At 38.0% G+C, this 121,896-nt stretch overlaps 3 protein-coding genes and 1 pseudogene across 3 annotated transcripts; 1 reads left to right on the top strand and 3 right to left on the bottom strand.

The window, feature by feature from the left end:
* Positions 1 to 14,273: 14,273 nt before the first annotated feature.
* Positions 14,274 to 17,291, bottom strand: LOC140925872 (uncharacterized; annotated as a pseudogene).
* Positions 17,292 to 17,431: 140 nt separating this feature from the next.
* On the bottom strand, positions 17,432 to 62,582 carry LOC140926764 (uncharacterized). Its single transcript, XM_073376464.1, has 11 exons — positions 62,473 to 62,582; positions 60,949 to 61,305; positions 57,396 to 57,422; positions 45,445 to 45,637; positions 33,953 to 34,123; positions 32,721 to 32,784; positions 32,485 to 32,606; positions 31,696 to 31,824; positions 26,002 to 26,155; positions 19,993 to 20,213; positions 17,432 to 18,000 (listed from the first exon to the last, which is right to left on the bottom strand). Exons 1-11 carry the CDS (start codon positions 62,574 to 62,576, stop codon positions 17,785 to 17,787), a joined length of 1,758 nt encoding a protein of 585 aa, XP_073232565.1. The 5' UTR covers positions 62,577 to 62,582; the 3' UTR covers positions 17,432 to 17,784.
* Positions 62,583 to 105,550: 42,968 nt separating this feature from the next.
* Positions 105,551 to 112,248, bottom strand: LOC140925871 (uncharacterized). Its single transcript, XM_073375715.1, has 3 exons — positions 112,225 to 112,248; positions 109,034 to 109,148; positions 105,551 to 106,362 (listed from the first exon to the last, which is right to left on the bottom strand). The coding sequence occupies exons 1-3, from the start codon at positions 112,246 to 112,248 to the stop codon at positions 105,551 to 105,553; spliced, it is 951 nt and encodes a 316-aa protein (XP_073231816.1).
* Positions 112,249 to 117,069: 4,821 nt separating this feature from the next.
* On the top strand, positions 117,070 to 117,915 carry LOC140925870 (beta-2 adrenergic receptor-like; the record flags this gene model as incomplete). The annotated part of the gene is made up of 1 exon (XM_073375714.1): positions 117,070 to 117,915. A coding segment is annotated over one exon (846 nt), but the record flags the coding sequence as incomplete, so codon positions are not given.
* Positions 117,916 to 121,896: the final 3,981 nt, after the last annotated feature.

Genomic DNA, 121,896 nt, shown 5'->3' with positions numbered 1-121,896 from the left:
AAACTGTAAAAAATCAATTGACTTAATTGTTCAATATAAATAGAACCTCTTGTGAGTAACTTCTCAGTAACGCCTTGAGATCTGAGATAGCTAAGAGGAGTTTGTAACTTCAACGGAAAGATTAAACCATCGTCAACCGCAAAACTCTGGTTGTGTCACCTCTCTTCGCGTAATCCTAAAGTCTGTAGAAGTTCCTCTCTAAAAACTGTTAAAATTCCCTATAACACTACAAAAATGCTATTTCGTCTTTGCTAAGAAAAATAGGAGAGTATGTCGAAGTCAATCAATCCTAGAATGAAAAAATGAGCAAAACAAAGAAAACGAAAAAAACAAAAAACAAACAAAAACAAAAAACAAACAAACAAACAAACAACAACAACAACAACAAAAACAATGGACTCCAGAGCCCGAAGCCTCAGTATGGTGATCGCCAATGAAAACTATTTAAAAACTCTATCAAGTTTGGCCGAAGGCTACAAAAGCTTTATTATAGACTATTATAGACTAAAATGTCATTTTTTTTTTAAAAATCTTGAACAGGAAAAATTGGGAAGTAAAACTGAGGAACTTAAAATTCTTACTGGAGTTGAAACAATTCAGTCTTTCGGAGTTTTTGTCATTGAAAGAACCAACCAAAATCACGGGGTAAAAAACACAAATGATCTCGGAATTTAAATAATAACTACATGTGTTAATGAGAACTGAAACTAAGACAGGAAAGCCAAATATTGGGCGTTCTGAAGAAATTATGTACAGTTGCTGCGAGAGGTCACGGACGCTGAAAACAAAGACAAAACCAAAAAAATGAAATAAAAAAAAAAAGGCTTTATAAATCCAAGGTCCACAGTCATTTATGCTAAATATTTGATTGTCCACATTTAAAAAGATGTAGCCTGCGAGCAAGCTCTCCGGGACGCTCTGGCGGCGGGGAGGGAGAAGGGGGAGAGGGGGGGGGGGGGGTGGGGAGGAAGGAGAGATTGCAACTAACTCTCTGGGATTTGAGTTCCACCTCCAATTCCCCTGTAACTCCCTGTCCGACTGAGCTGTTAGATTTCCGCCATTCAGCGCGAAGCGGAAACGAGCGTGAATGTAGACAAACATTGAAAAAGACGTGCCAAGGCTCATGATTTCATTACTTATTCATCTCTGCCAATAAGCATTTCGCATTGACTTTTTCGATACAGATATTCAAATTCCAGAGACGTAGTTGCAAGCTCTCCTTCCTTTTCCCGCCCCGCCGCCATAGCGCCCCGGAGAGTTTGCTCGCAGGCTAAAAGAGATGTCAACAAATTTATGTAAATAAATGACTGTACCCATCACACAAGTAAGTAGAAATATTAGTGGAAAAAGGACGATGTCGAAAAGGCACCATACGGAGAGTAAGAACCACCACAATCTTAACAATTTCCTGTTTTTATAACCACCACACCACCAATCAGTTAGAAAGTCTATAATCACGGGATGATCAAAAAACTGCAAAAAATTAAGTAAATAAAATAAATACATGAATAAATAAATAAACAAATATATTATAAACAAAGTAAAAAAGAAAATAATATAGTAACGCCTACACGGAGTTGATTTGCTATTTGACTTGGCAAATTGATATGTCGTGAGTAAATAAAACCTACATTTATAAGGTACCGGTATGAGGCAATCAATCGTTCAAGTCCAAAAATCTTTTTCCTTCATTTATGACAAACTGACGTCTGTTAAGCGGTCTTGGTCACGTCCCTGGTATTTGTCAATTTAGTACAGGGACTAATGAGATATATTGACACCCCTGAGTATCAATTCCTCCTTTGACAAATAGCTCTTCCTGTCATAATATCTCCTTGTTTGTTATTTAGTTTTGTGCTGGCCAAACCTAAGTGGGTTGAGTATTAGATAACACCGGCTAGGCCAGATTGGACACCTTGTGAGGTTTACACAACACATTATTCTGTTAATGTAACGATATGGATAACACACCCACTAACCTTGCTGAAAAAAAAAACAAAACAAAAACAAAACAAAACAAACCTGTAGAGCGCCAGTTATGGAGAGAACATACAGGAGAGTTAAACAATGATTAGCAGTGATTAGGGTTAAGCACTGAACTGAAAATGGTTAGCTTTCATTTATTGTAATGGGATAAGGCTTAAGAAAGTGGGTATTATAAAATTACTGGTTTTGGCAGCTAGTCCTCGATGGTGTAGTGGATATAAATGTAGGTATGAATTAAATGACTCGGGCTCGAAGCATCCCAGTTCTGTTTTTTTATCTTATTTTATATCACACAATAAAGTTGGAATTATGTTGTTCTTCATGTGATTTTACTGAAAGAAATAATCTGGCTTCAGCCGATTTTACCTAATGCTAACCATTTAGTAGTAGTTGGCGGTCAGCTGACCATTTCGCAAGTTTGACCACTTAAAACAGGTTTAAGGACAACAACTGTACTCACTGCATATTATCAAACCTCAAGAAATGGAGCTGTGTTTCTGAATTTTAACAACTGCTAAATACAGCATGGAGGATAAATAAATAAATAAATCATAAAAAAAAAAATGAGGCATCATTTTATTTTTGGTAGCTAATTTTCAAGGAATCAATTATACAGTAACAAAGCGGTGATGTTTGGCAAGCAAGGCATAGTGAAGATAGTCTCTTAAATATTACCTTTTTCTGTTTAAGTCTTATTGCTGTTTCAACGATAAAACCTGTTTCAGGATTGTTAAAGAAACATTGGCGCTCTAATCTTTCGTATTTCAAAGGATCCAGGAAGCGCAGAGTAAATTCTTCCACGCGACTGGCGAGTTTTATGAAGTCGTATTTATCTGGTTCGTTCTTGTCTGCCCTATGGAGCTCTTCAGCGACCTGATGACAAACATAACGACAAAGAGTAATTATTACAAGTTCGCAGCTTAATAAGTGAGAAGGTTCGAGGTTAAGACTTCTACCACTTGCTTGGTCTTTAGAAACCCGTAGAAAGTGAGAGTAAAGAAGGCCTCAAACAAGAGATGACCTACTAGAATTACAATTACACAAAGCCCAAATATCCCTTCAAAGCATGCTTAACAAATAGACCAATACCAGCCTTCATCAAGACAATGGTATTTCGAAAAACCTGGATATCAGGAATTATCGAACTTTTAGCCCACACAGTGTGATATTACCAAAGTGACGCCCAAGATGAAAGCCATCTTAAACCTCATATCAAAGGTTACAAATGTTTAGGGAAGCTCAAAATCATGCCGATCTTAATAGTACAATTTGACAAACCGTGTCTTAAGTTTCTTTTTCACGTTTTTGTCTTCTCTTTTTCTTTCTGTTAAGGGAAATGAACGAGAGGTTTCGTCTTTTGGTAGGGAGTTGACATCAACAACAATAGCCCATATTTGTACCACCCCTTGAAACCGGTTTGCTGATGTTCAGTTGGTCGTTAAATGAAGAAAGAATATACGGTTTGTGAAATGTTCGGAACAAGACCTTTGCTGATGGGAAAGCCCTGAATATCCAGTCGAAAACCTTCTGCTTGAGTGGGATTACTTGTGAGCTTTACAATTCAAGCAAGCAATAGTATATTTCCTTACTCGTATTGCCAATAGCAAAGGATTGTCACCATAATTCATCAGAGCTTTTGCTGTAACTTTTCCGTGGACTTTGTGATAGCTTTCTTCTTGTACCGTCCGCAGTAATAGCTCCTCGCGATTTCTCTCTTGAATGACAGGTAATGATAAATAAGAAGATAACAATTCAAAATCACTTAGAAACGTAAATAAACAAATCAATAAATTGGACGATCTAAACATGTACCCTTGCTATTAGATGAACTCAAAGTGCCTAAATTTTTAGAGTTTGCTTAACGGGAGACCTTAATGAACACGCCAATACGTTACGTGAATATACGCATACACAAACGAAACAAACGAACATAATTATTTTGGTAGGAGAGCCTGGTATGATCAGACCGTATTAGAAGTCTGAGTGTTTTGATAAGAGGGCCATGAAATGGCAGAAGGGGAACTGAGTTTTAGCTTTTTTTTTTTCCATTTGGAATACTGCAAATGGGTATCACGCATCCTTCTTTTGTAATTTGCAGTAACCGTTATCACTATTAATAGCGGGAAGTTTAGAAAAAAATCGCAACAAATTAAGTTGGTACAAATTGTCGCACGTATTTAAAATTACGACAGAGCACTTCTGTAAATGACGAAAGCCTGACATTCACTTCATGATGAATAACGTTACGAAAAGTTATAAGAGCAGTCAATAAACAGTTATTAAAACAACGAACAAATGAATAAATAGTTTACTCATCACCAAATAAGACCTAGGAAGATAAAGAACCAAACGAATATAGGCACACATATCTTGGAACTTCTCTAAAATGTTTTGGGGGAAAATTTGGGCTGTGGCGTGGGATTTAGATCCCTGGCCAACTTTCCCTCCGGGGTTCTTTCATAAGGGGAAGATCTGGGTCTTACACCAAATTAAGTTCTAAATATCGACATAATGATTTTTCTTTTTGAAAAGGGAAAAGACACTGGAACTCTTCTAAAATGTATTGTTGGGATTAAGGCCTACAAAAATGGACTAAGAAATATGATTTGGAAGAAAATTTGGACTGTAAAATATGGTTTTGTATCCCATCTTTTCCCTAGTCTAGGGCTCTTCGATAAGGCTTATATCCCCGCACATTTGTTCGCTTTTCTTTCTTTCTTTTTTTTTTTCAAACTGTCTCCACAACAAGCGTTATAATTCCTGCACTAATTTCCAACCTCTTTGAGGCTCTCCTGTTGGCCGTACAACACATCAAATTTGATGCTAATCTCCTAAGGAGAAGATGTGAGTCTTACATCAAATGATCGACGCCATTTTTCAAATGGAGAAGAAATTTGCAGCTACACGACAACATGGATAGAAAAATTCAATCACAGGAGATGAAAATCGTAAATTTTCTAAATAAATCTTGTAAATGTTTAACTTCTACACACATCCGCAAGTTACAGAAAATATCTGCGAATCTCTAAGAAAAATTGACATGCTAAACGAAAATTTAGTGTGGAACCTGGGCCCCGCCAAATTTGACATTAAAAAAAAAAAAAACAATCTGGAACAAAGCAAAATGCATTTAAGGACAAGTAATGATGAAACAATCGCATACAGCTGCAGAAACACCAGTACAGTGACGCTCAAAGTCTAAAATTGCATATTTGCGATTTGTGTGTTATTATTGATCATAAAGCCCTAGACGCTAGATTCACTCTGTTGCCTCACTTATCATACGAAACATACCACTGTTTGACTCATTTTCTGCTCCCCACTGAGTACTTGACTCATCGTCCTCCCATTCTGGCTCTTGCTGGAATTCAGGATCTACTTCCTTACCATCGCACCTAACATAAAGTAACGATAAAGAAAAGAAGAAAAGTAGGCTTTTAAGTTTAATCTGTATTTGTATTATACCATGGCTGCTTTTGGTGTTGTCGGCCCTTAATGTATACTTGCTTACCCGTTACTTTGCCTGCTCCTGATATCTCCTGCGTCGCCGGACGTTTCTGCTGCTACCAAGACAGAAATTGCATTCAGGTAAGAGATAGTCGTTTAGTTGAGAACACCCCAGTGGTCGTTTATCGAGTCAAACCACAGAGTGTCTCTTACGGCAACAGATCTGACACATATCTACTTATCAACCCTCCTTTCATTGACGCTGAGAACCTCATCTTAACACACACATTAATAATCGCCTCCCGGTCGGTAAAGAGTAATTCCTCGAGGCCATTTGCAGATTTGCTGGTTCTCTCATTCGCTTTACTATTTTGAATTCATTTGCTTTCAGCCGCTAACGTGCTTCACTAGATCGCTTATTGTTTCGTTGCTGTTTGTATGTTTGTCATGTTAATAGAGGGTTATTGACTCATTATTGATTTTACTGCTCCTTAGATGGATAATTGTCACAGCTTAATGCTCTTACCAGTATTTTCTCCTCCTTCTTCAGCTGGTACAAAAACCTTTAACTCATGTTCTGCCATTACCTACCTACGGTTGCAAAGAAACGAGTCAACTACGTCTCCAGTATTCCCAGGACAACGTAAAATAAGTAACTGATGAACTATCAGATTTGTAACAGTCGGTAACATACAAACAGATGTACTACAAATTCGGTATTCGTTACTATTCGTTACTTATTATTTATTAATTCTACTTCATCGCAAACTATAAACGAGCTTAAACATATGCCTGTCATGTTTTAACCTAGTTTCGCAAACGTGTGTTCTGAAGAATATAAGAAAGTGGTATGCTTATCTGAGCGTTTCAATCCCAGGTGGCTTACACGCGTAGGCTCAGCCCGAAACGGGTACTTTTTTTTTTTGTCAGGCTTCAACAGTATAAAATTAGATTACAATAGTTCGAAGTATACATAGAGAAATCTGTCATTTCGGTCAGTAAAAGGACCTAAAGGGGACGCACGCATTTTATGTCCGTGAAAAGGTTACAAAAAATTTCATGTTTTAGTGATTTATTACTATTCGCTATTTGCACATCTCCCAAAATACACATTGTTCCCCACCTTCCCCACCCCCCCCCCCCCCGCCCCCCAAAAAAGGGTTTTGGAAAATTTTCAAACGTGTTATAGGAGATGTGCGAATGGCAAATTTAAGAGATATGCGGCGTTCTAAACTAGGTTTGGGAAACGTAAGGGTACCACTTGTTAATAGAAGGTATACGAAAGGGGTACCTATGGTATATGAAAGAGTAAGGGGTTAAACCAGGGGACGGAGTCCCCCCGTATAAACCTAGTTCTGTTAGGTGCCCCCTGGGTTTCAGTCCAATGTGCCAAATATTCTTTGAAGTTCTACACGGGGGTCCCCCGGTACTGAACTCCCCTAGTTTGTTTAAGACGGAATATTTGAAAAAAACAAACAAGCAAACAAAACAAACAACAACAAAAAAAACAACAAAAAAACAAGAGCTGTTCAACACTTTCGCCACACAGCCATTCTACATCCCCTGATGACTGAAATTTCCGTAACACAAAGGGTTGCTAAGATTAATAGGCTCTCTCTCCAATCTTGAAGTCATCTTTTTTAATTACTTTTTCTTCTTAACTTGGCGTAAAATTAAGCAATGGTGTCAGCGACAAAGAGGTCTAGTCCTCATTCCATAGGTAATCTATCTTAATCCACCTTAAAATATTCACAATCAAATAACACACAGTTTGCATTTAACCACAGGTAGCCCAAGCTCGAAATATGAGCATCGGCGAGCATCGGCACTGTTGCGTAACAGTCAAAATATAAGGATTTGTATGGGAAAAAAAACCTATCGCTTCTGTAACCTACGAAAATGAAAGGATCTCAATAAAAATAAAAATAAAAAAAAAAAAAAAAAAACACCGCTTACCTTACTTTAAAAAAGTGTTACGTCTCTTCTGTGTGGTCCACGGGCCGATTTATGGCCGTTTTATGGGTTTTTATGTAAACATGTAAACGGTTTTCTCTCTATATAAAGGTTTAACGGCCATAAATCAGCCCGTGTACCACACAGGAGAGACGTAACACTTATTTTAAGTAAGGTAAGCTGTTTATTTATTGAAATCCTTTCATTTTCGTTGGTTACAGAAACTATAGGTTTTTTTTTCCCATACAAATCCTTATATTTTGAATTTTACGCAACAATGCCGATGCTCGCCGATGCTCATATTTCGAGCTTGGGCTACCTGTGATTTAACTCATTCGTCTGTCTTTTTGAAAATTTAGTTCCGAATTTAGTTGTGCGTTAATGTGGCTCAACTTATATATTTCTGGTTTCAGACACAAGCAATTGTCGTCAGCTATTATAATGACGATCTTAAACCAGTTCAGGTCCGAAAAAGTAGGCAACAATGCGCACTTTTTCGAGCATGATACCCAAGAATTTCAATCAACAAAATTCCACAAGTTTTTAATTACAGCCTCGCCTGTTTATATCAAATGGTGTAAATTCTGCTCCTAGCACCTAGGACTAATTCTAAAACATTGAGTCATTATTATTCACTGATTATTCACCCTTGACTCGTTTATGCATGGAAGATAAAAGCCTGCGGTAATATCAGCTGGCACGCGATGTGATGATATTGACCTCCTATGATAATCATAAAATCTAGTTCAATGGATTGTTAGTACCAATAATATTTATTGTTACGCTTTTTTTGTGATAAAAAGGCAGATACAAATCAATAACTAACTTAAACTAAAACCCTCCCAAAAGAAAATTTAAATTATGACAGAAATATACACAGGGCAAAATGCACATATGCTCTTTATCAACCAAACGTGAAACATAGGTGATGAATGGACTGAACTGGAATGGACACACATGAGAAAAAAAGCAATGTTCGGCACCGAGTCATCAGTAAAACGACACGCTAGCTAACACGATAATGTTGCAATCTGTTGATTACATACCGTACTGATTTGCGGACTTGTCGAACAATCGATGGCAAGTTCGGTCCGCGTTGTCTCTGATGATGCCTTCCAGTTTCTTCTGTCGTCTTGGCGTGACGGTCGGTGCTGCTGATTGATGTGTGACATTGTAATAATTTATCATTAATCAGAAAAACCTAATTCAGTGAGACCCCGATAATTAGTAGAACCCCGGTATCGACATGACCCCAATTATAATGTTCGTTATAGCGAGCATTTTTTTAGTCTTTACACATGTACGTATACTATTAGACAAATGCTATATAAATATATCACTCATTACGCTGAAAACAACGAGTAATACAATACACTGTAACAAAGTGTAGTCACAATACAAGCTTTGCCGTGACAACGTGACAAAAAAGCCGTGACTCGTCTCAACAATAAATAGCCCTTTTTGGTCGGCAAGAATATTTTTGTTCAGAAACCTTGCTGGGCAGGATATTTTTTTCACTTCTCTGCAGGCTGTGTAGTGTATTTTGTTCCCTTCTCATTTCTCTGCAGGATTTTTTCCTCAAAAAGGGTCAGTCCAAGTTTATTTATACCTAGTTTTTTTGAAAACCGGGGTACTAAAACATGTCAGTCTCTCGCACTGATTGATAATTTACTTTAAATCTCACCTCAAAAAGAAATCCTTCAATAGAAGAGCTTCCATTTTGTAGAAACGTCTGTCTTGAAGGTAACAAAGTGAAGCTTTCCTCATTAGTCTGGAAATAAGACAATTTTTAGCGTCACCGATTGCAAAGTCATTTCCCTCACCCCCCCTCCCCAACTTTCATTGCAACTAGTCTTTCAAAAACAATCTAAACCAACACTGCTCAACAAAACCAACTACAACTACTAGTTTAACTGCTTGCTGACTTGGAACATTATCAACAGAGTGGGTCATCGCTTGCATCAAACAAACAAGCTGCGTAACAGTGCGAAAACACGTCAAACTTTACAACAACCTCACCTCCCCCCCCCCCCCCTGGAATTTAACCAGGCTTTCCCAAATGCATACTAGACAGAAGCCCCCCTCCAAAAAAAAAAAAAAAAAAAAAAATAGCTGGCTCAACGGGGGCCGGTCTGTTACCCCCCTCGTGCATGTTTTCTGGAATTTCCACTGATTTCTGTGGTGGTTAGTCCTGAAGAGGGAGTTTTAGTTATTCGAATCTACAACGTTAAGAAATAAAATCATGATGACGCGAAATATTGATTCAAAAAGCTCCCTTACCTTTAGTTCATAGCCACTCTGTGTCCTACGGCCGGTTTAAACGCCGTTTAGTCGACTTTCTTTCCAGTGGAAAGAAAGTCGACACGGAGGACACGGAGTGGCTATATGTGAACTAAACGGAAGACAGCTTTTTGAATCAATATTTCCCGTTATTACTTGTTTATTTATTTTTTTTCTTCCTACACACTAACATTGTATTTTTAGCTTGCAAATTTTTAATAAAATATTACCGTTCATCTTTCGCGTGATCATGATTTTTTTTCTTGGCGTTGTAGATTCGAAGACATTTGATAAAATTCGAACAATGAGGGTCCGAATCACATGTAATAATGCAATAAATGTCGACCTTCGTTATCTTAAAGGCTACTAGTACAGATAGACAAACAAGAAGACTACATATTTATTTGGCATTAGATTATACCCTAATAATTCTAGTATATATATTCCAACCAAATGACCTCTGAAGCCTGAACCCACAAATAGTGCGCTTGGGCTGCATGTAGTCAACTAATGCTGAATGTCTAGCTGGGGTGCATTGGATGGATAAATCTCTAATGTCTTCCCTCCCAGCGTGGCCCATGATCACATTGGAGGTTCTGATCTGGCTTAATAGGATAAAAAGGCGGATATCGGCAAACCCGAAGGCTTCCAATCCATGGACTATAGAGGTGAAGCGTGACCTCCCCCAAGAAATATTTGAAGTTTTAGTGAAGTCTGTGCAGGGTGGGGTGTCAGTGGAGGACAATGTGATTAAATACACTCAAAGCAATTTCTCGAAGTTTTCTGGCATCCCTCAGAGTGAAGTCGCGAATAAACTTAAGAAAAATTTTGGCGGGAACCGTAAAGGGTTTAAAGCAGAGGTGCTTGCGATCAGGGAAAAGCCTTTTTCTACAGCCTACAATTGCAAACGAAAGCAGGTAACTCTAGCTTGCAAGTATGGATGTTGGAATGACTTTGGGTGCAGTTTTCATGGGTAGTAAAATATTATATTTAATTACCTTCTCTTTTTTTTTCTCTTACTATAAAATAATTATACAAACTATTCTTAAGTGTTTTAATTTTGTTACAAATGCATTGAAACTGATGAACTTGTCTTTCTGCTCCAAGGGTGACTGTTTCTAAGTTGCAGTTATAACTCAGAGTCAGAAATTTGCAGCAATCACTTCTTGTTTGTGACGTGGAGTTGTAAGACTGTTGTATCAGCCCCGTACTCCTATTTTTGCACCAAACAAAATTATAGAGAATCTGGTGCAGGGTGATACAAGTTTTTTTCTTCTTTGTTTTTTCGAGAAGTTAGAAGTCTGTTACTTCTGGGACCCAAAGGATTCTCATACAAGATTTCCAAGAATAATAATAACAGTGACTGATAGCAACTGTCCTCTAATGAAGCAATATTTTAGTATTCTAATAGTTATCATTATGATTATCATTATTGGTGGATCTCAGTGAAGATACTAATTCACCTATTTGTCACTAGGAATCTTCGTCGTTTCCTACACATCCACTCAGCAAGGCATAAAGGCATATGTTCATGCTGCTATGAAAACTGTAAAACAATATTCATGGCTCACCAGTGGTTTAATCAGTCACAGCAAAATACCCAGAAATGTTGTACATGTAGCTGTTGACAGTAGAAGAATGACTTTCCCTAAGGCACCTACAAATATATCACTGACTGTTAAACCCAGAGGGGGGTTGGGCTGGGATTTTAAGGTGAATGAATGTTTGTCTCTCGGGGTTGTTATCACACGTGATAAAGTACCTTTGCCTGACATCAAAGTATGCCTTTCTTATTAGACATCTTGATCATCAGCCTTGCTGGGGAACAAACAACTGGGTCAGATATGCACACCCCAACCCACCCTCTGAGAAAGTGCAAAATACATTGTAACACAGGCGGCCCAGACGTACTGTGTCAATATATTAATATTCACGTGGACAAAATGGGATGAGTCGTCGAAACTCCCATGAACTAAAAAAGTCCAAAAGTCAAAATATAACAAAACGAAGCTAAGATACCTTTAACTGGACGTCTCCTTCTTCTTGCTGGCCGGTTAAAATGGGAATTTTGCTGAGTTTTGCAATTGTAGCCTTTAATTCTCCTTTAGTGAATGGTACCTGGCTACAAATCAAACGGACCATCTCCGCGCGCCTTCACGCGACGCGCTATAAATTCGAGAATAATCGACAAATCCGCTCCAAATTGCCATGGGGTTACTCTGCAGGTAACGTGTGCTCCTGCTTCTTGCTCGCTGGCTCCTAAAAACCCATCGCAACTACACAACAATCCCTCGCTCATCAACAAACACTCTTGACCTTTACGCTTCGATATGACCGCAAACTACCAGGGTTAATACGCGACGTGAGTATTCAAGCTTAGCGAACACGTCCGCGCGACAACACTTGCTATGGGAGGGATGGTACTATTGCTTCTAGGTCAATCAATCGGGAAATTAATATTGAAGCCCTTGTAATTTTCAAAAAGATCCAATTTGCCCTAGGATCACCGAAGAGATACGAATTTTATAGCGGAGCTAAAAAAAGAAAAATGAGCGATAGTGGAAAAAGTGAACAAGAACATGTACCACATTTCCTCCAGAAAAAAAGTGAAAACCAGAAAGTTTTATGGACGTTTCACGTAGTCGTCATGCAAATCAACGGCAAGGAAATGTACAAGATTTGACTTTTTGTTTTTTTCACAGTTCTGGTCAAGGGCATCCAACGACTGTTTCTGTAAAATATCGTTGCGGAGAAGCAAATTTTGCCTAGAATTTTCTTTCACTTGGCTAAAAATTTCTAGATGACCATTCCACTCATGTACAATTTTCGAAGCTCAACTAATCTTGCTAATAAATTCCCTACGATTTTGATTTGAAGTTCAATTTTTCACATTTCACTCCCCGGATTAGGCTATTTTTTTCGTAACGAGTGAAAAGGAATCCTAAAATTTTCGGATTCAAAAATGTGATGAAAGAAGGAATCTGAAAAATTATCTCCTTCGTAATACGTTAAATTGCATCTAAAATTTTCGGGAGAAAAATTCTGAATTCCTCTTAATTTCGAAAAGACTCAAGTTCCCCTAGAATGGCCGAACACTGAGATACAAATTTGATAGCGCCACTTAGAATGCATTTCTATAGAGCTTAAGTACTTTATGAATAGCCAAAAAGTGTTTTCAATGTATTTGGGGAAACCGTCGTTGGGTGTCCCTGTCTCGTTGCCTTCTTCGCTTAGCATTACACGATTTTATATTTAGTATGAGCAAACTATAAATATTATCAAGAGCTTCGCTTTTAGCCCTCCTGACTAAATTTATGTTTTAGCGCCGCTTAGAATGCATTTGAAAGTACTCTAAACAGCCTTAAATGTGTTTTCAATGCATTTAGGGGGAAATCGTCGTTGGGTGCCCCCAACTACTTTGAAAATAATAATAGTAAAAAAAGATATCGCGCACATAAATTTTACTTTACCATATCTTCAGCTGTATCTTCTATTCAGCTGCCTAGCCGAGGCCAGAATTTGCCTTTTTCCTGGGCGGAAAATCCTCGTCCTCCCTTACTATTTTGGACAACACATTGTGAAGTAAGACGTTGTTCTGGAAAGAACTGTTTATTTAATTAAGCAGTTGGGGCTAAGCAGGCCACTACTTTAAATTTTTTTTATTCCGCTATTGTACATTAAGATTTTCTCAGTTGCATTTATTATAGGATTTTTCAATAACCTTTGTTATTCTTAAGTCTTAGCTTAATGTGCACGGCTCTTATTTAGAAGACCACTTTTTAGTGATAAGGATTCCGTGGTTAAATAAAGTTACTACTTCACGGGAGGTGAGGACTGGCTCAATGTAAATCGACCTGCGAAGAACGCGCTGGTTCTGATATATGTTTTGAGAATATAACCCTACGCCTTGATCAAGTACCGCTCAAAACTCACTTCACAAAAGAAAAGAGAACACTGAAAACCCTGGTTCTGAGTCGAGAAGCGAACACGCTACCTCAATATAAGTCGAGCTGCAAAGAACAAGCTAGTTCTGACAAAAATTTGAGCGTAAAACCCTATTCCTTGATCAGCGGCTACTTTAGACAATTTATAAAGCAAACCAGAGCACTAATTGCCCTTTCAAACTAGAAATCGAGCTTACTTACCAGTTAGGTACTCTTCAACAGACAACGAACAGCTGCACACTGAATCCCCCAATCTAGAACCACGAGTTGTAAATACACGACCATGACGTCAGTACCCAAATATGGGGTCTTACACCCAAATATGGTCAAAAACGCAAATTTTAGAGGGTTTCGCAGAATTTGAGAGTTTTTGCCTACATTACACGGCGTTATAATTCTGCCGCCGAGTCATCCTCGCTTCTTAGCTCGGTTGCCTCGTTGGCAATAACGTTTCAAAATATCTAAAGGAAACACTCGAAACAACTCTCAGTGTGGCCACTATTCAGCGCATTATGGCCTGTTAAATCAAGGTAAAGTTACATAAAATGCAGTTGTATGCAGTTGTGTGCAGTCATTTGTCACTTAACAGATTATAAATGAAATGCTGAAGTTTCTGAAGCAAAAACAGACAACAGCTAATTACGAAGATCACGTGCTGTTTAATTACCCCAATAATGTGGTGGCTGCAATTGACAATTCATGTAACTTCACCTTTTCATAACTGTAAATACTTTTCCTGAAACTAAGATAATCCTGCAACAGTTTTCCCTCCTTTACACTTTTATGAATTAGTGTTATACGATGATCACCACATCAACAAAAGCTCTGGTCAGCAGGATCAGCTTTATGTAGTCCACAATAACAATAGTTACTGTCATTAAAAACCCTTTGGGTAATGTAAACATTTTTACTAGGAGTGTAAGAACAAGGTTCATGATGCTATTCAGGTAACCAAACTAAGATAATAAATTTATGCCTGAAAATTTCAGCCCATCGATTCTGGTAGGTGGTGTTTGCACTCAACTTTTGCAAAGCTATATGCTTAGCTTCTCTACCTTCTCTGTTGTTACTGTTAAAAGACCTTGACCGTATTTATCATAGACTTGTCTGGCATGAGCAGGCACAACATGACAAATGGTCCAGATGGTGGGATTTGCTGAGGTGGGTAACAGTAGTGCACTGGCACGATAGTACTCTTGTGCTAAGTTTGGAAGTTGCTCAAGATGAGTATCTTCCACTTTTAATCGATTGATGATTGGGCACAAATCCCTCAGTCTTAACCCAACGAACGCAAATGTTTTGCAGGTTGCTGGTATGTTAGATTTTGCCACTGCCTCCTTAAACAATACTTTGAAAAAATACCCCAAGCAATATTCTTGAGATGAAGTGGCTCTACATGAGCTTTGGCAATTAACTTACCCGCCAAAGGAAGACATTCTTGACGGCTCTTTTGACGAGCTATAGATTCGGTTACTTTCGTTCTCTTCTGTTTTCTGGACAAAGGTTTCCCATCCAGTGAAGACCTCAAAGAATCTACTTTTTCAATAACCCTCAGTCCACTTGAATACTGCCTGCCGGTTCCCATTTACATGCAGGGCTGGACCCAAATGTGCCGCTTAAGTCAGTACAGTCATTTCTACTTACATTTGCAAATGACGAAAAGAATGTAGCAGAATTGCTTAGCTCCCCACCAAGCATTGTAAGCATTTTCGTCTCATTGGGAAGCTTCTTAAAATGAAATGATACTTGTAAACCATTAATTTCAAATATACGTGAGTGAAAATCTACAATTTGTTTACATACAGAATTTAACTACGTTTTAGAATAGGAGACGTCTCCTCTACATTAGCACCAAAGACTAAAAATTGTCAATGCTAGATGCCACTCTCTTTCCTACATTCAGAAAACTAATAAGGAATGAACAAGCAGATTCATTTTTACCAAAAGGACATCCATCCCCCTAAATGTAACAAGAAACCTACCCTTCCCCAAACCATTTCAATGCACCTTTGCGTTTCCCCTGCATATTTAAAATTTGGCTAGCCGTGGTAAATACTCACGTAAATCTCTAAAGCGCCTTTCAATATTTTCATCATCTATGTCAGTAAGAGAATTCTTCCTCAATGGTATTTCCTTTTCCCCAGTATCCCAGAAGTATAGTACGTAGCTATACTTCGCAATACATTATCTTTTGAACATTCAAATTCTGCCAACTGCTTTCGCTTACATTGCTTAATGATATAATTTGTAACCTTACTGTTACATAATGTATAATCACCAAGAACACTAGTTTTGCATTTTTTTAGAAACAGTATGGTAGAGACCATCAAGTGCAGGTGTTTGTTAGATTTTGTTCCTCCATGAATCTTCATGGCAGCCTGAAATGTTTCTCTACATCTACGGTGCAGTGTCTGAGGTGAGACGGTTTTCGTTGGTGGACGTATACGTGTCACTGTTCAAAAACAGAGAGCAAAGATTATGGTCTGTTATTTTCATACTTTTTAAATTATATCAGCAGATAAATGTCATACAATTAAGTGAATAGCCTCCTTTAATTTAAACAAATATTTTCTCATACAGAAATGACAAAGTCATCCATCTATCTTTATTTCACCTTCAGAGGTGTGAATATTTTTTCTTGACTCTCAGCTGACAGACATTCCCCAAATTCTTTTTTCTGAAAAATATTACATTGGCTTACACCTAAATATAAACAGGAGGTTGAGTCATGCTGGGGCCAACCTTCCTCAAAAATGTTTTTCAAGTTATATTTGTAGCGTGTTGCCTTTAAAATCTCTTTTGATCAGATTTTTTTTGTTTCGATTGTTTAATGGGAGGCTTCAACAGGAGTTGCAATTATGACCAGGCTGATTATCAAAGTTTATACCATCCCATATCTTATATGTGGCCGCCCTTATGATATCACAGCAAGCTGGCAAAAAACATTCCACTGTTTTTAAAACCTTGTACCCATTCATTTCAAAACCATAATTTCTACATGAACAATTGTACTTGCTTAAATGTGTTAGTTTAATTTTGGAGAAATATTTATGTCTTTAAAACATTGTTGTCGAAATCAAAGAGCTAAAAAGGTTCTGTGTTTATGATTGTAAATATATGTTAATATATTCCAAATATTACATTGCATGCAGTAGTGTGAATTTTTCATCTTTAATTTTGTTTCTCTTAGCCTGAAATGACAGAACTTAAGAAGCGACGGTGTTTACTGTATACCAAATGTTGATTTCTCCTCACTTGCGTGAATACATGTATTGTTATTGACTAAGACGAATCTCTTACAGGATCTTGTTATAAATTAATCTCGATCTGTGTTTAAAAAAAAAAAAAAAGAAGAAAAAAAAAAGGCCCGATATCGGATAGAAAAAAAAAAAAAAAAGAAACTTTCGATTAAATGATCACCGACAGATATGCAAAGAATATGAAAGAATAGGTAAACATGAGAAGGAAATCAAACAGCAATAGAAGTGGACAGCCTCGTTCCAGTCCTCGTTGCAATCGCATATTAAAATTGTCAGCAGAAACTTATCTTCTAAATTTGAATACCTTATTATCTAGTCTCTGGATTTACTGCTGCAAGGTTTTCACCTCATCTTTTCTTTGGCCAGCTCTTGCTGCCAGATTTAATTTCCTTTGCGTATTGCCCCACGGCAAAGCGGACATAATTCTTTTTTTGAGGCATCACTAGTGTTGAAGATTCAGAAAACACGTTTCAGTTATTTGAGTACCAGCCGATTTCTACGAGCATCTGATACAAAACATCCATAAATGAAAGCATTATTTCTGTAAAACTAAAGTGAAATCACCAAAACAAAAAACATACGATTCTTACCAAAGGTTTGAGGTTTCCAAGATTGCAGTTCTCGACTCTGGGTTGAGAAGAACAAAAAAGCCTTTTGAAGCCGAAGTTTGTCAGTTTGAGCGAAAAATCAAAAGGAGGAGTGGTGGGAAGCAATTGAATATTTACGAGAGGAAAATGATATGTTCCAGAAATGGAAAGTTAAAGAGTTGGAACTGCAAAAGCAAACACCCATGATCCGTGACTCACAATCAAAGGCGGTTTTAAGGGTACTAATGAACTTTTACTAAATCGAATGCAGTACATTGCTACGTTTCATTGTTTGTATTATCTAATCGCAGTCTTATCCGAGGATCATTACGGTTTCTTTTCCTCTGTGCCCATTCTTGCTAGCAAGGTTTCCATAACACTAAGATTTTTCTCACAACATTCACGCACAGCGTTAATTTTTTTATCAAAGCATTCAAGTTTAGCCTCCACTTTTGTGAGTCGTCCGTCGAGTTTTGACTCAATGTCGTCGAGTCTTGACTTCATCACTAGGCTTTGGTAATCAACATAATCCCGAGAACACATCTGTAAAAAAATAAAATGGAAATAATAATAATAATAATAATAGTAATAATTATTATTAGTAATAGTAATAGTAATAATTAATAATTATTAATAATACTAATATTATTATTATTAATAATAATAACCCAAACCTTTTATTGATAACAACGCTAACTATATAATCCTATTTACAATTAATTTCACTGAAAAAAACTATTCAGGCAAAGCACTATTTATATTATTCCTTTTGATTAAAAAATGACAATATTTGTCGGTTGAAAAAATTCATTCCATTAAAGAAATATATATATTATTATTATTATTATTATTATTATTATTATTATTATTATATTTTAACCCCAGGACGTACACGCAAATTCATACCTCACCGTGGTACAAGGAAGGAAGGGGGGATGAGGGATGTTTGGACCTCCTCCCCGAAGTTTTGGATACATTGCACTATTTGAAACGATATTACCTTTAGCGGAAAGCCAAGTTGAGGTATATTTTAGGGGTTGTGGCGCTGCTGGAGGCCTGTGATTTCACCAAGAATTAAAAATCAGGTTAAAACCGCGTGAAATGGTAACTTTTGGTGTTCACATATATGCTTTCAAAAATATGTACTTTGCACGATTTTAGCACAAGATTTACTTTTATTGTTGAAAGAAGTTGAAAAAACATGTACTTTCACCCAAAATTGGCTAGACCATCTGCTGCTTATGACGTCATAGCTCGAAGCCATAGCAACTGACCATCACTAGACTTGTCTCAAAATGTGTGCGAGGGATGAATGAACAGCTACTGAAAACGTCAGGTACTGAAGTTTTATTCTCCAGGAAAAAACGCAGAAAAACCTTATTGGGGGGGAGGGGCCATTCCCCCCTTGCACGTCCGACAGTTAGTTTTAATTAATAATCATTTATTGATAAGACAGCTTACCATAAAATACACCTAATTTCGCTTAAAAACCCATTTCAATGAAAAAAAAGTTATTCGAATTTAGAAAAAAACATTTCATTACAATAAAAAAACTCATTCAAAAAAACTTTTTCTAAAGTAAACGTATTCTAAATAAAAAAGAGGAAATAAAATGACGTCATCAATTGTCTTATCGAAAACCGCGAGTCCTTTTTCAATCCGTGCACGTGCGATAGTCCTAAATGGACTGTTCTAGACACTCGCAAGCCTCTTTAACAAAGCAAAGCTGATATTAGCAGGGTAAATGACACTTTCAGCCCGGAATGGCGTAAATGTACGTAGCTTTCTCTACTTCTAACATTCGGCTAACGTACCGGCTATTCTACTCTTCTTTTAATAAAAATTCTATTAATTAATTATTGATCAATAATAATAATTATGATAATTACAGAAATAATAATTACACAATGTGTAAATAATTAAAATTCGCCACTTCGTTGAAGAAATTACTGTCAGTGAAATCCCTCTTACAAATTATTTAATTCCTCTGAAATCACTGGACCAACGAGACTTTGGGTGCTTGAAACTAGGCCGAGTAACTAAGGCTAGCTATTATTATTAGTCATTCAAAACATTTTTCGGTTTCTGAATTGCACAACTCCCCCACCAGTTACTTCTTCAAAACCAGCTAGTGTTGACTAAATGTGAAAGTTGTTCGAGGTATCCAGTACCAATGACGTCAATTGTATAGGATATCGACAGAAAAAGGAACGACAACCAAGAAGCTCTGGGAAGAAGGCTAGAGAAAATGGTGGCAAATATTGGATGTTAAATGTTGCGTCCGTTTGCACACCCTGTTGCATGTTGGGAGTTGTTGTACAAACTTGAAACCGGTCAAACTTTTAGCAACATGCAAACAGACGCAACATCTCCCAACGATGTTGCGTCCGTTTGCACCGGGCTTAACATCAGGTGGTCATCGGGCTGCTGAGCTCCCCACTACCTTTTCCCTCTAAAATGGTCGCGATTTCGGCCAAATTGTATTTCCAAGAAAGTTGAATATGAAATATACAAAAAGGCCAGGAAAATGTGTACCTTAGCCAACACGTTGCTGTCTGCGTTACCAAAAGCAACGTAAGGGAAAAGTGCTCTTTCCTCGCTGTATTCAATGAAAGATGGGTTATTATCTTCAGGAACTATCCTGCTTCCGTTCACACTGAAAACGACAGGAACTTGAATTTTGCCATCTACCTCTTGCTTCTCTTCAAACATGACAGTGCATCGAATGACGTCACCTCGTTTAGAGGCGGTGGAGCCTAACACAAAGTAAAAGGTTTAAGAGTGGTTGTCAGAGAAAACCGGGCAAAATGTTAGAAATGACAACGGAAGGGGGTCAACAGAATAAGTTCATACTAACATCATAGATAGGTCTGGTGGAGTAATGGACAAATATACCAAACATAGGTTCTTCACTGCTCTTGTATTAGAGATAAGAGCATCACTTCTTTCGACCCCCTCGGGCGCCATGTTTATAAGCAAATTTTCACCATTTTCTGAAACCCACAGAACCCTCCAAATTTAACGAGCGAAGTTTTCTTTGTATGCGATACAACACATCACAGAACTACTTTCTAAAACCATAAGATTTGTTAAGTATACACGGACAAGACTTAATTTTCTTATTTTATCTGACCTAAACTCAGTGTCTGCAAACGAGCAAAAAATCAGGCATTTTTGAATTGATCTACAGCACACAACTAAAACGACAGAACAACTCTGACAGCCAAATTGCAGTCTACTATCATCCATGTAACCAAAACACTAATAATCATTTTGGGCCATTGAAGAAAGGAAGAAATTAGAAATCTCACATTTGTTATAGTTTCCAAGCTTTTTCTTGCAAAAAAGGCCGATCCCTTCGTGTTTGTTTTAAGTCCTGTTCGTGAATTTTCTTTCATATCTCGCTGTAAAGTATGTTTAGCAGCTGAAGGACATATCAAAAAGCTCGAAATACTGCCTAGGTTACATTTTCAAAGAGCAAAAAGTGCTGAACGATAGGATGAAACTAGAAAATAACAAAGCGACGCCATCTTGAAAATTCAGCACTCAGGAGGGACTGGCACTAGTAGCTGCCTTGTCCACGAGTGATGAATTACCAAACAGATAAAAAACAAAAACAAACAAACCGGCTTATAGCGACCTATTACAGTCCTATTTCTTCTTCAATTACTACTTTTAGTTAAATTGTTGTCGTTTTTTTTTTTTTCGGCGGAGTGATGGGGTGTGGTGAACAGGTGACCAATTAGCATTACTTTATTCAGTCTTCATTTGCTCTTCATTCACTTCATTTTGAGTTATCCCATATAAGTCTTAGCGTTTCTTTGGACTCTTTTTTGTATCATTTATTTTTTGCGTCAGTCTTCAATCCTCGTCCATGTCCGAGGGTCCACTCATCTCCTGTTCATGATTTCACGATGCACAGTTTCATAGTCCGGAAGCCGTCGCCCGAAGGGTACCTCTTTGAAGCATCAGGTGTATCAAAGAGTAGCTAAGAAATCACAAGTTGAAGTACGTGAAAGGAGAGGAAAATCTTTCATTTAGTATTTTAAAGAGCCTATTATTAAAATGCTTAGAAGAAACACGCCTTATGGCAATGTCATTTACATGTTAAGGTTACTCGAAAATGACCGGAAGACCTCCTTTCTTACCGATTTATTCTCGCGAAGCAGATATAAAGGGTACAACTTTTTAATGGAAGTTACACGAAAGGGGTACCTTTTGTCAAAAATAGTACATTTAAGGGTAAGGGACTAGACCTCGGGGCGAAGCCTCTCCGAACAAAGCTTTATTGAGTAGCCTCCCACTCCTCCCCCCTCCCCCTTCTCCCTAGAGCTTTCCACAAGTTGCTCGCCAACTTTTTGGCAACTTGTAGTATTTCGAGCAACTTTTTTTGTTCCAAGCAACTTTTTGCGTACCTTCTGAGCAATTTCTCTTACTAGTTTTCTTCCAATTCTGAGATGTCTGAGCAGTTTTTAGTGCTTAAATTGGCCTTGCTTCCATATTGCACAGTGTTTTAGTAGACAATTTATGAATTTCCTATGAAAAAAAGGAGCCAGATTCTCACCCCTTGGGGGCAGATGATGGGCGCAAGATGCAGCCGGGCTGTTAGGTCAGAGGTTTTTTTGAACAAAATTCGAAATGGCGGACGTCGATCCACACTTGACTGACACGAGTGTCTAAGGTGAAGAAGGTCATTCAACAATTTTAATGGCTCATACTAGAATTTTTACAATTATTAATATTAATATTGATGTATAGTCTTTACTCATACATTTTTTTAAATTCTGGTTTACGGGCTTCTGATGGCGGACAGAGTTATCTAGCAACGCTAATTACGCTGCAAAATTGCACAAAATTACTTTTTTATACTCCACCAGGAGCCATATATATATAAATCGGGGTAGTAGACCGTAACTGGATACATTTTCCAGGGATGGGGCTGACCCCATCAAAATCAATAAATATCAAAGTCAATAAATGTACTATTTTTAGCACATTTTGTGCCATCTTGTGTGACTCGCGCGCGCATTTTTTGCAACAGCGCTGTGGAAAGGATTAACAAACGAATTGGCGTTGGAAATTACCTCCGAGCAGATGAATAAATTCCGTTTCTGTCATCAGTGCCTCCTCTGAAGTTAAGGCAAGACCTTATCAATTACTCTAAATGTGAGGACTGTGAACATGGATTCTGCTTGTGTTAAACGCTGTAGTGAGAGTGTTTTAACAAATCCAGTGAGGAAGAGATGTAGGAAATGTCAAAACTCAAGTTGACACTCAGACCACTTTTAAAAATTTTAGAACTGCCAAAAACTTGCATGGGTCCGCCTTTACTTTACATGGGACCCGCGGAACCGTAAAGTTTTTAAACTGCAAACAGTATTGCAATCCATGGAGAATTTGCACGTTCCCTCTAAACGGGTTGCACAAGTAAAAAATTCGTCCGGACCCGTGGCGTTTAGCTTGTGTGGACCGTGCAAAGAGCATACTGAAAAAGAAGTGAGCAGGAAAAACAACGAGGGGAAGGGGCACGGAGTGAGAGCCGTAGGAACCCCTGTAGTGGTACTTTTTAACAAAAGCTCCTTCCGGATCCTTCCGGTAAACCAGATCTGGTAAACCCTTTGAATGGTTTATTTTGACAGCTCTTGTCAACAGTCTATTACCTTATGGAAATGCGAAGTGATAGTGATGAGATCATCAGTTAGAAGGCTTACTTTCAAACACGGGGGGGACTCCGCATATGAAAGGGGTGGGGATGCTTGTCGGAAATTTTGAATTAACCCCCTAAAGGAGACCGATCTGGGCGTGGCCAAAGCTTTTTTTGATCCCTAAAAGAGACCATGTTGAAACACAGACAAATGAGAAAACTTGGGTAATATGAATGGAGTAAATAAAACGAATTAAAAATAAACATTTCAAATATATATTTTGATCTTTTTTCGCGTGCTACCCTAAACGAGACCTTGACGGCTAAATATGATGGCGTTTAGCCCAGAACACCCTAAATGAGACCAAAATCCGAAGTTTACACCTCTAAGCGAGTCGACGAGCATCCCCACCACCTTCATTTCGTCCGCTCCGCACGCTGATTCAACTGTTTATTTTAGGTGATAAAAATTATTGCAAATTTTACAGCAAGCAATATGTTCTGCCCGTAGTTAGCCCGCACGCTTAGAAACTCGCGAGGTTGATATATAGCAAGTCTAGCTAGCTCCCATGAGAGCGAAGTTAAGTGATTCATAAAGAGACAAAATAGATCTTTAATATTATCTACATTCACGGGACACCTCGAAATGAGGAGGGAATGAAGCAATTAACCTGCGATCAAGCGTTCTTCTTGTTTTTTCCTTTGAAAGAAAAGTAAGCTAACTTCAACTAAAAGAAGTAACTGAAGAAGAAATAAGACTGGAGTGCTCGCTGATAAGCTGGTTTGTTTTTTGTTTTTGTTTTTTATCTTACTGATAATAATAGGCCAATTGCACTAAGAGGTCACGTGACCAATACTTCCCTTAAACAATTAGTTGGAATCCTGCTGATGCCAAAAATTGACAGAGCACATAAAAATTATCTTACACCCGAAATTTAAGAGGAAAAGAATTTAAGGGAGATATTTTATGGCACTTTGATTTTTCAACAAAGTAGTATGATTTGTATTGGCCGCCATGTTGGAGGGCATACTCTTGCCCTCCAACATGGCGGCTAAAACTAGTTTTTGCTTACATCTTGTTAAACTTTTGATAGTTATGCTCAGATGTGCTGCAAACGTTACCACATCATTTTTTCAACATTTTCCTTGAAGTTTAAGTGCAAAATTTGTGTTCAGAAAGAAGTAATTCGTAATTTTCAAAATCACATTTTGGTCACGTGACCAGCTACAAACTTACTCATTTTAAGACAACGGTGCAGGTTTGAAAAACCAAATCACTATTATTTTGTTTAGGATATGACCCACTAATCATTTTTTGAAGGCAAAATCATACAACTTTCATTTTCATAAAAACGATGTCACATGACCTCTTAGTGCAAATGGCCTATTACAGGAGCCAATAGGCTCCTGGTAATAGTTTGTAATAGCCAACGTTCGATAAAGGAACTTCTTACATGAATCCGAGGCTTTCTGGTTACATTTCTGTATTAGGTTTGGTTTTCTATGTGCTCAAGTCTCTTTTGGGAATTACGAGACAATTGAGTCGTGAAAAATTTGAAATTTTTGTCCTTATCTCCTTATGTTAGATATCGAACGCAGCTACTAGTGCCAGTCCCTCCTGAGTGCTGAATTTTCAAGATGGCGTCGCTTTCGTTATTTTCTAGTTTCATCCTATCGTTCAGCACTTTTTGCTCTTTGAAAATGTAACCTAGACCGTATTTCGAGCTTTTTGATATGTTCTCCAGCTGCTGAACATACTTTACAGCGAAATATGAAGGAAAATTCACGAAGAGGACTAAAAACAAACACGAAGAGATCGGCCTGTTTACAAGAAAAAGCTTGGAAACTATAACAAATGTGAGATTTCTAATTTCTTCCTTTTTCAATGGCCCAAAATGATTATTAGTGTTTTGGTTACATGGATGATATCAGACTGCAATTTGGCTGTCAGAGTTGTTCTGTCGTTTTAGTTGTTTGCTGTAGATCAATTCAAAAATGCCCGATTTTTTGCTCGTTTGTAGACACTGAGTTTAGGACAGATAAAATAAGAAAATTTTAGTCTTGTCGTGGATACTTAACAAATCTTATGGTTTTAGAAAGTAGTTCTGTGATGTGTTGTATCGCATATAAAAAATAAACTTCGCTCGTTAAATTTGGAGGGTTCTGTGAGTTTCAGAAAATGGTGAAAATTTGCTTATAAACATGGCGTCCGAGGGGGTCGAAAAAAATGATGCTCGTATCTCTAATACAAGAGCAGTGAAGAACCTATGTTTGGTATATTTGTCCATTACTCCACCAGACCTATGTATGATGTTAGTATGAACTTTTTCTGTCGACCCCCTTCCGTTGACATTTTTAACATTTTGCCCGGTTTAGTAATTTTAATTTTCACTGTACAAATTTTTGTACCATGCAGAATAATTTAAAGCATATCGCGTTTTTTATTTAACTCTTCAAGAGCAAGATATGATTAGCTATCTGTAATAACACCAATAAAAGAGAATTTATTGTGTGAGCCCGAGAAAATAAATGTCCAATTTCACAGGAATTGTGAAAACACAGGTAAAGTTTCATGCGCAAGATTTCAATTTAAGAAATTTGATGGGACCTTGAGTAAATACTTCCTTAAGTATAACAAGAACTTTGATTTTGAACTTAATTTTCCTTTGTTTGGCTTATTATCCTACATTCCCTTTTTTAAATGGAAAATAAACTCTAAACCAGGAATAATTGAACCACAAATACATGTAACTCATTCAAAGGTAAAGCCACGACATGGAGTTAAAATTGAACAACGTCAAGGTTATATGAACTCTGAGTATCAGTCAAGTAGCTCGCCTCTGAGTTATTCTTAGTGCATGATCAATCAATGCAATGCAAAGCTCAGTCTTCATACATACCTGTAGTATTTTTGCCGCCCTTGCAATGGATCTTCTTATCCTTTGTATGGTACCCCACAGTTCCCTCAAGTCCTGGACTTAGGACCGTGTAGTAATCTTCAAAGACCACTCCAAGAGCAATACATTTCGTCTCTCCACTTTCCAGGATCATTACCTTTGATGAAATATTAACGATCTATTTTCCCTTGTTTCACACGAAGAAGTTAAAGATAAATAGAGATTTGTCTTATTTATTTAAATCAATATTATCCAGGAGCATCCAATTTAGCAGAGCTAGTTTAAATGGAGCCCTGACACGAACAAAACAAAGATATTAAAACATTTAAGAGACTAGACAATTAGTTAAGTTATCAAGGCAAAAAGTACAGGTATTTTTGTCTAAGATGGCGTTTGAGCGTAGTCTTAAATTTACTGAGCGTCTCTATTTATCTGATGTTTCCCGGTAGCGTGTTGTATGTGCAAGCACCGTTTATTCTAAAGCTCCCTTGGTACTTTTACAGCTTGCCCAAAAGGACGACGCAGCAAATCGTGCTTTTGGTATTGTACCTATGACCTTGGTGCGCGTGCCTAACCTCCAAAAGTAAGTAAAATGGCATCACTCGTGAAGACATATTAAGTCCTTACAAGGACTTCAAGATCCAAAGACGCGGAAGGCAACAAGGAACGTCAAAAAACAATAGGTTTTATAAGCAAAACAACAACTTTGCATTGTTTGTACATTTCTTTGCCCGTTTTTCACGACTACGATAAAGAAAGTACATAATTTACCGTTTTATGGAGTATGTAAACAAAAAACGGCGAAATTTTAATTCTCTGTCTGAATTTGGATATGGTCGCTACGAATTCAACTCCAGAAGGTTTCGCCTACATTTGAAAAAGTAAGTGGGCAGAATTACGTGACGTGACATGCTTTGCATGACTACACTGAAAGCTGGTTTGCCCGTGGCAGTTCGACAGCTGTTTTTGTTCATTGCCGTGGCGGCAAGTGAAATTGTTACAGTTATAACTTCAAATTCTTCATTCATTTCCTTCTAAAGGTCTTTCCGAGGAATCTTCTGAGAAGTTCTATGGACTCTTAAACTAACACAGTCTCAGGTGGTATCGTTGGATTCAGTAAAAAATTGTTAAGGTGGCTCGACTGGATTTTTTTGAGGGGATACCTACCAAGTTTGAGCATTAACTACGTCGCCACGAGTAAAGATATGGAAAAAAGATTACCACAACTGTATTATGTAATGATGGAAATTTCTTTTCATCTGGGTTTTATTGCAATCGGAGTCGCCATGGCAACGTAACAACGCCATTACGTTTTTTATTTATCTTTGTGTTTCTCTGTACCAAGAGTTTTTTTAAGAAATCGCTTGAGGGAGTTTGTACCTGCCATAATTGCCTCAGTTATGGAAAAGTTTGAACAAATTCTATGAGAGCGTTTTCGAGATATTTTGAAACGAAGTTTTAAGCATCATAAAAACAGTGAAATAGCATGCTATCCACACAATTGGCTAATTTTTTAAGGAAATGATAAGCTTTGGAAACGCGGCTTCATCTCATAGTGGTTTGATTCCCTTGAAAACTGCCTACAGAAAAAAGAGGAGAATTGCTCCGGGCGATCGCGAGTAAGAAGAATTCTATTAGCTTGCATTCAGCTGCTTTTGTTACAGTTTTTGCACGTAATTTGGTCCATGCCTACAATTTTCGCATTTTTCAAAAAACCGCTCGATAAATCTCGAAATCAATTGCCAATAAATATACCCTGCAAGTTTCAAGAACATTGAAAACAGAGAAGGCTTTCAAATAGGGCCTAAAATATAACAAATTTTCCCCCCAGGTTTTGTGTTTACAATTGAGCGTCCTCATTATTCACTGGCATTGTTTCCAAGTTTCATATGTACGTGCACATTTAGCAAAAAGAAATAAATTTGCATCAGAAAGAACTCTCGATTACTTTCGGAAGAAATATCCCCGGAATATGCTAATAATTGGCTTGTGTCACAGATAGCAGTGAAAGCCGAGGCGGTGAACGTCACGGCTCATCGTTTAGAATGCAATACTTTAATAGTTATGTTACTCGGGCTCGGGTTATAACGTCACAGAAACTCTTACAAAGAATTGCTGTGATGTTATAATCACTAATTTCTTTACCCGGTTATTAGCATGCATATTCGGGTGATTTAACCGAGGGTCCTTTTTGATGCAAATTTTTATCTTTTTGCTAAATGGGCACGTGCATATGAAACTTGGAAACAATGCCAGTGAATAATGAGGACGTTCACTTGTAAACACAAAATCTGGGGGCAAAATTGGTTATATTCGAGGCCCTATTTAAAAGCCTTCTCTGTTTTCAATGTTCTTAAAACTTGCAGGGTATATTTATAGACATTGATCTCGGGATTGCAAAATTTATAAAAAAATTTATCGAGCGGTTTTTTGAAAAATGCGAAATTTGTAGGCATGGACCAAATTACGTGCAAAAACTGTAACAAAAGCAACTGAATACAAGTTACTAAAATTCTTCTTACTCGCGATCGCCCGGAGCAATTCTGCTCTTTTTTCTGTACGCAGTTTTCATTGAAATCAAACCACTATGAGATGAAGCCGCGTTTCCAAAGCTTATCATTTTCTTAAAAATTGAACTAATTGCGTGGATTGCATGCTATTTCACTGTTTTTATGATGCTTAAAAGTTCGTTTCAAAATATCTCCAAAATGCTCTCATAGAATTTGTTCAAACGTTGCCATAATTGAGGCAATCATGGAAGGTACAAACTCCCTCAAGCGATTTCTTAAAAAAACTCTTGGTACAGAGAAACACAAAGATAAATAAAAAACGTAATGGCGTCGTTACGTTGCCATGGCGACTCCGATTGCAATAAAACCCAGATCAAAAGACATTTTCATCTTTACATAATACAGTTGTGGTAATCTTTTTTCCATATCTTTACTCATGGCGACGTAGTTAATGCTCAAACTTGGGAGGTATCCTCCCAAAAAAATCCAGTCGAGCCACCTTAATTCGTTAAATCGCTGCATAAAATTCAGAAAACGGAACAGATTACTCGTGACTTTTGTTGTATTTTTTACCGCTTTGTGGACTTTTTGACACTTAATACTTTAACTCAGCTTTATTTAAAAAATCTATACACATTTCGGACCAATATTGTCTCAAGAAGTTTCCTAATAATTAAAGGTTTGGCCCCTACCGTAATTGGCATTTGGTTGTGCTTCGGTCAGAGGTCACGTTTTTTCGCCCGTTTTTAGTGTAATATTTACATTTGCTTGGCTTTGCCAGCGCTCGTGATTTCATTTATTCAAAAATTTTATTTCGCTAATTGAAGAAAAAAGAATGCTCTTTCAGACTATACAAGCCTTGGTGTTCAAAGCCATGTACCAATCCGCTTTTTTAGCTCGTGAAAAAGTGCTAAATTTTGACGGTTGATAAAGCGATTTTGAGTCAACAACTTTGAAAATTTCTTTAAAAATCTCTTGTTGACCAAATCGCGAACTAATCAGTTAAAATTATAGAGGAAAGACAGTACAAATACGAAGTGTCATTATATTTTAGTAACCAACTTTATTTTAAAATTTACGAGTTACTGAATATGACTCTAATTTCGCATGATTTTTGCCCATTTTAGGCCTCGGGAAGAAAAAAAATCGTGAAAAAATATTATTCACTCGATCGTACTTAAACCAACGATTTTGTAACCAGGGCCCATAGGACTTTATTCTGGCTGAGTTTGAGGCCAGGTCATTTTCTGACTATTTCCACGTCTAGTTGATATTTGCGCGGAGCCGCTCTTAAGAACCATGCTCGGGTTTTTTAGCCGGCGCAACCGTCCAATCAGAAGCACGGAAAATTAATTTGCCCAAATATGGAATCGGAGAATTCAAGGCTAAAAACTTTGAGCTTGCAACGCTTATACATGTAATTCCTACGGCCGAAAGAAATCGTTTCGTGGCGTAAAAGATAAAGTAATTATGCTGCTATAAAATGCATCCCTGGCAAAACATAAAGAGCCACAAAGTTATAAGCGGTATGGCTTGAAAACATCGACCAGCGACGAAGCAGCACAAGGATGTTTAAGTTTAATTTTCTTCACGACATCACAAAGTCTCTCGCCGAAAATGGCAAAATGCATCAGCAGCCTGGAATTGTTTGACGGGCAAAGATCATCCTGAGGCTACTAGCTGCAAACCTATCTACCACGGCAAACCATACATTAGGAAATGCGCCTGATCTGAGACAGATACTAAACTTAAGTGTTATTTTTTGCCATGTGCTCAGCCGATTTTACTTGTGGGAACAGATCCACGATCCTGTCAGTGTTATGTGAATTGCTTTTAATGGTAAACTTATGGGTTTTCGAATGAAAATTTTCAAGAAACAATTTGTCTGTTTATTGTTTTTTCTGTTTGTTCATCAATAACAGTTGAAAACATGATCGCCGGAATCTAAGTCTTATTACACGCATCACTTCTGCGAAGATGTCAGGGAATTTTATGCAATTTTTACTTTCGAGTTCAGCAACTACTTAATTTTATTTGAAAATATGTTTTACTAGTTATTCTAGATAGATAGTAAGTGATTTTTTAAAGGTTGTTTGCGCTAATGGTCAAACAAAAACCGGTTTTGAAGTAACAACTCTCTTACGGTGCATGTCATTTGTAGTCGACGTTGTCTTGTTGGGAGGAACTAACTCAGTCCTGGTCATTTGAAGTCATTTGGGGATTAATACCGTATTCCGTTTTTCGTAAAATATTACCTCGTATTAAAACAGTAAATGCTTTTTGCACCGCATCATTTGCATCGCGCAACAATCTTGCTTATCAGTAATTCCATATTGTGAACCGGCGTGACGACAGCATGTTTCCAGACAAGCGGTAGCGTTCCTCCATTAATGGTTCTGTTCGTGAGTAGCGTTAGCAGTCTAGCCAAAGTTTCAGGCCCATTCCTAAATAGACGTATAGGAATATCGGGTAGGCCAGACGATTTAAAGGCCACCGAAATAAGAAGCATCCCTCTTTATTATTGTTTTGCATGGGCTAACCAATTGCTGCTCAAAGATTCATCAAGCTTGATTTCAGAAAAAAAAGGGATTAACAAAGTGCCTATCACCCGTATTCAGTTATTATATTAAATCTAGAATACTTATGTAGTTTAAAGAATTTTTGCGCAGAAGTAAAAGTTATTTTGCGTTTCAACACACTTGTATCGAAGGACGAAATTGGCAATACGAGGCTAATTTCCCGCCATGTTCATTAAAAAAGGAGTGATTGAGAGACTGGGCCCTAAATGCTTGTGACGTCAACCGGTATCTTGTAGCCAATGGTGTTATCGCCGAGATACCGGGTTGATGTCACAGGCTACTCGGCCCAGTCCCCCATAAGGCGCGTTTTTTACCTCGTGAACCAGGATTTTGATCGCAGTAAAAATCGAGATTGAACTCAAATCCCATTCTATTGCTTGTTTTTGCATGCTTTATGTTTCTATTTCTTAAAAAGAAAGATATAAGCTATGGGTTATAGGCACTTTAAGTGAACAAAAACTTCTTAAGTCAGCTCTGTCATGTTCGTTATTTCATGTTAAGGCCTTATAATTAATAACATTAGGTGATCTGTATTAACGTAATAAAGGCCTACATCACATCATGCCAGGTAATCTGTAAGCATTTGAATTGAACAGTTTTACACCTACCTCAAAATGTGGAAATCTGCGACAAAAAGCTTTTTTATATCTGGCGCCGCCTCTGGGTTGATTGCTAACATGAGGCAGACAAGTTATGAGGTAGTCTTCCACCAGTATGCCCTTATGAGTTTCCCACGCCTTTAGATTAAACACACTTATTCACGTCAAATCTAAAGCGACATTTTCAGTTCTTAGAAAACAAATATTTTATTTCAATAATAGTAATAATATTGATAATAATGATGGTGATGATGGTGATGATGACGATGGTGATGATGATGATGGTGATGATGATGATGATGGTAACAATAAATTTCCTCGAGGCTATTTGTTCACTTACCGCTAATGTGCTTCACTAGTTTGCTTATTGTTGCCGTTTTTCGTGTTCAGGGTTCATTACCCACTATTGATTTTACAGTTCTAGCTATCTTTACCTAGATAATATTTCTGCTTTATGCGCAAGTTACATCTGGGTTCAATTCAAACTTTCTTTAAATTTTGATTTCGCAGCTCGCTGGGTGATAGAATGATCTGGCTATCCTTTTCAAATAATTTTACTAAGGGGCTGACCAACAAAGTGATGAGGCCGGTATTCCCATAACAAAACAGGTTTCAATCAGTGCGTTAAAAAGACTTTCAACTCTTCTTTACCAACAATTGATCACTAGATTTCGGTAGAAAATTTTTGGTTTGCAAGTAGTTATTCCACTCACAGTTTGTTGTGCTTTTTTTTCCCGTTTTTGTCTTCCCCCACCCTGACCACGTTTGTAATACCCGATACTTAAGTGGTATAGTTACCTCTGCACCGGTAGGAAGAAGAGCTTTGTCATGACATTTTTGATACGTGAAGGTTCGGTAAAGAATCTGATTAACCATGCTTTCAGTATTCTCTGTATCGTCAAGTATCTGGTCAATCTTATCTGAATAAACATGTAATAAGAAAAGTAGTTATATGAGCTCCTGATAGTTTCTTTTCAAAACTGGAATAAGCTGAATTTACGGGACTTTACTCGTTGAATGCAATGCACACTCACTTCCTGGAGGAAAGGAATCTCCGTATTTAAGCCTGTACTTGTCCAGTAAAAATTTCGATTCGACCTGCGGAGAAACAATTACAGTTAAAAATTAAAAGTCGGGAAAGGTTCAACTTCAACGTTTACGCCCCAGCTTCCTTTCATTGCCTCTTTTATTTAACCCTTTTCAGACCGGGATTTTTCCCATGTTGATACGGCCACCAAAATTACACTGGGTAATGTGTACTCATTATTTCCAACATTAATGCATAACTTGACTGACACAATGACCCATCTTTACATAGTTTTCTAATCCATATTGCGTTAAATTGAATCAGTTTGCCAAAAGGAAATATATTTTGTAAATATATTATTTTTGCAAGTTTGGAATTAAAATGCAACTAGAACAATAGCAAGCTCTCTGTTTGGAAATCGCTAGAGGCATTGCCTCTCGCGATTCACAATTTACGAGGCCAAGAGCAAAAGCATTCATGTGAAAATAAGAAAAAAATAATCATTTTCATATCAATTTATGGCTTTCGGCTTTTAGTCTCGCGTTGAATCGAAGCAGAGGATTGGGACAACTCAGAAATGGCCTATTTAAAAAGAGAGCCTGCGTAAAAAAAATAAATAAATAAATAAATAAATAAATAACAGGCTTCTAGACTTTGCACTATTAACCAGCAGTAGAAACGTACGATCAATCTTAAGATAACATTAATTGTCAATAGAAATTTTTTTTTTTTCTTTTTGTTTATCAAGAAGTTGTTGTTATTAGGGCGAAGAGTGAGGTATGTAAGTGGAACACAAAAACGGAAATATTTAGCCCGCGAAATTCTCAGTGGAGCACGAAGGGAGTGACGTCACATGGTAGACAACACAGAAGCGAAGGTCTTTTTCGACTCTATCGAGTTTGCACAAAAAATCAATTTTTTATATCATTCTAAACGGAAAAATTTCTAGTTCAGGAGATCCAGATACTAACACAATCGCTGAGAGTGTTTCCGAGGAAAGGAAAAAAGAACACAAGAGAGATTCTGGCGTAGTTTGTGTCCTTTTGTCTGTGTAGAGAATGTATAGACAACAAAACTCTTGTTTCTTCACTTAAAAAAGCAGAGAATACATACGTTAAAAAATAACTGAGTGCGTTGTTGTCGGCTCCTGTGGAATATAATTTTCCATACCTGTCCGAAAATCCTCATTTAAATCAAATTGTAACGATAAAGGATGGAAACCATTTAAAAACGACTTACTTGTTCTAATCTATCCAACTGACTTGTTTCTTCCACCTTTCCTTTACAAAGGTTGTATATCCACACAGCAGGAATAGAAAAAATATTCCATGGTACTGGAATGGGATGATAGTTTCGATACGTCTCAATTGCAATTGCTTTTTTGAAAACCCATTCGTTTCGCGAATTATCCTGAAGAGAAAATGACAGTATAAACAAACATTGACAGAAGTAAAACCGAAAATAAACCTTATCCATAATATTATTGTACACCGAGGTTTAATCTCCAATAAAGTGCTTCCAGCACCCCGGGGGAGGGGAAAGGTACTCAACAAAGTTTTATACCAAGAGACTCCGCCTCAGGGTCCAACCCCTTACCCTTTTATTATCATTTTACACAAACTGAGGGTACGTCTTTCGTATACCTTTCCATAACAACATGGTACCCCTATCTTATACCTAGTTTAGATCTTTGCATCCCTTTAAGCAGTCTTTTAAATATAAAGAAATCACTAAACTAGAAAATTTTCTCGACTTTTTTTAGCAGCTATGAAATAATCCCTCCGTAGCCTTATTAGGTCATTTTACTGACCAAAATGACAGATTTTCCTACTTTTTTTTTTATATACTTCAACTAGTGAAGGCTGAAAAAGGTACCCATTCAGGGAGGAGCCTCCCCGTTTAAGCCATCATAGGCAGTACCCCCGGGTACCAGCACTGGTTTCGCATTAGCTTAACGGGAGCTGTGGTTACAGGCGCATTAACTATGAAGAACTTTATAAGTTTAAAGTGATAGCTACGAAACTTTGATAAGATGTACAGTATCATTCGGCAATAATATAAAATACGACCTTTGGATAATAGGTTTACGAAAAACCTTTTTCAAATAGTTTCAAACATTAACTTAAGGTAACAGATCTGCTATATAACCGCGTCACTTTCGAAAAGTTCTTTCTTTCTTAAATAGTCAATCATTTTCCAAAATAATAACTATACAAGCCTTTTAAGCGAGAAATGAACTTTGACATTCGAGGTGTCAATTTTCACACCTCAGGTGTAATTTCCAATTCATACCGCAGGCTCAGGTAATCATGAGTTGCGAATAACTACCTTTCTTTCGATAGCTAGGAATGAAAAAAAGCTCATTGGAACTGACTTATGCTTTGATTGTTAATTTACCTTTAAATTCTCGGGATTGTATGTCAGTTTTTTCTTGAGATATGGCGTTGGAAATAGTTTGTAACGCTTTGTAACTTCACGCGGCCGCCAAAACTTCCAAAATGCCGTTCTTCTTTCCAGAGATTTCAGTGGCTTTTCCTTAGCATTATACGAATTAACCTGGCAAGTTTCAGTGAGGTGATATTAATCCTCATCCTTTAGAATCGATTTGTTGCGGTCTATGAAAGCCAGGAAATCGCCTTTAACTAACTCGTCGCGCTACGCTGTTTTCTTCTTCGCCATCATAAATTCTAACCAGAAAACCTTTGTTCTTAAAGGCCCATGTTCACCCAAACGGCTTTGCGCGCTTGTGTTTTTGTTTTGAAACGATTCTTTTGTCAAATGCAGTGTTTTGATTGGCTTCCACTTTGAGGAGCGTTGCGTGACGATACTAAAAACGACTGCGAGGGAGACTACAATTGCAGCTTTTTTCACGCTCGATCGAAGCTTAGAGAGACAGTATCAAAGAAGCCAGTAAGACTTTTAATTCTTTTCCAAATGGAGGAAGATATATCGCCGACTTCGTTAAATGTCACCGCAGAAAGCACCTCAAAATTTAAACTGGTAGTAAATGCATATGGATGCCTTGTTGAGTCCGATGAACACAATGAAGGTCATAAATTACGAAACGTCTAAGCACCAGGTGAGGTTTTCCTGAAGCCCGATTCGACTGTGAAATGTTTTGATTCCTCAATCTATTATTTTGTGTTAATTCTTAGGAAGCTTTTAGGTATGTGTTCTCGAAAGAATAAGCGAGAAGTTGTGTTTGCAAAGCGCCGAATCAGCACTGCATACAGTCTGTAATCGCTGTAATCGCTGTATTACACTTTCTTTAGGTTTTGCTAAGGATTGGTTTGCTAATAAGAGTTCTCGCTACTTTAGAGCCGGCTTTAATCGTGATACGCCAGACGATAAGTTTACGTTAAGGATATCACTCGCTTCATAGGTTAAATTAAATAAAGCATTGTTCATGTTAGATTGACTCGCTTGTTTTGCTTTCAACTGATTTCAACGGGACCTTTGTTTACAATTGAACATTCGATGTAGAAGGAACTCGGCAAACACGCTGTCGGTAGAATTTACAGCCAAGAGTTTCTTTCCCATCTCTCCAGGGATTAAAAAAGCGGATTCACGGAGACGAATGTACTTCGGCGACCCCCGTCGACACGGTCTTCCAACCATGCTTCCAACCGTTCGTTTCGATGGAGCCGCCATCGAAAGTGCTGCAGTGAAACAAACACTCACAGAAACAAAAAGGCTCTATATCATTCCAAAATATCCAAAAAGATGTAAAGAAAAATACCAAAAGAACTTGTTGAGACTTTCTTTTAAACCAGATTTAGCGAACTGTAGAAGATTAACAAAGATTGACTTTACAGACTAAAGGCAGCGATTTTCAACTACGCGAAATGTTTTTTCTGGAGTACAGGGCGCGCAATGCATCTAGGGTGAACATGGGCCTTTAAGTAGCACCGGACGTGGCGAGCGAAAATCTTCGTTTGGACTCATTTCGTGACGTGCTGTCAATATGGCGTCGTAAGCAACGTTTTAGCCTTAGCAACGCGGTAATTTGCACAACACGTCATTTAACTGTGGCCTTATCTGTCATCGACCTTGAAGAATCATATATTAAATTTGTCTCTCGAAGGCTATTTTCAGGCATAGAAATGATTTAATAAGATCAAAACAATCGTTCTTTATTTGGGGAAGAATGAACTCACCGAAACAGGTAGACCGCGAATTCAGAGATACGCGTGACAGTCGATTTTGGCTCTAGACGTTAACGATTCGGGTAACGTGGTCACATTCCTGAGCGTTTGGTAGGCCAAAGATTGGCCAAATGCAAGTCGAGTTTTATGTGTTATTAATACACGTAACAGTAATGACATTTGTGGTATTAAAGTCGATGATGAAGAGATCAAGGTAAGTCTTTTCGCAGATGACTTGACTGTTTTTTTAAAGGATGATCTCTCTCCACAAACTTTCTTAAACTTACAGAAGATTATGGAACTTGCTCTGGTCTAAAGGTAAACCAAGAAAAGAGAGCGTTTTTGCTGCTAGGTAACCTGGCCTGTACCGTGCAAGAAGCCGCTCTGAACAACATAAAAATTAAACGATCAGTTAAAATCTTAGGAGTGTACATTTTACCTATGACATTCACGCAAAACAAAAGCTAAACATCAATGAATTAATCAGCTCCATTCAAATTAGGCTACGAATATGGAGGTGGAGGGATCTGACTATCATAGGGATAATTCAAATTGTCAAAACCTTTATTATCCCTGTCTTCTTATATCACACGAGCTTGATATTATTGGATAAAGAATTTGTGAAAGAAGCAAAACAAAATTATCTTCGATTTTATCTGGAAAGGAAAGGATAAAGTTAAACGCTCATCTATAAATAAATCTTGTTTTGTAATACGTCTTCAGCTCCTTCCCCCCCCCCCCCCCCCTCCCGCCTCGATTAGTTTATAAGCTATTTGCGGGTGGCAAAGTAATGTAATTAGTTATTTTCAAAATTTGTTGCTGTTGTTATCGAAGATGGAGGTCTTAAAGCGCCACATTAAAATTCCATAATTGAAACTTCAAAGAGTACTTTGCTGCAAGAAATTGGCAAATGATCAACCGAGTGGTTGGAAAACAATCCTTTTGCATTATCTGAAACCAGGAGAGAATGAGCTAAGAGAGCGAATCCCTGTGCCCCATTTTAATTTTTTTAAATCTATTTAAATTTGCGCGCGTGCTGCGAAGGTTATTTTTTGTCTGTTGTTTCCGTGATCCGCATGGTCTACTTTCACGTGAACGTGACATGTTTCGCCGCCAAACATTTGAAGTTTGACAGCCATTACAGTAATTAGCACAAGGAGCCGATACGAATCGGCTCCTGTTGTTGACATGTTTTTGATCAGCGCGTTCCGCTCATAATTAAGGAATGAATTTCATTTACAAAGGGATTGCAGTATTGGAGTCAAAATTGCACTTTGAGATTAAAGATTGAGATTTTCTAACGGCTGGTAACCTCATTTAAAGTAACGAATATCGAATTCTGACACACTGTGAAAGCCAAAGGCAAAGGTTATCACGCGTGAAACACGAAACCTTTAATAAGTGGCTGGCTTCAACTGTTTATGCAAATGTACAAGACATTTTTTCTCTTTTTGGCCATCCCGATAAAATGTTTCGTTTCCCATCGCCCGACCGACCTATTTTTTTCGAAAAGTAAAAGAAAAAAAAAAAATCAGATTCACTGGTCAAAGAAGCAAGTACGTTGATTTACAAGCACACGATCTTGTTTTAACAACAATTGGTATGACATGATGTCCTTGTCTTCAATTAACATCGATACTACGTTTTTAAAGGCTGTTTAGACATTTGATAGTCGTGTTAATATACATCTTTTACCATCTGATTATATATCATACAGGTTAAAAGTGAGATTTAATATGCAAAAGTAAACTGGAACACAAAGTTTTCATTCTCTCTTTTTTTGCCCGACCGACCGACCCACCATCACAAGAGACCGGCGGGGCGTTGGGAAACGAAACATTTTATGGGCATGGCCTTTCCAGGAATACTTTTCTTTCAGAAACAGTACATTTGCTTTTAACAATTATTCTTGAGAGTTTCAAACTGCACTGCTTCTTCTTAACGTCTAATACCTGCGATGAATTCTTCGCTGTGCGAACACAAATCAGGTCAGATGCATCAAGCTGTTAAACAGCCGCTAACCTGGATACCAGAGACTTCTGATGCTCGGTTTCCGGTTTCGGTCAATCCTTTAAAGTGAGCGGTGTACCCACATTTTTATAGCGCCCTCTCCAAATTTAAATGTTTGGGTGCCAAACATTCATGTTTGAACCCACTTTGAGCCTATTTTCTCGTTACGTGTCCACGGTTGAATCCAGACGACGGTATCACAGCTCGCGGATGTGCGTGGATGTCACCGGAAGAGACAGTTGTCTTTTTAATACAATAGGTTGTTTGTTGTTTATATACTAATGTAGCGAAGACCCCAATGATCAGTTTTGGTCGAGTCGGAACCGCTTTCTCTGGTGAACTCCCAGAAGCCAGGACCGTTCTGCTCTTCGGTAACTACTCTGGCTAGATTATTCCACGTAGAAATCTTTTGACTCGTCGTCGAAAATAATGCTAAGTTTACACGCCATATCGTTGCTGTGCGTGATCGGCAGTGAAATGAATTACCCGCCAAGTTTAAAATTACATGACGCCACTCTAACCGACCAATAAGGTCGCGTCCTTAAAACAACCACGCAGTATGACACAGAACCAAGAATAGATTGAAAATAATTTCCACGGGAAGAGGGTCATGTATGGGGGATTCGTTCTCTTAGATCATTCTCTTTTGCTGAAACCTGTTGGTGGTAAATTAGTCTTGTGACTTTGATTTGAAGAAATTGCCTATTAAATTACCAGCCTTTTATGAAGAATGCTTAAATTTTTTTTGCAAAGTGCTCTGCGGTAAATGATTTAAATGTATAGCATTTAAAAGGAAAAGACTTGTCAAAAGTTATCTTATGGAACAAAAAATAAAAGGGGGGGGGGGCACAATATGTTTGGCGGGATGTGGGATTTGGCTTTTTTTTTTTTCGTGGTCATACTCGCGATCGGATTGCGAGCTGAAAACAGGAGCAGGATGCGGGAATTTTAATAACCAGCGGGAGCGGGATTTCGCATTTTTGGGGGGATGGGATTCGGGAATCGTAAGGGAAAAGTAGTGGGATACGGGAATTTAGTTTTGTCTTGACTAAGAATTAATTATTAGCCTTGACTGAAGCAAAATGGTTCTTTAGTGTGTATACTGCCTTTGTAGTCAAGCTATGGGTGTCAAAGGAAGTGAAGCCTGTCAATAGATACCAGCTTTAGCCTTTATTTTGTCTGCTTCTACTGCTACTACTTTATTTTTGGGATTACTTTATCGCAGTTTTAATATCTTAAGAGCAAATGTCTGTAAAAATCGAGCAAAATCGAAATTTCGCGGCCACAGTCAAAAAATCATTTTCGCTCATATCTTGTCCATAGATAGGTATAAGTAAGAAATTAAACGTGGTGTAGTTTGTTTTTCAAAAGGCCGCTTGGATTTGGAGAAAATCGACAAAATCAATTTTCGTGGTCGGCGACTTGAAAACAACCAAAATTTGAGGCAAAATGAGGCGGTCTCAAAACGTCGCTCGCACGCAAAAAGGAAGAAAGCGTGGTAAAATATTCCCCGATAAATCAATTTATAAAGGATTTTAGCCCTAGTATGGCGGTTAATTCTTATCTTCACGATAATGTGGAAGGTAAACAATTTTATTTTAGTTTTGGTTCTTTTTCAACTCAACGAAGTTTAAATTTAGGCTTCAAGTCGCGATTTAATTTTTAGGCATGTGCTACACCTTGGTTTTTCCTGAAACTCAAGGCATAAGTCATTTAAACATTGTGCTAAAACATATGTAAGAATTGGCCTGGGTAATTAAATTTGTACTTCACACGAACCTTCCGAAGTTGAATAAATTTTGCTTGAAATATGAGACTTTTCAAGAACGTCGGTTGGTTGTTGCTCGACAAGCCACGATGGCTGGACTCTCCAAGAGAAACGTAACACACAATCGCACTTGTATTAAAGACATTAAATGTACTGAGACGATAATTTTTGTTACCTCACTGTGTTTTCCCGTTCTGGTTAACTGGCATTGCGCCTAGTCCCAAGCTAATCAACAGAAGATCCAAAACCTCGAGGAAACGTGGTGCGTGAAAATAACCTCAAACAGAACATTTCTTGGTATTGCTGGCCTTTCTTTTCCTCAGTCAAACTTTTACATCCATTGCCATTTAAAAATTCTAGGTCTCACAAAAACTGCGATTTTGATAGTGAAACTTTCGGGCTGCCGATACACCTTTGGTAATAAATGTCTGGTCAAAAGTGTTGCGTGACAGTATTCACAGGCTTTCCAATCTAACCATTTGAGCGATGCCTTTTTTTAATGTTCTAGCCGGAAGTAGCATATTATGCTACTAACAATCCAAATCATGTTTTTTTTTTAAATTTTTTTCCTAAGTTTTCTTAAAGTATGCTTCTATACAATACTCAATAAGTCCAAAAATTAAATATAGTTTTTCACGTCAACTTCCCCCCTCTTGCCTTGTATTTGCCTTTGATTGACTTCAGGCTTCAATCTCTAGCTATTACACCGCGTTATCAGGCGGCTGTCTTTTCTCTCGCCGATGTAAGTTCCATTGTTTTGGATAACAGTTTTCGTAAACATTCTGCAATTATCTTTCAGTATTTTTTTCCTGATCTGAACATGGTTGTCCGATCGTCAAACTCTTGTTTCTGTTTATATACAGAGGAACCCCGCCTTTTGACCACCCCGTTTATACGACCACCTCTTGTCTCACCTCCCATAGTCCTTCGACCCAGACATGAAAATCTCCGAGTCATTTTATTATTTTGAAGACCTCTTCAATGCCACCACCTCGCTATTACGACCAGGATTTTATGGCCCAACGCTGGGGTTCCACTGTATATTTTAATTTCAGTTTTCCACTTTATAGAACAAAAAACAAAAAGATGTGCGTCAGCTGGACTATGGCGATTAATGTGAAGAACTAAAATTTAGGCCCCGCTTATATGAAAAAAATTTGTCTCGAGCAGAAGGGTCACCAGCTTACCCGAGCTTCCCTGGAAGAGGCAACTTTTCACGCATTTCTTTACAAAACATGGCGAACCGTTTAAATGACAAAAAGTTGGCTCGGCTGGAAGGCTGACCCACCTTGTCCAGTCACCCTTTTGCAATGGTAGGGTCAGCCTCCTAGCCAGGCCAACTTTTCTCCATATTAAGCACTTTACGCGCTTTTCGGAAAATCCACGTGCCCAGTGGAACGGTACATTCCAGTTGCACCGACCAAACAAAAGCCACCGCGAGTTTGGTTATAGTGCTTGTAAGCAGGATACAGATCAGTGGTCCTGGGGAAAATAATTTTGTCAAATGGAAGGAGACATTTCGGTCCGACCGTCTAGATCAAATCCGATCCGTATCGGTAAAGGGCTTGCATAGCCAAAGCGAGACAATTAGAGCATGCCCGAAGGCTGGTTGGGGTCAATGTCTTTTTTTTTTCTCTCGGCTGGGAGGGTGACTCTCCTACACGAGACAGGTTTTCTCCATATAAAGGGGATCAAAATTTTCGGATACGAAATTGTGATAGAGAAGGAATCAGAGAAAATTTCAAAATTCTCGAAAAAAATAATTTTGAAGCCCTTGTAATTTCGATCGAAAAGAATACTCAAGTTGCCCTTTGGATGACCGAACAATTTTTATAATTATATGGCGCCGCATGAAACTTAGTAATTTGGATAGCATGAAAGTGTTTTCAATACAGTTAGGAGGAAACTGACGTTGGGTGCCCCTGTCAACTATCGCCTATCGCTTCCACTACTTTCTTTACCCACAAAGTTTTGTTTTCAATTTTACTCTCGGTCATTTTGCCATGTTCTGAGTGTGCGCTTTAGTACCGGTCTTGAGACTGAAACTTGGTGGCTCGTCGGAAATCCATGATCAGAACTCTTGAAAAGAAAGTCTCCGACCATAACTTTCTCTCTGTCATCAGTGAGACGGATATTGAGGCTGCATCCGCTTCTGGGCCTGTTTCTCGAAAGTCCTGATAATTAACGGGCCCCTAAAGCTGTTCTTGATTACATGCAAGATAGAAATTTCAATAGTTTTGCATCTAACATGATAAAACTATCAGTTAATGATTTCGGGCCCGAAAAGTAATAGGGACTTTGGACAAACGGACCCCTGGGAAACAGTGCCTAAACAGTGTCCTTTTTAACGTGAATTTGAAGACGCCAGGGCAAAACCCATTGGTAAACACGTTTGATTCCAGCTTTCTAGCTTGCTGTATCTGCGGTATATCATCTTAGTGTCAGGTTTTAAAGCTTGTTTGAGTAGCCGAACATGCTGTAAGGAGGAAATTATCCGATATACTTTGAGGTATCCTTTGGTAAAGGAATCAGAGAGGAACAGGTCAGCTTTCTAGACCCCAGGTTTCCTTCATTGTATATATTCAATACTACAAACTGGAACTCACGCCTTAAGTCTTCACACTCAAGGAGAGGTTTGTAGTCTTGAAAATAGCGCTACGTCATCTGCCACTCCAAAAGGCCGCCCTGCCTGGATAGCATTTCCCCAATTACTTTGCAATATTTCCTTAGTTGAGTGTGCTAATGCAAGTTTTTTAATGCTGGTTAGCCTGTGCAAGCATTTGAAAAGGGGGGAGACAGGGCTTAGAGCAAATTGCTTACCGAACATCCTTGAGTAAGAGTTACAGCGTAACCCTTTCGACGGGTTCTTCTAGCCCCTCAACGACCATTCCATGTGAGTCTTAAGAGGTAGTACCAAGAGAGAGTACCTAAGTAAGATTCAGAGCCACCCTTCCTCAAAATATACATATGAAATAGCATAATTTTTTCTTTATTATGATTCTTCACTCAAAACAAAAAAAGCTTCCGAGATCATTTATCGAGGTTTTCCAAAGTAAAACCTACTCAGTGTTCGTGTGTACTAGCAGGGCGTATGATTTTGATGTTTTCCAAATCCGTTAGTCAATTCTTTTATCACGCAGGTGTCAGATAAACTGACCACCACTTTACACTTTTAAATCAAGCACTGTTGACAGCCAGACTATGCAACCTTTCAGTTGTTGTATAATTGAACAAATAACTTTGGAAACATCAAAGAAATGTATAAACAATTTTGTTTTCTGCACATTCTTAAGTTCGAAAGATGGTGTTCGTTGTCACGCCACATCACTCCTTGTCTTCTCACACTTAGGCAATACTGTGACTCGCTATATGTAGTAACTGATTCTACTAAATGGTAAGAACATCTTTCAAATCGCCGAAAATGTCTTTAAAACATATTTTTCTCGTGATATATTTTGTTCAACCACCTTAAGAATTTAGATCATAACGCTCATTTGGTTTGAGTGACATTTTAATAACCCTGGCCCATCTCCAATGACCTTTCATTAGAGGTCAAATTACAAAATGCGTTAGCGCCAGCAGAATTTGGAGCTTGAGCGTAGAAAAATTAAAAGAAGTGCCCCGTACTATAAAGGTAAGTTAATTTCTTTTTCGTGTTAGCAAATTTATTATCGTACTACTATCGTACATCAGATTTCTTTTCAGGAAACACCAATGATCCGTTTCGGCAACAGCGAGGCGTTGTTGAATTATGCAAATGTATCCTATTTCACTCAAAAGTTGTTCAAGTTCAGAAGGTTCGTCTGAAGCGCAGATTAAATTACCCAACCCAGTTCTCACATATGTTTTAGCACAGTGTTTTAATAACTTATAGCTTGAGTTTCAGGAAAAACCAAGGTGTAGCACATGCCTAAAAATTAATTCGCGACTTGAAGCCTAAATTTAAACTTCGTTGAGTTGAAAAAGAACCAAAACTAAAATAAAATTGTTTACCTTCCACATTATCGTGAAGATAAGAATTAACCGCCATACTGGGGCTAAAATCCTTTATAAATTGATTTATCGGGGAATATTTTACCACGCTTTCTTCCTTTTTGCGTGCGAGCGAAGTTTTGAGACCGCCTCATTTTGCCTCAAATTTTGGTTGTTTTCAAGTCGCCGACCACGAAAATTGATTTTGTCGATTTTCTCCAAATCCAAGCGGCCTTTTGAAAAACAAACTACACCACGTTTAGTTACTTGCTAATAAGTATGTATGAACAAGATATGAGCAAAATTTAATTTTTGACCGTGGCCGCCGGTTGTTCGATATTTACAGACATTCGCTCTTAACACTTCTAAGAAAAATGATATATAGATTTAGCCAAGGCTGAAAGCGAATTTCTGGTTAATAAATAAATACGTGTAAACAAAAAAAATTAAATCGAATAAGGAAGTATTCAACTAGTCGCAGTTAGGTATTTGCGTCGACAACCTGTTTTCTTGCGAAAACACGCTGGCCTTATTTGAAGTGTGGTTGGTTCGACTCTTAATTAGCTCGACTTCTGATCTAACAAACGAACTTAACTTAATGTAGGTCAACCCAGTTAATCATAGTTATAACTTGGTTCGTCTCATGAGAAATTCGACGTTTTGAGATACTTTGAAAGCAGCTTTTGAAGATTTTAAAACACCCACAGCACGTGTTTTATCAAGTCAGAAATTACCTCGCGCTAAGCTAGAATTGTAAACCTTGATAATAAACCGCAACCTTTCATGCTTAAGACATCTGTCTTATCTGATAACATTGAAAAGTTATGTACAGTTACCTGCACTCGCTGGTAAGTGTTGGAAAGCAACGCGATCAGCATGTTAATGAGGATGATAAGAGCAAAAACAAGATAGGCAGCAAACAAAAGCTGAGCGAGAGTTTCTGAATATGAGTCAGTAGATTCAAGAGGACTCAAGCCTTCTGTTAAATCAAGCAATGACCATCCAAGGTGGGTAGCTATTTTCCACCAGCTGGAAAAATATAACATATAAAACTTTATTCCATTATTTTTAGTATATATTATATTTAAGGTGTTTCGATACAGTTTTTCGGAGACCATACCGATGTTTTTCAGTCACATTAAAAGTGATTTTATCCTTGTCCAATCGCTACACAATTTCATTATTGATTGATTAAGAATTGAAGTTTGTCAAGATGCTTTTTTTTACTTAATAAAATCGATATCACCAAGACAAAAATAAAAAAAAAAATAGCTTTGAAATCGATAAAATACGAATTTTGCGCGATCTAGACCTGCTATTGAAAATCCGACACCAGGAACTTAAAGTGTGGTGTTTAGCATATAACATCGTTGAGAAGTAAAAAATTCTGTATGTTTGAATTCAAATAAAACGCAAATATATTTCAAACCTTATATTTTCAATAGCCGTAATGTTTAATAAACAAAGTTCTAAATAACTCACATTAATCTTAAGTAGCGTCAGAAGTCTGTTTAACGTCATATTTCGATGTAGGAAATTTTGGTGTATTTTCTTTCTTGTGACCCTGAAAACTAAGCTGTTTTCTAACCACTTGTCTAAGTGGAACTTTGCTCTAAATTTTGACTTTTTAACGCTTTTCTGAATATCTCTAAAACGGCTCGACAGAATTCTTTTCAAACCTCATCACATAATCTTCATAACGTATATAATAGTGTCTGATACTTCCATGGAGATTGATTCACTGCAAGAGAAACGTACGTGTAGCCTACGAACCGGCCAAAAATCCGCGTTTCAACATTAGCTGTTTTGACGTTATGCTATAATCTCTCCAAAATAATGCCCACCATACATACCTCCAACAGGAGGGCATTTTGCATGCGCATGCGTGCATCCGCTGAACGACAATAGCGTGGGCGCATCAAATCTGAAAGTGGGAAATTGAAAACTCGCGCACAGTCCTTTTCAGGAAGCCATTTTCGTTGGTACTTTGCATACTGTACTTTCCTACAAAAAATATTCTTCATGACAAAAATCGACGTTTTTTATCGGGTTTTCAGTTGTAGATTTTTCAGCAGTAGGTTTTTTTGGCCTTTTAAAGACTTCAAGACTCACTGGAAAAGCAATGCATTTCTATCGTTTGATTTCCAGACTCGTGGTCTTACTTATCAAGGAGGAAATGCATCGTAGCAATGTTCAATACTTTAAGATTTAAAAGGAAAAAAATTGACTACGCGAGGTTTATTAATTAGCGCGATGTCTCATGTTAAACTGATCGCGGGGACACGCGTTTAAATATGCCTCTAAAATATGAAATCTATGGGTGTTTTACAGTTTTTCGAAAGTTTTCGCAAAAAAAAATATTCTACAGGAAATGGAGAATGGATTGAGTTTAAGACAGCCTGACAATTGCAAGTGATTGATGTAGTACATAATCAGTTGAGTATTCCATAAGCTCAGTCGCAGACAAAAAAAAATACACATCGCGCAGAATGCCTATTCTTGGGACATTTACTTCCAGTTCAACAAAGTTCGTAGATCTGTCATATTACGCGCAATCATGCTGAGACTCTATGAAAGCCCTTCAGCCATTGGTTGGCAAGAATGCACGACGAAGCTCATCAATATGTTGTACATACACTTTGCTCTATTTTGTGGGAAAGTTAAACCACAGAAAAAAAGGTGAAATTTTCCATTTATTTTAGCGCGTGCGAGATCTCGATTATGTCGTAAATAAACTCGCTGCGAGGTGAGTAAAATTGAGCGTGGAAGCCAGAAAACTCGTCGCTGATTGTAATGTTTTGCTTCTCCATTCGAAAGATGTTAGCTCTTATATTGACCCACAAAGCAATTTAACCAAAATGGCAGGTAAGTAAGTTCAGTTTTTTCAATAGATCGGGCTGTTTTCGTCAGCAAACGGAGGAACCATATGAATTTGTAAAGGATGGATCGGGTTTTCGAAGAGCTCTGATACTAGCTCCCGATCCTTGACATTTTTTTTTCCATGTTCATTGCAAGATTTGGTCGGTACGGGTGAAATGAACCAGCTGACGCAACGCGATCAGTTTAAAAGTTCCCGGCTTCTCTGGACCATTTTGCAATAGTAATAATTTTCTTACTTTAAGCATACCTGCACTTGAAAGTACATGCTGGCCATCACATCCACTTTAACTCGTTCTATTCATTGTACTGATCAAGCGTATACGCGTGGCGGATTGTGTTAATAAACTTTAGTGATTCTTTAATATATTTTAAAGTTCGCGGCACCAGCTTATAACGTACTTCAAAATAATAAATTGAGTGTTTTTCAATGGCGTATTGTTATATTTGACAGCCATTGTTATTCATAACCGTGCTTAAAACAATAGCTCGCTGGCCTTAGGTACGCTCCTTTTCTACCAGGCTTTTTCAAACTCGCAGGGATAGTGGTTCTTGTCCATAAATTTAAAAAGTTAAAACATATTCTGTTTAAGGAAAGAGTAATCTAACCTATTGTATCGGTAGATTCGACGATTTTGTCACTGCATGGTTACCAGAAATCACGCTCAAAGTCAGCTTCCATACCAAAAATGGCCTATTTTTAGCAATTTTCAAGTGCAGAGGGATTGTCCTTCTGCTACGAAAAATCCTTATCTTTTGTGCTTAAATCGTAGATATATCATTCATTTTCAATATTCCGTCAGTGGATTTGGAGCTAAAGAAGTCGCGCGAATGACTTTTTTCAACGTTGGTGGGCCAATAGAGGCCCTTTCTTCTCTTATTCAGAGCTTATTGAAAGCGCTTGTGCGTTCGAATTTGCCACTTCGGCGGTCATGAATAGCTGATCATGTCCACTCATTCTTCGCGATGCATAAACCAAAAAAACGAACAATACTTTGTTTTTATTTAGCTCTAAAAGATACAGAGATTTTTCCCAAGTTTAACAATTATGAAGCGACTCTTGTGTAACAGCTGCTGTGTTCCACAATCGATTTCTTGTTATTTAACAATTATTATCATAAGGCTCAGTTAATACCGTTGAATAATCCCTGAGACGAAGTCGAAAAATATTAACTGAGCCTGAGGTAGGCTTTTGTACATTATGCTAGCATTTTTTCGAGCATTTTAGTGAGGCAAAAGTATTGAGCATTATTCGAGCATTTTAGTGGCATTTTACCCGGGAAATTAATTTTTTCGAGAAAATAAAATAGAAATTAACTTTTTTCAGGAGCCCATGCCCCAGGAGCTCCTGCTTTTTTAAACAAAACGAAGACTAAAACTCAAAATTCACAAAAAACCTAATACAGCTGGTTTTTTTGGCTGTATTTATACGTTGTCGTTGTTACTTGCAACACTTGCACGTTTTTGTAAGTGTAAACTTTGAAATTAATTAAAAAAAAAAAACCGTTTGTATAATGAGCATTATCCGAGCATTTTAGTGACTTTTTTGGGGAGACCGAGCATTTTAGTGGGAAAAATGAAGCATTAAGGTGGAGCATTTTAGTAGGGAAGCAAAAGCATAATGTAGAAAAGCCTAGCCTGAGGTGAATAATTGTTTTAGTATATTCACACGCAGTAATCTCAACAGAGTCAGAAAGGAAACCATTAAAAGAAAAAACGATTAGTTTGATTGACGGGTGAATTCATGCGTGAACACGAAGCCGTAAACAGTGGTGCGTAAAAGTTAGATCTTTGGAGTATCTTCAAACATGGCAAATGATAGTTTTAATCTTTTTGTATCGAGTTTTGTACGCTTTAGCATCAGCAGTTTAAAAGAAAACGCGGAAAATTTAAATTACTACCTATTTCTGAGCAGAAAAGTAGAGCTTTATTTGTTTCTGTCAACACACCGTGAATGAGAAAGTTTTCTTTGTCGCTTCTTGCAAATGCTGTCAACAGCGATCAAGGTGAGCGTTGTTTATCTCCAAAGTTCTTTGTCTTGTTTAACTTACTGGCACGTACAATTTTCGAAAATATTTGCCTTCCTCTTTTCTCCATAAATTAACTTCTATTTATAGGCAAAATTAATCTTGCGAGAAAATCCTGAAATCACAAAACAGTGACAAAGCGACCTCGTTTTCCTCTGTAGTGGTTTACGTAGCTTCGAGCGTATAAAAAGGCGGCTACAGGAAACCACTTCACAATAAATCACGTTGTTTAAACACCATGAACTCTTTTCTTGCCTTCAAAGTCTCAGCACTTGGATGTTCGTGTATCTTTATAAAGGCTTTACTATGAAACTTCGGCAAAACACCCCAGTTCACGACAGCGATTTTGTTCTGCTTTATATTCACCGCCTAGCGCGGTGAATATAACGTCATAGTCCGAGATAGCTAACCAATTAGATTGCTTGAATTACCAAGATCACTGAGTGTGTATATACTAATAATTCATATTTGATGACCGTAGTGATCCATTCAAAACAAAGAATGGCCATCACTCCATACTAACCGACGATGTTGTTCACCTTTAAAGTATGCGGCTAAGGCGTCAAAGAGGCTGCATACTCTTCGTGTCCTCAAATGCGGAGGAGTTCCACCTGCCGACCTACTTAAGGATTATTTTGCGCTCATCAGTTCTGTCCTTGAATACTGTTGTCCTGTGTGGCATATATAATGCCCTCCCCGTCGAAACATCAGGTAGCATCGAGCGTGTGCAGAAACGGGCGCTGCGCATCATCTTTCCTGCACTGCACTACCAAGAGGCCTTAGCTACTACCGGGTCTGTATCACTTCACACAAGAAGAATGGAGTTGTGTAGCAATTTATTTACAAAGATAAAAGAGCCCGAGTCCCGTCTTCGCCATCTTGCTCCACCGACTCGGTCGTAGGCGCACGGCCGCTCCCTTCGCAACAAAGACAGACCATGCCTTATAATTTGCAAAGCTTTTTCTCCGACGATGTGCCTTTATGCTCATGATATGTAATTTAGGAACTTATGGGAATTCAATGTATAACTTGATATATGTTTCTAAATTCTAGTTTTTTATCCAATTTATTGTATTATATCTTCTCACTATTGTAAGGCCCAGTCCATTTTGAACATGTTGTAATTACTTTAAATTAATTTTTTTTTAAAATTAATATCTATATCTTTGTAAAATAATTTCTCAATTCGCTTATTTCTAAGCGGGACGGTTTTATTAATAAACCAGACTTATTATGTTAAAACATAAGACAGGAAGTTTGTTAAAGGGGTGCATATAATGCTGTTACCTCAAAAAATAAATAGTACCGCTAAAGGACCCAAATGAGGGATGCGACAACAATCATGACACAAACGGATGGATGAATTTGGCTGTTATAAATGTTTCTATTGAGTCTGTATCCAGATGAACCCCTAATGTAAGTTGTACTTATTAACCGTAAGTAAGTTGTACTTATTAACCGAGCTGGAGGTCTGTATGAAGAATCTTGACCGAGGTCGCCAGTACAGACCGAACGGGGTGAAGTCTGTACCAGCGACCGAGGTCAAGATTCTCCCATACAGACCGACCTAGCTCGGTTAATAAGATGTTTATTATCTAGCCAAACAAGAAAGCAAAGGGACAAAAACATCAATTTGGACTTCATCTTTACTCGTAGCTTCCTCGGAAGGACTCAAATTTGCCAACGTTTGCTCATTTTCTTTACCTGCTTCCTCGTGAAGGTCCACTAATTCTTCCATTTGGTATTATTAAGAGAGGGTGATAATGGGGTACCCAATTCTCAGTTAACTACTATTTTTTCGGCCAAATATCAGTTAACTACTATTTTTTTTGGCCACTTCTTAGTTAACTACTAATTTTGGTTAGCTATTAACTTTCACTTTCCTACAGCGAATATTATTCCGTCATAACCCGAATTTTCCTTCTTTCACCAAGTCAATCACTTTTGGTGGTAGGCCTTACTAAAATCAAGGTATAAATTTACATGAACTCTGCCAGTAGTACAATAATTTATTCATCATCATCATCAAGTCTCATCGCTCCAGTAGGCGCATAAGGCCTCAGTACAATTTATTAGTAACTAAAAATATAAGTCACATAATCATCAATATGACACCATGCAGCCTCATAGATCCAGAGGCACCAGTGATGATCTCGTACTGATCTTCCCGACATGGTCATGCATGTCCGGCTATAAACTACTTCAAAGACACCTTCTTCGAAACTTTCATTATCTGATCGGAATCGGTGTTGTACTTACGTGACTTATGTCCAGATATTATCTGGCTACTATATGTCCTGTACCTTAAAGTAGGTTAAGTTTCAATCCATTCTTAATCCTTGCAATTCATTGCAACAAACGAGGGCACCTTCAAACAGGGTGCATTGCGAGATCATTGCGGTCTTGCACTTCACCGAAACCAATTGTCGTAATACACAAATTACAAACGTTCTGATTGTGTTTGAAAATCGGATTGTATCTTCACAAAATAGGCAATAGTATGCTGTGATACCCTTCTTAAAAGAAACATAGATACAATTCTGCTATCAAACACAGGTATCACGTCCGTGATTTCTGTATTACAGCAAACAGATTTCGGTGAAGTGCACGACCTCAATGCACACTGGTTGAAGGTGCCTCTTTAAATAACAAAACTGGGCCATTATTTGTGGAATTCAATTGGTGAATTTGATCACTGTTTACACCGATGGAAGAGACATAGTTGAGAGTACTGACAAAGGCATGAAAGTATTTAATACGGGACAATTTGACTTTTCGTCAGTGTAGCCCACTTCGAACTCGTAGTCGTTTCTTTTAAGCAATTCCGTTAATGTGGTTCCAGAGTCTTGGGCGTAGTTCAAAGCACTAAATGTTTTGTGTATAAGTGAGAAACCGCGTGTATGTTTTCCACCTGCGTTATCACAAGTTTTTTTTTTACAGATTTTGCCGACATCCTCTTTCGCGTCCCTCAATGCTACCTTTTTCGCAGACGTATCTTTTTCGTGTATTTTAAAAGCCTCATAAAGATATCCAACGGTTTTAATAAATGAAACTGCCGAAACTGTTTCAGAAAGACAGGTTTAAAGGGACGGGATCACGGTTATGTGCATGCGCGCCGTTTGTGTCTTCAAAATAAATTTGTTGGGTCAACACTAAATTCGAAATCGCCATAACTGGTACAATCATTAAAAATCCTTCGTTTTATTCCGACATCCGTTGCTTTGGCTGGCCTAGTACGTTATACTTCGGTAGTGGTGATTAACGTGTGGTTGTGTTGATTGACTGGTAACGTTTTAAGAAGACGCAAAAAATAATGTTTTGATTATAGAGGTTTAGAAGAGCATCGTGGCCGTTCGGCAAGAGGACGTTCTCAAGAGTCTTTGGAGATAGAGAAGCTTATCCAATCGATTTGGTATGGTTCTAGAAATAGTGTGTGGCTTACGAAAAGAATTCACGACACTTGGAAAGTGTTCGTTCAACTTTGATTTGATTATACCACAACAGTTATACCACAAAGGCCGTGCGATCTTCACCGATCTGGTACACTTGAAATGTTCCTTGTATCTTTGCTTTACATTCCCATATGTTAAAGAATTGATGTTTTTAAAATAAATTTTTGCCTGAATATTCTGTTTATAATCTAGTTTCTTTATGTGTCGGCTGCGACATATATCTGAGGAGTAGCAAATAAAAAAAAATGCCCGGAAAAACTCTCGCGTCGCGAACAATGAATTTGAATTTTGTAAATTTACTTGCGTGCATCTAACCCGCTTCCGATTGGTTTAAAAACAATCAGCTACTGTCAGAACTCACACACGTGCATTATCGTGAACCAGTCCCTTTAAACACAAGCTTTTCTTTGTATTAAAAAAGTCTCAATAGTTAGAACTCCAACATCAGTTACAAAACTCATTTCTCGTAAGTAAAAATACCATGTACTTAAAAGAAAGATTGCTGATTTCTTTGAACCTCAGAAATCCTCTTTGCCAGATCCAATGCTAAGAGTCACCACAGCTTTTTTATTTGGAAAGTAATATTTAACTTGACGATCTTACTATAAAGGGTATGTGAAAACCGTATTTTCCTTTTCTGAACACAGAAATCTTGTTAATATTAGAAGATGAATTATTCGTTGAGAAAACTAAGTAAACACTTTCTGTTTGTCGGATACTGCCATGGTCCCTTTTGCACATAGTAATACTAGTTAAAGTGCCACTGGGTCATCAGGGGAACAAAAAAATGTCAGAAAATAACATTTCTGTTTGCAGGACTTTGTTGCTTTCATTAACATTAACATAATATCACTTAGCTGTTAACTTTTCATTTCTCAAGTAGTTTAAGGCCTGGGACCAAGGGGTTTAAATGTGGAAAATGATTAATTGGCTATAACTTTGGCATAGATGATGGCGCTGAATCAAAATTTGGCACTCATAAAGAACTCATCGTCCTTCACATTTTATAGTATGAATATTGTGTTCATAAGTCACGTGATAAGTCACGTGACCATTTAGCTGAAAATCGTACATTATTGCCGAGTTGGCGGCCGGTCTAAGAAAAGAAATTGAGCAATAACATTTTTCTAATTCATATTAAATATTTCCAATACTTCACGTTTGGAATGACCGTCCATTGCACTTCAATTAAAAATTATGAGGAAGAACATCATTTTAAATTCCGAAATTTAATCTTGAATTATTTAAATTTTTAGTTTTAAACTTTGCATACATTCATTCCAAACGTAGAAAGTTAGGTATGTTTATCCTGTTTCCGAAATGCCACCCATTCGCCAATTTCCTTCATTTTTAATTTTTGGTGACGTGACATGTCACGTGACCATAATTAAACGTTAAGAAAGAAAACCTCAAGATATACTTTCGGGGAAAATTTCTTTCTGTTCTAGGTCTCCTAGGGAGAGATATTGCCAATCATTCATATGCTCAGAACACACCTTTGACCCAGGCCTTAAACCCCTTGAGTTATCAGGTAACTACTAATTTTTCGGCCAATTAGCAGTTAACTACTGTTTTTTTGGCCAAATATCAGTTAACTGTTAACCCCATTCGTACCCTCTTAACAGGAACAAGCCAACTTTTTCATATTCTTCAACAAGATCGGTCTAGCTGTCGGTCTAGATTGGAAAATCTAGACCGCGGTCAAGATCGATTTTAGCCAATCAAATTCTTGAATTTGTTTGTTTCCAGTCCTTTTGAGACATGGCCATATAATAAATGAGAAGAATTACCAAGCAGAAATTAAAGTGATGCATTAAACAAGAATGTTGTTAATACTGAGGAGAAGCTGGTATCCGTCAACATCCTTTGAGAATGAAATGGCTCAAATTTAAAATTAGCATATCAACGAATGTAGTATCCACAAAATGGCATCACTTAGGAATACCAAATTTTAGCAATTTTTTTGCAACAGAAGCCAGGATTTATTTTAAAGGTTTATTGATAACGTTTCACTTCGTACTATTTTGGGGTTGGGGAGTTAGGCTAGATTTTCTTTAAAACGCCAAAATGTTATATTCATTTGCTTTATGAAATGTAAACAAACAGTGTACCATCAAAAATAAGGTGGAAAAACTCAGAATTCAAACTGATTGCTGATAGAATTTTCTTATTTTTAAAACACAATCTTACTGGCATCATTATATTGATTTCAACTTATAGTTGAAGTGCGTGTATCTTATTTCTTAATGAAAGCTAAAATTACCGCAGAAGGCGATTTTTCACAGCCTTCATCAAAGCAGCATTCATTCGCGGAAGTATACTAGGTACCACTAATCATTAACTTAATGTGGGAGAAAGGCAAGATTTCGAGATAAACAAGCCAGCGAAAGCGTGAAAAACAGTTTCACGGCAAAATGGACACTTAATTTAACCACTGTATTCCTGAAACGATTAAGTTCGATTTTAGAGTTATACTGTTGAGAAGAATTAAGTATCTTTATAATAATTGTTTAAAGAAAAATTATCATAATGACCTTTTCCTCCTGCTCAAAAAATGTGCGCGAAATGTTAGGTCGTAAGAACGTTTAGCCGCCATCTTGTCTTCGATGTACTTTTTTACGAAAGGAAAGACTGTCCTCTCTAGGGCGACAGCGAGGCTACAATAGACTCACTCTCATCGTAGAAATACCTCGATACCTTAAAGAACACGTTTGTGGAACGTAGCACCCAATACACGTCATTCGGCTCCAGAAAACAACCTGCCAATGTTGGTAGTGAACGTAAAAAAATTCACAGAAAATGCCTCTGTGGCACTTCAGCAACCCATATTGACGCATGCGCGTATAAAATGCCCTCCTGTTCATACCTCCACGGCTAGTACATTTCAATGTGAATATTGTCGATGTTTTACATTCAAAATACGCAATAAAAATTCCTACTAAAATGTACTAACCATGGAGGTATGTATGATGGCCATCAAAAATTAGCATAATGCCAAGACAGGGAATGTTGAAATGCGGATTTTTGGCCTTTTCGTAGGCTAGGTTCTCTTAATTATAAATTTCAACGTGTTGCAGTGAATCAATCTCAATGAACGTTTCAGACATTAATGTAAACATCATGAAAATTATCTGATGAGGTTTAAAAAGAATTCTATCAAGCAGTTTAAGAGATAATACAGAAAAGCGCTAAAATTCAAAATTTGGGGCAAAGTTGCACTTCGACAGGTGGTGAGAAACAGGTTAGCTTTCAGGATCGCACGAAAGAAAATACAACAACAGTCCTTAGCATCGAAATTAGTGTGGTGATTAATCTGAGTTATTTAGAGCTTGTTTACCAAACAATTTATTACAGCTATTGAAAATATAAGGTTTGAAACATATTTCCGTTGTAGTTGAATCCAAACACACAGAATTTTTTTACTTCTCAAGGAGGTGTCGGGTTTTCAGTAGCAATTCGTACTTTATTTGTTTATTGTTGTCACAGTGATACTGATCTTACTAAAATCTACATTTTGAGAAACTTCAATTCATAGCCGATCACTGGTGAAAATTTTGTAGCGATCGGACAAGGATAAAATCACTTTTAATGTGATTGAAAAACATCGGTATGGTCTCCCAAAAACAGTATCGGAACACCTTTAAGACATGTGTAACAGCTATGTATATAGCGGATTCAATAACGGTTGCTTTGGGAATTGGGCAGTGCATGCGGAGAAATACGGCTGCAGGTAAATTAAGTAATGGTGTCATTTCCCTGCCATATGACAACTCCGATGTCATTATAACCCTGACAATTACAAATGTACATCTTTTTAACTAAAATATAGCTGTAATAGTATTTTTTCAAAATCTTGGTTAATTGCGACGTAGTTTGTGAAACTTGGGAGTTGCTGACCCTTAAAAACCCTATAGAGTCACCTTGAAATTTATAGCAAGTAGCAAGAAAAATCAAGGTAAAACAACATCAGTACTAGTCTAAATGAAGATATGACCATGACAGTTATATTAGTAACTTAAACAATTGGATATTAAGCCCGAAAAAATTCCAGGGTCTCAACGGATTCGTTGATGTTTGACTATGCTGATGTTGCTTAGAGTGAAATCGCTAACGGTGCCTGCAGAACCGTGCTACTCGAATTTTACTTCAAAGCACTCAAAGAAACACTTCAAATGACACTAAAATTTAGCGTGCTAAAACCAGCGTTCGAGTCTAAAGATGACTGACTACCGCAAAGGTTGTCGATTGTCAGTAACTGCGGTCCACATCAGTCCTATATTCAAGACTGAACTGAACTGATCATCTTTATGAATGAGACACATTATTCTACGAATGGGGGACATTTAATTGTTAAAATTTAATACAGTATAAGATTGCACTTGGGCTATTACACCCACCCTGACTAACCTAGTTTCAATAGTGTCGACTTACCATTGTATTCCGGATCTGCTGCATACACTACAATGGAACAAATTAGGTATATTAATATATCAATATGTGCGAAACTGAGAGAAGACAGCTTATATTATAAGCAACTGTTAGTTTCTAATTTTTTCCAGCTGAAAGGAATAGTCGATCGTTCTTAATCCCACCACCTGCAAGAGTTAGACCAATCGGCAGCAATTTGCAAAGCACTCGCATGTCTTCTCAACTTAGCCCCTGTTCGAAAAACCAATGCGCCGACGAATTCTACTGGAAAAATACCTACATTCAGTTTTAAGAAACCCATGAATTCATAAAGCTGGAAAGTTTGAAAGCATCGAAAATCGTATAATTTCTGGTTTGCTAATGCGTTTCAAATTTCACTCTTGCTTCAGTTTTGACACTATGCAAATTTTTGATGAATTATAAAGCTACAAATAAATAAAATTCAGCAAATGCATAGTGGTGATTCTCGGCAGCAGTAATTTGTTTATTTCTTGACCAACTGCATTCATTAATTTCGTGGTGATTGTACAAAGATCAAAGCTAAAAGTGTTGATATTTCGCCGGCAGAAGTTGTCTATATGCGTAAACTATAAAAGAAAAAAAAAAGTTGACAATTTCCCTTGCATTGAAACTCTTCGTTGACGATTTTAGATGGCAAACAACCACTTAAGGAGTAAGGAGAATGAGGAAGAAAGGGCAACGCTTTTAGCAGCTGGTCTTCGCCGCAAAACTAGAAAGTTATTGAAGGAGCTGACAGGATTGAAATGCAGACAGTACACAGATTGTGGCGCGACTTCTTCAACTATGCTTTGGCATGGAGAAACAGGCTGTTTTTACTAGGCCAGGGTATAAAATGGCTGACAGTTATTAGTTAAGAACCTACAGATGTTAGTAACAGATGTTCGTTCAATAATAGATTCAGCAAACGAGCACCAAAAGGAGGGCACTTACGTTTGCGTGCGCATGCGCGCGCAACGTTAAAGCCGACAATCTACTACAGAAATCAATTAATAAATTCTTCAATTGCCATGCTCTTATCGTCGAAAAGTATGGTGCAGCCCAGCGGGAGATGAGATTAGCAATCCAGGCTTGCAGCATTGTATCCTTACATCACTTATTTTATTTCAGTTGTATCTTGATACGTGTGCGCGCGCGGTTTTTTTTTTTTTTTTTTTGTGCGCGTGCATTATTTATTTAGTTATTTAATTGACGTGTACATTTAGTTCATTAAATAGCGTCTTAACGTCTTAAATAACATCTCCGAGATATCGCAATTAAAGATTGCTATTTTCCGGCCGTTATTTTCGTAGAGCGGTCGGAGAAAATGTCGGAGAATATTCGACAACTCCTTCTGACGTCAAAGTTGGTGAGGTGCAGGAAATTCTAAGCTGTTTTTCTATCGAGTTAGGCCACGTTGGCGCAGAAAAGATGGTTTTTTGGTGCAGCTATAACCTGCTCTAACCATTCCAAATATAACGGGAGCTTATTTAAGTTTCCAGATAAACTAAAAATACAGAAAGAATGGCTTAAAACAGCTTTAAAATTTAAGAGACAACTTACAAAACATTCCCGTTTCTTCAGGGACCACTTTTTTTAGCAATGGCAGCTCAGAGCCGAAAGTTTCGTGGTTTATCGTTCGCTTTTGGATTTGCAACCTGGGAGGATGAAACTTAAAGAAGATGCTGTTCCAACAAATTTTTAACTTCTTAAATGTCATTAACTTCTTACACGTAAAAGCAATCCGGAAAATTTGGAAGGCCAGAAACGATCACACGCTAAGGCAAACTTTGCACGCACGACAGATCAAGCGACGGCTTCTGTCTCAATAAGCTTATTAAGTTTGTAGTAAAACGCCGCTGCAAAACGCAGAAGTTCGAGCCAAGTTCTTGTCTTTTAATTATCTAACGAGCAGTTAGTAGCTGAGGTATAAGTAAGTCATGATAAGGTATTTACCCTAAGTGATTTGGCCCGGCTTTCAAAAAAATGATTGAGGCTGTGTGGATGTCGAACCAACCAATACCCTCAAATGACCTTGCTGAAGTTCTTAGAGGGAAAATGACTATTATTTTAGCCTGTACAACTTGTTGACTCAGCAAGCCAAGGAAAAAAATAGAGAAAACGGAAATACGGTCTTTTTCGCCGGCTGTCTTGTATTCTGTGAACATGGCTGCCGGGTATCAAACATTTCTTAACTAAATCAATTAGAATCTCCTGATTCTGTACTTTCATACTTATCAATTACTGTTTGAGGTCCTCCTCGATGTGAACACATATTTTTCATCAAACGTAGTAGGTACACTTTTTCTTCCAAGGAATAAAAGGAAGGGAGACAACAAATGCTAAATGAGGAGCTCTTAGCCAGTGATACGTTTTGACTTTTTTTCGTAACAGTTACATAATTAAAACAAATTTACTTAAAAAAAATGTTGCAGCTGTGGTGGTATTTTTTTTTTCAAATCTTAGTTAATGGCGACGTAGTTTGTGAAACTTAGGAGGCGTCGACCCTTAAAAACCCTATAGATACCTGACCTTAAATGAATAGGAAGTAGCAAGAAAAATTAGGGTTAAAAAAACTCAAAGCTAGTCTAACATGTTTGCATAAGAAGGGTCAGCTCAACATTCCAAAGAATTATCGTGGTTTGTCAATCGGAGTCAACGCGAGTCGGATATTGGCAAAAATTGTCATGTTACGACTGAAAGAGGCCTACGAAACTAATATAGATGACTCCTAATTCGGTTTTGGAAGGAATCGATCAACAAATTATACTGTTGCAATGTTTGTGCTTAAGTCTGTCATCGACAAATACAATGATACTTTGATTGCTGTACTGATATATTGATGAATACGATCAGATTCTTAGAAATCGTGGAATCCAGAATCCAAGACTTTCTTGGATTCCCTCACATGAGCGAATCTGTAACATAGTCTTCAAAAACTGGCTAAAAAGTGAAAAAATATATTTTTCCTCTCCATTTGGTTTTTTACTTTGGAAAGATTGTTTATCACAGTAGTATTGCAATTCTCAATCTATCTAACAAAATTCTGATCGAAGGTACATGATGGAAATCGCCGCTGCTTTTTAACTACGGTACAAGGGCCAAAGACAGAGAGCCACAGGCTTTTGCCAAATTGCTCAAATTGCTTTAATTTTTACAAAATCATAGATTTAGTGTGCGGCAAGTTATACGATAAATTCAAATGATAACCTTTTTTTTTTCTTTTTTCTTTTTCCAATAGTGCGGTTGTTTAGATACGCGAGTCGTGCAAACTAGACCCTGTTTCAACCTTGTTTTGGACTCGCGAATTCGGCGCTGGGGTGTGAAACGGTGTTCTTCGGTACACTTTGAAAAAAGGAGATATTTCGAGAAAAAAACTACATGGCGTTATTATGCTTACTAAAATTAAGATTTACCTCTGTAAATGGAAGGGGGGTAAATTTGAATTTTTTAGCAGCTGCCGTGATTTAGTGATTTAGGCTAATTTTTTTCACGGATTTGCTCTTAATCAGTGCGATAACTAATCCTGCAATAAAAACGAGTAAGGGAAAAAACTCACGGCTGCTTTTCAGAGAAGTCTTCGCTAACCATTGTCTTTTCGGCCACAAATACTTTAGTTATGGTGCTGGAGAAGGCCAACGTTATTGCTAGAAAATGTACCACTACCACAACTGCATCCCCGATGATGTGAAAAAATGCGATCTGTATAGTTCCAACGCCTTTAATTGTTTCCCCGATCGATCCAAAAGCTCTAAACGTAAGAAACATCGTGTTGAAGCCGTAGAGGTAACCAGCTACAGCTAAAATCCTGTTGTTGTTGACTGATTCCGATTCCACCCATACGGCAATTCTTAATGGCAGTATGGCAATGATATAGACAACAAGGATAAGGAGATCGAAAACATTCCAACGATCCCTACAATGAAAACGAAACAAACCAAAAGTGAACAAAAACACAAAACAAAACAAAAGAAAAACAAAAACATAAACGCAAAAAACATAATCTATATCCACATCTCACCCTAGTGAGTCTCGGCACAAAGTAGGGTCGTATTTACACCTTAATATATTTTATTTTTATACTCTTACTGATTTTGAAAAGGCATTAGTGTGTTAACTCTCGGACGTGCAAGGGGGGTGGGGTATGCCATCCCCCCTTGAATTTCTGAAGTTTTTTTTCCAGGAAACGTTTTCAGTAGCTGTTCATTCATCCCTCGCGCAAGGTTTGAGCAAGTTTAGTTATGGTAAGTTGCTATGGTTACGAGATATGACGCCATAAGTAGCAGGTGGTCAAGCCAATTTTGGGTGAAATACATGCCCCCGATCCAGTTCTGCGCGGCCAGCCATGCCGTTCGTGAACCAAGAACGTGTGGTACTCAAGTACCTTAGTGGCCAAGATGGCGGCCATTATTGTAGACGTCACAGGCCTCCAGCAGCGCAACCACACTTAAAATATACCTTATCTTGTTAAGAAGATCAAAGGCTTTCCATTAAAGGTAAAATCGTTTCAAAATACTGCAACATATCAAAAACTCCGAGGAGGGGTTCCATCCATCCCCCCACCCCCCTGTACTACGGTGGGGGTATGAATTTGTGGGTGCGTCGGAGGGTTAATACAACTTACGTTATTGCTACAGGGTACGCCAGAAGGGTCAGGGTTCAAAGCTACAGAAATAAATCTAGGAATCCTCTCTTCGTGTAACCCAAATAATAGTTAGGCATCATCCAGGTCACCCTTACTCCTACAATGTATATACAGCAGAAGCTCAAAAGAGATGAGTAAGAGAGGTAAATAACTACTGCATTATCCTTATTTACTAAAAAAAAAAAATGCGAAAAACGCAGCAAATAGCGAGTCCGAGACCCTAAATTTAAATTTTTCCTCCCCCAGATCTCCCTGGTTTGTAGCGCCTTTTCTTTCCGTGTGTCCACCTTCGAAATCTCACCTTACGCCCCTGATGCAGCACATTATCACGCAACTGCACGAACAAGTAGAAGGAAGGTCGGTTTTAAGTTCCTAGCTAGTTTTTACCTGTTGTTACCGTGATGATTATAAAATTGCTGGAAAAAAAATTATTTGTACCTTATATAGTGGAATTTAAGCTCGTTTAGCTTTGCTTTAAAAAGTGAAAATCCAGTTATCTTGTGTTCTGATGGCTTCCTTGCAAAGTCAATAATTTGTTTCATTTCAGTTAAAAGACGACCGGCGGAGAAAACCAAAATTGCCCATTCAAGACCAGTAAACGACAGTTGGGACGACTCAACGCTTAAAGCCAAATGCAGTACCAGCAGTACCAAGTAGCTTATAGTATCCCGTAAAAAGATGAAGTAGGGAATCTTGAAATAGGTCTTGTATTTTATGTGTAGCCCTGTAGTGAGGTTGACAAGTAGGTTAGTAAGGGCTGAAATAGGTTTAAAATAAAAAATTATAGACGGTTGTCATTGTCATAACTTAAAGAAGTTTGTTATAAATGGTAAGGCGAAAGTTGAAAGCAGCTCTATTTGGATAAAAGAGAGAAGAAAGAGGAGCAAATAATAATAACGATGATCCTACGGAAGGCTAACGCAAGATATCATATAGGGAAAGACTTTGGATCCCTCGATCAGTTGCTTTACATTAATGGACAACTTGAATTTCCTTAGAGAGGATGAACTTGAGACTGACTTCCTAGCGCGCACAGTTTGAGTGTTAAGTGAATATATTAGTTTGGACTTGGATCTAAAGAAGTGTGGTTCTTCGGTTATAAAAAAGAAAACATTTGCAACTTTGAGAGAATTGTCTTATCAGGGGAAGACAAAATGAAAGCAGTTGATTTTGATGGATGTAAGTAAATATGGTAAATGTCACATTTGCCTTGTTATTTACACCCCCTGCTTTTTGGTATGCAAATGTGGCATTTACCATCTTTGCCTCATATTTACTCCTCCGTTTTTGCAAATCTGAGACATTTGCAAGGAACAAATTTATGTAAATCCATTTTTCACTGATTTTTTTTCGTCCAGTGATAAACCGAGAATATATAAAAGATGGCTGACAGAACTGCTTAAGTAAAGGTTGAATGGAAAAATACAGTGTTAGTAGTGAACACTTTGCAGTATAAAGCAGGGTTTGTAATGATGGAATTCAAAAGTGAGATCTAAACGGAAGAAGGCTGGCAACAATGTATAGAATAAATTGAATTATTATTCATTCAAAATATTTCCCCAATTCTGAATGGCTAAAAGCACAAGCATAATTCACCATAACCAGTTACTGATGACCAAATTTGGAAGAATTTTGTGTTAAACGAGGAAATGACGTCAAAAATGCCTGCCTACTACAAGTTAATGCACCGTTAACCGAGAAGACCTGGGGACGAGATTGAGTTGTTTTCATTGTAAAAACTAAAATGGTGGACATTTCACTCGTTTCAAGAGTAAGAACTACAGCTGACACTAGGCAAAATAATAGTTAAAAACATAGCAAAAACAGGAAGAAGACAACTCGGAGGGCGACATCTGCAATTTGGAGAATATTTGCGGAGCTGGACAAGCCTAAGCGTAAACTATCGAAGATAAACGTAATATCGATGCAGGTAAGCTTGTTTTAGCTATCTTTTTAAACTAGGAATTATTTCGAATGAATAATAAAACAATTATTAAATTCGGCTTTCGTATTATATGAAGAATTATGGAGATCTCGCAGGGTGTTATCCGCCTTGGCCTACGGCCTCGACGGATAACACCATCCGGCGATCTCCATAATTCTTCATAAGATACTCAGCCTCTTTCATTAATTGTTAAACTTATGCAATTAATCCTATTTTTAACTGCGGATAAAGATATGAAAGTGAAAATGATACGGCCGAAGAATGAAGAACCCATGCGGTTGAAAAAGAACCTGAAAAATATAGGCTAAACCAGGAATCGAACCCTAACTTTTGCGATGACCGCTTAGGTTGTTCATTCTACTGTTTAAGATCAAGTGCTGAGAGTTAAAAAGCAAGATGTTTGTGACCAATGTGTGCAGCTAAAGGGAGACGGGACAGGACAGGAAGAAACTGGATATAAGAGGACAGGACAAGATCAAAATCTTATCTCCAAAGAAACGTTCTTATGGTGTTTATATAAAACGTTCCCGTTCTTGGTGTTGCAAAAACCATAAATGCATTGCTCTAATGCATTCTTGTTTTGGTACTTGTTTGCTGCTGTTGTTGTTTTTGTTTGTTTGTTCGTTTGTTTTGTTTTTTTTGGGGGGGGGGGAGGGGTACTGTTCAGTGCCTTTAAGCTTTCGTGCGTATCACTTTATAATATATAGATTTAGCCACGGCTAAAAGCGAAGCTCCCATTGATAAATCTATAACTTAAATCAAACAATAGTTTTGTATTCCAAGAATCAGTTAACTTAAGGGCACATTCAGGTGACTTTTGAGGGAAAAGCTAAGTGATTTTGGAGTGAAACAAATCTTGTATCGAGTTGATATAGCCTTATATGTACACCCAAAAAATAGTCTTCGGTCGCATTTAAGAGCAATGATGGCTCTTGATCACAGTAGATAAGGCGTGCAAAACAAATTCTTGGAAAACAAATCAGACCGAATTTTTTGCGTTCGACAACTTAACAAATTCTTGCCAATAAATCTGGGTGCGTGCAAACCAATCTTTTATTTTTTATACACCACATCTGAGTAGAAAGAGTACTATGAGGCGCTGTTTTTATCATACAGACCTCGTACAAAATTTAGTATTTCACAATTTTTCAAGACAAATTGCATTCATTCAATATTCAGGACCATCGAGGCACGCGTGGACTTTTAATTAGCGAAACCGTTCAAAAAATTTCCAAAATCACCTATACGGCCAGCCGGTTCTAACTTTTGACGAGCGCCAAATTTGCGAAGAAAGTTTAAAAGAGTTACGCTTCAACGTGATAAAGAATTTATTGAGTCTATTTTTTATTAATTAATCTTAAAAAGCGTTTGATACGCTTGGCATTTTGAGTACTCCTGCGAGCGACGTTTATGAACGCCTGAAAACAAACGGCAAAGCGATGATAATTACACTTTTGAGACTACCAAAAATCAATAAAGAAAAATAATTCGATAGAACATTTACAGAGACAACAATTTTCATTCACGAAAACAAATGAGTATTTAAGTGTGTCTAAGAATCCTCAAGTCTTTACCAGTAAGCTTAAAGTTTATGTTTTAAGCCGCCGGTTTCCCGGTGTTGGCTGTTTTCAAAGATGAACTCACGAAAAGAAAATCGTTCAAAGCTTTCTTTCTACCGCCAAAATTATAACTAAATATTCTTCGGAAAGTTTTTTCTTTCTATTTAAGGTGAATTAATATTGACTAAAGGCTTTTTAAAGTTCTGTAAGCTTAAGCTTATATCAAACCTCACACTAGGTCAGATCAGTGTCTCAGTCAAATCTTAATACAAACGTGCATAAACTAGCTTCATAAACTGCGCAGCTGGACTTCATGAAATTAGATTTAAATACGATAATTATTCAGGCTTACCATATTTCGTGATGCAGCTCCTGAAAGCTATCAAGTAAGGCAAGGATCGCTTGAGCCTTTATAATTCTCGTACGCATCCAGCAAGGTGAAAAACAAAAACGGTGCCATCCGAAATCGGATTATCGGCTTTGACAAGCGACGCATTTTTCAACCAAAAACCCAATAAACAAACCAGCCATGAATAAGAGAACACTCTTGATAGCAGCTGTATTTCATTTTGTACATCCAGTGGAAAAAAACATCACAAGTTGACTCAAAACTCTGTCAGCTTCAGCTGTCAAAGTAAACAACTTTCAAGATGCGGCATAAATTTTACGCATGAACTCACCTGTCAAATTTTAACCAATCAGAGCATAAAAATTGGACGAGGAGCGTGACCAACACGTGACCATGGTAAGAAAAGGTCTTCCCCGCCTGTATTTTAAAAAAACTGGCTGAATTTTTGCGTCTGAGGTCAGTTTGAAATCAAAATCGTAATATTGCGGGGCGATACTGACATAAACACAACATATTTGATATGAATTTAAAACGAAAGTAAACGTGAGCCTGCGATCATTTGAAAACGAGTAAATTATCAGCGGATAACTTCAAAAAAATACTCGACCTCGATGGGTCGACACCTGAGCCCTCGATTCGGTCAGGTGATAGTGGTCAGCGGATACCCTGTTTTGACAGCTGTCAATTGATGACAACATTGATATGCAATCAGCTTTCTCCTGGGCTCCCAAAGTAGCTAGAAAGTGTGAGAGTAAACATTGGTATTCCTGTGGTGCGGACGGACGGTCGGTCGGTCGGTCGGTCGGTCGGTCACGTGATTACCAAATTTTCTGGGATGGGTAGATTTCCTTAGCTATGGGGCTCCGCACACGCGCGCGCTTCGCGCGCGCGTGGAGCTCCGCTATAATGATCACGTTGGTTCGAAACACCAAGAAATTACCTTTTATCTTAACTTACGTTTTAAAGTGATCTCTTTATAGTTTAAGCAAGCTGCTACCCTACCTGTCAAAAAAACAAAAACAAAAGAGAGCATTAACACATTACAGTAAAATTTGCAAGTTGACCAAATTAACTTCAAGAAAAATGTCTCGCCGTTGGTTTTCAAGAGCATTAAGTCAGAGAAGTTGACTGATTTCAGAAGCAGATCTAGAACTTCAGAAAAACTTCCTATGGGACGCTATCTAGATGCTATTTTTTTAATAATTGCAGATTTCTGGGAGTAACTGTGTCCGAAAATTAAGACTATAGGTGATAGATTTAAATAAAAATTGACCAAATTTTCAGAGAAAAAGGGGACACGGTTACAACATGATTTAAACCTTGTGCACACATGCAAATTCAGAGTTGCATTGTATCCTCCGAACTCCTTTCTCTAATGTTTTAGCGATAGACTGTCTGTGACGGCGACGCGCTATCGCTTACAAAAAAAAAAAAACGAAACAAAACAAAACAAAACGATAGACAAATCACAGGAGAAACCCTGCTGTGGACCTGCGAATCGACGTAAAAACTTAGTCACCTAGTGAGGCTTTACGTTTATGAAATCCTATTTAATAAATTCCATTACCTACAACAAAGGTAAGGAGAAATATAAGCGGGAAAAGAAAAACATCGAATAGACACCAAACCGAGAGGAAAAACCACCATAGTCTCGATAATTTCCTGTATTTATAACCACCACACCACCTATCCGTTAGAAAGTCTATGATGACAGGGTGATCGAAGAACTGCAATACAAAAAGCATATCCACATCAGTAAAAAAGCATATCCACATCAGCAAAATAGTATGTTAGACTTTGAGAAAAAAAAAATCATTGGTAGGTAATGATAAGGTGCTTCAGTATATCCATTTTGAAATCACTGGTGATCCCTGCAATCTGATTGCATGTCGAATAATTTCTGTTTCGAGTACAAAATGAGATGTAAAAGCCTCTTTGTTTCCGCTTTTCAAAAAACAGGCTACTGGATCGAATAAATATTGGTATTTATTAAATTTCGCTATTTCAAAATGATTAGTATACGTAATAGCAGACGAAGATCGAATAGTATCCCATGATGCATTTTTCCAGAAGCATCACGCAACGTCGCAGTCATTGCAGATTCCACCGTGAAATAAGGTCGTTTTCTCGTCGGCTATTTTTCTAATTCAATTTCCAGTAAAAGTAAGAAAATTGCATTATTTCGTTATTTGACATGATTTCTCCGATTTGCAATGGCTTAAGAGCGAATTTTCCACATAGCAACATTTATTTTCATGGTTCCAATTAGTCTTCCCATCACAGAGTGTTCAGTGACCCACAACAAGGTCATGAATATTCAAGATTTTTTGGAATATATGTCGAAATTTTCCAAATGTGGACCTCACGCCAGCAAAATAAGGTCCTGAATATTGTACAGGCTAAGAAGTACCCAGAAGCCTACCCACATTTTGAAGATTTTGTTATCGACCAAAGATGGCTGAAATTTCGAATCTTTTATCACATTTCAACGCCATGAGTGATAATATATGAGTAAAGTCAGCTGAAGGCTGCAATCTGTTGGGTGCTTTCGAGAGCGCTTTATGCTGAAGCAATCACTTTGTATTTTTAAAGTGGTTATTTTTAAAAGGAATGGGTTTCTAATTATTTTAATTCGAAGAAGGAGCGGTGACTATAAATGGTGTGTTTCAGTGTGATAGGAACCAGAAAAAAGGTGCCACGCAGCATGCAAGCCGGCACAACGTAAACAAGCCTGTTCAGAATTTGAAAAAGAAACATCAGAAACTTTATTTTTTCAAAAGAACAGATCAGTATCCTGGCCAGGAAATTTCCTTGAAGATTGCTTGAGTCAGTACCGCGTAGATTGTGCTTCAGAGGATTGTTTGTCGCATCGCTAGGTTAAAATTTATTTGTCACTGCCGTAAACTGAGCTCCTGTGAGCGCGATGCTGTCATAAATCCTCCTTTGGTAGTTAGCTAATTCACAGCGTAGCGGCTGTTTGGAACCACTTTTTAGATCAGTCATGGTTTTGGTTCTCCTCAGCCCTGGGTTCTCCTAGGGAACCCAGCGAAGCTTATCAGTTGCCGAGTCTTATACCTCTTCGATCGTCGTCTGGTAATAGCATGAATTGTAGTGATATTTGGCATAAATACCACGAGTGATATTTTGAAATTGTTATACATAATATATTTTGAGAGAATTTTGAAATATCACGAGTGGTATTTATGCCAAATATCAAGTACAAATCATGCTATTATTTGTTTACACTGTCTACTACCCGCAAAGGTTTTGAAATTTTCACAGCTAGGTATTTCAAATTAAGCTGAAATACTACTGCTCTAAGCCAATCAATTTACATAAATTTCTCATGTAGCCGAGATAAAAGTGGTAATTGAAGTTGAATTGAATTGATTTTAAATCATACTTGTGATCTCAAAATCGAAAGAGAGCGCAAGTCACTTATGATTTCAGACCAAAGTGCACTCCACTGAGTTCAATTACCATTATGCATACAGTCGAACCTCTATTGAGCGGCCCTCTATTAAGTGGTCACCTATCAATATCAATTTGCTTCCCATGTTTATTGTAAATTTGACTTGTTTTCAACGGCCACCTCTTTTAAGCGGTCGTGGTCACCGTTTGGATTTCCCAAATGGCTAATTGTATTGTAATTTACGTTAAACGGTCACCTTATTACATACCAAATAATAAATGACCCATAAGCACGTGGTACATTCTTTTAGCACGAAGATAAGCGAAGCATTTCAGGTTCTTTCACAGTTCATCAAACGTAAAGTAAAGTTGTAATCTATGTATTGCACGTCTCCCTCTTCATGTTGAACTTAATTTTATAATTGCTGATTATGTGCTTGATTGAAGAGACGCTTGCCTTACGAACGACATTGCTGTAGAATTTGTCGTTTAGGTGTGAAATCCAGGGTGAACTCCTGAGAGAACATCCAAATACTTTTATCATATTGCCTATTGCTGTTGTTTTGAACAATAAATTGTAAATACAGAGATGAATTTTGCCCTCTAAATCAATTTCGGCTACATTGTTGCCTTGATTTTAGAAAACCTCTCTTAAGTGGCCAACCTCGATTAAGTGGTCACCTGGCTAATTACCGAGGGTGACTGCTTAATAGAGGTTTGACTGTACCCTGTTTTAGATAATTATAATATCGTGCTGCATATTACCCTGTTTTGCGGTATTACCTTTTTCTGATCAAATTTTATTGCAGTCTCCACAAGAACGTTTGTTTCGGGATTGTTAAAAAACATTCTGCGAATTCTTGCATCATAATTTAAAGCATCCAAGAAACGCAAAGTGAACTCTTCCACGCGACTGGCCAGATTGATGAAGTCGTACTTGTCAGGTTCGTTCTTGTTTGCCCGTTGATGGAGCTTTTCAGCGACCTAAAAGAGTATATAACAACTCAAGCTGTTGATGATGATGATGATGATGATGATGATGATGATGATGATGATGATGATGATGATGATGATGATGAGGTGCGAGCGTGTATTGAGAAGGCTTATGTGGTTGTAACTTACAGGATGTCGATAAGACGATCATTTGAGTTTCCTCCAATAAACACTCAACAAATTCGTACCCCTCGTAATCTTGACATGAAGCGGTTTCAGGTCCCGTAGCAAAATATTGCAAAAACGGTTTAAATGCCGACATTTTCCTCCGAGTGCTAGAGAAACGGGGAAAGAATCTTCTCTTGGTCCACGCGTGAAAACCATGGTAATGGTTAAATGACGGCCACCAAACCGCGGGTTTGGACCGAAGGAAAAAAAAAAAACACTTTGAGGGCGCGTGTTAGTGGTAACCGCTGCAAGGACCAAACCAAAGTTTTTAATTTATTTATTTATTATCATTTTTTTTTTATTTACATCAATTGTCAGTCTATTTGCTAACATCCAGCTATAAGAAATTGAAGTCCTTTCTTCATTGTGGGTACTAAGGTGTTAACAAAATGGGACACTATAACGTTCATATCATCAGCATTCAACACTAAGTAATTAAGGAAGTAAGTATTAAAAAAGCGACTTTATTTTACGAGGGTAACACGTGACAGTAACTACAATTTTCTGATGAACTTGTTGTGGCCCTCAGAAAACAAATTTCAAAAAAAGTTCATATATAACGCGCACTCTGATGGGTTAAGATAGCATGTGATGTTTTTTTAAGACCAAAGTTTCGCACCTCAGAGTTAAAAAAACACCGTTAAAATACACAAATGGAAAGAGAAAATTAAAATGAATGTTTAGTTTTCTTTTTGTGGGCTATTTACAATAAAAATATTTATAATAACTATTTATCATAAGGATATTTACTAGACAAATAGTTTAAAATTAACTATAATAGCCTAAAATAAGAAAAACAGCGAGAGCAGTAAGGAATTTCACCTGAGATCAGGCCCAATTTTAGCGGTTCTCATACATTAGGGATACGGCGGCTACGGACTGTACGAACTACGGTTGGACGAGCGTTGTCCTGTGTTTGTAGCACTGGATTGAGTGGTGCAAATATAGAACTTTAAGATTGTAGTGCAGACACAAGACTACGAGAGAAGAGGCGGAGTGGGAAACAACACGCAAATATTTTCTTGTTTTCATGTTCAGTCTACAAAAATGCAAGTATTTTGCATGTGATCTTATCTTAAGAATAATGAACAAATTCTTCCATACTTGGGGAAGCAATTACGTCGAGTAAAATTGGTAAACAAAGTTTTGGCTACACAGTTTTTATTTTTGCGCTCATGAATACCTATGTGAAATATGAAAGAAATAGACAGAAATAGTAATAGTTCATTTACTAGATTAAGAAGATGGACTTCTCCGATTGCTGATGTAGTTTGAAGTGTCGAAATGCCGAGTTTCGAAGATCTCAAAGATGCTTAAGGCATTTTCATTCAGCGAAAGAAACCTCAATCGCCAACTGTGAAGTATGGCCATCCCCCATTTTTTTTTTTCCTTTAACGTCGAATGGGTTTTCTAATATTGGGTCGGTCGGTCTAATTAAAAAAAAATAATAATAATAAATAAAATGAAAACAAATGCACAAGAAGTCTCAGAATAGTAGGCCCTGGTACCCCAGGACGACGTTAAGAGTTAACATTCACATATTTGGATTAACAAAATAACCAATATACAGTAAAAAATGCTCATGTTTTTGTTCCTGTTGTTCTCTGTGCTGTTACTATGCTCATTTTTCCGATTAAAATAATTATTTCAAAAACGGTTTAACTACGTCGAAACTCTTTTTTTTGGAAAATGCCAAAAATTTGGGTCGGTCGGACGACGCTAAACGGGGGAAAAAAAAGGATGGCCTATTAGACGAAAAACATCGCATCGCTGTTCAAGGAATTTTTGTAGGCATTATCATAAAAGCTGGTGGCGCTAGTGTTAAGGTAACAGACTTGTTGTTCCTCTTCGCTTTTTGTAAAAAATCAACCAGGAAAACTGGTATCCTCGCTCGGACTGTTTTGCTGTTTGTTAATAATTTCGATTAATAAATTTAGCGAGCCAAGTTTTTAGACCTAGGTCAGGTGGGCATGCAGTTTTAGAAATGTCGTTTCGTTTTTTCAAAGTGGCAAATAATATTTACCTAGATTTATAGAAAAAATATATTATTTTAGCCGTTAGTTTCTCAGGTAAATTCGCAAATTGCAAGTGCACGCACGGGACTAAATCAGTTATGCACTTGAGAACTTGTTTGGTTTGTTCTTAGGTAATTTTTATATCCTTTGAAAAAGGTCGCGATATATTTCTCCAAGATTTTTAAAGATTTATGTACTGAAAATCGGGAAAATTACCGTGGAAAATATTAAGGCAACAGATAAATAGATATTTCAGTATATTTTAAATTCGAGCGCGCCTGGCCAAAATATTAAAACTAGAACATCGTGTCGCCGTCTTTTCGAACACTTTTTACCTTCTACGCCAAGGTCACAGGGGGTTAAGGTGACTGGTGCAAAATGGATTAATTAAATCTGGATATAAACCGGGCGTCGGGCCCACCTATTGATATTTCATACCGCCGCGAGAGTGCCGGCGTCACTAAAAGCAGGTAATTAACAGGTGAGTTATTTTAGACAAATATCTGAGTAAAATTCTTCAGGTGACAGCAATGTGCATATTGGCATTTTATCATTTCCTTAACATCGTATCTTTATGGAACCCAATTTCTCCATTACGTTAAAGCATTCTTACTGTAATTTGTTAGTACAAAATGACTAATTTTTGTAATTTTTCTCAACTTCCCCTATCTAATAGCTTGTTTACTGTGTTGCTGATTTCGTTTTTGTTTTTGTTTTTGCTTGTTTTGTGGTTAGAAGTGTGGAAGTGGACGTGGACAGAATTACTATCTTACCCCCCCCCCCCCCCCCCATTATTTTTCCTTACCCACAATTCTTTGTTTAACACAAGTGACAGTTATTTAAAATCAGTGCGCGCCTAAAGCTGGTTTCGGTGCCGTTTAGCAGTTTAGTTTTAGATATTGGTCATCTTGAGAAAACTGTTCGCTGAGGACATCATGTAAAGCTCTGAGATGGGACAAGTTATTACAATTCGCAGAGTCTGCATCGTCCAATGTCGTATTATATTCTCGTTTCATTTGGCTGAACGGATCAATCACCCTGATCCGCAGTGAGACAGAAAGGTACGGTATTGTTCGCTTTTCTAAGGTGACCACTAAGGGCCTGTTTACATGGAGTGGGAGACCCCGGTCTAGTGGGGTTGGTTTCTTTTGTTTTCACGCTCTGGGGAACACAAAACAAAAGAAACCTACCCCACTAAACCGGGGTCCCCCACTCCATGTAAACAGGGTCTAAGTCTTTGGACTCGGGAACAAGCTCTTAGGAGTCAAATGAATTAGGTGAGAGCGAAATTGCCAGTGAACTTTGACCCGGGCCAAGACTTTCTGGTGTGAAAACAAGGCTACAATGATCCGCCGACCGTGTGACTCTACATCCGGGAGCTTGAATAAGACGAGTGTTAGAGAAAAGTTCAGAGGTGTTTATCTGGAAATAGGCTGAGTTTTCCCGCGTTATTCGATGATATTTCGCTAATGTTAAACGTGAGAAGATTACTCGTGGTTGTGGATACAGGGGCACCCAACGACTGTTTTATGTAAAATATCTGTTCGGAGAAACAAATATTGCCTAGAATTTTCTATTACTTGAGGACGGCTAAAAATTTCTAGATGACTGTTCTATTCATGTACAATTTTCGAAGCTTTTCCAATAAATCCGCTACGATTTTCTGAAGTTTAATTTTTCACTTTTTACTCCCCAGGTTGGCTATTTTTTCATAGTAAAAAGGAAACCTAAAATTTTCGGATTCAAAAATGGATGTAGAGAAGAATTAGGAAAAATTCCCACCTTCGTAAAAAGTTAAATTGCATCTACACTTTTCTGGAAAGTAATACTGGAGCCCTAATAATTTCGACAGACTCAAATTGCCCTAGGATGACCGAACAGATACAAATTTTAGAGCGCGCTTTTAATGCATTTCTAGAGATCTAAAAGTTCTCTGGATAGCCTAAATTAAAGTGGTTTAAATGTGTTTAGGAGGAAACCTTCGTTGGGTGCCCCTGTGGATAGTCTTATCAGTGCAGCGAAAGTGTGTGATTGTGTGATTTCCGTATGGTGTTGACAGGTATATGATTACGTGTTTGAACTGCGGTTTGGCCAAAATATTCTGGGCAAGCCATTAATATTGTTTCGTCGGTGTTTAGCTTAGCTGATTGTACCTTGGAAAAGCGACACTCGACTCAGGAAAATTGGATCTGGGTCTAGTTTCAGCGAGCTCTAATAAGAAAGTGATAATTCTATATGAAATTAAAATGTGATTTTAAGAAGTTTCTTTTAAAAAAAACTTATGGAAGGTCCCGTAACTGCATTGACTCACGGCTAAAATCTAGGTGGAGATTTTCGCAGAGAGCTTGCAGGTAATGAACTTTGAGGAACCGATTGATCTTTTATCGGCACACTGTCCCAGTTACGTGTTGTCAGTCAAAGCTAAAAATCTATTCCTAATTTTCTTCTCTTTTTTCAATTTCTTTTTGATTTGCTGGAAGATTTAATTTTTCTCTCAGCTTCGAACTTTGTTGAGAAAAGAATCCGGTCCACAATATATGCTGACAGCTTGTTTTCTGTCATTTATGAGTTCGTGACACGATGAAGGCTTAACAATTAACTTTGCGCAATTGTTACTTTTTAAGTCTGAGTATAAGTATTCCAAAATACATTACAATATTGCACCTCAAAAATAATAATTAATACGTACCCTATTTTAAAGTATTTAAAATAAGCTCAGCATTTGATGTCTTTAAGCAGACTTTAAATAGTTTATGTATGCCCAAAATACAATTCAAATAGACCTCAAAACAGTGTTTAAGTACCCTATTTAAAAGTATTTAAAATGCGGTCAGTAGTTAAGGTCTTAAAACATATTTCAAATAGTCTATTTGAACTTTGTTTGTAACAGTGTTAGTGGTTCTATGCCCAAAATACATTTTAAATACCCTATTTTAATCATATTTATTAAACAAAATACATTGTAAATTGACGAGAGAGGTTTTCCTTTACATGAAATATATTTCAAACAGGGGCGAAAACTTAAATTGTTTTGTCAAATAGGATTAAACTACAGGAAAATAGTGTTCAAATACTGAAAATACATTTTAAATACTTTAAAATCAGTTTCAAAATACAAATGGTTTGGTGCGAAGTCAGTCTATTGAATAAATGTTCTAAAATTTGCGTCATTTTAAACTTGGAGTCGTTGGAATGCTTCTAGGGGCCATTAACTTACAGCCCGGCGTCAGATAAAGGCTTTTAATCTGCCTTTCAATGAGTTTTATTGTTTTAAATTGCCAAGTAGTAGAATGAGTTGATATTTTTGCTAACTCGGTTTTTAAAAATCCAGGTATAAGTACAGTCATATTAAAAGTGTTCTTGAGAATCTCTACCAGTTCGGGAGTGTGCCAGTTTTGGAAGAAGAGGGTAACGTCCTGATTCCATTGTTCTGCTAAAAACACGCAAAAATGGGAAAAAATAATCGCAAGAAACAAGGGAGCTTTTTTCAAAGCCTGTTCCAGGTCTCCTCGTTCAATATCCGGGACTTCCGAGCTAGCAGAACTGATGAAGAAGCCTTCTCCTTGCTTTTTGAATGTCAAGGGAAGTTTCCTGCAACATTTCGGCAGTTAAAAGCGACAGTTTTCAAATGTCCTTCGACGCCGCCGCCGCCATCTTGACGGGCATCGAATGTAAGTACATGACTTTATGTTTTGTTTTTAGTATCTTGCCGAATTTTTACGCAATCAAGGCTAATTTTCCTCAAAACTACAACGTGTCATAAAGTGTGTTCAGGCAAAGTTTCGTCGATGGCATCAACCTAGTAAAAATGGTAACCACACATTGAAAATTGCCAACGGACAGGAAGGGTTACTGATATTGATTGGTATGCCTTAGTCTGTCTATGTAGTTTTAGTTATAATCGATCAAGTCTGTTTTTGGTTGTGTTTATCGGCAATGTATGCGACTCTCATCTAGAAATCACTTTATAGATCCAGATCATGTGTGTGAAATGAGTTTTAAATCAGTGTGAGTAGATTCTTATATTGATTTCTTTTATTTTGATCAGGATGTCCGTCCAAAATGTAGACAAACATCTGGAGATATTACAAACATGTTGTTGCGCTTGTGACAAGAAGCTGGGAAAAGGAACGAGGAAGACAAAATGCTAAATATCTTCAGAACGACATATTTGTGTTCTGAGGGCAAGATGTTTCTTTAGATTCGCCTTATGTTCCACTGTAGTGAGAAGTTTAATGTCCAAATTCAACCCTACCTCAATAAAATTAAACATTTTTTTTGTTTCTTTGTAGTGTGGTCACAGGCTTACCTACCACCACAAAAGCCCCTCCTCCCTCTCAAAAATGGGTAGAGGGAAACAGGTTGGAGGGGGGGCTCAGTTTAAGTTTTGGTTTTTGGTTTTCATGTTCAAGAATGTGTTTAAAAAACAAGATTTTGAGATAAAAGAGTGTGTACAATATGCGAGCCAGCGAGCCATGGCAGCGTCATGCAGGTCAGACACGACTCATTGAAAATGATAAATAAAAATCGAAAACAGTAATACAGAAAGAATTAACTGAAAGCTAAGCATGGTAAATAAGTGTTTTTAAAACCCTAAACAGCACTTCACCTTTTAAGTCCCAATAGTGACCAAGATCACTTTTCTCCTAACAATATCCATACATTGTCAACAAATAAGTTATGAGAATTAATAAAATGATCACCTAAGTAAAATTGCCTTGATCTTTTATCAAATTCTCTTAACTCATTCTTTAAGGAACTGTACAGAGATCAGTTTGGAGAATTTGTATGTAGATACTGGGGCTTAAAGGGTTAATCATAACCCTAACCCCAACCTAAACCCTTATCAGTAAAATGAGTGCTCAACCGTAGTCTGTAAAATTTGCAGTTTTTACTTGTTTTCACTTTATTTTTGCTGATGGTTCACGTGACTTGCATAGCTCCCTTGCTCGCAGTTTATGTCAGGACCCGAAATAAAATGTATATTTACAAAAAACAAAATGTAACAATAAATAACGTTTATTGTATCTTTACCCTGATGTATGAGCTTTGTTTTCTTGAAAGTGCTGTTCAATAGAAACATGGAGAACATGGAAAATATATGTTGTGTCTATGCCACGTGCAGTAATCATTATTATTTTTGGTCAAACCTTGTCTAATAGAATTGTTTGAGGGTCCCCACAGGGAAGACTTGGAGAAAAGTGCTCCTCAAAGTTACAATGCCTTTGGTTTGAAGGCAACCCCAGAGTTAAAAACAATAATTTAGTATCATTCGGGTATAACATCAAATCCCATATAAGAGGATATTTTATAACACACCATAACCTTGTTGATCTCTAACCTCTGGTCAAATCCGGTGGACTACAAGACAATAGGATCCTATTTTAATAAATAGATCCAAAAACATGTAACAGGCATTGTTAGTTTTCCAATATGTATATCATGAATTCTAAAGAGTCTCTTGCATTTGATAAGCTTGAGCAAATAACCAGTGAACTTCAGAAAGTGGAATAATTGAAAGCAATAGGTTCTTTTGAAGCGGGACAAAAAAAATGATCAGGGATGATAAGTAAGATTTTCACTTTGTGGGTTTTCAAGAAGAAAACGCAGGCACAATACCCTCAGAAATCCCTTGTAAACCTGTTGTATACCTGGACGGAACCGCTTCAGGACGTAAACCAACAGAACATCATATTCGAAAAAACAGATATCTTACTCACAAATGACTCGCTTGCACCAAAACAATAACCTGAATTACAGCCGTCTTCTCTGGCCACTCGCTCAGTCCCGGAAGAGAAACAGAAGCAACGCGAAAAAAATACATAAAACTTACTCTTAGCAAACATAAGGCAATAAATTATGGAACAACTCACTTGTTTAGTTGTTTCCAAAGCATTCTTTTTTCTTATAATATAAAAACATACGCAGTGAGTACGTAGTGCCCACTAAGCGCGCGATAAGCGAAGAACTATAGCGCAAGAATGGTTACTCCCTGTCCTCAAGGTACTTCCCAATTCATGGTAACGAAAAGACAAATATAAGGCTCGATAAAACAAGAATAAACGAGAATTTTGGTCAATACTCTTTCCTCTCCCTTGTCCGCCATTTTGTATGTTTTGAAAATGACCATCGCTATGGTGATCATGTTATGGTTGGTGACGTAGACCATTGTTTTCGCTTCTTCCAAAACTGGCATACTCCCGAACTGTCTACGGGCTCCTGTTGTTGTTGTTGTTGTTGTTGTTGTTGTTGTTGTTTTTTTGATACCAGTTTGCAGAACTAACTTAAAAAAATATATATGGGTCTCTATTAGACCCTTCACGTATGGGATGCTTCTCTAGTACGATGCTGTTGGTTGACTTTTTTGTAGAAGTTGTATCCGCTTTTATTGAATTATTTTATTGAAGGTTTGTAAAATTCTGCCATAACATCGACGTACCCGTCATTAGCCCATTCCTGTCTAGTTCCTAGCTTTTAATGGGATTTCTGATGTCGTTCATCATCACGTCATTTATCATCATCATCATCATCACCATCACCATTACCATCACCACCACCACCACCACCATTACCACTACCCCCACCATCACCACCACTTCCAACACCACCATCACCACCACTACCACCACCACCACTACGACCACCACCATCACCACCAGTACCACCATTACCACTACCACCACCATCACCACCACTACCACCACCACCATCACCACCACCATCACCACCACTACCACCATTACCACCACCATCACCACAACCATCACCGTCAGTACCACCACCACCATCATCATCATCATCATCATCATCATTATTTTTATGACAGTACAAACGTCTGGATGCCCAGAGTAGAAAATAATAGCTTTGACTGGGCGGAAAACCGTAACCAGCCGTAGCATTATTACTATTACCATTATAATTCCTTTTTACATACTTTCTTCCAGTAAACACCGAAAAGTGAATTGCAAGTCCAGAACCTTACAAAGCTCATAAAATAACTAACCTTTATTGCCAATGACAAAGGATTGTCACTCACGCTCATCAGATTCTTTGCTGTTACTCTTCCGTAAACCTTATCATATGTTTCTTGTTCTAGTTTATCCAGGAAGTATCCTTCGCTTAACCACTCTGAAATAATAGTACCATAATAAAAGAGAAAGATACTGTTAAACCTCTACCAACACCCAATTAACAACGGCCAAGAGCTTTTTTTGTTTGGTGTCCCGGCAGGGCAGTCGTCAGTCACAAATAACTACTTTACATAAAGCGACCCATATAGCGAACACCCAGGTACAATAAATAAATTTCTTCAACCACATGCAGTGAAATGTATAGGATAAGATTTAACATGTAACTGTGATAACGACTACTTTTTCAGTTCCATTTCGTTACATCGGTGCTCCACTCGGGAACTCCTAGCGTTAGAAAACAGCCGATATTTCGCAACGCACAACTGGTCTCCCTGCAAAATAACGTCAGAGACTGGAAACTCGCGCACAAAATTAATACTGATGATGTGACACTGCCCAGATTTGGATAGAGATTCTGATTGGTGGACGCAAGAGAGAGTAATATTATTCTGTCTTGGTTGAGCGGATTTTTAGCCAATCAGAAGCACTACCTAGATCTGGGTAGTGATGCGTCATCAGTATGTAATTCCTGCGCTAGTTTCTCGGACTTCATTTTGCAGGTAAACCAGTGATGGCGTCACGAAATGTCGGCTGTTTTCTCAAGCTAGAAGACAACTGGAGTGCCAGATTCTTGGAAGATCATTTAAGAGAATAATGCACTCCCAATCAAAGGACAGTCTAATTAATAGAGAGAAGGTAAATATAACGCCACCGGAAACATAAGTGACGTAATTAAGGCATTGTAATAATACAGATGTTGCTCGTCACATTAAAATCATAAAACATACTATCACAAGAGCTGTAGGGAAAAAGTCTCTCAAAGAGAGCACTTTTCGGTTTTGCCGATTCTTCTTCAAACTCCTGAGGAACGTTCTTAAAGTGCTGGAATCCAGCGTTTTCCTGAACGTCGCTCCTACCACAAAATGTCAATAAATAAGTATTAGGTTAGATAAAAATAATGTTTCTTGTCTGCATTTCAACAAAAACATAAATCAATAAATAAACTGAATAAAAAATAGAGCGGGTCGGCTGTTTCTAATTCTTTTAAGGATAAGCTGGAGTTCTTCGATCAAATTTTGTGTTTTATTTTGAAACATGTTTTGGGCAAGGTGATGCGTCAAACGACATATCTTACTACATGTAGGTAGGGTGCCTCGTTTTATGATAATTAACACGCAGAATTGTAGTATAATTAGTTTTGGAAGTAATTATTCGTCTGTTAATTTTTGTTAGCTCCAACTTCTCCAATAACAAATAATAAAAAGGGGGAGCGGCCCCAAAATTGAAGTTGTCGGGAGCGAGAAACTCTTTTATTTATTTATTTTTATTATTTATTTATTTTTTTTTTTTTACTTTGCCTTTAAAACTAATTTCTCTATCAATCACGCTGGGCCGACAGGATTAACCGCTATGACTTGCTAATTTGGCGATGGAAACGGGGCGATATGTTTTTAGCTCATTTCTGGTAGGAAATATAAGTGCATGCGAGCATGAATATGAGGCTTGTCACTAAAGGCAGAGGACCGGAATCCACAATAAGCAACATCCCCGGATACTTTGAGAGGAAAAAAAATGGGACATAGAAAAACAAAAAAAGAAAGACTGTAAGAACCTCTGAAGCTGTTCAGTTTCCCGCCTACAACTGAATTGCATATCCCCAGTAAGTTGAAATCTCAGTGACGGCCCTGAATGTGACCAGTCTCGAATGAAGAAAACTCCCATGATCAAAAAAGTACATAAGGTCTTGTAAACCCCCCAAAATGAAAATAGAAGGAGAAAAATATATATATATCTCTCTTACCTGTCACCTTGCCTTTTGTTGATGTTTTTTCCTTCGCTATAGCTTTGTTCTGTTACAGAGCAAAACACATATTGGAAAATTTAGCATACCAGTAGAAAGACTTTAATGAACGAAGAGAAAAACATCGAGCCCTTGAAATAGTCTACATATTTCTTTAAGCGTCGCAATTCTTATAAACCACCAACTCGTGCGTTAATACCACTCGCGAACTTTGCGTGATTGAAGGACCGTATAGTATATCATCTTACCAGGGTTAATCACCTCCTCTGATGGAAAAAGCACCTGCAGTTCAAGGGCTTTTTCATCTGCCATAACGTACCTGAAAATAGGATTACAAAGATCTTGGCTTAGTAATCAAAGTCTAAGGCCTCCATTCAAAGCCCTTCGTCAACTCGCATTCAATCTCAGTAAAGCAACCATAAATCGGGCAATAAAAACTTGCAACTTGTTTTCCAAAACATTGCTGCAAAACGAGCTGAAAAACGAAGGTGCGCCTTTTGCTACCCACGAATCAAACCTGTTATGCAATCAGGTTGTAGCGTGGTGAGAAAGGTTGCTGCAAAAAGGGGAGAGTAGTTCTTATTTTTTTTCTACCAGTAACAACCTGCTGTGCTGCACTTGGCACCTTTGATTCCTGCAGTAGGGTGAGACGCGCGAAATCGACCTGCAACTCGTTTTGCAGCAATATTGCAAGGTGCACGTTTTGTTGCCATTTTACCGTAGCGCATGGTAGATAATCACAACACGAATAAAAAAATAATAATAATGATAACAAGACTGAGACAGTCGCTCAGCTGCCAAGCAGTGATTACCCCCAGTCATCCGTAAAGCTCAGTCCAGTAACGGATATACCTTTGTTAACTGTAACTTAGTGGAGGGTGAGTCGAAGAACGTCTTCACATATATAAATGCTGAAAAGACCAATAAGTCCAATTTTTTCCCCTATTTTGCTTCCTGTTCTGGGATAAGTAAAAGCTTACTGAATAACACAGAAGGGCAGGCAATCACACACAAGGCAGTGACCTTCCTTGTGGCCATCTGAACGGACGCAAATCAAGGGACATATCTGCCCTCCAAAATATAATAGAAAAAGGTACGAAAACGCCGTGTCATCGTGCAGTCGCACTCATCAAACGTCTAGCATTCACTCTTACTAATCAAAAACAATAAAACAATAGGTAATAATTAAATGAAAATTATATGACAGCTCATTGCTAATAACATTCTCTCAATTTTTTATAACCTTCCCATTGAGGTCTGCACAATTAGATGAAGGACGACATTCGAACCAACTGTACTTATTTAAAACAAATCAAGCCATGCTCGTCGAGCCTAAATTGTACTACTAGCATTTGGCACTGCGAGAGCACGTCGTTTGAACCGGACCCTTTGATCTGTGGTCACATCAACAAAGTGGCGTAATGTCAGTGTTACACGCGCGTGACGCTTTTTATTGGACCCATACATTGCATTTTATACCCTCCTAAGTCTGCGTCCATTGGAGTGCCTAAGCCAATGGCAATGCTAACATCTAGATAAAGTTCCATTTTAAAAAAAATGCATATAACGAAATTCAAATCCTGCAATCCATAATAGCAAGTTCGGAAACTTCAATGTTGTGTTTTTCAAAGGTTATTGTGATGCTAACTTCACCTCGAAGAATGCCATTATTGTAAAATATGGACGGGATTGGCGTCTTTTTCTACCCATTTAGGAGAGCTTGTTCCAAAATATTAACTGTACCAGAATCGAATGGCTGCCTTTATAACGAGTGAGACGAACAAGGTTAAATACATGCATTGTTCACATAATGATGACGTCCTCGTCTTTGTTTTGTATGTTGCAGGCAGAAGTTCCCTAATTTTGTCGTCGGCAAAACTATCAGTTGAATCGCTTGGTTGTTTTAATAATTTACAAGAAACGAAGTTACCTTTTAGCCCTTTCAATTCTCCAGTAACATGACTAGTCCACAGCTGTTGCAACCCTCGTGTATATACGCACGCGATGTGTAAGGCGATAGCACCATGAATTGTAATATGTAAATCCCGTCGCACTTCAACACTGACGTACAACAAAGGAGCACGATCTGAATTTTAAAAATTGTGAATGATTAATTAGGCTGCTCTCAAACGATTCTTCCTAACCCTATTCAAAAAACAAAAACAAAACAAACAAACCAGCAAAACCAAAAAAGGTTGGTCAGGGGGGACGCATGGGCCGGGGTGCAAACTGTATCTCCATACATTTCCTAAATTCAAGCATCGGTAAGTTTAATTTGATTATAAAACGATGTAGAAGATAAATAGCCATCCTTAAATGACTGAACTTCAACCTTTCTTCCAGCTGCTGCAAGCAAATCAAAAGAAAAAAATCAACTGACGACGCAAGACGCAAGACTCACGTATCATATAACTGTTCTTTCCTCAGGATTGTATTTTGTTAATAAGTTATCAAGATAGCCACATAAGTGCCATATATGAAGGCTCCGGGTAGCTGGTATTGAATCTTTTCAAGATCAGACACTACAGATGGCTCTAATGTTTTGCTAACCATTGTATTTCAGTCCTTTTCAGGCACCTTTGCAGTTTTTATCCGTTTGAGCTCACATTTTGCAGGGTTGTTGAACTTTGTATTCCAAACAATCGTATGTTTTTTTTTTGTTTTTGTTTTTGTTTTTATTTTAACGGATTTTGGCGGGATAATGGCTTCACATAACTGACACCAATTACAATTTCAACTTATGATGTAAAAGTTTTTTTAAAAAAAAAGCGAACAACTACCGAGTTCTTTGATTTTTGAATTTCCTGCCATTTTGTTACTAATTTTAGAAACATAAGCTCATTTCAAAATGCTATATCTCCTACAGCAATCGAGCTTTTCAAAAAAAACTTTTTGACATTTTTTTTTCCTATCCCGTCGTGCTCTTTAAAACGTTGCGGCACTAGTTGAACTTGAAATTTTGCTGTCAATCATGTGACGACACTTTCCCACCAAAAACAACTAAAATAATAATAATAATAATAATAATAATAATAAACATGCGACTGTTTGGAGTACAAATTTCTACCATCCTGCAAACTTGGGCTCAAAGGGGTAAAAACTGTAAAAGTAGTTCATAGAGCGCTGCTGTTTCAGGCAAAAGCTGACCCGGCCGCGTGGAGTGACAAATCTCTCAACGATTCTTTATAACGCATATGTGGTAAGAAAGCGAAATGGAAGTTAGATTTTGCTTACACTTATAATAATCAGTAGTTAGCCGATCTGCTAGAGAAAAGGAGCAAAACCATGATCATTTTTTTTCTTTAGTCCAGCTGACATGCCATTTGAAAGGTGATTATCACTACTCCAACTTCAAACTTCATTTCCGTAGGGACCTTAACATTTTTAAACAACGTTTCGCATACCCGTCTTTTGGTACCGGTAAGCGAACCGTTTTCGCCTCCTATCATATACAGCCAGCTCTCTTTCAACGGCCACCTCTACACCTGATGTTGGTTCCTGCTGATATACAGTCATTTTACTGTTACAATAAATTTAACGCATCGGTGTCCGTCTTAGCTCCAAAAGGTGATAGCAGTTTTCAACATAGAGAGATGATATCCTAGTTCGACCCGATGGCTCAGCCGTTTGTCCGGGAAGGGGCGGTTGACATAGTTACTGCGATCATTTAGGTGTATTCTCTGCATCCGAATGAAGAGTTCTACATTACCAGCAATAATTTCAAAGAAAACGAGAAGGTTGAGCAGTGTAAACTCTGAATTTTAGCGCTAGCTTCTTTCTTGAATAATGGTTCCGTGGATTTTCGTGAGATAGATTCTATCGTCAAGGACGGCCCCATTAGCTTTTGCACGGTGAAGGATTTTTCGGTGGGTTGCTTGTGTTTTTGCTGATTAATTTCAGTTTATTCCAAACTAGAGAGAAAGAAAGAAAAGAAAAAGAAAGAGAAATATGCGAATTCGAAATGGATTTGAATAGTTTTTTTGTTTGCGCTCTAATCTATGTAATGATAGCACAACTTCTGCCTAAAAGCTCGGTCTGAAAACGAGACTGGAATATTACATTTTTCTTGTCTGAAATCGGGTCAGGATTTGAAGAACTGGGCAGCACACCTCCACCACCAAGAATTCCCGGGAGTACCCCCCCCCCCCCCCCCTCGGGTTCCTCTCTTACAAATCCTTCTAATTTTCTGCAGCCGTTGCAATTGTTTTTTTTTTTTAGATATACAGCTGAGAATTTACAGGTTATTTAACTTTTATATGCTCTTTCACCTCATGCAAACAAAATTTTTCACAAGTAATTTTTTTTGGGTGTTTACCAAAAGTTGATCACCTGATCAACTAATATGCAAACGGACTATTCGTGAATAATAATTATTTAACCCGTTTCAGTGTCATAGAATCAAAATTACAGCAACTACAAACTTCTACCTTCGGCAAAATTTGAATAATGACGATTTGGGGCGGTTTAAGGAGAGGACAACGCACTTTTAGACTCAACTTTTGCAGTTTAGACGAAAAATGTTGGTTTCTTGACCTCTGCGATACCGGAAGCTGCTCACCGGTATCACAATCTGAGGTCAGGGGTTTGAATCCGGTGTGAAGCCAGAGGCAGTCTTTTCTCAACTGCAGAATAGTCGAGACTTCAACTGCTACGATTTTCTTTGCGTTTTATCCTTTATCCCGCAATTATAACTTTCGATTTTCATGTAGTCATTATTCAGCTTGATATTTGTTTTGTATAATGATACTTTATAAGGTGTCTTATAATGCCGATTTTTCTACGGAAAATTCGAATATTGTAGAGGTTGAACATGTTTGCGTGCTCCTTTACCCATTTGAGAGCGTTTTTCGTCAACAGTGAGACACTAGAATCCAATGGCTGTGATTTGAACCGATTACGTGCAAGCCAACACATGCATTCACATGATAAATAATAATTAATGTAATCTATCGATGTCCCCAATGTATTGGTTTTGTTTGATTTAGAGGTCCTTTGAAATTTGTCTTCGGTCAAATTTTCAGTCGAATCTAATGGTAATAGTTAGTAAATCACGGGAAACGAAGTTACCTTTCAGTTTGCCATTAACAAGCCGACAAGTCCAAGCTGCTGAGCCTCGCAGAGCCGTTTAGAAGTGCAACGTGTGAGCACAAATGTATGTAAATTAGTCACACCCAGTAACCCCCGCAGGGCATGCTTGCATCCTATTAAAGACATCTCTCTGGACATCTCGAAAGCCATTTACCTTTTGGGTCTTTATTTTCGCGTTTTTAGTGATTGTGATTCAAACACGCGAATATAATACCCATACAGAAAATTCAAATAACAGACAAGATGTATGTATTGACAAAGTCACAATTGATCAAAGTCACGATTGACTTTTGCCTGCTTTAACTGATGTATTCTTAATACAAGATTTGGCTTTTCGCAATTGTGCCTGGTTGCGGGTCGATGCGACGGTCGTGAAACCTAATGAGCGCTCCTAGAAATTTCTGCTCAGCCTCCTTTCGGATGGCTTTAATGTCGGATTTAAAATCCTCGTCTGGAAAAATGTTCGCTTTTGCGTCGTAACGCAAGTCCGGCGGACAAGTGCCGTTTTCCATGTGTCTTTTCAGTTTAATGACTGATTGTTCGGAGCTCTCTATTTTGTCTTTCATTCGAGAGATTTCATCGCGATCGGAGGCGGTACGGCGTGGATGTTTTCTAAAAGGGCTTCTTCCTTGAACTCCTCTCCTTGCTTGGAATGGTTGGTGGGGAAGGGGGGCTCTGAATCTTACTTGGGTACTTCTATTAAGACTCCGATGGACGATCTTTGAGGGGATAGAAGAATCCGTCCAAAGAGTTACGCTGTAAGTGTTACTCGAGGATGTTAGGTAAGCAATTTGCTATAAGCCCTGTCTCCCCGCTTTTCAAATGCTTGCACAGGCTAACCAGCATTAAAAACTTACATTAGCACACGCAACTACGAAGATATTGTAACATGACGGGCTTTGCTCACCAAAAAAAATTATGCAAATTAGGCTAAGGGTAGATTGAATCTACCCATGGCTTATGATTAACTGAAACGGGAGATCACAATTCGCGCCTTCATACGACTGAGGTGTTACTTTGGAATCCTCGGTAATTACTTTTTTCGCACTTGCCGACATCCAAAAACACCCAGCGTGGGAATCACGAGACGTGTAAATAAGACATTTCTTGACATAATAAAAAGGTTTTCCAGATACGGACGCGCATTTGTTTGCTTTACTCGCGTGGAGACACACGTCAACTGTTACTTCTCACGCGAAATAGTATTCAAGGCATGGCTCTACTGTAAAAAAACCCCGCTCCTTATTGATCGCACAACCATAATTATGAAAGGCGATAGCAAGAAAAATAACTATCACTCGAATGGGATAATCGAAGATCAAGAACCAAACCTTAACGAGAGCGGGGTTTATATCTGTTACTAAAGAGAAAATGGAAATGAAACATAAACCCTTTGCCGACTCAGAAAATATTACGAGAAGCTGAAGTTTGCCACCCGAGAAACATTTTAATGACGGCCTATAATCTATTCTTACGGGAGGAATGAAATTATTTGCAATTATGTCGATCGAAAAGTATACTATCTTCTGTCTATTACTGTGTAGTCGGCAGGAACATTACACAAAACGGCGTCAGCAACGAGGTTCGATGTTATAAATTAAGTACATTTACTTACCTGTGATAAACTAATGTTTACTCAATGAGAATGATTTAATCCCAGAGAAACTACGATTCCCGAAACAGGAACATTTGGAATTCTTAGACATCAGTAACTACAACCTACTTATAACAGCTTCATTTTAATAGTGACTTGATTCGGAAATAATTATCCGTGAGATCTAACGCAAAGCTCATAGGGCACGGCGAAGGGAAGGCAACCAGAGGGTTTGAAGCAATCTGGTGGCCCAATCTTTTCTTCGGCACTAGCCACGGGAAGTTAACCCTAAGATTCTATTTTGCTAAAGTAATGCTTTGATTTATTTAACGTACGATAATTGACTCGGTTGTGTTTTACCAACACATTTTTTTGTAACCCAAGCTTCTTAATTAAGCCAGAGAACGGAAATTTTTGTCCTCGATTTTCATTGACAAAATCATTTGTAAGAACTAATAGACATGTGAGTGTTATAACTTTTCATTTGACGTTTTACTGTGCGGATAGCTCTGTAACAAGCGGCAAGATAATTTCATTTTTACATACATATATTAGCATCGTTTGAAATTAACGAATAATACTAATAATGAAAACGTTTTGATTGTGTTATCATGATTTTGGTTAAAACAATTTTGTCACACTGTGTCGCTGAAAGTTTATCTCAGTACACAAGCAATAATTGTCACTAAAGTAAATTCTATGTGAATTTCTGAAAGAAAACTAAAGCCACTCAGTGTACACTCCATCACCTGCTGCAAATTGTAGCCCTGTATCAAAGAAAAATAATTTTAAATCACTCAATAATGATGTTGATAATAATAGCAATAACAATAATAATAATAATCCGTCATCAGGTAACAATAGCCCATAAATGAACTGACCACCCAAGGGAAACAGAACCAGTTAGTACAAAATGAAAATGATGAAAATTAGTTCCTGTCATCAGATAACAACAGCCCAGAAATGAACTGACTACCCAAGAGAAACAGAACCAGTTAGTACAAAATGAAAATGATGAAAATTAGGTCCTGTCATCAGATAACAACAGTCCACAAATGAACTGACTACCCAAGAGAAACAGAACCAGTTAGTACAAAATGAAAATGATAAAAATTAGGTCCTGTCATCAGATAACAACAGTCCACAAATGAACTGACTACCCAAGAGAAACAGAACCAGTTAGTACAAAATGAAAGTGATGAAAATTAGGTCCTGTCATCAGATAACAACAGTTCACAAATTAACTGACTACCCAAGAGAAACAGAACCAGTTAGCACAAAATGAAAATGATGAACTGATATTAGGTCCTGTCATCAGATAACAACAGTCCACAAATGAACTGACTACCCAAGAGAAACAGAACCAGTTAGCACAAAATGAAAATGATGAACTGAAATTAGGTCCTGTCATCAGATAACAACAGTCCACAAATGAACTGACTACCCAAGAGAAACAGAACCAGTTAGCACAAAATGAAAATGATGAACTGAAATTAGGTCCTGTCATCAGATAACAACAGTCCACAAATGAACTGACTACCCAAGAGAAACAGAACCAGTTAGTACAAAATGAAAATGATGAAAATTAGGTCCTGTCATCAGATAACAACAGTCCACAAATGAACTGACTACCCAAGAGAAACAGAACCAGTTAGTACAAAATGAAAATGATGAACTGAAATTAGGTCCTGTCATCAGATAACAACAGTCCACAAATGAACTGACTACCCAAGAGAAACAGAACCAGTTAGTACAAAATGAAAATGATGAAAATTAGGTCCTGTCATCAGATAACAATAGTCCACAAATGAACTGACTACCCAAGAGAAACAGAACCAGTTAGTACAAAATGAAAATGATGAAAATTAGGTTCTGTCATCAGATAACAATAGTCCACAAATGAACTGACTACCCAAGAGAAACAGAACCAGTTAGTAAAAAATGAAAATGATGAACTGAAATTAGGTCCTGTCATCAGATAACAACAGTCCACAAATGAACTGACTACCCAAGAGAAACAGAACCAGTTAGTACAAAATGAAAATGATAAAAATTAGGTCTTGTCATCAGATAACAACAGTCCACAAATGAACTGACTACCCAAGAGAAACAGAACCAGTTAGTACAAAATGAAAATGATGAAAATTAGGTCCTGTTTATATCAGATAACAACAGTCCATAAATGAACTGACTACCCAAGAGAAACAAAAGCAGTTAGTACAAAATAATTATGATAAAAATTAGATTTTGCCATGTAGATAACAAAAGCCCATAAATAAACTGACTACCCAAGAGAAACAGAATAATAACTGAAGCTAAATGTTTTCTTTAAATTGAAGTGACCATAAAACAGAAATACCTCACTGTATTAGGAATAATTTGACTAAAAACAAACTTACCTCAAGTCTAATATCACTAATATGTAACTTAAGTCCGTTTTAGTCTGACCTCTACCTTAAAGAAAAACAAAATTTACAAGGCCATCCGGTGGAATGCTTTTCTGGCGAAGAAGACCAGTGATCAAACGAACGTGGAAGCGACGTACACAGTGGCTGGCATCATGTTGAATTCCACTACGGCATAGGCCGATTTGGCGGGTTCAAGTTCCCGCGTTGCCGCGTCTTTCGTCAGGAAATCTCCTAAATATTTCTTTTTTGGAGAAACTCGTCGGACGGACTCCACATATTTCTTTTTTGAGTGCATGCCAATGCTTTTGGGGGTTGTAACCCTCGACAGACTCGAAATGGGAAACGAAGACTCATACCGTCGACGGTCGCCTTCACTTCAAATGGTTTCGAAATCAAAACCACAGCGCTTTTGAACTTTGAAAGTCTAAGGTAGAATATTAATTAATTAGTAAGAATTTAACTCGTTTACATCGCATGATCGGTGCCTGACCCTCAAAAACAAACAAAATGGTACATGTACGCTGCCGTCCATTCACTTCAGCTGCACTGGAAACGAGTTTTTGCGACGCTTTGTCACACACGTCACGTCATGTCTCAAGAGGGATTTTCTTACTCCGGCACTCGAGTATTTAATATTTCCACATGAAATATGGGTCGCTCCTTCAAAAATTTTATCAAAGTGACAAAGGAAATATAAAATGCTTTAACGTAATGTCTTTTAAGCCTGGCGTGCCCCGTCCAAATCACCGGCAGTCCGATCTGGATTTGTTTATCGGTTTTACAGGCCAACAGTAAGTCTAAATTCATGTAAATTTCTTTCTACGGGTAGATGAAGCGAGCTTTTATTTTTAAGAAGATACATTTCAAATGATCAAAATCTTTTTCATTTTAAACAGAAAGGTCACGCTGCAAAAAAAACCGTTGCGTGGGATGCTGGCTTCTCGCCTTGCCTCGCGCTCAAACGACGCGTCTCTCGCGGATACTTGGCATCTGGTTTACTTATTATGTTTCGGTCTTAATTAATTTTATGACACCAAGCAAACACCTTTCTATCGCGTACCAGGGCATCAATTTCCGGCGCCTGCTGAGATTTTTTTTCTTGAGCAAAGCTCCTCATGTAATTGGGGAAATACTATCCAGGCAGGGCGTCCTTGTGGAGTGGTAGATGACACAGCGCTATTTTTAAGTCTCAAACCTCTCCTTGAGTGTGAAGACTTAAGGTAAGAGTTTGATTTCTAGCATTGAATATATACAATCACGGAAACCTGGGGTCTAGAACGCTGACCTGTTCCTCTCTCATTCCTTTACCAAAGGATACTCGTCAAACTATATCGGCAGACAATTTCTTCCTTACAGGATGCTTGGCTAAGCTACTCAAACAAGCTTTAAAATCTGACACTAAGATGATACACCACAAATACAGCAAATAAGAAAGGTGGAATCAAACGTGTTTACCAATGGGTTAGGCCCTGACATCTTCAAATTCACGTTAAAAGGACAATGTTTAAGCGAAGGCATTAAGTTTACTTTTCCAAACTAAAATAACATTGTTTATCTTCCCGATTATCGTTAAGATAAGAATTCATCACCAAACCAGAAGTAGAACACTATATAACTTGATTTATCGGGGAATATTTTACCCCGCTTTCTTCTTGTCTGCGTGCGAGCGAAGTTTTTAAAGCACCGCATTTAGCCTCAAATTTTGTTCTTTTCATGCAAGTAGACAACCACGAAAATTGATGTTGGCGATTTTCTCCAAGTCAAAGCGGCCTTTTGAAAAACAAACTACACCACGTTTAGTTACTTACTAATACCTATCTATATGGACAAGATATGAGCGAAAATGATTTCAGTTTTGATTGTGGCCGCGAAATTTCGATTTTTACAGACATTTGCCCTTGAGAATTTTTGATTTTTTAAGGATTTGTATGGAAAACGATTCATTGAGAAGCGTGACTGGGAGGCAACAGTTGTTCTTCTCCACAGGGGGGGGGGGGGGGGGTACTCCCTTATATAAGCCATAAGACTCCAAATAAATAAAATATCTATGTATGTATAGGTATGTTCCACCCCACCGGGTAAGGTTTTTGCGCCGTTTTAGTCTGAAAACGGGTATACACTTTACCCATTTTGGTCTAGAATCAGGTATGGTTTTCGAGGGAACTACGGAGTGTATAAACGTATTTATCGTTTCAATTCCAAATGAGTAAGGAAAGAAAGAGAAATATGCGAATTCGAAATGGATTTGAATAATTTTTTTGTTTGCGATCTAATCTATGTAATGATAGCACAATTTCTACCTAAATGCCAGGTCTGAAAACGGGTATGGTTTTTAGAGGTGTAGTCTGAAAACGGGTGTGGAAAATTACATTTTTCTTGTCTGAAATCGGGTCAGGATTTGAAGAACTGGGCGGCACACCTCCACCAAGAATTCCCGGGAGTACCCCCCCCGGTTCTGCTCATACAAATCTTTCTAATTTTCTGCAGTCGTTGCGATCGCTACTTTTGAGATATACAGCTGAAAATTTACAGGTTACCTAACTTTTATATGCTCTTTCACCTCATGTAACTGTTTTCGTGTTTACCAAACGTTGATCACCTGATCAACTAATATGCAAACGCCTATTCGTGAATAATAATTATTTTACCCGTTTCAGAGGCATAAAATCAAAATTACGGCAACTGAAAACTTCTACCTTCGGCAAAATTTGAATAATGACGATTTGGGGCGGTTTAAGGAGAGGACAACGCACTTTTAGACTCAACTTCTGCAGTTTAGACGAAAAATGTTGGTTTCTTAACCTCTGCGATAACGGGAACTGCTCACCGGTATCACAGTCTGAGGTCAGGGGTTCGAATCCGTTGTGAAGCCAGAGGCTTCGCAACTGCAGAATTCGAGACTTCAACTGCTACGATTTTCTTTGCGCTTTATCCTTCATCCCGCAATTCTAACTTCCGATTTTTATGTAGTCATTATTCAGCTTGATATATTGTTTTGTGTAATGATACTTTATAAGACGTCTTATAATGCCGATTTTCCTACGGAAAATTCGAGTATTGTAGAGGTTGAACGTGTTTGCGTGCTCCTTTACCCATTTGAGAGGGTTTGTCGTCAACACTTAGGTACTAGAATCCAATGGCTGTGATTTGAACCGATTACGTGCAAGCCAACACATGCATTCACATGATAAATAATAATGTAATCTATCGATGTCCCCGATGTACTGGTTTTGTTTGATTGAAAGGTCCTTTGAAATTTTGTCGTCGGTCAAATTTTCATTCGAATCTCATGGTGGTAGTTAGTAAATCACAGGAAACGAAGTTACCTTTCAGTTTGCCATAAGTCCAAGCTACTGAGCCTCGCAGATCCGTCTACAAGTACAGACGTGTGAGCACCAAATGTATGTGAATCAGTCACACTCGGTAACCCCCGCTGGGCATGCTTGCATGCTAATTTTGGTTACTATTAAGGGCATCTCTGGACATCTCGAAAGCCATTTACCTTTTGGGTCTTTATTTTCGCGTTTTTTTGTTATTGTGATTCAAACACGCGAATATAATACCCATATAGAAAATTCAAATAACAGACAAGATGTATGTATTGACAAATTCACAAATCATTTTAAAACTAGTTTTATTGGTAAGTTCCATCCTGTATCTTCTGTTCAATCTTCTGTTGTGATATAACGTTAATATGCGTTTTGCTTGTTCCAGTTTATCGAGGTATTTGAAAACGTTCAGACGTTAGAAAGATAAAATCTTTTTCGCGAAATTTATTGCCCTTTTTACACTTACCGCCTATTGAACGGTGATGTAGGAACTGTGCTGCTCGTAAGGTCCTTCCTGATCGAGCAAATAAAACCTAGCGAAATACTACCTTGTCAAAATTGCAAACTAAAGTACAATAAGCGAATGTCTGCAGTGTCTTTTTAAAACATAAAACGCGCTGTGCAACCCAAGGAGCAAAATTTGTTAATGACCAATTAGGCTGAGTCCTTGTTTTTGAGGATGTTTACTGTGTCCATCACTTCTACGCTAACAGTGATTTTAATTAGATGGACCAGATTATCGAACCGAAACAGCTTTTGCAAATAATGTGGCACGGAATAGGATCATGAAGCTTTAGATATAGAGTACGATTTTATGAACGTGTGGAATCCTAGTCTTTAACTTCGTATCACAAATATATATTTTAAAACTCTAATTTATAGGTTTTACTCTTTGAACTTTTACCCAACTTGTATCTAACAAGCACGAGGCTTATGCAACGTGGGCGTTCTCAGCTGAATTACAAAAACAACAACAAATATTAATTGAATTTTGAATGAAACATGACACATTCGCATAATGACACATTCGCATAATTCAAAAATGCCTCGCTATTACCCAAACGGATCACTGGCTTTTTCTGAGAAGAAATCTGATGTACTTCTATTGTACGATAATTAATTTGCTAACATGCAATTGGAATTAACTTACCTTAATAGTATGGAGCACTTTTTTGACTTTTTCTACTCTCAAGCTCCAAATTCTTCCCGCGCTAACATATGCATTTTGTAATTTGACCTCTAACGAGAGGTCACTGGAGACGGGCCAGGTTATTAAAATGCCACTCAAACCGAATGGGTGTTATGATCCAAATTCGTAAGGTGATTGAACAAAATATATCAAGAGGAAAATATGTTTTTAAGACAATTTCGGAGATTTGAAAGATGTTCTTACCATTTAATAGAGTCAGTTACAACATACGGCGAGTCACAATGTGTGGAAGACAAGGAGTGGTGTTGCGTGACAACGGACACCATCCGCCTTCGAATTGAGAAAGAACGAGCAGAAAACAAAGTTGCTCATTGGCTCATGCATTTCTTTGATTTTTCAAAGTTATTTGTTCAATTATACAACTGAAAGGTTGCATAGTCTGGTTGCCAACAGTACTTGATTTAAAAGTGTAAAGTGGTGGTCAGTTTTTGATACCTGCGTGATAAAAGTACCGTAAAATTCCGAAAATAAGCCCCTCCATGAATAAGACCCTCTAAATATAACGCAAAAAAACCCTCCGTTAAATCGCCTCTCCAAATATAAGTTCCCCGAGGGCTTGTACTTGGAAAATTGCTCTCAAATTACAAAGCAAAACAAAGTAAAAACGGTAAATTTACTTTCAACTATAAGGGCTAGCCCCATCGATCTCGAAACACAAATTTGGCCCCGTAGATAAGCCTCCTCGAATATAAGCCCCTCCAAAGATAAGCCCCTCAAAAAGGGCCTTTGAAAAATATAAGCCCCGGGGCTTATGTTTGGAATTTTACGTTATTGACTAAGGGATTTGGAAGACATCAAAATCATACGCCCTGCCAGTAGACACGAACACTGAGTACTTGTTTTAAACTTTGGACAACCTCGATAAATGACCTCGGAAGCTTTTTTTGTTTTGAGTGAAGCATCACAATGAAAAATTAATGTTATTTCGTGAGGAAGGGTGGGTGTGGAAGGGTGGCTCTGAATGTTACTTGGGTACTATCTATTAAGACTCCGATGGAACGATCGTTGAGGGGATAGAAGAATCCGTCGAAAGGGTTACGCTGTAACTCTTACTCAAGGATGTTAGGTAAGCAATTTGCTATAAGCCCTGTCTTCCCCCTTTTCAAATGCATGCACAGGCTAACCAGCATTAAAAACTTACATAAGCACACGCAACTAAGAAGATATTACAAAGTAATTGGGGAAATACGATCCAGGCAGGGCGTCCTTTTTGGAGTGGTAGATGACGCAGCGCTATTTTTAAGTCTAAAAACCTCTCCTTTAGTGTGAAGACTTAAGGTATGAGTTTGATTTCTAGCATTGAATATATACAATCAAGGAAACCTGAGATCTAGAACGCTGACCTGTTCCTCTCTCATTCCGTTATCAAAGGATACTCGTCAAAGTATACCGGCACACAACTTCCTCCTTACAGGATGCTTGGCTAAGCTACTCAAACAAGCTTTAAAATCTGACACTAAGATGATACACCACAAATACAGCAAATAAGAAAGGTGGAATCAAACGTGTTTACCAATGGGTTAGGCCCTGACATCTTAAAATTTATGTTAAAAGGACAATGTTTGGGCAAAAGCATTAAGTTTACTTTTCCAGTAAATTTCGTCTTGAGGCCTTATACAACTCACCAGGGGCCAGTTTTTCGGGCCCGAAATCAAATAATCAGATCGAAATAAAAAGAGTAAGAGCGCGGGTCCTGGCTAGAAAAATACCGGCTAAATTTTGTTTCATTAACTGATGGTTTTATGATGAAAATGGTGAAATAGCTAGACTAGAGATTGAACCAATGTCAATCAAAGTAAAATGCAAGGCAAGGGGGGAAGTTGACGTGAAAAACAATATTTTAAGACTTATTTAGTATTGTATGGAAGCATACTTTAAGAAAACTTAGAGAAAAAAAATAACATGATCTGGATTGTTAGTAGCATAATATGCTACTTTTGGCAAGAACATTAAACAAAACCAAACTCAAATGGTTAGATTGGGAAGCCTGTGAATCCTGTTACACAACACTTTTGACCAGACTTTTATGACCAAAGATGTATCGGCAACCGGAAAGTTTCACTCTCAAAATCGCAGTTTTTGTGAGACCTAGAATATTTAAATGGCAATGGATGTAAAAGTTTGACCGAGGAAAAGAAAGGCCAGCAATACCAAGAGATCTTTTGTGTGAGGTTATTTTCACGCACCACGTTTCCTGGAGTTTTTTAATCATCGGCTGATTAGCTAGGGAACACGGCGCAATGCCAGTTAACAAGAACGGGAAAACGCATTGAGGTAACAAAAATTATTGTTCCAGTACAAATGTCTTTAATACAAGTGCGATTGTGAGTTAAATTTCTTTTGGAGTGCTCAGCCATCGTGACTTATCGAGCAAGTAGCAAACCGACGTTCTTGAAAAGTCTCAAATTTCAAGCAAAATTTATTCAACTTCAAAAGGTTTGTGTGAAGTACAAATGTAATTACCCAAGCTAATTCTTAAATATGTTTTAGCACAATGGTTAAATAACTTATGACTTGAGTTTCAGGTAAAACCAAGGCGTAGTACATGCCTAAAATACCAAACGCAACTTTCAGCCTAAATTTAAATTTCGTTTAGTTGAAAAAGAAACCAAACTAAAGTAACATTTTCTATTTTCCAGATTATCGTTAAGATAAGAAATTATCACTTAACCAAAAGTAGAACCCTTTATAAATTGAATTATCGGGGAACATTTTACCCCGCTTTCTTCTTGTCTGCGTGAGAGCGAAGTTTTTAAACCACAGCATTTATAGCCTCAAATTTTGTTGTTTTCATGCAAGTAGACAACCACGAAAATTGATGTTGTCGATTTTCTCCAAATCCTGCAAGCGGCCTTTTGAAAAACAAACTACACCGCGATTAGTTAGTTACTAATATCTATCTATGGAAAAGATATGAGCGAAAATGATTTTTTGACTGTGGCCGCGAAATTTCGATTGTGCTCGATTTTTTACAGACATTTGCTCTTGAGAATTTTGGATTTTTTAAGGATTTTAATGGAAAACCATTCATTGACAAGCGTGACTGGGAGGCAACGGTTGTTCTTCTCCACAGGGGGAGGGGGGTTGAGGGGGGGGGGGGTGTACTCCCTTATATAAGCCATAAGACTCCAAATAAATAAAATATCTATGTATGTATAGGTATGTTTCACTCCTTCGGGTAAGGTTTTTGCAACGATTTGGTCTGAAAATGGGTATACACTTTGCCCATTTTGGTCTAGAATCAGGTATGGTTTTCGAGGGAACTACGGAGTGTATAAACGTATTTATCGTTTCCATTCCAAATGAGTTAGGATGAAAGGAGAAATGTGCGAATTCGAAATGGCTTTGAATAATTTTTTTTGTTTGCGCTCTAATCTATGTAATGATAGCACAATTTCTGCCTAAAAGCCAGGTCTGAAAACGGGTATGGTTTTTAGAGGTCAAGTGTGAAAACGGGTGTGGAAAATTACATAGTTCTTGTCTGAAATCGGGTCAGGATTTGAAGAACTGGGCGGCACACCTCCACCAACAACAACAACACCAAAAGCTTTATTTGCATGACCATAAAGGACTTACAGTATTGCAAAAGCTATTAGTCTAAATTTAAGTACTAATTCAACTAATCAGTACGTGCAAAACATTATAAAACGTTACAGTTCTCATTCATTCATTCATTGATATTAATTTGGTTCTTAATTCAAAGCATAGCGAGATAAATGAAACTAATTGACAGTTAATTAAATAATCAGAAGAATTCATAAGAAGAGATATTAAAGTATCGTGTGAAAGTGATTTGAAGTCAGGTATTTTAGTTTCTAGTTTGGAGAAAAATATGTCTCTGATCTGAGAATAAGCCTTACAATCTAGTAAGAAATGATTTTCATCTTCGGGAGTAACACCCCCCCCCCCCCCCCCCCCCCCCCCCCCCCCGCGGGTTCTCCTCATACAAATCCTTCTAATTTTCTGCAGCCGTTGCAATCGCTACTCTTGAGATATACAGCTGAAAGTTTACAGGTTACCTAACTTTTATATGCTCTTTCACCTCATGCAAACAAAATTTTCCACAAGCGAACTGTTTTCGTGTTTACCAAAAGTTGATCACCTGATCAACTCATATGCAAACGCCTATTCCTGAATACTAATTATTTATCCCGTTTCAGTCAGCTGTTCAGTGGCATAAAATCAAAATTACAGCAACTACAAACTTCTACCTTCAGCAAAATTTGAGTAATGACGATTTGGGACGGTTTAAGGAGAGGACAACGCAGTTTTAGACTCAACTTTTGCAGTTAAGACGAAAAATGTTGCTTTCTTGACCTCCGCCATACCGGGAGCTGCTCACCTGTATCACAGTCTTAGGTCAGGGGTTCAAATCCGGTGTGAAGCCAGAGGCAGTCTTTCCGCAACTGCAGAATTCGAGACTTCAACTGCTACGGTTTTCTTTGCTTTTTATCCTTCATTCCGCAATTCTAACTTTCGATTTTCATGTAGTCATTATTCAGCTTGATATTTGTTTTGTTTTATGATACGTTATAAGGCGTCTTATAATGCCGATTTTTCTACGGAAAATTCGAATATTGTAGAGGTTGAACGTGTTTGCGTGCTCCTTTACCCATTTGAGAGGGTTTGTCGTCAACACTTAGGTACTAGAATCCAATGGCTGTGATTTGAACCGATTACGTGCAAGCCAAAACATGCATTCACATGATCATGAATAATAAGGTAATCTATCGATGTCCCCGATGTACTGGGTTTGTTTGATTCAAAGGACCTTTGAAATTTTGTCGTCGGTCAAATTTTCATTCGACTCTCATGGTGGTAGTTAGTAAATCACAGGAAACGAAGTTACCTTTCAGTTTGCCATAAGTCCAAGCTACTGAGCCTCGCAGATCCGTTTACAAGTACAGACGTGTGAGCACCAAATGTATGTGAATCAGTCACACTCGGTAATCCCCGCTGGGCATGCTTGCATGCTAGTTTTCTTTCCTATTAAAGGCAACTCTGGACATCTCGAAAGCCATTTACCTTTTGGGTCTATATTTTCGCGTTTTTTGTTATTGTGATTCAAACACGCGAATATTATACCCATATAGAAAATTCAAATAACAGACAAGATGATTATGTATTGACAAATTCACAAATCATTTTAAAACTAGTTTTATTGGTAAGTTCCATCCTGTATCTTCTGTTCAATCTTCTGTTGTGATATAACGTTAATATGCGTTTTGCTTGTTCCAGTTTATCGAGGTATTTGAAAACATTCAGACGTTAGAAAGATAAAATCCTTTTCTCGAAATTTATTGCCCTTTTCATACTTGCCGCCTATTGAACGGTAATGTAAGAGCAGTGCTGCTCGTAAGGTCCTGCCTGATCGAGCAAATAAAACCCAGCGAAATACTACCTTGTCAAAATTGCAAACTAAAGTACAATAAGCGAATGCCTGCAGTGTCTTTTTAAGCCAGAAACGCGCAGTGCAACCCAAGGAGCAGAATTTGTGAATGACCAATTAGGCTGAGTCCTTGTTTTTGAGGATGTTTACTGTGTCCATCACTTCTACGCTAACAGTGATTTTAATTAGATGGACCAGAGTATCGAACCGAAACAACTTTTGCAAATAATGTGGCACGGAATAGGATTATGAAGCTTTAGATATAGAGTACGATTTTATGAACGTAAGGAATCTCAGTCTTTAACTTCGTATCACAAATATATATTTTTAAAACTCTGATTTATAGTTTTTACTCTGAAAACTCTTACCCAACTTTTATCTAACAACCACGGGGCTTATGCAACGTGGGCGTTCTAAGCTGAATTACAAAAACAACAGCAAATATCAATTGAAAGACGAGATATATAGGTAAAGTCCGGTAACAATAATGTGTTTTTACTAATGACGCAATCAACAGAAAGAAAACCAAAGAAAGAAGATGGGATCAGGCCGGCGAAAAGGAGACTTAATAAGTAAGGTGTTTAGAAATTCAGGTTGTTTTTTTTTTTAATTTGCTCACTAATTTTTAAAAAAGCTTTGTATGTCTGGGTTTAGAGAATTAAAAAACCGAAAAAAAAAAATAGACCGTCGCCTCAGTACTGAAACCAGACAAGACAAGACAAGACAAGATGATTTATTAAACTCTTCCTGGAGCTCATAATTTTTTTTCTGTGTTCTTCTCTCCACACATATCATTTCATTTATTACCCAGCTTTATTTACATGACATAAGGGTTAAATTTACATAGGCAACTAAACACAGTAAAACTAAGGAATAAAAGAAAAATTTAACAACAAAATAGAGAGCGAGTCGGGGTCATCCAAATAGCAAAGGCTGATCTAGTGGATGACCCCTGCAATAAAATACAATTACAGACCGAACTAAGAATATATATATTTTTATTTATAACGTATTTCTTTATGCGCTAAGGCAGATAATTAATTAATTATAATAACAATTGAGGATAGAGTTCTTAATGTTGTTACGAAATATTCTAAGATAATTTGTCTTATATTGGTTTCACACAGTTTTTGTCATTTTTATAGACAGATTTTTTTTTTTGCACACGTTTGCCACAGTTAGCAAAAGCTTATCTGATCGAAGCAAGAAAATCAACATAGAGTCAATTTAAAAGCTATAATATTGGTACATGTGGCCGCCGAACGTGCGATCGTATTCAATGGCGTTTAATTGAATCAATCAGTCCTGCTAGACAGCAAAATATAAGCTAATAAACATATTAACTCCATAGTAATCAACAAAAATAATATATCATAGTCCATGGCAAATTCATCATCACAACTACGGCATTAAGTCCGAGTTCGGCAAAAGCCAAGCCACATGTTTAACCTAACTTATTTAACACAGTTCAGGCACCACCTAGTCTAAATCCCTGGCACGACGATAGCACGTCGTTTGAACCGGGCGCAAGACAAGAGATGATTCAGGCAAAGTTTATAGGCGGATCATTTCAACGGACTTTAGCCCGTGTTTAACAAAACCGCGTTCTAAGTCATTTTCAGTTTGCACAACGCTTTTATCTATAGATAAAAGATAGATACTAGATACCCTAGTTTATAAACTAGGGTATCTAAAAGGTAGTAATGCTGCGGTACATTCTGTTGATACTGACATTAGTACGTAAGGCAGTGATCCAATCTGCTCTGCTTGAAAATGACATTAAATGTCCTATTTACATGCCAGAAAGTACTAATTTCTATCAGTCTATAGGAAGAACTCGTGGGAACATTGTTTTGAAAATGATCAAATGGTAGGAAATGCGGATAGAAATTCAACAAGTTGTTTATCTATATATTTAACAACGGTGTGCTATCTTTTCTCTGGAAACACGATATCTTTCCTTGCTGTTTATTGCATTTTATTAAATAGCAGTTATTTAGGTATATATTTATACAAAACAACAACACAAAAAACGGGGGGAAAAAAAGATAAGATACTGAGTAGGACTCGAGCTCGGCAGCATACCACTACAGCACAAAGGTTGATTACGTAACCTTGGAGAAGAGTCTGTAATTTACAAAATGTTATGCCTTTTCCATGGAACTTCCGCAGCCGCATTAACCGAGCTATTAACAGTAAAAAAAATAAAAAACAAAAAAGAAACACAATGTAAACGCATTCCATGGCAATGAATGAATGAAAGAACACAATTGTGCTTTACAAAACGCCGATACACTTTCTCGTCTGCAAAGTAGGACTCAAAATATTTATTTTGTTATCTCAATTTCCGCTGTTATTTTGAAGCTAATGGTCAAAATCACATCCATTTTCGGCTCATACAGGTTCTTAAGAATAGCATGGCACGACATTTTCTCACTTTCGCATCACCTTCTAGCAAGCTGCAATTTGCGGGGAGTATATCCCCGTGTTGCAGAGTCTGACAGCAAATGCTCATCTTCTCATCAACTTTAACGCCTGGACGAGTCAATCCAATCTCCAAGTTAACCGTCGTACTTATTTGAAAGATCCCTGAGCTGCGTATCTCAAATTTGGTAAGATCTCTAACCGTGCTGAAGAAAATTTGCCACAAAGAAAACTCAGAGTCTGAACAGCGAACGATACCGAACTTCCTCGTGTTTTTATTTGAGTTGTTTGTGGCGAAATGCATTCTGGTAAATAGTGGCGCAGTGTCTGGTAAAATGCAATGCATTCTGGCAAAAGGCTATTAATTCGAGAATTCGTCCCACCTTATACAGTTATTTTGAGAAAGTTGTCGGTAAAAGTGCACGCGATAATCCCGAATGGTATTGTGGGTAGTTTAGAGTTCACTGTTTTTCAAAGAACATGATTTGAAAGAATGGCACGAGAGGCCATGGACGTATGTTTGCGAGTGCTAAAGGAAAGCCAAAAAAAGTAGGTTTGACAGCTACAGTGTCAGAAAACTATATATTGATCTTATCCCATATCACCTTTCGGCATTGTCGTGTGCACATTTTTCCGACAACCTCTCTCAAAATAGCTGTATATTTCAGTCTTAAATTCTGATTATGTTGCTGCTCTCTCGTAGGCTCGCTCCGCAGCAACAACATTTGCGGTGAACTGTTTTATTAACGAATAGAGTGTAAATTAGGAAAACATTTATCTTCTTGAATTAACCCACCAAGGAAGAGATCTGGAGGTCCAATGATTTCTTAAACTGCGGCCCAATTTAGACTTCGTTTAAATATCCGATCCTATATGTTTAGTCGTTTAGGGAGAATGAGGTTCACTCACCTACCGAGCTACCCTGGCCTAGTCAGGGAACCCCGCTCATTCAATGGTGGGTTCGTCTTCCTAGGCGGGTCAACGTTTCTCCATATGAACACTTTGGCTCAACCGGGCGGGTTAACTCAGTCGAGACAATCAGAGCATGCACGAGCGCTGTTGCCTCAGACAAAGGGATTACTGAGCTTTTTCCTCAAATAAACACTCGTTAAAGTTGAACCAGATGATAGTTTGACCTTCTTTTATTATTATTATTATTATTATTATTATTATTATTATTATTATTATTATTTTATAAAATTAACCCCAGCCTGTGGCTATATTTACAAAGCGACGCATTTCATTGGACTCGTATATTTATCCACCCCTTTCCCGGTGCATACGGACAAACTATACTGTATGGCAAAATGCAATGCTCACAAAAAAATAAGGAAATTTCTTGGAAAAAGTTAAAATAGCATCATTTATAGGAGGCGTTAGCACTAAAGGACTGGTCCTAAATTTTACCGTCTCTAACGGTATCCCTGAGAATTTGAGAAAAACTAGTTAAGTACGCTTTTAGGAAAACAAATACACAACTGGCTATTATTACTCGATCTTCAAAGACAGGATAGTTATGCTGATATAGACACCCCTATTAATGAAATTATAAACGTTTATCTAATGTAATTTAATTGTTATATATTTTAATTAATTATCTCTTTTATATATTTCCTTCCTTCCTTCACCTACACACATTTACAGTAATTTCAAGGCAAGATGTTTCTTTGCTTCAGGTTCCTTTAGGTAGTAATTATTGAGTCAGGTATTGTTCTCGCTTTGGGTGAGATCTGTTTGCTGGGATACCAAATAATGACAATTCCACGCAGTTTGGGATGAATTTGGCAATAAGAGTCGCCGCTTATTTCATTTCAGCATATAAAGCTAGGAAAATCCGGATAGACAAGAAAATTATCCCAGCAAAGGTGAGGGCACAACCGCAATCCGGGAGATGAATTTCGAGCAAAACGGGAGGGAAGTAGAAGAGAAAATATTTTCAAACTTTGTTGTTGCAGTGAGCAGAGGGGCTTTGTGCCTCGCTTTAATGCCTTAAAAACATGACAAGAAACGACCACTAACTAGCAGTTGGAGAAATGACACAGATCCAGATCCTAAACAACGTCATATCCCATGTTTCTGAGATCATCATATAGATCACGTCACAGGCTATCTACGAAAAGTTTAATGTTTGCAATTATTTTACAACACGTCAAAAATCCAAGGGGGCTCTGGCTACCCCAACCCCAACTTGTAGCACGGTGGGGGATGGATATCCGGGCACGTCCTAGCAGAACGAATACTAGCAGGAATTATGAGTTTGGAGTACGCCATTTTGTTCTCCGCAGTTTCATTAGACTGCGAGCAGTCTCTCTTTTTCTTCAGATTTAGTGAAAAGAGTGAATGCGTGAGCGAGCGTCGAGCGGGGAAGCCAAGAGACGCGCGAAACGAGAGGTTTCTCGCGCGTTTCGCTCGACGAACTTAGAAAAGAGGGAGACAGCTCGATAGATCTCTTTCAATTCTTGTAGCCGTAATTCTTATCGCCCTACGATACTAGAAATGCAAAAACAAAAACATCGCGCCCAAATTGGCCTTTCACGGGCCCGGGAACGCTTTCAGAAGCACATATTTCGAAACATTTTCCATCATATGGAGATTTTATAATCCTAGACTTGCTCAAGCTGCCTTAGTTTCATCATTTAAATTAAGACAAGCTTAAAGAAAAAGTTAATTAGAGATTTCTAAGTTTTCTGAATTGCAACCGATTCAATCTTCTGCGGTAAAGGAAACGTAACCATCATCTTCACAGCCTCCTTTTATCACTTCCCATGCATCATCAGGCGTGTATGATCCACCTCCTCCCGCCACCTTGTCACTTGATACTCCACCCCCTGAATATCTACCTCCTCCCCCGGGAAAGTTATCACAAGCTCCTTCCCCGCCGAACCCACCATCGCAATTCGTGGTACTTTCTCCACCCTTACCCAAAGAAATTCCCCCTTTACTACAGTGCACTGCCCCGCAATACTTGCCATCTTCAAGGCAACCCCCGTTGTTAAGATAACCAGCCCCAGCCCCAGAGTTTGGTATAAAGTTTGCATCTCGACAAACCTTACCACCACCCCCGTTAGTACCTCTCGTGTCAACGGAACCACTGCCATCCGGTGAATCATTCCCAGGTAGATTATCTTCTTTCCCACTACCCCCTCCCCCGCCAACCACAAGAATAAGGACATGTTTGTTCGGTGGACGATAAACAAACGTTGCCCCACCCCCACTTCCTGGGTGGCTTTTATCCTGTGTTGACCCCTTTTGTCCCACCAGTATGGCTAACTTATCTCCCTTTGACAATGTTATTACGCCACTGACTTTTGCTCCTTTTCCCCTTTTCTTGGGCAAAATTCCGTCCCCTCCTGATGCTCCGCAAGCTTCTACACTGTACTTTCCTGTGATTGGCACCTGCCACTCTTGGACACCGTTAGTGACATATACCTCCTGGAGTAAAGTGCCTTTATATCCTGCAGCACTAACTGGACCATTCTTTCCTGTGGCTCTCAGCGTCGTGAAGTCGTACCACCCTAGTAATGAACCAAAACTGTCAAAACTTGTCTTACATGTGCTTTTCGAAAATACGCGAATTCTTTTTTCGCTGCCGTCAATCGTTATTTTGATCACAAGCAAGAACCTTGAAACACTGAAACACAAAATTGATGGAAATCCACCAATCACAAATCACACTTTTTGAACCCGTTGAAGTAACATTATGTTTTCTAATAGATCGAGTAATGCTTTTGAACTTCACAATTCGCGTGTTTTTGAAAAGCGAAGTAGGATGATTTCGGAAGATGAGGTGGAAGAATTCACATTTGTAATTTGTAACTCGCTGAAGTAAGGCAATAAACTTTACGGCCCGGAGGGACGGCTGCAATGCAGCAGGCTACATCAAGATGCAACCAGCTCTTTATTTTTCATAAAAGGCGACATGAATTAAGGGTGTATTGGTTTCGACACTTGTTTTAAGTTACAATTTTTAAAGGATTAAGGCTGCCGTTATAAAAACACAAGGGATTATTGTCAATCCCAGATATTGGTGCTTGACACACTTTGCCCGATCATTAATTTCTGTTTATAAATTTAGCAGTCTCTGATTTATAATTTTATTAAGGCCTTTTTGAGGGCAAAGGAAAGAAACAGTTTCATGTTCTATCAACCGGATTTCTTCTCCCTTTATGAGATATAAACAAATGAAGCTACAAAACCACGTAAAACATGTTTGAAAACAGGAGCCAATTTCGTGTCGCAGTTACTTTTGTAAGACCTTCCTTAGCATGACCTGGCTAGTTGTGTGTTATGATACATTCCTTGAGAAAAGTAAAATGATCGTTAAGTAAGCCATTCTTTCGAAATTCAGTGCATTACATTTGTCATTAATTTTGTTTTTACTCTTCCTTTGAACCCAGAGAAAATCATTTCAATTTTAGATTTTTGAATATGGTAAATGCAAAGCGAAAATCGTTTAATAATATCACCTCTATAGGGGCAATCTAATACAGCACCATCAATTAGCTTAAATTTAGGTAAAAAGAAACCTATGTGTTTTTTTTTTCTTCTGGAAAACAAGGAATATGCGTCAAACGTGATTAATATTATTAAAACATAAACCCTAGCATTCAAAACTAATGGAATTTTTTTTTAAGTATAACGTTTCTTGTTCTTTCAATGATAACCCGTTTCATTTTCTTGCACTTTTCCCGAGCAAAGTTGTAAACAAAAACTGCAACGAAACAGTGATGGAAAGCTTGTCAGCAAGCACCTTATTTGAAAATAACGAGATTAAAGAGATTTAGACTCACGTTTACGGCAAAAGTGAATTTGTACCACGTGGTCAAGCTTTACCTTTTAAAACTTGTACTTTTCTGTTAATTAAGTTCCACCTCAAAATTCGTCGCTTCACGTTAGTTTTGTCCAGAGAAATTTGTTTGGACTGTTTTTTTTAGTAGCCTACGTAGCAGGCGTCGAAAGGGGTAGGGGATAGGGAAAAGGGGAAAAAGGGAGGAGGTATGGGAGAGAGGGGAAGGGACGCCTGCTTTAAGAACCCCCTTTTATTCATTTCTGCGGGCGCTGGCGTCCGTAAATTCCTGATTGGCTGCGCCGTAATGAGTAACTTATTGGCGTGTATCCTGGCGTGTATTAGTGTGAGAGACAAACATGACGAAGGCATCAAGAAAATGTGTTCTACTGGCATAAGCTTTGGATGATCAAAATTACTCCAATCACGTAGCCACTTCACGATAAAACCCGAACTAAAACCGACTGTAACAGCTTGTTTAGCAGGCAGAGATGCTCAGGAGGTTTTGTATACTGGATTTGTCCAAACACTGAGCAGCGATTCAAAGCGATTGCGATTCTTACCAGACATCTGCAATGCCGATATTCAAAAGACCTCCTTTTCCGCAAAAACATATACCGTCTTGAATGGAGTTTTAAATGGTTTGCAAAGAGAGAGCTGAAGCTTTGGTAAAAACTATCCGTTGAGCATTTTGACAATTGTTTATAATTCTCCTTTACTTTCATTATTCTTGTCTCAGACTGGCCAGTGTTCTGTTCTTTGTGACCATCACAGTGCTTGATGAGGTTGTAAGATAAAAGGTGTTGTGTATTCACACGAAACTGATCATTGTTTGTCGTAGATTGCGAGCAGTAAAAAAATGAGAGACTGCTCGTAGTCTATGTTTGTCGTGTTTGCTGCGGGAGCAAGAACAGTAAAAATGTTTAATTTCGCTCGATTATGATATCACTTGAAAAAAGCGTCTCAACTTGACAATTTCCGATAAACAAAGTAATTAAGTTTGAACCATGCTGAGAAGCCCCGTACTTGTGATTGGTCACGTATTGACAGTGACATGATCGGATTAGTTGAGAAAATGGTGGGCGGATTACAAAAACACCGGCTCTTATAGCAGGCGCTCCCTTCCCTTTCCCCTCTTTCGTGCTTTTCTCCCTCTATCCCCCTCTCCCTCCCCTTTTTGCGCCTGCCACACAGGCTATTTTTTTAGCTGCACGTTTTCTATTTTAAGAAAGTCACAACTTGAATCTGACGTTTGCCGTTTGCCGCAAACGTAACTCTAATCTCTCTAATGTAAGATCCCGCGCCGTCAAGCTGTGAAAGAACCTTCGCTAGCTTGCAATCGATTCTTAAATGAAGAGCTTGTACACAGGCTAAGGATAAATAACTCTAATCATACTCACTGTTTTTTGTTTCGCAAAATTTCCCAATCCACTGGACACCACACTCGCAGGTATATTCTTCGTTTATTTTTACACAAGCACCATTGTTTTGGCATCCAATCCATCGACAGTCATCCTAAGATAAAATGTGGAGATACACTGAAAAGTCATGATTAAATCATCACTATCATTACTTTTTATAAACATAGTTTCTCTTTTGTGGAAGGTAGCAATCTCAGGCCGCTACCGTAAATCACCTACATGTAATAAACGCCCGGGGCGTCTATTTCATTCAAGGGGTCCAAGTGGGGGCGTTTAATAGATAGGAAGCGTTTAAAATACAGAGGCGTTTATTCCCAAAACTGTAAAAAGCACCACAGAAGTAATATGCTTTCAGAAAAAATATCAAGAAAGCTTAGCTTTAAAATAGCGGAATATCCACTCCATCAATTGTTACGTCTAGGCCGTCAAGAGATCCATATCGCTCTTTCAAATCCCAACACCGATGTCAGAATCCTCGTTCAGGGTTTTTGTGTTGCCATCGTTAGTCTATCCTTACTTTGAACTTGACATTGAACAATGAAACGAAATACACAAAGCCTTGTTAATCAAGCAAGAAGCTGAATGTATGAAATGATTTTGCTCCTTTCTTTCCAATTCTTAGTATTTTAGAGTACAATTCTCATGCGGGGCGTTTAGAGAGGGGCGTCTAAGACAATTTTAAGAGCGTAGAGGTCGTGTCTATTAGATAAGAGGCGTTCATTTGGAAAAAAGCGTTTATTAGGTCATTTACGGCATATTTGGCGAGCCCCTTTAGATTCCATCGCAAATTCACCATTGAGTTGTGGAATTGGCTAGAGCGCCTGGTAACCTTCGTTGGACTTCACTGGATTGTAATTCTATCAATGTAAAATTTCAGAGTTCGTGGTTGTTAAATCTAAACAGGAAATAGGAGATAACCATGCATTTGAGATAGGAGCAACATTAAAAGATCGAAATTTAAACTATAAATGGAACTTTCCTCGTAAATGAAGTTTATTACCTGCGAACGACTTCAGATTCTATTTGCTTTCCCCAAGATCTACTCTTTCCATAAAATATAAGAAAATATATCGAAAATATCTTCCCGAAAACCTCCATTTAGAAACATTGTAAATCCGGAAACGTAGCTAAATGGCGACAGCGTGACAATCATCAAAAATGTCTAAATATGTGCAATTTCGTTTGTTGTTGTTGTTGTTGCCATTGTTTTTTTTTTTTTTTGTTTTTTTTTCCTTTTTGTTCTTCTTCCTTTGTCTTTTGTTTTTTTCTTTTTTTTTCAAGTTAGTAATTTTTGGAAAGTAGGACGATTTAATTTGGATATAAAATAATTTTTTAGTCTTTAACTCCTGACTACCCCAGCGCGAGGGCAGAATGATATATTTTTTTTCCAGCTTCTTATCGGCTAAAAAAAAGGAGAACTATTTCCGTTAAATTTTTAGATTCTAGTCAAACTAAACAAATCTTAATTCAAATACGACGTCTATTTTGACTGGAACAAATGCAGTTTTTTTAATTAAGATAATTAACCTAAATTTATTAGTTATGAAAGTCAAATATTTGTTTTCTTTTTTTCTTATCCACTTAAAAAATCCGTGATAAAAAAGAGCATTTATCATCGCGATTTTGAATCAAATTGACATACAGTAAAAGAGCTGAATTTCGCGTTTATCACTGAAATTCTGCCTTCTAGTCAGAAATTATATTTACGGAACTACAGAATGTTTTCGACACTATTTTCTTTGTCACTTTAATGGAGCAAATATTACATGAGCATTTGAAACTTTTGTACTGAAATGGCCCCTAATTTTCACCCTTTCATTTACCCTTTATCTTTTAGAAAGTCATTGTGGCAAAAAGGTTGTTATATATCCTTGTTTTGGTTTTCAGATATACTTCAAGATACATGTGTTTATACGTTTTTGTTTTAGGCCCGACTATGTGACCCGTCTCCATGCTGTGCATATTTGATGTTCTTGGATGGATTAGAAAAAAAAGGTTTGCGACAGAAAGCCTTAATTTCTAACCTCCTCAGCTGAAATTATATTTAATAGATGTTTTAATGCATAATGAGTCAAATTTCAGATGGGGTACGTGGTTGTGATATCTGCTAAGTTCAGAGCGGGTGACAAATAAGGTTTCATTAAAATTTGGAAGGAAAAAAACACCGAATAATTTAATTTCCTATTCACAGTATTTCCGATATGTGCCATTTTCATTTAGCCCTCTTGTCAATCTACACCGGTTGTGAATAACTGATCTTGTTTATATTCCCTCTCTTTTAAAATAGAAACTAGGTGAGTTTAAGAAAAACAGTTATTTCAATGAGAGTCAGGTGATATTCCAGGCGATCGAGTTTCTGCAGATTGCTGGAATTTTTTTCCAATAAAGTTCGTGCTTTTAACCTCATAAATGAAAACCTCTCTATTACTGCGAATTTAATATTTCCTTTTTTTTTAAAGTGGAATCGATGCGAGTGGCCAATAAAGCAAATAATTGTGTGCATTACAGATTATGTGTCCAGCGATCATTAAAGTTCCACTAACTTAAATTTATGGGCTTTAAAAATATAACGTGTAATTGCTGCCGGAAAATGAGACCAAGAATGGCTGAGGTAGTCGAAATGAAAAGAGTAAAACTTAAATAATGCCTGGGACACACAGGTGATAAATATAAACTATACAAAACGGTCCGTTTGTTGATTATCAGGTTAGATCCAGAGCTATACTGTTACAAATTCTTTACCCTAACAATAAGAATCTAAGACGATCATAGACCCTCTGTAATACTACCTATGTAGCTGTGAGGGGTAAGCAAACCCATGGCTTTCACTTTTATGGAACAACAGAATATAAGTTTGGAAAAGTGCAAACAGCTGTGATTCATAATAACGTTGCGTCCTGAATCCCGCAGAGTGGCTAGATCATTTGCATCACCGAGACTTTACTTTTTTCTATGGCCAAAAAACATCTTAGAGAAAGGTAAAGGGCCCTAAAAATGACGCTCAAATAAAAAGAAAAGGTAAAAAGCGACAACAATAAGGAATGAAAGAGAACTTAAGAGCAAACTCACCATGTTGTCTCTTGAGTATGGAGCCTACAAACTTCCAAATTCATAATGTAAATCCTTTTCCAAACTTATCAGATCCAACGGGCTTTCAGTGTTCAACTCACACGTGCCTTCTTGTCTGGCACCATGTAGTCCAGTTTCTTTGAAGTTTGTTGAGTAGCATCTTGGGTTCCTGAGGCAAGCTTGAGTGCATGATATCTGGCTGGAGGTCACATGCCATTTAAAAGAGTATCCCTTCAATCTCGAGTTTTCCTTCGTAAAAATTGCCCTTGGGAACGATGTTTTTGTTGTTGATAAAGCCTCACTTGAGATCAAGCATAAGTAAAGAGGAATCGCATAGGAGAGCATTCTCAAAAGCTAAGTCGCGACTACAGTGTAAGATGCTTTAAAATAAAGGTGCAGATTCGATGAGCAACTTCTTTGTCATTTATCACTCTATTAGAAATGTTGTTAGGAAATAAATGCTGCTGTCTATCCGCTGAGAAGCGCTCAGCTGCGACCGAGGGGTTTATCAAAACACTAAAAAACAGGAAAGACAGGTTTTATTCTGAAAAAGACCATTTATCTATCAACGTCAAAAAATATATTCTTATGACTATATAGTTGTTATTAGTCTGTCAAACGATAAACGAATTGTACTTTATCAACTTTCAGATTAAAACATTATTAATTTAAAATTCAAAATGGGTCACCTCTCGCATCAAAGACCTGCTTCTCACGTGTGATCCATGTAACCCATTATCTTTTTTTACAACATATTACATTAGTTACACTAAACAATAAAAGCAAAATAGTTCAATATCGTAAGCTGTAGTGTACGTCAAAGAGCCTGTCAAAGTTTAAATTTTAGTCACGATTTGAAACATGTTTATTTGGTAATGATATTTTGGTCATGCCCTTTCCAGGGCGGTTTCTGTTGATAGGTAACACTAAGTATTGTTAGTCAATGGCGTGCGCCTGGGTCTTAGACTGACTGGAGGTAATTTGAACGCCGTCTGCTTGGACTGTTGGCTGATTCGAAAGAGGTACTCTGAGTACATCGCATGCAATTGCCACAATATGTAACGGCTGCCTCCTGAGAGTCGGTCTTTCCGTCTCTTCGGCACGGACTACCCGTCTTTAAAACTGAACACCTGATCCCGTTTCACACATCCATTTGACATAGACCTAAGACATAATGTGTTTACATTCGGGGGAGCTAAACGTAGCAGCAGTGACAGAGAATGTAAATACTTTCCTATTGGTATGAACGCACGTGAGCCGCTATAGCGTTAATTGACCCTATTGTTGTCAGGTGTATAAGGTTTTGGCAGTTGTAATGTATTCATCATTCATCTTAACTCTCGGACTATCAACTTTTATTTTTATATCTTACTTTATTCATCTATAGATTGATTTTTTACCTTAAACCCCCAGAGGCTGTGGGACCGCATCGGTTGGGGAATACGTTCACCTTTTTTTTTTATTCCTATTGGGTTTATGGGTTTTCGTATCAGGCAGCGCAGGTGAATAGTTTAACCTGAGTGACCTTATTTAGGAATATTTGTATACCATTCTTTAGTTATGATGTTGAACTTTGTATGTTATTTGGAGGGCAATAAACACTCAGGCTCACAGTTCGAGCTGCACACCCATTCCCGTCTCTTAAACGTGAATATAAATATGATTAAGACGCGATCTTTGTTTAAACAGGGGAAATTCCTTCGTCACACTTAAAAGTACTATCTTAAGAGGCCTTAAGATTGAGGTTTTTCGGCATTTCTCGCGAACTGCGAACGTCAAGAAGTCACGTGACCAGGGCCTTGCCGTCAAGTTTGCGGCAAGAGGTTCACCCTTATACTGCTAAACCACGCTTTAGAGGTAAGTGATTTACCACAAGGTTTTTTCACCATGAAACCTCACAATCTCACGTTTAAGAAGAAAAACCACTCCCACGTTTAAGAAGAAAAACCACTTTTTAGAACTCTTTTGCTTATTGATTATCGAATTCTATTTTAAAAAACGTAATTTTGAAGACAATTTCTCAGCTAAAATAGAAGTGGGTGAATTAAAACAAACATGGCCGCCGCATAGCTATCACCCGCAAAGTCCCAAATATGAGCGGACTTGTAACGTGAAACCGTTAACCGCAATACTGCGATACTGCGCTTTCAGACCTGACCCTGAAGTGTAGAAAGAAAACAAAGAAACTGCTGACGGTGCATAGAATCTACATCTAAGTGGCCAGAAGGAAGGTGGGAGAGGAAGGCCAGAGTGGAAGGCCATTGGTGATTGGGGTCGTGGGCTGTGTATGTTTAGAGGAATTAGGGCTTCCATGACATGCATCGCGCAGAATGGCAGACCAGCACCGAGTTACTATAACGTTGTTGAAGGCACAAATGTAATAACTGGTCACAAATGTAATAAAGGTCACAAGTGTAATAACATTTGGTCACAAATGTAATAAAGGTCACAAATGTAATAACATTTGATCACAAATGTAATAATTACCAACTTAACCATTTAAAAAGAGTAACTCACTCAGAGACATAAATTAAAGGTAATATAACTTTGTATTCTGAATTGTGCAGGGCAAAGATGACTTTTAAATGATATCCAAACAAAGGGGAATTCAGTCAAAAGGGCCTAAGAAAAACGTAAAGAACGGGAAGTTGAAGAGAACCAAAAGAAGTAGGGAGGGGGAAAGCGAAAGGCAAAACTTGAGAGGACGGTGAAAGTCTTTTGTGCGAGCTTCGCAAGCTATTATAAAGCTTTGGGAACAGCACGTCCGGTGTAATACTCGACAGGTATGCAAAGTTTCGGATAGTTTGGAACCTTTAATTTTAAGCAAGATAGAGGCCGGAAAATGCCTTAAATAGCTCTTCTTGATGGCATCCGACGGACAGCCGCGAAGGAGACCAGAATTGGTTAAGCACGATAGGTTACACTCATACGAATTACATGTAAACTTGCTAATTGGTTTATGACGGCATTGAGCAGTTTCAACATGCGACTGTAGTGTCACCTGTTCGTCACACAGTCCTGGCAGAAATTTTATTGTTGCAATATAGTGAAATAAGGACTTAAGACAACCTGTAACTTCAAAACAATGGTTTAATCTCATTAAATCTGAAGATTAACTTACAACCTTGAAAAAGAAAGGCTTGTGGTTATCAAATTAGGACTTCGAATTGCTTTCCCGCTATACATGGCTGGGAAACTGTAGTTGTGCATACAAAAAAGTATGGGAACCGAACATCAGTCCTATTAATTAATACACCAAGCACGAATTTTCTCTGAGAAGAAAACAGTTTTTAATCTCATCAGTCTTTGGCAAATCCGAAAAACAAGCTTCCTTATGTTCTTCTTTGGTTGGCACGCTGTTCTATTTACGTGTGTTTACAATATTCTTCCAAAAAATGCCAGATATTGCAAACCATCCAAATTCTAGAGGAACTAACCTCACCCATGCATGATACCATTTAGGCGATTTAATAACTGCTCGACGGCCTTCAACAGCACTACTGCATCTCCCCTTCAGCATTACTAAGTCAATCTATATAGTTATAATGCAGATGATTTTTGTCAAAACGCACGTCAATTTTCAGTTCTGTGTGATTTCTGGTATTTGAGTTTTTACTGTTACGTTTAAAGCTCAGTTTGATGTGACCCTCGAAGGAAACTTTCCGTTCGCCAAAGAATGGGCTCTTTGTATGACTTGATCACGTGATCAACTTTCGGTAAACACGAAAACAGTTCACTTTTGAAAAATTTTGTTAGCACAGGCTGAAAGAGCATATTGAAATTAGGTAACCTCTCAAAAGTAGCGATTGCAACGGCAGCCGAAAGTTGGAAGCATCTGTATGACAAAAACAACTTTTGCCATCCAGTTTTCCATATAAATCCTTGTAATTTCGAAATTTTCAAAACTGTCATGAAATATTTCCTTAAGCATTACAGGGCTCAAATCTCCTTTTAATCCATAAAGACAACTTGAGCCCTTAAATGCGTAAAGGAAAGATTTAACGACAGTTTAAAAATTTTAGAATTTACATGGATTTTCTTATAGAAAACCATGCAAGCGTGACTGGGTGGCAAAAGTTGTTTTTCCCATACAAATGCTTTTAACTTTCGGCGGTCGTTGCAATCGCTATTTTTGAGATATACGGCTGAAAATTCTCAGGTCACTTAATTTTAATATGCTCTTTCAGCTTGCCCTAACAAAATTTTTCAAACTGTGACTGTTTTCGAGTTTACCGAAAGTAGGTCACGTGATAAAGTCATGCAAAGAGCCTATTACTCTTGTGACCTCAGATGATTCATGTCTCAGCCATATTGACACTACAGAGGATAGCTTTCCGTGCAGACACAAAACGCCATCCGTATTATAAGCACCTATCCGATGTGGACTGTTTAGTTTGGAAATCGGCGTGGAAATTGCTGCGATACAGAAATCGCGCTGAAATCCCAGTTCTTAGGGACCGATCGTTTATTACCTTCCCGGGAGGGAGTGGGGGGGGGGGATATTTTGAAAATGCACAAAATGTGAGGGGGGGGGGGGGGGTCGAAATATTAAGACACAGGGCTGGTTTTCTATGTAAAAGTTGTGAAACTGTATTGGCCCTGTTTAAATAAATCATGCGCTCATATGCACGTGAATAGGAAGAAATTTGAATGGAACAGTTCTCTAGTGTATTATCACATGACCTACATTGTAAAATAATACAGTCGACTCTCTCTTAACAGACACCTCTATAAGACGGACACCTCTGTAAAACGGACACCTAGAGTTGGTCCCTGCCTTTGCTTATTCCCTATATTTGACTCTTTATAAGACGGACACTTAGTGCCGGTTCCAAAGGTGTCCGTCTTGGAGAGAGTTAACTGCACGTGCAAGCTTCACCACAAATTTCCAGCTCATTTTTAATGCATCCGCCAAGTGTAAGATGTTATTTTGATCTTGATGTATTTACCTGACATATTTCTGCGCAGGTTACACAGACAACCAAAAAGCCTTCACAGAGAACTCGTCCGCTATTCCATTGGACTGTCCTCTTGTTATAGATGTTCCTGGCGGCGTAGCAGCCACGGCTTTTTTATTGTCTTTCCTTACCGTCTTTGGAAACTCTTTGGTTTTGATCGCAATCGTAAAGGACCCGTTCAGTGAGCTGAGGACTATTCCAAACTACCTCATCTTGAATCTGGCGGTATGTGACCTAATCGTAGGTATTCCAAGCGAACTGTTACTGGATTTATCTCACTTTTATGTATCATATAATTTGTACTACGTGGCCTTCACTTCGCTGTATACGTCCATGGTAGCATCTGCCTTGACTATACTAACACTAGCATTTGAGCGATACATCATGGTCGAAGCGCCACTTAAAAGCCAGGAGTATCTGATTCACTCACACTTAAGACTGGTCATTGTCTACATATGGCTGATTGCCCTGTGCGTGGCACTGCTTTCTCTTCTGAATAGATGCAACGAGGCAGAGTACCGGCTCATAATCACCGACGCAATCGGATTTCCAGTCATGGTCCTCATGTTTCTTATATACTCACGGATATTTCTCTTGGTGCGGAAATGGATTCGGCAAGATCTCGATCTTTCTATTTCAGAGAGTGAAAAATTGTTAGGCAGTGACAATCTTTCCGAAAACATTCGTACGCGTGAAAGGCACATGGCTTTTTCAGTGTTCCTGTTTGTTGGTGTTTTTGTCCTCTGCTGGACACCATGTTTTGTTATGGAAAATGTATTTTACAAACATAGGCGATCTTCCCCTCTGGCAACTACCGCAGATTGCATTGGGTGAGAGTTTCGGGACTGTTGAGTTCATTATTGAATGCCTTGATTTACGCATTAGTTAAGATACGAAAAGCTTAGAAAGGCGATTCGCCACGTTCTTGTATCATATTGGTTTTATCAGACTCACAATTTTCGTGTACCTTAATTTGTTAAAATATTTTCAAAGTAGGGATAAAACATCTGAGGGCTACTTTTTTAGGGATTAGAAGAGCAACAAAACATCTTTTTTAACGGGGCAGGATCTCAATCCGCTTATCCACATAGAAATTCTCCAGACTGATCTTCAGACCTTTCCCTTAAGAATTAGTTGAAAGAATTTGATAAAAGATCAAAGCGTAATTTGTGATCAATAATTACTTCTTATATCAAACCATTTTATCTTAAAAATATAACGAGGTTGCTCTCGAGGAAAGAATTAATGTTGGTAAGAGTAGTATAGGAGGGATGATTTTTTTTGCGGTGGAATCTCATTAATTTGCGGTTCGTGGAATACATTAACGCCGATGACGTCATAGCCTTTTGTCTTTATCTCATGAATAAAATGCACAGGAATTTCATTAAAATAAGGTCGTGTGCTATTTTTAGTTGTTTTTGGTTTTCTAGTTACTTTAAGGTCAATAAATGTCTTCGTTTTCGATTGGTTGATTCGAAAATGAGAAGCGTTCTCATTGGTTAACCTCTACAAGCAAATTCATACCCCCATCGTGGTACAAGTGGGGGTGGGGTGGGGGGGTGGGTGGATGTAACCCCTCCCCGGAGTTTTACCTTTACTGGAAGGCCTTTGATCTTCTTAACAAGATGAGGTATATTTTATGGGTTGTGGCGGTGCTGAAGGCCCGTGACGTCACCAACAATGGTCGCCATCTTGGCCGTAATATTGGATTTTTTTAGAAATCAGGTTAAAACCAGGAAAAATGGTATTTTTTTGTGCTTTACATGAAAAATAACACAGAAATAAGCACTTTGCATAATTCTAGCCACAAGATTTACTTTTATTGCTGAAACAAGTTGAAATTTAAAACATGTATTTTTACCCAAAAATGGCTTGACCACCTGCTACTTATCACGTCATGTCTCGTAACCACAGCAACTGACCATCACTAAACTTGTCTCCAAATGTGCGCGAGAGATGAACGAACAGCCACTGAAATTCGTCAGGTGCTGATGTTTTATCCTTTAGGAAAAAACTCAGAAAAATCTTAGAGAGGGGAGGGGGGGGGGGGCGGCATCGACCCCAACTTTTACGTCCGAGGGTTAATTCATGGTGTCTATGAAATAAAGTCAAACTCGCCCGTGGTCTACGATCACTGAGCTGTAACGTAATTATACAAGTTCTATTTTCTGCCGCTGTGATTGTCCTAATTCTGGTTCAATGATTCTTGGCGCGCAAATCTTACATAGTAACAAGGGCGAAGGCAAACTAGCCCTTTTTTGGACGGAAGACAACGTCTTACTTACCTATCCCTCCTGCTCCTCCCTCTCCTCATTTTTATTGTTTTCCCACCTCCTCCATATTTCTATTGTTTCCCCTCCCCCTCCACCACCTTATTCCTGTTGTTTTTCTTCCTCCACCTCCACCACCGCCATCACCACCACATTTCTATTGTTTTCCCTCCTCCACCACCACCACCCTCACCACATGTCCTTTGCTTTTGTTTGGCCAAATAGGCCAAAACCAGGCCTTAAAGGCCAAACTCAAATATGGTAGGAAAATAGTAAGAGGAGTGAAAACAATAGAAATGTGGCGAGGGTGTTGGTGGTGGTGGTGGAGAAGGAAGAACAACAGAAATGTGGTGGTGGTGATAGTGGTGGTGGAGGAGGAGAAACAATGGAAATGTGGTGGTGGTGGTGGGGGAGGAGGAGGGAAAACAATAGAAATGTGAAGGTGGTCGAGGAGGGAAATCTCGACATTCCTGTTTTGTTAGCAATTGAATGCGATATGCCGCAATAGCAGTGAAGAAGATAATTAAAGTTCTTAATTGTAGTTAAAGTTTGAGTTTCCACGAGAACCACGAGCCTTGACAAAAAAAGTTTGCCTTCGTTGTGCTAAACTTTGCCAGTATATCGACCGTCGTTAAAAATCGAGCAGTCGACACTTGTATGATGCTATTAAGTCTGATCAGTCTTTCTTATGCTTTGGATATTCGTCCGTGCTAGTGACAGTAAGAGGGGAAATCAAGCTGAAGGACTACATTATAGAAATGATATGTACGCATGACTAATAAGTTTTTAATTTATTATAATTTCTGCTGAAAGTACATCTCCTTTGCTAAACTAAGGTCGAGATAGTTTTCTGTTACAAACCTTTATTTAAACAGAGCACTGATGGCAGTGCACAAATCCAGAACTGAATCGCTTATGAACCTTTTGTGCTGCATGCAAAAGATATTTTTTTGTGTAAAGTTGATAAGGCAAATGCTCTATCCAATCTACATTTTCTTCCGCTGAATTAGTGCTTAAATCATGCTAAAAAGTTCTGGGGTAACTCTGGTAATTTTTATTTTAACAGTAAGAATTGGGCTGCAAAAGGAAAGGCTTTGCGGCCGACTTGTTGCAAATGCTTTGCAAGAACAATTATTCTTATCCTAACAGTCCTTGCCTGGCTTCCAGTCTCGTGGCAATGGGCATAAGAGATAAACAATGGGCTCCGGCGTTGTCTATTTTGAACAGTCAACAACGAAGCAGCTATTACAAAATTTTCTTGATAAATTAATTTGTTATTTTAATCTGATCACTATACATAAGGTATAGTGAATTGCCTTTAAAATTATTAGATGAAAAAAATATATATATATAGAAACGTTTTTCTATATGAATATATTATGAATGTAATGCAACCTTTCTTAAAGGAATTAATTAATAAATGCCCGTACCTCAAGCTGACACGTATGCTATGTCTTAATTATATCCAGATGCACCAATCCCTCAAGACAATTGTCTTTTTAATTGTGCGCATCACCGTACAGCACAGCAACTGTACTATAGTGCAACCTACTGCACTGCAATTTACTGTGCTAAGAATTTGCCATGTTCTATTTTACTGCACTTGAAGACAAAAAGTAACCAAATGATTCAACCCTCTGAAGTTTATGGCGGGCGGACGGACGATGGAACTTAAGAAGACTTCCATTAATTCGAAATATGCCTTTACAGGTAAAACAAGGTGAAGCCATTTTAAGCCAAGTATAAAAAAAGACTATCAAGTGTATTAACTTACATGTATTCATCTACGATATATTCTAAAACTAAAGCATTCGAAATGTTTAGTCTACACTTTTTGGATAAAATGGAATACATGGTAATTGCAATTTACATTGATATCGCAATTCCAGACCAGCGTTCTTCCCCTTGTAGAGATCTTCAAGAACCTACCTAAAAGCGATAAAAAATTTGCATAACCTACTTATAACATAAGGGAGGTTTCCCCTTTTACTACGAAGGTTGGAGTTTTATGTTATTTATACTGTAACACACAGTATGCTTCTAACGAGCAGATTACCAGTCCTTTTGTTATTGAACTGAGCTTCCATCAAACACGCAAAACAGTCGTTTTTCCCCATACTTTTTCTCATGACGCTTTATTCATAGCGACTCCTTTTGAAAATGAAAGTCACTTATTCCTTTCCCCTTCACCTAACTTCTCCAGCAAAGCATCAAGTTTACTCTGCATGCATTCTAACTTCGTTTCAAGGTTTTGCACGCATTCTAACTTTGTTTCAAGGTTTCTCTCCACGCATTCTAACTTCGTTTGAAGTTTGGATTCGACCACTTCGGCAATTTTTGATGTCAACTCTTGGCCTTGAAAATCAATGTCCTCTCTTGCACACATCTGAGGCAAATATAAAGAAAAGCAACCTTAACAACAATACAGTCAAACGTTCGCAGCAAAGAAACAATCAACCCGTGATCAGAGCCGCCTTTTGACTTCTTGAGTGAGGAGAAGAAAAGGAGGATCTGGCTGAATCACGTGAAACTTTTGAGGTCAATG

The sequence above is a fragment of the Porites lutea genome, chromosome 2 (assembly GCF_958299795.1).
Source record: "Porites lutea chromosome 2, jaPorLute2.1, whole genome shotgun sequence".
Taxonomy (NCBI): Eukaryota; Metazoa; Cnidaria; class Anthozoa; order Scleractinia; family Poritidae; genus Porites; species Porites lutea.
Note: the sequence above shows the minus strand (reverse complement) of the source record. Positions and strands in the feature narration are given on the sequence as shown.

Bases quoted from the DNA above. Each gene is read 5' to 3' on its own strand.
- LOC140926764 (XM_073376464.1), bottom strand. From the start codon at position 62,576: ATGAAACAAATTATTGACTTTGCAAGGAAGCCATCAGAACACAAGATA. The intron at 61,306-62,472 runs GTACAAATAATT...TTTTCATTGTAG, and splicing joins CTTAAATTCCACTATATAAG to GGATCGTTGGAATGTTTTCG. The intron at 18,001-19,992 runs GTACACATTTTC...ATTTTTTTACAG, and splicing joins ACAGCAACGTGTTGGCTAAG to ATGTGTTCTCGGGATTATGT.
- LOC140925871 (XM_073375715.1), bottom strand. From the start codon at position 112,248: ATGGTGCCAGACAAGAAGGCACGT. The intron at 109,149-112,224 runs GTGAGTTGAACA...ATTTTATCTTAG, and splicing joins TGCCAGACAAGAAGGCACGT to GATGACTGTCGATGGATTGG. The intron at 106,363-109,033 runs GTGAGTATGATT...GTTCATTACTAG, and splicing joins ATTTTGCGAAACAAAAAACA to GGTGGTACGACTTCACGACG.